The sequence below is a fragment of the Sceloporus occidentalis genome, unplaced genomic scaffold, assembly GCF_023333645.1.
Source record: "Sceloporus occidentalis isolate IW3139 unplaced genomic scaffold, rSceOcc1.0.p SCAF_188, whole genome shotgun sequence".
Taxonomy (NCBI): Eukaryota; Metazoa; Chordata; class Lepidosauria; order Squamata; family Phrynosomatidae; genus Sceloporus; species Sceloporus occidentalis.
The window spans coordinates 97819-241997 of NW_028317168.1; the positions used below are offsets into that span (position 1 = coordinate 97819).

The following is a 144179-nucleotide window of genomic DNA, read 5'->3' on the forward strand; positions in this document are numbered from 1 at the left end:
ATGTATGATTGTATCTATTTTTTGTTTCGTTATACTTAATTTTATTTGTATAATTATATATGTGGTTATATCCATTTTTGGTGTCATTATAATTGGTTTTGTTTGTATAATTGTGTAGTCCCCTTAGGGAATCACTTTTATCTCTTTTTAATTTTTTGCTCTTTATTTCTATAATTTTTTCTTCCATTTTTTGTATCTTTCCAGTTAAAGTCCTATTTCACATTTCTATTTCCGATGGTTCGAATTTCTGATGTATATTGTCCTCTATTTCTCTAATATCTTCTTCTAACGAATTAAGACTATCTTTTTGGAATGTGACTAATAGTTTCATTAAATTAACGGAACAATTGTCTAAAATATTGTTCCATTTCTTTAGGAATGTATCATTTCTAGCCCCAAAAGCTGGAGTTTTTTGTAATCTTAGACCTCGTGGTATTAAATTGTTATTAATGTAATGTTCCAGGAAGGTGACTTCCCACCATTTTTTAAGTTCCTTCTCCGCAAGTTTTTCCAATTTATTAAATAAATTTGAAGAGGTATGTTCCTCTTCTATATTTTGTGTAAATATAGTGCTCATTTTTTGAGACCTCTGGTCTCTGATATCAGTGTAGTAGCTTTTAATATAAGCCATCCCAAAATTGTGAAGGTGAAAAAATGAGGAAATAAAGTGTCAATAGAAAACAAGAAAGAAACACCTCCACAAAAAGGTGAATACTAAATACTAACTTGAGCACGTTTGTGAGTGCAATTACTTCATTTTATATTTCTTAAAATATCTGAGATTTTATTACACTATATTACTATTTGTATTTTCCCACATGTCTTTGCGCCTCGGTATTTTGATCTATCGTTCCTGTTAACACTTATGAGGAGTGTTATTCTCGGGCAGCAGCAGGACCTGTAGGGTATTTATAAATATATTTTTCATCATCTTTAGTATTCACCTTTTTGTGGAGGTGTTTCTTTCTTGTTTTCTATTAACTTTTATACCAGCCCAGATTTATTTCCTTTTTTATTTTTGGAGCAGACCCCAGCATGTGGCACTGTTAGGCCAACCCGCAAGGGTTATCCCGAAACCCGTGATTGATGGCCAAATGGCTGCATGGAAAATGTCCAAATGCTCCTGGTGAAATACTTTGGTAGACTGCTTTCCAAAAATGTATACTTTTATGGGAACGTGTTCTTTTGTGGGACTCCGAAGCTGCTTCATAGATAGCATTGGCTTAACAAACACCGTGATCCAGTATGCCGGTACATTACATCATATGCCTTGTAATGTCCAGAAAACCAAAAAAAACTAGGCATGTGGGGTATTTCCATAATCAGGAGAGGCGGCTGAACAATTTATCCTGGATTTCTCTGCCGTAACATATACCATGTACCAAAAATCCTCACCAACACAGAAGTGTTGGTGAAAAAAGTGCAGGAAATTAGAGCAATGGCTGACTTTGGCAGTGATTGGCGGCCAAATGGTTTCATGAAAATTGTCCAAATGCTCTTGGTGAGATACTCTGGGTTGTCTGCTTTACAGAAATATATACTTTTATGGGGGTATTTATAATTTAGGGGGTTCTAAACAGGCCCAAATGAAACATAGGTCTACTAAAGCAAAATGTGAAAAACTAGGCATGTGGGTTATTAGAGGCAGCCGTAACACATACCCTGTACAAAAAATCCTAAGAATACTACAAAATACTAAGATGCGTTGGTGAAAAAAAGCGCAGAAACTAATTTCTGTGACCACCTTTGACAGTGATTGGTGGCCAAATAACTGCATGTATCGTGCCTGGATTGTCTGCTTTACAGAAATATATACCTTTGTGGGTGTTTTTGATTTATTTGTTTAAAATTAGAGTTGCAGTCCTAATGTAATGTACCTAATGTAAAAATGTGATTGCTTTGTATAAAGTAATGTACACCTTACAGTATGTTGCCTATATGTGCTGGGAAAGTATGGACATTCTATATAAATTAGATATTTCTTTTTTTTTATTTAGAACCTGTTTTTCTGTAGTTATTGCACAAGTTGTGATGGAGTATCATGTTTTATGTATACAAAAGGCAGAAATATATTATGTATTTTTAGAGAATTTGTTGATTTCCTTATAGTTGTTAAAGATTTCGCAGGTAAAGCATTGGATGCAGGGCTAACCAGACTGAGGTGAAGACAGGCAGCCCTCCCTGTCTATGGAGTGATTATGCTGATGGGGCACCAAAGGCGCCAATTGCATTTGGTTGGGCCCCTTGTGGGGCAGCCCGCATTTATCATAGGGGTATATCAGGGGCAATCTCAGAGAGCCGCCCCAGAGTAGTGTTCGCTGGATTTGACAACCTGTGACAAAACGTGATACCATACTGACTACTTGGGTGTCATTTATGCAGAAGGCAAGCTGGGGGGCTTCTCCCATCTGTTGAATGGGGGCAATACTGGGTAACTGAGTTTTCCCCTGTTAACCCCTTGCTGTGCGTCAGGGCAGATGAGCTCAAGGCTGGTCCAGACGGGACCGCATGCTTGGGGTTTCGATAGTGCCTCTGGCTGTGGATTCTGGGGGAGCGGAGCGACAGTGTCCATGGACAAATAGGCTGAGGGTGATGCGTTCCGGTTGGCTTTCTTCCTCGTCCCCTTGGAGAAGTTTAGTCTGGACAGGCCTACTAAAGAGGAGGTCAGTAAGAATGAGTGGAGGCCTTTTCTGTTATTTCGACAGCATTGGGGAGGCCTATATTAGATTTGGTCGTCGGCCATGGCTGCTCTCCAAATGAACAGTTTCTCTGTTGGGACAATAAGAATACTGTGCTGTGGTTGCACCTTATGGCCCCATGGAGCCCTCCCTCCCAGCCTTTTCAGGGGGCAGCCAGTTATCTGGAATGTGTGACTGATTATTATTTTTCTTTCCTTGTATATATAGTCTAATCTTGCAAAGCAGTCAGCCACCCTTATGAGAGCTTCCATAAGTAGTGCTGGAATAAGTTTTTCAGAAAGACTTCTCATGTTTGTGAATTGGTGGAATTTGCTGAATGTATGCGTGAGACGGACACCTCTCATTGTACAGCTCTGCGCATTATGATGGAGTTATAAAAAAAGTATTAAATAATAATAAGACATGGATGGGGTAGAAAGGCTAAGGGTTACATGGGCCAGATATTTCCCTGTGATGCATGACATGCTCATATATTAAATAAAACTTTTTTTTAGCATGTATGTTAACAGAATCCCGCATTCTAGCTCCTGAATGATATAATTGTTTCCTTGTCTTGCAGGAATCTCCAGCGCGGTCTCCTACAGGATCCCCTAGAACTCCTGGTTGCTCTGGCACCTCCACCGTAACGAGCTCCTCACCGATGGCAGCAGTAAGAAATCGGATCCAAATATTAACAATAAGTGTGGACGCCATCCTTTCTAGATACTGTGTGTCCGGAGAAAGCACTTGTTTTCTTCTTCGACAAATGTGGTTTGGATCTAGAAGCCAGCCAAAAAAGTTACAAGCCAGTGACACCCCCCCCATCACGTTGTTACTTACCTGGCGCCTGGGGTTTGTCGAGCCTTGCCATTCACTAACATATATTTACACACAACATACAATAACAGACACGCTAACATCTTATGCTCACAAAGACACACAAACAGTAACACACACGCACATTTTATGCTCATGTACACTAACGCCATAAATTAATAGACACACTACATGCTGACATACACACTCATGCTAATGCCATACTGTAACTTAAGCAAAGCCATACATACTAGCATCACACATATAGTGTTAGCCAGTGTGTGCCCATGTGTATAAACACATGGGCACACACTGGCTAACACTATATGTATATTCAATGACACACTCTAACACTGTGCACACTGAATATGGTGCTACAATATAGTAGAAATACTGATTCTGTCACTATACATTTACACACACGCACTGACTCGAGCACTGTACATATAGCACACATACACACTGACACTACAGTACTAAACACACTGACCCTGGCACTATACATTTACACACAGTCACTACAGTACTATACATAATGCCCCCGGCACTATACGTATGAACACTGACACTGCAGTACTACACACGCTGACCCTGGCACTATACGTATGCACACTGACACTACAGCGCTACACGCGTTGACCCCGGCACTATACGTATGCACACTGACACTGCAGCGCTACACACACTGACCCCGGCACTGTGTGAGGAGAGTGCCCTGTATTACGTGACCCCGCTGGCAGCCTCGCGGCACCCGCAGGAAAGCATAGGGTGCCAGATTGATGATGGCATCCCTGCAAGAGGCTGGGCATCTGGAATGGGTTTGTTAGCTATCATTTATTGGTGGATATCAGAGTCATGGTTGGGATGTATGTCTGTGCTCATGGACAGCCCTGCACCGAGTTTATAATGCCATTCTCTGAAGTCTATATCTGTTCATTCATACATAGTGTGTACTTAATGATCACTTTGAGAGATGTATCTCAAATTTCTAAGTAGACTAGCTCATTATTTTAATAGTCGGTTTTATTGAACGATAAAAATAATGTATGATGTCATGAAACTTTTTTTTTTATTAATGCGCCAATCCTTAAGTGTAATCTGGACTCGTCCAATACAGATGCCTCTGCCAGCGAAGGATCAGCTAAAAAAACAGGTATGAAAAGACCTCAATAGAATGTATGGAGCTTGATGCTCATCAGGATTCTTTACTTAAACTCATACTATTCTCACTTTTCAATGCCAATGAGAGAGCTCCTAGGGTGGTGGATGATTGTGTGTGTGTTATCGGGTGAGCTGTAGATTTCTTTTTAATTTAGCACTTTTTTTTTTTAGAGAGAATATTTAATTTCTGAAAAGTACAGCGTTTCTGCAGCCACAGTTTCTATGCCTTTTTATTTGAATTATTGTTTAAGCGTATACTTAGTTATTTAGAGAAACGATACTATGAAATAATTGGTGTGATGCTGATTTTGTTTTTTTCTTGGCCGCAGGACAGAAACCAACGTCCAGGACAAGCTGGACAGGATGATCCACCAACAGGACACCATGTTTGCCAACTCTTCTTCTACAGAGAACGAGGCCTGATCTCCTCGGACAGCTTAAAGCAAAAAGCATAAAATAATAACAATAACGAACTGATGTAACCCAGGTGGCTCTGCACACAGTAGACACTGTTGGCTTCCCTCCCCTGATCTTCGGACACGTTGATTGTTCTGGCTTGTTCATTCTGTATGTTGGCGGAGAAGTCCCTGCCAAGCGAACAGTGACTCTAACCTCTCTAGCCCCTAAAAATGAGAGAGGCGCTGCAGCATGTCTGTCATCCCGACCCACCGTGTTTATTCCAATGACAGTTGGATGCATAGAAAGTCAACCGTGTTGTTTTGTGGATTCGCGTTCAGAGGGCTTCCAGGGACCCTCCATCAAGATTGAGGGTGTTTTGTTATCAGTATATAATTACCTATTCATTAAAACCATTGATGGACATATTAACGAAAAAAAGAAACGTTGCAGAATTTGTTAAATAAATGCTGCGGCAAATTCAATTTCCAACCACGCATGGCTGCAGTGTCATTATTGGCGTGGTGTCATTTAGGGGGATCTTCTCCAGGAATGGGTAGTGGAGGGGTCATGAAAGCAGAAAAGCCAGGATGTTGGAATGGTGGTTTGCTATAAGTTTGGGTGAGGAGGGAAGCCCCCCCATCCTGCCACACATTTGCTGGTTATTAAGGGTGTTGTATGGGCAATTTCCCATATGATTATGCCCAACTGATACTTGTTACCCCTAGTGTTTGCAGTGCGGACACACCGGCTCAGGCTCTAAGGCTATTTATGACTTCTTTTACGTTGATTGTCATGGACGAAAGTAAAAATGCGTTACAAATAGACGCATCACCCACAATGTGCCCGCTTTGTACGGCTGGCTCCCCCGGCTTCCCAGTTATACCCGGATGTCTGAGCGTTACTGAGATTTGCTGCTTCAGTGTCACTTTGCGCTGGTCTCAGATTTGGTTTGCTCTCCCATGTTTTATACATCAGATATTTTATTCAATTACAGCTTCCAAAATGACCCTGACAGGGACAGCAAACATAGCGTTAGCGGGCCAGGGAAACGATGCCAATCGGTGGGACATACTAAAATGAATGACAAAATGGAATGCCCATAGACTATAATGGGGAGGAATGCCCATAGACTATAATGGGGAGGAATGCCCATAGACTATAATGGAAGGGAAAAGAATAATTGATTTTTAAATAAAAGCTTAAGAAATAGCATTTAGATCTTTGACAGACATACTCCCCTATTACACACATGTGATCTAAAACTCATATTATGTGGGATTGTATCTGTTTTCTATGGAATGACAGGTGAATGACAGTTTTATTATAGCCCATAGGATATAATGGGAGAAAAATTAAACTTGTTTTTTAGAGAAAACCCTCTGACATATCATATAGATCTTTGGCACATATACTCCCCTAGCACAGACACAGGTTCTAAACCTCATATTAAGTGGAATTATAGCTATATTCTATGGAATGACAGGTGAATGACAGTATTGAGTGAATGTCCATAGGATATAATGGGAGAAAAATCAAACTTGTTTTTTTTGAGAAAACCATCTGACATATCATATAAATCTTTGGCACACATACTCCCCTCATAAAGATACAGGCTCTAAATCACAGATTATGTGTGATTCTAGCTGTTTTCTATGAAATGACAAGTGAATGACAGTATTGAGTGAATGCCCATAGGATATAATGGGAGAAATATCAAACCTGTTTTTCAGACAAAACCCTCTGAAATATCATATATATATTTGGCACATATACTCCCCTAGTACAGACACAGGGTCTAAAACTCATACTATGTGGGCAGTGGCATCGCTACAGGGGGGCAAGGGGGGCAAGGGGGGGCAATTGCCCCCCCCCAGGATATTCCTTGCCCCCCCTGTTGCCCCCCCCGCCGAATTTGGAGTCACCCAGGACAGTCCCGCAATGGGACTTTAACCCCTTGACTGCTAACTACGGCATGGTAATTACTTCACCTTTCCAACGGTGTATAGTTTGTAAAAAGAATAAAAAATGTTAAGTTAAAAAAATAAAATTTTTAAAAAAAGTTGAAAAAAGTATTTAAACATAAAGTAGTTTAACTTAAAAAAAAAAAAAAGTTTAAGTATTCTAGCTAAATGATCCACTGTGGTAGCCAATGTTACCACAGTGATCATATAGCTATAAAAAGTCACATTCCCTTTTTAAAAATGGCCGATACTAATTTTTAATCCCATGATCCCTTTGATCATGGGGTTAAATTTAGCCAACGGTAGAGGGAGGCAATTTTTGAAATCCTGATGAACTGCAAATATTAATAAAATATTAATTTGAAATCCTGATGAACTGCAAATATTAATAAAATCAGCCATTTAGCCTGTGTGGTACGTGCAAAAATGCAAGGGCTCCTATCCCTGGAGCACCTTGCATTTTTACTGCAAAACTTATTTTTGCTGTAAAAGTGATTTTTTTCTCCCTTTACCATCATTTCTTTGGGACTGTAAGGGGAAAGAATGGTGTGTGCTTCTGCGAGTGAATGCATGGAAAGTATGGTGTGTGCTTCTGCGAGTGAATGGAGATATGAAAGGCGTGTGAATGATCAATAATTAGGGTTGAAGCTTTGACGTGGCATTACTGCTCACGTAAGAAGTTAAATTATGGTACAAAAAGTACACATTTGCAAGAACTACAGCCCTTGGCACATCAAATGAGGGGCTGTATGTGTTTCTAGTACAAACCTGGAGTGCGCAAAGCGACATATTCCATCATTATTTGTGCAGTCAACTTTTGTCCTAGAAATACATGTAGCCCCTCATTTTAAGATCCAAGGGGCGTAGTTTCTTAAAATGGATGAATTGTCCGAATGAGGGAGAGCATGAGTTAATATGTGGATGAATTGTCTGAATGAGGGAGAGCATGAGTTAATGTGTGGATGAATTGTCTGAATGAGGGAGAGCATGAGTTAATATGTGGATGAGTTGTCTGAATGAGGGAGAGCATGAGTTAATATGTGGATGAGTTGTCTGAATGAGGGAGAGCATGAGTTAATATGTGGATGAACTGTCTGAATGAGGGAGAGCATGAGTTAATATGTGGATGAACTGTCCAAATGAGGGAGAGCATGAGTTAATATGTGGATGAACTGTCCAAATGAGGGAGAGCATGAGTTAATGTGTTTGTGTGTATCATAGATGTATAATTGTGGAAGGGCAAAGATGGCACTAGCAGGATGTTTGAGCCTTGGGGACCAAGATGGCACAGGCAGGGTGTGTATGGGACAAAGATCGCAAATCTTATGTGTGTTATCTGGGTGCTGGCCAGGTTCTATGTGGGCAGTGTGGACGCCAGGGCTGACTTTGGGGTGTGCAACCTGTGATCTATGCAGTAGAGCAGCAGGTAATGCTAGCAGAATGCTTGGTTGTATAGCGAGAGGTATTAGCAGTAGAAAGAGGGAAGTGCTCATGCCGTTGTACAGAGGACCGCTGAGACCTCACTTGGAGTATTGTGTACAGCACTGGAGACCGGATCTCCAGAAGGATATAGAAATGTTGGAGAAAGTGCAGAGAAGGGCTACTAAAATGGTTTATGGATTACAAGAAAAACCTTACCAGGACAGGTTAAAGGATCTTAACCTATATAGCCTGGAAAAAAGACGGGACAGGGGGGGATATGATAGAAACATTTAAATACTTAAAGGGAATCAACAAGGTAAAGGAAGAGAGTTTATTTAAAAGGAGAAATACTACCACAACAAGAGGACACAAGCATAAACTAGAGGGGCAAAGGTTTAATGGTAACATCAGAAAATAGTACTTTACGGAAAGGGTAGTGGACGCATGGAATAGCCTCCCAGCAGAAGTGGTAGATGTTAATACAATAAAGTCAGTTAAGCAAGCATGGGATAGGCATAAGGCCAAGCTAGATAAATAATGGATGGAAACATTGCATAGCAGATATGGATCCTATGATAAGGGCAGGTACAAAAGGAAAGTACTCAGAGGTTGGGCAGACTGGATGGGCCTACTGGTTCTTATCTGCCGTCACTTTCTATGTTTCTATGTAATTTAGGGGGTTTAAAATATACCTTTTAATGCTGTGTTTTTATGTGAATTGCAATTGACCTATACCTGCAAAGCTGGGTTTCTGTGTTATTCTGTAGATCCATATCTGCTATGCAATGTTTCCATACATTATTTATGTATACCTGCAAATACAGGGTTTGTATGTCTTGTTCAGTTGATTAATACCTGCAATGCTGTTTCCATGTATTTATTTGATCTATACCTGCAATGCTACATTTCATATATTATTATTGTATACCTGCAAATACAGGATTTGTATGTCTGATTCTGTTTATTTGATATATACCTTCAGTGCTGAGATCACAAGTGAATTTCAATTGATCTATACATGCAAAGTTGGGTTTGTGTGTTAATGTGTTGATCTATACCTCCTATCAGCAGCAGGATATAATATTTATATATATATATATATTTATATATATATCGGCAGCAGGGACTAATATTAATATATATGGGCAGCAGGGGCTAATATTAGGCCCTGAAATCATTTAGTGCAAAAGTTAAGGTATTGTGTTTAAAGGATTTCAAGGATTAGTCGTACTAAATTGTGGCTTCAGGCTTCCCATGTTGAATGATCAAGTATTGTATTGTCCAATAACAAAAGTATCATTCCATAGCACTTTACTTTTGGCAATATATATATATATATATATATATATATATATATATCAAAAAACAGATGGAATAAGTATCTTGTGATAATACCTTTTTTATTTGGACTAACAGAATTTTGGAATGACAAGCTTTCGGGAGCTCTTCTCCCTTTCTCAAGTCTAAAACATTTCTGAGCAAAACGACACATAGAATTCAATGTTGTGTGGCAGGGGAGGGGGGCTTACTACCCAGATCTGATAAGAGAGGGTGAGATGTTGTAAAAGTATGTGTCCCTCCAGAGGGTCATAAATGTTCTGAGTGGGGAATTTTGAAGGGGGGGTTAAGCACTGCTGAAGATAAATTGACAAAAAAAAAAATAAAATACCATAAGATGCTAGTGCTCACATACAGGGAATAGGAGTGCAGTGATTCCCTGTATGTGAGCACTAGCATCTTATGGTATTTTTTTTTTCTGTCAATTTATCTTCAGCAGTGCTTAACCCCCCCTTCAAAATTCCCCACTCAGAACATTTATGACCCTCTGGAGGGACACATACTTTTACAACATCTCACCCTCTCTTATCAGATCTGGGTAGTAAGCCCCCCTCCCCTGCCACACAACATTGAATTCTATGTGTCGTTTTGCTCAGAAATGTTTTAGACTTGAGAAAGGGAGAAGAGCTCCCGAAAGCTTGTCATTCCAAAATTCTGTTAGTCCAAATAAAAAAGGTATTATCACAAGATACCTATTCCATCTGTTTTTTGATATTGACACTACTGGACTAATACGGCTACAACCTCTACTCATATATATATATATATATATGTGTGTGTTTTTTCAGTGTTATGATTTAATGGTGGAAATTATTAATGCCCCCCAGTTTGACTGTGGTATCTTGTGTGCCCCCCCTATATATTGTTTCTATATCAGAGCCCTAGCCAGGTAATATCACACAGCAACATGCATTATCTATATCAGAGCCCCAGCCAGGTAATATCGCACAGTAACATTAATTATCTATATCAGATCCCTAGACAGATAATATCCAGAAATGCCTTATGCCCCCCATTTAACACTCCCCCAGCCCCCCCCCCCCAAACATAAGCTAGTGCTCACATACAGGGAATAGGAATGCAGTGATGAATATAGGGATGGGAATGTATATGTCTACACATGTAGTTATATATATATATATAGGGTAGTAGAAGTATTATTAAACACTCATCTACAGACACCAGACAAGCCAGAAGGCTTGTTTTTCCCTCAGAAATCTCATGGTGCTTCCACAACCACAAGGGATTCTGGGTAGGCACATGCAAATAAGGTTAACAATTATCACCTTTGCCTCTAAAGAAGTTATGTTCTACTGGGACATACTAAAACGAATGACAAAATGGAATGCCCATAGACTATAATGGGGAGGAATGCCCATATAATGGAAGGGAAAAGAATAATTGATTTTGAAATAAAAGCTTAAGAAATAACATTTAGACCTTTGGCACACATACTCCCTTAGGACACACATGTGATCTAAAACGCAGATTACGTTGGATTATAGCTGTTTTCTATGGAATGACAGGTGAATGACAGTTTTGAGGGAATGCCCATAGGATATAATGGGAGAAAAAAAAAATCTTGTTTTTTTTTTAGAGAAAACCATATGACATATCATATAGATCTTTGGCACACATACTCCCCTAGTACAGTTATAGGTTCTAAACCTCATATTAAGTGGAATTATAGCTGTTTTCTATGGAATGACAGGTGAATGACAGTATTGATGGAATGCCCATAGGATATAATGGGAGAAAAATCAAACCTTTTTTTCAGACAAAACCCTCTGAAAAATCATATAGATCTTTGGCACATATACTCTCCTAGTACAGATACATGATCTAAAACTCATATTAAGTGGGATTATAGCTGTTTTCTATGGAATGACAGGTGAATGACAGTTTTGAGGGAATGCCCATAGGATATAATGGGAGAAAAAATAATATTCTTTTTTTAGAGAAAACCCTCTGACATATCATATAGATCTTTGGCACACATACTCCCCTAGTACAGTTATAGGTTCTAAACCTCATATTAAGTGGAATTATAGCTGTTTTCTATGGAATGACAGGTGAATGACAGTATTGATGGAATGCCCATAGGATATAATGGGAGAAAAATCAAACCTGTTTTTCAGACAAAACCCTCTGAAATATCATATAGATCTTTTGCACATATACTCCCCTACTACAGAGACAGGATCTAAAACTCATATTAAGTGGGATTATAGCTGTTTTCTATGGAATGACAGGTGTACAAAAATAAAGTGAATGACGGCGCTTCTGATAAATATTTTGATATATAAAGTGAGTATAAATAGCTGCCAACACTTAACCCCTACGTGACAATAAAACAAACAAAAGAGAGTGCAGCGCTTCGTTTGTAATAACTCTATATTAATAGTGTTATGCAATATTTGAACATATCCATCCTTACAAAATAACACCCACGTGCATAGTAAATAAAAAAAAAAAAAAAAAAAAAAAACCCCAAAAAACAGGTATACTTAGATTCAAATCACATGTGATGTCTTCTATGAGACTCTCAGCAGGTTCACATGAAAAATAAAAGAAGCATATAGATAATAGTATAATATTGTTTATACAAGAGATATTAACCCTCCTATAAGATTGGTACTCACAAACTATAGGGCGTCTGTGTAGAAATATCATAGGATCCAATAGTTTCTGGAAAACAGCAGCTTTGTGGTGTTCCACTCAATGTTGTTGTTCCTCAATGAGCATCAGCTCAAGATATACAGGAGGTCAAAATGAAGAGGAGGATTTGAAAGTAAAAATAGCAATTTATTAGTAGTAAAATCTAAAAAACGATATGCTTGCAACAAGCAAACAAAGTTTGTGTTACTTCCAGGTGGGCGTATCGCCAATTTGCATAATGCGTTTCACCCAATCAGGCTTCCTCAGATGCATACCAGTCCCTCCTCTTCATTATCCTTATATGCTCTGCTGCATTAGATCTGCCAGGTGGAGTCCCTTTATGTGCAGCTGATGTTTAAATCCAATAATATTAGAATACATTATGTATAAAAGTTTGTCCATATTCAGCACCCATATTTAAGTGTCCATAAAAATATCTATAACAATGTCCATATTGCACAAAGAGAATGAATTAAAAACACACTTAACTATAAAGCATTTTAATCATAATAAGTTAGAAATTGGCTCAGAGACCTATCAAACCCATCCATATGGGGCATGTAGTGTTTCTCACATATTAGTAAAATATTTATAAAGATCATGTATAAATACCAATATAAATAGATATACATTACATAATTTAAAACATATAAAACATATATGAGAAATATATATCTAAAACCACATATACATATATATTAATTATAAATTAGTTTCATATTTTATGAGGGAATAATTAATCTAAAAAATTAAATAGATCAAAATCCTGATTCAATCCCATAGGATGTAGTGTTTTCAATACATAGACCCACTTCATCTCAATCTGACCAACTTTTTTAATAAAATTTCCTCCTCTCCAATTTCTCTGGACTACCTGTATACCTATATATTTAAGGTGCTTAGGGTCGCTGTTGTGACATTCTTTAAAGCATAGAGGTACAGTGTGATTTGTTTGAGCTCCCCTTATTGCTCTGATATGTTCATCGATTCTTTTGTGAAGTGGTCTCACCGTTCTTTCAACATATTGGAGTCCACATGGGCATTCCAATAGATAAATAACATTTTTAGTATGGCATGTTATTACATTTTTTATGTTATATTGTTTGCCTGTTCTACAACTCTTGAACACTTTAATTGCTGACCTGTTCATACAGTTTGTCCCTTGACATGAGGTGCATTGTCCACATTTATAAAACCCTGTATTATTATGTATAAATCCATTATCCTTATGTTGAGATTTAATAAAACTAGAAGTTAAACTTAAACTCAAATTTGGAGCCCCCCTATAAATCACTTTAGGGGTTTCAGGGAGGATTTGTTTCAGGTCATCATCCTTTAAAAGTATAGACCAATGACGTTTAACAATTTTTTTTAACTCGTGATGGCATTTATCATAATTGAAAATTAAAGGTATCGTATTATCTTGAACGTCCCTTTTTTTGGATGTTAATAAATGTGTCCGTTCTACCAACTCGGTCTCCCTCATCGCTTTTTGTAATATTGATTCTGGATAACCTTTTTGTATAAATTCATCGTTAACCTTATTAATTTGTTGTTGGTATATAGAATTATTTGAACAGTTACGTTTTATGCGCATGAACTGTCCCTTAGGGATGTTATTCAGCCATGGACTATAGTGTCCACTATTATAGAGGATATAACTATTTGTGTCCACTAGTTTAAAGAAAGTTTTTGTGCATAATTTTGATTGTTCAATATATATTAAAAGATCCAGATATGAAATTTGTTGTTTGCTATGTTCTGAGGTTAAATTGATCCCCCACTGATTAGTATTAAGATGCTCCAAAAATGAATACAATCCTTCCGCTGGACCATCCCAAATAAAAAAGAATGACAGTTTTGAGGGAACGCCCATAGGATATAATGGGAGAAAAATCAAACCTGTTTTTCCGACAAAACCCTCTGACATATCATATAGATCTTTGGCACACATACTCCCCTAGTACAGAGACAGGATCTAAAACTCATATTATGTGGGATTATAGCTGTTTTCTATGGAATGACAGGTGAATGACAGTTTTGAGTGAATGCCCATAAAATATAATGGGAGAAAAATCAAACCTGTTTTTCAGACAAAACCCTCTGAAATATCATATGGATCTTTGTCATTTTGAACACTGGTGACACTTGTAATATGTTGGTCACCAGAATGAGGAATCTGCACACGCACCAAAGGAACTCTGGTGCTTAACTGTGCCAGGAAGGGCCAGCTCCCCAGTAGATCAAAATAAATAAAGGCTCCAGGCACTCAAGGGTTCCAGCTCAGGCAGATTTATTAAAGGAAGACAGCAACAACGTTTCAACCTCACAATGAGGTCTTTATCAAGTTGATAAAACTGTTATTTTGTTGAATTGAGTCCTCACACAAGTATGCCATCCACTCTTCTTCTATAAAACATAAGTTTGCCAGTTGGTAACAAGCAGCTGCAATAGACAATAATATGTCACAATTTTATTTTGCTCTTTCTTTTTCCTTCATGGAATCTATGACTATCACCTCCCTGGTATTAAAAAGGTATTAAAAAGGCCAGTATAACTGAGCTGCAAAAGCAAATTCTGCATTTCTCACCACTAACTAAAGTAAACCATCTCATACTTACAGGTGTGAATGTCGGCAAGAAATCTGACGACACCAGTTCAATGAGTTGAGTAAGCAAGAGCTTCTTTATTCAAGTGCGCACAGGGGAGAGTCCAGTTCGCAGACTTCTCTCCCCCTCCTTAATTTTCTAACAATATATAGGCAAAGAAGCGCAAACAGTTATTAGCATATTGTCTAGCCATCTGTTGGTATATTTACTTTGATTTGCTGACACACACGGTTTAAAGAGGTGAAGAAAAAAATAGCCCCCCCCCCCAGACATGTGCAATCTTTACTTACAGAAGGTCAAGAAAGGGACAACTTGTCCTTTGTCGTGGCGGACTCTGATTCTTTCGCAACAAGGCACTTAGAGCAAAGAAAACATACGAAAACATACCATATGTACACATTCTTCCGAGACACAAACAAGACATAAGTAAACTAAGAAATGAGGTAGACAGGTGATTGTAGTGTTATCTTATCTGCTATCAGCAGAATAAGCAATGAGGTAAAGATCATTGCACTGACATCCAGAATCAGCAAAATTCTTCAACTTCCACAGTCCCCCCTTTTTATTCTTACGGACTCACTGTAAGAATCAATTTCTTCAGAGTCCAGTGGAGTTATAAGTTGGCCAATTCCATGAGCCTTGCTCCTTCTCATATTGATCTTCCAACATGTCACTGTACAAAGTCTCTAGGGGAAACTCATCAAGTGGGAAGTCATCATCATATTTCTCCTGCTGTATCTGTGGCATTGCTCTTGTTGGTCCGAGACACTTTTGTATTAGTGTTTTGCAACAAACAACAATTACATAGATACATACAAAAGCCACAAACAACAAAAACATACCAGACATCAGCTTTGCTCCAAGTGAACCAAATAGTCCGCCCAGACCAAAAGGATTCCAAGTAGTCTCCCTAGATCTAAGTCTTTCCTGAAGTTCGCTCTCCTTTTCCATATCATGTTCTATGGATACACTATTGTCTACAATGTAAATCTTCCCCTGTAAAAGGTATTCCTATGCAGGGCTCTGCTGAGTATGCGGAATATATCCACAAACACAACAAGGCTCCGAGACATTAGAAGCATTATACACCTTTCTCAACATTTCTACAAAGGTATTATCTTTTTCCCAACGAGAAGCATGCAGATCACGTTTATTTCGTGAATGTATCTTATTCTCTGCTATATTTTTAGTAGGTTCTGATCTGATCACCTGAAAAGGACTGAAAGGAAAAAAGAAAAAAATAGCAAATACATTTAGTATAAAACAAGTAATGATAATATACTCAAACATTTTTGCATCTCCTGATGACCTCATTCTTCGTATCTTCACGAGGGGCTCTTGCCAATCTCGTTTTATGTTGGTTAACCAGCTGGGATTATTGTGCCCGATGGAATGGTTAATTTAGGAGCGTGGATTGGGTTTTGGCACCAATTTAAGATGACTGCAATGAATCCACGGTGTAATTTCAGCTACCTTTACAGCTGTTTTAGTGATCAGTAGTACTTGGTATGGACCTTTCCACCTGGGCTGAAGAGTCTTTTTCCGTTGGAAATGCTTTACCAGCACGTAATCACCTGGTTGGATGTGATGAATTGGTTTTTCGTCCTCGGTGTTCGTGCGCACAGCAGCAACCTGGGATTTAAATTGCTCAAGAGATTTTATTAGTTTTTTACAATACATTTCTATTGTGTCATCAGTTAGAGCATGATCATGTCTTAGTAACTCTAGAGTATTAGCAGCTATCATGGGTCGACCCATTATGAGTTCATGAGGAGAACATTTTAATAGCTGAGTGTCGGGCATTTCTTATTGACATTAAGGCTTTAGGTAATGCATCTGGCCATTTTAAACCTGTCTCGGCACATATCTTGCTAATCTTATTCTTTAAGGTGCCGTTAGCGCGTTCTACTTTTCCTGCGCTTTGTGGATGGTAGGGACAATGTAAATGGTACAATGTAAATGGTACATAATTCCTAGCCTATGTGCTATCTCTTGCACTATTTCAGCAGTAAAATGATCAGAGTATATATGCTGAGGAATTCCATACCTAGGAATGAACTCTTGTAGAAACTTTTCAACAACTGTTAGAGTGTCCGCATGTTGGCAAGGATAGGCTTCTATCCAGCGGGAATATGTACACACCACCACTAGTACATATTGATAATGTAGAGATTTAGGCATTTCAATAAAATTAATTTGCAAATTTTGGAAGTGTCCTCAAGGACAGGGAGTCTTTCCACCTCGGCTGAACAGTGAGGTGTGAGAGCATTAGCTTCCACTTCTCCTTCTGATGTAACTACAGCATACCCAGTACAACGCCTGCTGTCAATATCCATAAATGAGGAACCATCTACAAAGTATTCGATATCAGGGTCAGTCAAAGGTCGCTCATACAATCAGTCGCAAGTTTGTAATTGTTCTATCAAAATCACACAATCATGAGGAGGTCCCTCCTCTGGTTCTGGCAAAAGAGTGTCAGGATTTGACACTGTGCACCGGTGGACGGTGGCATTGGGTGTACCCTGCAAAACAATCTCGTATTTAGTCAGCCTACTATTAGTAAATTGTGTCAATCGACGGGTTAACAATGCACTCACTGCCTGAGGAACCATCACTTTCAGTTCCTGTCCCTGAACTATGGCCTGTGCTGATTCCAGTAAGGCAGCAGCCGCTGCCACAGCCCGCAAACAAGGGGTTAATCCAGCTGCCACAGAATCAAGTGGAGTGCTATAGTAGGCAAGGAGTCTCTGTCCCTCTCCGTGGCTCTGGGTTAGTATTCCAGTGGCATTACCCTGTGTTTCATGACAAAACAAAGTAAATGGCATATCATAGTTAGGGAGCCCGAGAGCAGGGGCACTCCACAAAGCCTCTTTTAACTGAAAGGGTAAATCAATTCAGCATCTTCAGTATTAGGTTCAATAGAGCCAGCAATTGTTACTAGCAGATCTACAATTTCTATCCAACTGCCCTGGCTTGTTACAATTAAAACAAATAACATTCTTTCTAGTTTCCTTTCTAGAGGAAGATTGTCCGTTATCTCCCACTACATCAGACGGAGAGTTCTGTGAATAGAACTGTCTCTGACTTTCCATCAACATTCTCTGTTCTTTCTCTCTAACTTTCTCTTGACGTTCCTTATTCACTCCTTTTGCTTTTCAAAATGTTTAGCAGCTGCTATCATTTCAGAAAGCGGCTTCTCTTCCCATCCTAAAACATTATTAGTGACACTCTTATGGAAGTCTGGTAACAACCCTTTTACAAAACAAGATACAATCAACTGTCTTGCATTCTCCTCTGGATCTGTCACAACTCTGTGTCCTATTACAGCTTTCGCTACTCTGTCAGCAAATTCACTTACTAATTCATTCTTTCCTTGCATTGTAGAGTTAATCTTTCCCCAGTCAGGTCGCTGTAGCCATGCAGTCTCACAAGCTTGTATTATACAATCTATTGTCTGCTGTCTCTCAGTATTCAATCTCTCAATAAACAGTTCATTTGCTCAAGGTGTTACATCAGGAATTCTGTTATAAGCTTCAATTAACTGTTTTACTCTATGCGTCAGTCATAACCAAATCAAACAATTGCATAAAATCCTTTTTCACTGGATCATAAGCAGTAGACACACTACGTAATTCTTTACAAACTGACCAACAATTTCAGGTCTGGGGAATCGATCTTTCAACAGCAATAATTCCCCTGGTGTCCATGGTTGATGGACAGATAGAGGGACACTCTCTCACCTCTAGCCCCCCCCAGCCTCTCTCATGGGCATAGCATGCACAAATGTCTTTTCCTCAGCATCAGAATCTGAATGAGGATCTAAATGGGGCTTTCTGGATCTAGTTCTACATGATGGTCCTGTGGGCTGAATATTGGACCTTGATATTTTAGGAGGATCAGATTGCCTTTCTTGGTCTAGGGGTGAAATAGGAGCTGGTGGTACAAATCGGACAAGCTCCAAAGAAAGTGGCAACTCTGCTTCTGGACCTGCAGGGTGTTAATTAGAACCAGGCATATTAGGATCTGCTGGTTGAGGTCCATTATATGGGAGTGGGTCAAATAATTCTTGAGTCCATAGATCATATGGATCTAAGGATGGATATAGCAAATTATGGACCTTAGGTGGTCCTGGGGTACAGACACCTCCTGTGCTTTCCTAGAAGTCTCAACAGGTTGAGGTGTTTGAGCACCCTTTTGATTCTTAAAGTTACCTGCCGGGCGGCAAGGATATTGGGAATTGGCAGAACAGGTGGGGTCTAGTAACTTCTGCTGTTTCTGTCTTTTAACATTGTCCCACCCTTCTTGATACCATTTCAAGAAAATCATTCTCTCATTCCTTTTCACATCACACATTTTCAAACATTCTTTCAAATTATCTAATACTTCTACATTCAAACTACCGCCAGCTGGCCAAACATAACGGCTTTCATTCCAATGAGACATATATTTTCCTGCCTCCTTTCCATGTTTCCTTATCATATATTGTAAGGGCGTCCCCTTAGGCACATTTTTTGACAACAAACTCCCCATCTCCTCCGCTACAATAATCCGTGACTATGTACTTCAAAATATTTACACTAGTTCTCACTACTAGGTACTTTACAATAGCCCGTGATTATGTACTCAAATAGCTACACTAGTCTCTCACAACTAGGTACTTTACAATGGTCCCTGACCATGTAGTAAACAATAGTTACACTAGTCTCTCACAACTAGGTACTTTACAATGGTCCCTGACCATGTAGTAAACAATAATTACACTAGTCTCTCACAACTAGGTACTTTACAATGGTCCCTGACCATGTAGTAAACAATAATTACACTAGTCTCTCACAACTAGGTACTTTACAATGGTCCCTGACCATGTAGTAAACAATAGTTACACTTAAACAATTCAAGATCTTATAGGTCTTACTTACTCAACTCTGGATCCCGTCACCCGGATGGAATACCGAGGACGACCATACCCTCATCCACCCAATAATTAAACTATAGGCATTTCAAAAGGTGCCTTACCTCTTTTTGATGGCCAAGAATTAGGTGGATCAAGGTTTAGTCCGCTCCTTCGGTTACCGCTTCCGAGACTGTTGGGATCCCGGACGAGTCCCCAAGTGTGAATGTCGGCAAGAAATCTGACGACACCAGTTCAATGAGTTGAGTAAGCAAGAGCTTCTTTATTCAAGTGCGCACAGGGGAGAGTCCAGTTCGCAGACTTCTCTCCCCCTCCTTAATTTTCTAACAATATATAGGCAAAGAAGCGCAAACAGTTATTAGCATATTGTCTAGCCATCTGTTGGTATATTTACTTTGATTTGCTGACACACACGGTTTAAAGAGGTGAAGAAAAAAATAGCCCCCCCCCCCAGACATGTGCAATCTTTACTTACAGAAGGTCAAGAAAGGGACAACTTGTCCTTTGTCGTGGCGGACTCTGATTCTTTCGCAACAAGGCACTTAGAGCAAAGAAAACATACGAAAACATACCATATGTACACATTCTTCCGAGACACAAACAAGACATAAGTAAACTAAGAAATGAGGTAGACAGGTGATTGTAGTGTTATCTTATCTGCTATCAGCAGAATAAGCAATGAGGTAAAGATCATTGCACTGACATCCAGAATCAGCAAAATTCTTCAACTTCCACACAGGCAATAAGAAGCAACTTCGAATAAAGTAAACATCGCCCTAGTAAATTAGATAAATGGTTTAAATGTTATAATGAGGCTTAAAGTGATATTTATTAACTAAAATAAACTGAGATAGTGGGTTCTATCCAATTATGTGAGAGAAATCAGTTATTGTTTTTTTTGACTAAATAGGTTGTATTTCCGTCTATGGTATTCAATGAGCTGAGATAGATTAATTTAAACCACTGAATAGAGCTGGATATTTCAATATGCTGATTTAGACATGTGTTAAACTGGACCAAACTAGGTTTATTCTGCTGTTAAAACATTTCCAAATTAGCCCAGCATAATACATAATTAAATTGGTAACATTTATTTAAGGCTATGATTAACCCGTTAATGACCAGGGTTTTTTTGGTTTTTTTTTTACAATGCTTTCCAAAAAAATATCAGATACATTTCCATCTTTTTTCAACTATGATTTCCTGCCAACTCATTCAGTCCATCCCCAAATTTTATATTGAGTTTTTAGAAGACAAGTAGGATCTTCATTTGAAAAAAAATATTTTATACATAAACCATTATTTAATATGAAAAAAAATTCTAAAAATAGGAAAAATTCAATTTTTCACAGTTTATTCTATTACAAAATATACATAGCCAGTGCAAAGTAAGAAAAAAATGTATTTAGGTATTTGCAGCACCATAATAAAATCAGAGCTAATCTTTCACCAATAGAAAGAGATGCAATCAAGGATTTAAGGAATAATCAAACCATCACAATCAAACCAGCGGACAAGGGAGGAGCAGTCGTTATTATGAACACCCAAGATTATATAGAAGAGGGAAACAGACAATTATCAGACAGCACATACTATAAGAAACTGATCAAAGACCCCACCAAGGAATACACTGCCAAACTGAGGAAGTTGATCAGATCTGTCCCAGAGGAACAGCAAAAAGGATTGGAAACGTTCATACCCACCAATCCCAACATAGGGACATTCTACATGCTTCCGAAAATCCACAAACCAGGGAACCCAGGCAGACCTATAATAACAGGTATGGACACACTAACCGAACCAATTTCAGGCTTAGTGGAAAATATTTTAAAACCCTTTGTTAAAAACACTAGGAGCTTCATACAAGACACCACTGACTTCCTTAACAAACTCAGTCAAATTACAAACTTGCCTGCCAATTCTATACTTGTAACCATGGATGTGGAATCTCTATACACCAACATCCCACACGTAGATGGAATTGAGGCCTGCTCTCTGTTCCTCTCAGAACATACTCATAACCAGAAATACAGTCCTCAAACCATTACTAAACTCATAGAATTCATCCTCACACACAACTACTTCAGTTTCAACAACAATATATATCTGCAAACCATGGGCACTGCCATGGGGACGAGAATGGCACCACAATATGCCAATCTATTTATGGCTGACCTGGAACAACGATTCTTGGAAACACAACTTCACAAACCCTACAAATATTATCGCTACATTGATGATATTTTCATTGTCTGGACGGACGGAAAAGAAAACCTCAGAGAGTTCCATAACGCATTTAATAGATTTCACCCATCTATCAAACTCAAAATGGACTTCTCCACAGAAAGTGTAAACTTCTTGGATACAACTGTCACAATAAACAAGGACACACTACATACATCCCTATACAGAAAACCCACAGACCGATCCAACTACCTGCACAAATCCAGCTTCCATCCATCCCACACAAAGCAAGGCATCATCCATAGCCAAGCCACCAGGTACCACCGCATCTGCTCCAACACTGATGACAGAGACATGCATCTAAAAACACTGTCTGAGACACTCAAACAAAAGGGATACAAACCTAGGATCATCAATAAGAAAATTAACTCTGCTCTACAAACACCACGTGAACACCTGTTGCAATACACAGACAAACAAACATCCTCACGCATACCTCTAGTAGCCACATACAATCCTGCCCTAGAAGAAATCCGAAAAATCATCAAGGATCTGCAGCCAATGCTAGCAGAGGATGTGGTGTTAAAAGAAATTTTCCCTGAACCCCCCATCTTGGCCTTCAGACAACCAGCTAATCTCAAACAAAAGCTGGTGAGTAGCAAACTACATACTGAAACTACACACACAGATAATGGAAGCAAACCATGCAACAAAGCCAGATGCAAACTTTGCCAACACATCTGTACCAGCAACACAGCCACCCACAACAACAAGACATACAATATTAAAGGATCGTACTCATGCACTTCACAAAATGTTGTATACATGATTCAATGCACCAAATGTACTATAGGGTGTTACATCGGTGAAACCTGCCAGCAACTCAATAAAAGGATGAATCTGCACAGATACTCCATCAACCATCATGATGAAGAAAACCTTTGCACTCCAGTTGGACACCACTTCACCCAAACAGGTCACTCCATACATGACCTTAAAATCAAAACACTGAGAGGTCATTTCAAAAACACCCAAGAAAGAAAGACATTTGAAGCCAAAATGATACATTTTTATGATTGTAAAAACAGAGGACTTAATGTGGATTTGAGCTTCTTAACACACTATCAAAACTTCCTATAACCTGTGCTTTTTTTTTTTTTTTTTTTTTTTTTTCTTTTTTTTTTTTTTTTTCTCTCTTCTTCTCTCTCTCCTACATGCTCACCCCTGCTCCCCCTCTAGCCTTATCTGTGCAGTATATGCCACTATTTACTATTTACGACCCTCTTAGTTTTTTGTCTGCAAATTCTCTACCATGTTGTTTTAACCCCTGTTTTAACCCTGTATCAGAACATGTACTGGTCAGTTTTAAACTGTGTTTTTCACTTGCTTGGTCAGAAATGCTTTTGACTTGATAAAGGGAGGACTCCCGAAAGCTCGTCTATTATTTTAAATACTGTTAGTCCAATAAAAAAGGTATTACAAGATTCTGCAACACTCTGGTTTTTTGCATTCTTATACACTGGACTAATACGGCTACCCCAAACTACAGTACTATGGAAGATACCGCATATAGCCGTTTAACAAAGCAATTCTTCAAAATCACCACAAAGGAAACAAAGCTCAACAGTGACATATACTTCTTATCTCACTGTAAGAAAAGAAGGCTCATCCCCAATGGACTGAGGATCAAAAATCCAGTCGCTACAACGCATAACTCACAATATGCTGAAAACCTCTGCAAACGCACCAGTGAGAAACTTAGGAATCACCTTATCCACCTACTATATAAGAAAAAAACAAGCATTCAAAATGAAAAACAATCCCTGCTTCAGAAACTACGGGGAATGAACATACACACGACTGTAAAAGTGGAAAAAGAAATGCAATATTTCAACGCCAAACAAAAGAGAGAGCTTTTCATGAAGAAAAACAACAAACTTAACAGGCTTTCCCAAAATGTCAGCAAACGCCATACGGAGGGAGAGACCAGGATCACCACTAAAGCACCCAGAGCACCTGAAACAGCCGATGGTCTCATTACTAACCCGGACTACAACACAAACAGCTCAGGAATTATAAATATTTCAGATTACGAACTGTCCACACCTGAGATATCTGTCCTCTCCAAAGGATTATCATTTTGTCCAAGTACAAAATTAGATGACATTGAACTGTACTCAGACCTGGAAGAATTTTTTAGGAGACTACGATTAAAAGAGTTCTTTCACAATAAAGAGAAAACAACCACAACGCCGGATTACAATATCAAGAAAAAGAACTCTCAATTCACTCCAGCACCAGGACGCAACAGCAAATTGGACAGTTACATTGAAAGTTTCCGGCTAAGAACTGCATCCTTAGTCACAAAGCAGCACCATAATAAAATCAGAGCTAATCTTTCACCAATAGAAAGAGATGCAATCAAGGATTTAAGGAATAATCAAACCATCACAATCAAACCAGCGGACAAGGGAGGAGCAGTCGTTATTATGAACACCCAAGATTATATAGAAGAGGGAAACAGACAATTATCAGACAGCACATACTATAAGAAACTGATCAAAGACCCCACCAAGGAATACACTGCCAAACTGAGGAAGTTGATCAGATCTGTCCCAGAGGAACAGCAAAAAGGATTGGAAACGTTCATACCCACCAATCCCAACATAGGGACATTCTACATGCTTCCGAAAATCCACAAACCAGGGAACCCAGGCAGACCTATAATAACAGGTATGGACACACTAACCGAACCAATTTCAGGCTTAGTGGAAAATATTTTAAAACCCTTTGTTAAAAACACTAGGAGCTTCATACAAGACACCACTGACTTCCTTAACAAACTCAGTCAAATTACAAACTTGCCTGCCAATTCTATACTTGTAACCATGGATGTGGAATCTCTATACACCAACATCCCACACGTAGATGGAATTGAGGCCTGCTCTCTGTTCCTCTCAGAACATACTCATAACCAGAAATACAGTCCTCAAACCATTACTAAACTCATAGAATTCATCCTCACACACAACTACTTCAGTTTCAACAACAATATATATCTGCAAACCATGGGCACTGCCATGGGGACGAGAATGGCACCACAATATGCCAATCTATTTATGGCTGACCTGGAACAACGATTCTTGGAAACACAACTTCACAAACCCTACAAATATTATCGCTACATTGATGATATTTTCATTGTCTGGACGGACGGAAAAGAAAACCTCAGAGAGTTCCATAACGCATTTAATAGATTTCACCCATCTATCAAACTCAAAATGGACTTCTCCACAGAAAGTGTAAACTTCTTGGATACAACTGTCACAATAAACAAGGACACACTACATACATCCCTATACAGAAAACCCACAGACCGATCCAACTACCTGCACAAATCCAGCTTCCATCCATCCCACACAAAGCAAGGCATCATCCATAGCCAAGCCACCAGGTACCACCGCATCTGCTCCAACACTGATGACAGAGACATGCATCTAAAAACACTGTCTGAGACACTCAAACAAAAGGGATACAAACCTAGGATCATCAATAAGAAAATTAACTCTGCTCTACAAACACCACGTGAACACCTGTTGCAATACACAGACAAACAAACATCCTCACGCATACCTCTAGTAGCCACATACAATCCTGCCCTAGAAGAAATCCGAAAAATCATCAAGGATCTGCAGCCAATGCTAGCAGAGGATGTGGTGTTAAAAGAAATTTTCCCTGAACCCCCCATCTTGGCCTTCAGACAACCAGCTAATCTCAAACAAAAGCTGGTGAGTAGCAAACTACATACTGAAACTACACACACAGATAATGGAAGCAAACCATGCAACAAAGCCAGATGCAAACTTTGCCAACACATCTGTACCAGCAACACAGCCACCCACAACAACAAGACATACAATATTAAAGGATCGTACTCATGCACTTCACAAAATGTTGTATACATGATTCAATGCACCAAATGTACTATAGGGTGTTACATCGGTGAAACCTGCCAGCAACTCAATAAAAGGATGAATCTGCACAGATACTCCATCAACCATCATGATGAAGAAAACCTTTGCACTCCAGTTGGACACCACTTCACCCAAACAGGTCACTCCATACATGACCTTAAAATCAAAACACTGAGAGGTCATTTCAAAAACACCCAAGAAAGAAAGACATTTGAAGCCAAAATGATACATTTTTATGATTGTAAAAACAGAGGACTTAATGTGGATTTGAGCTTCTTAACACACTATCAAAACTTCCTATAACCTGTGCTTTTTTTTTTTTTTTTTTTTTTTTTTTCTCTCTTCTTCTCTCTCTCCTACATGCTCACCCCTGCTCCCCCTCTAGCCTTATCTGTGCAGTATATGCCACTATTTACGACCCTCTTAGTTTTTTGTCTGCAAATTCTCTACCATGTTGTTTTAACCCCTGTTTTAACCCTGTATCAGAACATGTACTGGTCAGTTTTAAACTGTGTTTTTCACTTGCTTGGTCAGAAATGCTTTTGACTTGATAAAGGGAGGACTCCCGAAAGCTCGTCTATTATTTTAAATACTGTTAGTCCAATAAAAAAGGTATTACAAGATTCTGCAACACTCTGGTTTTTTGCATCCTTGATTTTGGAAACACCTCATATGGCTGGTATTTATTTTGGTAGTTACTGGGGTAAACTGGGTTACTGGGATATATATAATATTTAACCCACAAAAGTGCCCAGAAAAAGCTATACTGCTGTATAAAGGTATACAGTGCCCTCCACGAACATAGGCACCCTTAGTTTAAACTGAGCTAAAAATGCTGTGAAAATTTGTCTTTATTGTTTAAACCTTTCATCTTTTCTTCAAAGAATACACAGAAATGCTCTGCTATCATGGATATCAAACAATTGCAAACACAACACAGGTTTTTTTTAAAAAAATAATAAAAATGAAATATATGTGTGGCAGAATTATCGACACCCTTTTAGTTAATACTTTGTGCTTACCTCCCTTTGCCAAGATAACAGCTCTGAGTCTTCTATAATGCCGATTAGGTTGGAGAATACATGGCGAGGGATCTCAGATTCCTCCATACAAAATCTCTCCCCATCTGTTAAATTTCAAGGTCGACGCTGGTGGACTGTCCACATGATTTCTATGGAGTTCAAATCAGGGGACAGCGATGGCCATAGTAGGACCTGGATTTTATCAGCCCCAAAACATTAAAAAACCTACCACCATATTTAACTGTGGGCATGTGGTCCTTTTCCATATAGCTACCTCTCTGTGTCCGCTAAACCCACTACTGGTGTTTATTGGCAAGAAAACTCTTCTTTGGTTTCACACGACCATAGGTCCTATCTGAAGTTGTAGTAGTGTCCGGCGAACTGAAGCCAGTTGAGTTTGTTTTTGGATGAGAGTAGAAACTTTTTTCTTCAAACCTTCCAAACAACTTGTGGTGATGTAGTTGACATTGGATTGTAGTTTTGAAGATTTTCTGACCCCAAGACACAACTTATTTCTGCAATTCTTCAGCTGTGATCCTTGGAGATTTTTTTTGCAACTAGAACCATCCTCTTCACAGTGCTTTGAGACAATATAGACACACATACTCTTCCTTCCAGGTTAATTCATAACATTTCCAGTTGACTGGAACTCCTTAATTATTTCACTGGTGGTGGAAGTAGGCATTTTCAGTGCTTTTGCCATTTTCTTAAAGCCACTTATAGTAAGTGACGGCAGATAACAACCATTCGCCTCATCCAGTCTGCCCAACATCTTAAAACTTTCCTTAGTACCTGGCCTTATCTTATATCTAGCTTAACCTTATGCCTATCCTATGCTTTCTTAAACACCTTCTCTGTATTAACATCTACCACTTCTGATGGAAGGCTCTTCCATGAAGTCACTACCCTTTCAGTTAAGAAATATTTTCTGATGTTTCTCCTTTTAAATAAACTCCCTTTAAGTATTTAAAAACTTAAATCATATCCTCTGAAATAATTACCCCTAAATCCCTTTTCTCACACGTTGAGGTTAGGACCGTATCAAATATTCTATACTCTGCCCTTGGGTTGTTTTGCACATGGTGCATTACTTTGCATTTATCAATGCCACAGCTCTGACCATTTTTTCTGTTTATCTAAATCATTTGCCATTTGGTTTATCCCTCCAGGAACATCGACCCTGTTGCAAACTTTTGTCATCTGCAAAAAGACATACCTTTCCATCCACAATATCACTAATAAAAAATATTTCCCATTTTGTGAAGCTCAACAATCTTTTGCCCCACATCACTGCCATATTTTTTGGTTTTACCCATTATGATCAATGACTAAGGGAATTTCGCCTATGTGTTACCTAATATTTATACCCCTGTGAAACAGGAAGTCATGGTTGAACAACTTCCTATTCCAAGTCACCCAAATGTACTAAGAAATTTAAACTATCAATGGAAACATACGTCAAGACAAATTTTCACAGCATTTTTTCTCATATTTACAAAGGGTGTCCATATTAGTGAAGGGCACTGAATACCTTTATACAGCAGTATAGCTTTTTCTATACTTTTTGGGCCCAACTATAATATATATATATATATATATATATGTTTGAAAACAGTGATGCACATCTTTCATATTTTGCCCAGTAACTACCAAAATAACTATAAATACCAGGCATAGGAGGTGTTTCCAAAATCAAAGTAAATACCTAAATAAAGTTAGATTTTTTATTCTACTTACTTTACACTGGCTATGTATATTTTTTAATAGAAGCAACTGTGAAAAGAATGGTATTTTCTTTTCATTTTTCATTCGCATTTTTTAGAATTTGTTTTCAATATTAAATGGTTTGTGTATATAAGATCCTACTTGTCCTCTAAAAACTCAATATATAATTTGTGGGGATGCACTGAATGAGTTGGTAGGAAATTATAGATGAAGAAAGATGGAAATTTATCTGGTAGTTTTTTGGAAAGCATTGTAAAATAAACACTGGGGTTAATCACATCCTTTAAATAAATGTTACCAATTTAATTATGTATTATGCTGGGCTAATTTGGAAATGTTTTAACAGCAGAATAAGCCTAGTTTGGTCCAGTTTAACACATGTCTAAATCAGCATATTGAAATATCCAGCTCTATTCAGTGGTTTAAATTAATCTATCTCAGCTCATTGAATACCATAGACGGAAATACAACCTATTTAGTCAAAAAAAACAATAACTGATTTCTCTCACATAATTGGATAGAACCCACTATCTCAGTTTATTTTAGTTAATAAATATCACTTTAAGCCTCATTATAACATTTAAACCATTTATCTAATTTACTAGGGCGATGTTTACTTTATTCGAAGTTGCTTCTTATTGCCTGTAAGTATGAGATGGTTTACTTTAGTTAGTGGTGAGAAATGCAGAATTTGCTTTTGCAGCTCAGTTATACTGGCCTTTTTAATATCTTTTTAATACCAGGGAGGTGATAGTCATAGATTCCATGAAGGAAAAAGAAAGAGCAAAAGAAAATTGTGACATATTATTGTCTATTGCAGCTGCTTGTTACCAACTGGCAAACTTATGTTTTATAGAAGAAGAGTGGATGGCATACTTGTGTGAGGACTCAATTCAACAAAATAACAGTTTTATCAACTTGATAAAGACCTCATTGTGAGGTTGAAATGTTGTTGCTGTCTTCCTTTAATAAATCTGCCTGAGCTGGAACCCTTGAGTGCCTGGAGCCTTTATTTATTTTGATCTACTGGGGAGCTGGCCCTTCCTGGCACAGTTAAGCACCAGAGTTCCTTTGGTGCGTGTGCAGATTCCTCATTCTGGTGACCAACATATTACAAGTGTCACCAGTGTTCAAAATGACAAAGATCCATATGATATTTCAGAAGGTTTTGTCTGAAAATCAGGTTTGATTTTTCTCCCATTATATTCTATGGGCATTCACTCAAAACTGTCATTCACCTGTCATTCCATAGAAAACAGCTATAATCCCACATAATATGAGTTTTAGATCCTGTCTCTGTACTAGGGGACTATATGTGCCAAAGATCTTTATGATATTTCAGAGGGTTTTGTCTGAAAAACAGGTTTGATTTTTCTCCCATTATATCCTATGGGCATTCCATCAATACTGTCATTCACCTGTCATTCCATAGAAAACAGCTATAATTCCACTTAATATGAGGTTTAGAACCTATACCTGTACTAGGGGAGTATGTGTGCCAAAGATCTATATGATATGTCAGAGGGTTTTGTCTGAAAAACAGGTTTGATTTTTCTCCCATTATATCCTATGGGCGTTCCCTCAAAACTGTCATTCACCTGTCATTCCATAGAAAACAGCTATAATCCCACATAATATGAGTTTTAGATCCTGTCTCTGTACTAGGGGAGTATATGTGCCAAAGATCTATATGATATTTCAGAGGGTTTTGTCTGAAAAACAGGTTTGATTTTTCTCCCATTATATCCTATGGGCATTCCATCAATACTGTCATTCACCTGTCATTCCATAGAAAACAGCTATAATCCCACTTAATATGAGTTTTAGATCCTGTCTCTGTAGTAGAGGAGTATATGTGCAAAAGATATATATGATATTTCAGAGGGTTTTGTCTGAAAAACAGGTTTGATTTTTCTCCCATTATATCCTATGGGCATTCCATCAATACTGTCATTCACCTGTCATTCCATAGAATACAGCTATAATTCCACTTAATATGAGGTTTAGAACCTATAACTGTACTAGGGGAGCATACATGACAAAGATCTATATAATATGTCAGAGGGTTTTCTCTAAAAAACAAGTTACATTTTTCTCCCATTATATCCTATGGGCATTCCATCAATACTGTCATTCACCTGTCATTCCATAGAAAACAGCTATAATCCCACTTAATATGAGTTTTAGATCCTGTCTCTGTAGTAGGGGAGTATATGTGCAAAAGATCTATATGATATTTCAGAGGGTTTTGTCTGAAAAACAGGTTTGATTTTTCTCCCATTATATCCTATGGGCATTCCATCAATACTGTCATTCACCTGTCATTCCATAGAAAACTGCTATAATTCCACTTAATATGAGGTTTAGAACCTATAACTGTACTAGGGGAGTATGTGTGCCAAAGATCTATATGATATGTCAGAGGGTTTTCTCTAAAAAAAGAATATTATTTTTTCTCCCATTATATCCTATGGGCATTCCCTCAAAACTGTCATTCACCTGTCATTCCATAGAAAACAGCTATATTCCCACATAATATGAGTGTTAGATCCTGTCTCTGTACTAGGGGAGTATATGTGCCAAAGATCTATATGATATTTCAGAGGGTTTTGTCTGAAAAACAGGTTTGATTTTTCTCCCATTATATCCTATGGGCATTCCATCAATATTGTCATTCACCTGTCATTCCATAGAATACAGCTATAATTCCACTTAATATGAGGTTTAGAACCTATAACTGTACTAGGGGAGTATACATGATAAAGATCTATATGATATGTCATATGGTTTTCTCTAAAAAATCAATATTATTTTTTCTCCCATTATATCCTATGGGCATTCCCTCAAAACTGTCATTCACCTGTCATTCCATAGAAAACAGCTATAATCCAACGTAATATGAGTTTTAGATCACATGTGTGTCCTAAGGGAATATGTGTGCCAAAGGTCTAAATGCTATTTCTTAAGATTTTATTTCAAAATCAATTATTCTTTTCCCTTCCATTATAGTCTATGGGCATTCCTCCCCATTATAGTCTATGGGCATTCCTCCCCATTATAGTCTATGGGCATTCCTCCCCATTAAAGTCTATGGGCATTCCATTTTGTCATTCGTTTTAGTATGTCCCTGTTCTACTGCTTGACTGTGTTTGTGAGCAACATCTACATAACATTCAAATACACAAAACCCATACATTTTATAAGCCCAATTAATATTACTTACAGTAGAAGAGCAAATGAAATAAAGAACTCTCATGCGTCTCAGTCAATAGTTTGACCTTCTCCTAAAACATGACTAGTCAGATCATCACCTGGGGGCTACCTTAGAATCATTAACCAAAATCAAGCTGCAATTACCTGCTAAAGAGGGCAAGGTGATGGCAATTTATGATAAAACATAGCTAAAATATCATATATGGTAAGGGTTCTGTACCTTTTAACATAAATACATATTTCTGCATGATATGCAGAAATTAATCACCCAATATGCACACACACAATAATATATATATCATATATATATATATGTGTGTAATATACAGGATGATAATAGCCCATTATAATGTATATGTGCGTAATATGCAGGATAATAACTGCCCATTATTATACTGTCTTGGGTGAGCAGGGAAAGCGACATGGGTTTTACTCAAAGTATTTTAATCTCATAACCAGATGGCTGATTCGTCCTCAGATTTAATTCCTATAACAACGTTAAATATTATTTCCAATTTCCAACGGCTGTTGGGCCAACAGGGTCACCACCACCAAGTCAGATCACAGACCCCGCTCAGAGGGGCAGGCTGTACTCATAATATAATTCACACTTACGCTTCTGTCACAGGACACCATTCTCTGGTGGACTAAACCACGAAGCGCTCCGCGCAGGGAGGTCCTACAATTCTGAACTTTTCATCAGTCCAGGCTCTAGGTGCTAGCTGCTCTCTCATGGGGCGGAATAAAGTGGGCCCCGGATAGAAAAAATCAAAGGAGGGGCCGCATGATCAGACATGGATCATGGTAGGGGGGCATGATCACCTTATGGATAGCCTTAGATAGGTCAGGGTTATGGTGGGCGTGGGGGTTAATGTCCCATTAAATAGGGTCGTAGTCTGATCCTCTTCCTGTTTGTGCTTAGCCACGAAGGAGAGGCAGAACGAAGCATTTTCTCTCCCTTTGGTTTCTCTACTTGTTTGGTGTGGAGGAGAATTGAGGTTCCTGTCAGGTTATTATGGCTGGTTTATTCATGGTATGTGGGTGAACTTGCTGCGGTTTCTCATCTGAGGTATGGAGACCGTGGTTGTTGGGAATTCTGATGGGCCTTTTCCCATGGGAATGAAGGGGCCACTGTGTGTACTCCACGGGCTAGTGTGGTTTACGGCTCCTGGTTGGTGCATGCGGCAACATGTTCATGTGAGTTCCTGGAGTGATGATGATTCGATGTTAAGTCATGTTGTTGTCGCATGGTCTGTGGTTGTAACCTCCAGGCTTGTACAGTCGGTTGTCTGTCTTAATATTATTAATCTTTGCTCTTCACCATGACCCTATATTCTAAGATATAATAGAGGGGGGTGTATGTGATAGATCTGCAATGTAAATATATTGCCCCAATTGGGATTTCGTTTTTCAACTCAATGTAGAATGTTGAAAAATGGCATTTACTAAGTACTGGGCTGATATTTAGGGTGCTATATCTTTAAATTTCCACAGTAAAAATACACCATATTGTAAGGATTAATAGAGGGGGGGGGGTTGTTAGATATGTGCAGTGTAAATATATTGGTCCAATGGTCGAATTTTGTAATATATGCAGAAGTGTTAAAATGTCATTTGCTGGGCATGAGCGGATATTTACCTTTAATTTGTTTAACCTTGTTAAACAAGGTGAAATTTTGAAAATAAACGCCTTTTATTACTTTTATTTGAAAAATCTTTTACTCGCCTACAAAAAGTGAAAAAAAGAAAAAAAAATTAGCTAAATAGATTCTACTATTAGTCCTGAGTTTAGAAATACCCAATGTTCATGTTTTTTTGCTGTTTTTGTAAGTTATAGGGCAATAAGTACAAATAGCGTTTTATGATTTCCAATCCTCTTTTTTTTCAAATCTGGTTATTCTGCCTCCATCTCCTCTTTGGAACATCTTTGAAGCCGGTTAATTCAATTAATCCCCATCAAACCATATTTTTTTTTTTAAAACTAGACACCCCAGGGTATTTCAAATGCTGGTATTTTAACCCTTTCCATGCACTAATTATACAACCACACTTTAACAAACTTTGTAAAAGTAACTTGTTTAAAAAAAAAAAAAAAGAAAAGAAATAAAAAATTCTCACAAATTGTAATTTAGTTATAAATATACAGGTCCTTTCAAAGGCTACTTTTGGGACATGCGTAATTCAGGTTTTCAACACAGAGGCAGAATGACCAAATGCTAGAAGTCTATCTCCTCTCTGGAACATCTTTGAAGCCAGCTACTTGAATTTTCCCCATCAAACCATATATTTTTCTACAAAATTAGACACCCCAAGGTATTTCAAATGCTGCTATTTTAACCCTTTTATGCATGGAATTCTACCACCTTTTTTTAATATTTTACATTGTGATTAGAAAGCTGGGCTCCATTGACTTGCCTGTTCAATGCAGTACCTGTATTCAACCTGCAAGTGGAGCCAGATTCTCAGGAGGGTCTGAAGAGACTCTCCTGAGGATTCTTTCCAACTTGATTTTCTTTTTTAAAGGGCGCCGCCATCTTGCAAGTGGCAGAATCACTCGCAGTGGCAGTTGTGACCGTTCTCTGTAGCGGTCACACCGTGTCCTAGGGTACCGTATATTCCGGCGTATAAGACGACCCCCAACTTTTCCAGTTCAAATATAGAGTTTGGACTATACTCGCCGTATAAGACTACCCCTCTACCCAGCATACAACAACCAGCCAATCACGGCAAGCGATGTACCTTACCGGTGATTGGCTGGATGTTATACAGACATATACATACACACACACACACATATATGTATATACGTGTGTGTGTAAAGGCAGGGGTGTGTGGTGAGGGCAGTGTATAAATGTGTATGTATTGATAGGCGTATGTTAGTATGTGTAGAGATATATAGATATATACATGTGTGTGTGTGTATATATATATATATATATATATATATATATATATATATATATATATATATACACCAGCTTACAAACACACTGACCATCTCACACCAACATACATACACTGTACTCACACCCCTTTCTCCCCATCTTTCACCTTACTCTTCTTCCATCCAGTCGTGGGAGCGCGAGGTCAGACCTCATGTCAGACCTCTGTTTACTGCTCCCTCATCACTATGCGCCGGCAATTGATGCTGAGCGCCCAGACATGACGTCATCACCGCGCTCGGCATCAATAGCCGGCGCGTAGTGATTAGGGAGCAGGGAAGCCGAGGTCTGAAGTGCCAGACCTCGAGCTCCCTAATGTCGGGCTAGTTAGAGGGAGGTCGCGATCTCCCCAACAAGCCCTGCTCATCAGGGCTAGTTGGGGAGATCACGATCATGCACCTACCTTGGCGTGGCCCTGAAGACCGGCCCAGGGGAGGCGGCTTCTCCACTCGCCCCTCCCCTAGAGATTTGTGGCTTCGTGGGACTCTCCAGCTGGGTAAGTAGTCGGTTAGTACCCGGCGTATAAGACGACCCCCGACTTTTAAGAAGATTTTCTGGGGTTAAAAAGTCGTCTTATACGCCAGAATATACGGTAGGTGTTTGGTGTCGCTGAATGCTCTTTTAAAACAGAGGTCCGCCACCCTACAGTGTATGGCGGATGTTGATGCCCCGGGGAGATTGTCACGTTTGCAGTTCTTATGCACCTTTTTCTAATCTAAACAAAAAGCATCTGAGGGCATGACCACTGATTTGAAACTGCCTGATGGCTTGACTCCAGTCCAGACACAGCTTACTCAGTGGTGAGCATTACTTTTATTCTTATTGTTATATTGTTTTTATTTATTTTCTCCTGTTACTCTATTAACCACTGGTGGGGCAGGTAGAATATTTCTGGGATCCATTATTTGAATATATATTTACATTTGCGTTTATTGATTTACGTTTTTGATACTCGGTATATTGTCTGTATATCATTATGGATTTATATACTGTATTTGTATTTATTAAAACGATAACTTTTATATTTACTATAGCGCTGTCTGCTTGAGTTTTCTTTATGCTTTTTATAGGTTTTCCTTATCTTGTGGAGAATCTATTGCTATCAAGACTAGCTGCTTTACCTTATTGTTGGTGGTTTTTCATTCATTTGTTACTTAAACCCATTTACTTCCTCTATATATGGCTGGTAAATATTATTGACACCGTTTAAATATTTCACTATTTATTAGTGTGGGGCTATATATATATATATGTGTGTGTGTGTGTTTTTCCAGCTGAAGTCTGCCCATGTAATTCAGGTATAGATCAAATAAACACAATGAGACACAACATTGAAGGTATAGATCAACATAAGAGGGCATGAAAAACTTGTATTTGCAATGATGAATTAAATAACACATGGAAACCCAGCGTTGTGGGATAGTGCAACTAAATAACACACAAATCACATGCAAACTCAGCACTGAAGGTATATATCAAATAAACAATGCATGAAAACCCTAAATTGAACTGGAACGGATATTGCCTGATCTCACAAATGCTCTAGTGGATGAATGGGCAACAATTCCTATATAAACACACCAAAATCTTGTGGAAAACCTTTCCAGTAGAGTGGACTTTTATAGCTGCAAAGGGGGGGGGGACTAGAAACTAGACTTGTGCGTTACAGAAAACATGAAATTGAATGTAAGTGTTGCGTTTTTGTTGTGCAAACCGAATACCAAATAAACAAATTCCTATTCATCTTCGTAAATATATCCTAGTTCATCTTCCTAGTCCCTTCCCCCCTCCAAGTCACTGCCTCTAGCCTCTCTTGGCTTAGCAGGGGTAAACGGGAACAGGAGCAGGATGATGTCGATGTAAGTCAGAGTCAAATGTAACAGTTATCAATCGACAATACAGCCGAGCTGCTTAACATGTAGCACTACATTGTAACAGCAGTGAATTAAAATAAAACAGAATGGTTGAACATTCATATGAAGTAGCATGTAACAGACAGGAATGGCGTTGAGTGTTGTCTAGAGACTCTGCATAGCTAAGAGTACAAATGTTGTAAATCTTTGCAATATGTTATGTTTCCTGTCATCTCTTACCCCCCCTTGCCTACCAGAACCCCCCTCGGACAATCCCCCAAAAAACAGGTCACACATTAGCCTGTGGTTTACACGCAAACAGTCAGCAAGTTACCTCACAACAGGCCAGCTGGCTCAGAGGCTTGATCTGTGTATCTGGAGGTCATTCAGGGGGTCCACACTTTCATGTGGGAGCAGAAGTCTTCCAATTTCTTGCAGTGCATTTGCAGGCAGTGGCGTCGGCAGGGGGGGGGGCAGAGGGGGCCATGGCCCCCCCTACATCATGCTGTGCCCCCCCAATTGAAACGCTTTTTTTTTTTTTTTTTTTGTAATACGTGGAAGAGAGAGAGAGGCGCCGAACGGTCGCTGAGGAATACGTTTTCAGAAACCGTTCGGCGCCTCTCACTCTTCTCCGCGAGGCCTTGGTCGCAGTGCCGGCATTTCAAGTTGAGCGCCGGTATATGATGTCATATCCGGCGCTCAACAGTGAAGCCGCGCACACTGCGGCAGAACCAGGGAGACAGGGACTTCGCGATCGCACCGCTGGACTTCTACAAGCCCAAGGTAAGTGAACTTCGAAGGGGGGAGAGGGTAGAAAGTTAGGAGGGGGTTAGAGAGTGAGAAGAGGTAGATAGGATAGATTGGGAGGGAGAGGGGAGAGATATGATAGATTGGGAGGGAGAGATAGGATGGAGAGGGGGTAGATAGGGAGAAAGGAGGGTGGCAAGAATATTGAAATAGTCAGAATGAGAGAGAGAATGAATTAATGAATGTGTAAATGATTTGTGTGAAAGAATAAATGATTGTGTGAATTAGTGAGTGACTGTAAAAGTGTTTGTGAATCATAGGTGTATTATTGATTTGTCAAAAAAGCAAAGATTGTGTAAGCAGGGTGTTTAGGCAATGGGGACAAAGATGCCACAGATAGTGTGTTTATGGGACAAACATGGCGTATGTTCAGCTGTTTGGGGACAATGTTGACTCATGCTGGGCTGTTTGGTGACAAAGATGGCACGTCCTATGTACGTGTAATTTGGGTGCTGGTCAGGTTCTATGTGGGCAATGTGGACGCCAGGGTTGGCTTTGGGGTGTGTGACCAGTGATCTATGCCTGTAATTTAGGGGGGTTTATCTATACCTTTAATGCAGAGTTTATATGTAATTTCCAATTGATATATACCTGCAAAGCTGGGTTTTTGTGTTATTCTGTTGATCTGTATCGGCTATATTTCCATACATTAATTATGTTTACCTGCAAATATAGGATTTGTATGTCTTATTCAGTTGATCAATACCTGGAGTGCCGTTTCCATGTGTTGTTTATTTGATCTATACCTTCAGTGCTGAGTGTACATGTGATTTCCAGTTGGTTTATACCTGCAATGCTGGGTTTGTGTGTTCTGTTGGTTTATACCTGCAATGCTATGTTTCCATACATTATTTATGTATACCTGCAAATACAAGTTGTTTTTTTTTTTTCTCATTCAGTTGCATGTGCCGTTTCCATGTGTTGTTTATTTGATCTATACCTGAACTACAGGGTGTAAGTAAAAGAGCGGTATGGTTTTAGTGAATGAGGGGACAAAGGGACTCTGGGGATGATTATAGGGGAGAGGACCTCTCAATGTCACGGTGCAGGACTGACTCTCACGGTCTTCCTCTGATCTGCAGTCAGTGTGGCAAATTGTTTTTTTGGTATGGTAGAGGAGGGAGTGATTGCATGCAAGGAAGCGTTGAGCAGGGTCCAAGGAAATGCTTAGGTAGGGTCCAATTTTTTCACTATAAAATATATTGGCAGCAGTGGGGTACCAGAGGGGTCAGTTTTGGGTCCTATTCTTTTTAATATATTTATTAATGACCTTGTAGAGGGATTGCATAGTAAAGTATCAATCTTTGCAGACGATACTAAGCTCTGTAACGTGGTTAACACAATAGAGGACAGCGCACGATTACAAATGGATCTGCATAGGTTGGAGGCTTGGGCTGGGATGTGGCAGATGAGGTTCAACACAGATAAATGTAAAGAAAAAATGTCGGTGCGCTAAGCTAGTCTCAGGCTTTTTGTATACAGATAAATGTAAGGTTATGCACCTGGGGAAGAAAAATCCAGGCTGGGAATATGTATTAAATGGGAAAACACTGGGGACGACTGACATGGAAAAGGACTTAGGAGTTTTAGTTAACAGTAAATTTACCTGTAGCGACCAGTGTCAGGCAGCTGCTGCTAAGGCAAATAAAATCATGGGGTGCATCAAAAGGGGCCTAGATGCCCAGGACAAGGAAATAATTCTACCCCTGTACAAGTCACTAGTCAGACCACACATGGAATACTGTGTACAGTACTGGGCACCAGTGTACAAGAAAGATATAGTGGAGCTGGAGAGGGTTCAAAGACGGGCAACCAGAGTAATAAGGGGAATGGGAGGACTACAGTACCCAGAAAGATTATCAGAATTGGGGTTATTTAGTTTGGAAAAAAGACTGCTTAGGGGGGACTTAATAACTATGTATAAATATATAAGGGGACAGTACAGAGATCACTCCCAGGACCTATTTATACCCAGGACTGTATCTATAACAAGGGGACATCCTCTACGGCTGGAGGAAAGAAGGTTTCTACACCAGCACAGACGGGGGTTCTTTACAGTAAGAGCGGTGAGATTATGGAACTCTCTGCCAGAGGAAGTGGTGATGGTAAACTCAATAAAAGAGTTCAAAAGGAGCCTGGACGTGTTTCTTGAAAGCAATAATATTACAAGTTATGCATATTAGATTAATAGGGACAGAACGTTGATCCAGGGATTTATTCTGATTGCCATATTTGGAGTCGGGAAGGAATTTTCCCCCTGGTATGGGGCAATTGGCATCTGCTTCATAAGGGTTTTTTGCCTTCCTCTGGATCAACACAGTAGGGACACAATATGTATATAGGTTGAACTTGATGGACTTTGGTCTTTTTTCAACCTTATGAACTCTGTTACTATGTTACTATATATATATATATATATATAATATATGGCAGCAGGGGCTAATATTTATTTATATATTGGCAGCAGGGTCTAATATTTATATATATATTGGCAGCAGCGTCTAATATTTCTATATATCGGCAGCAGGGTCTAATATTTATATATATTGTCAGCAGGGGCTAATATTAAAGAATGAAAAATAGCTGCCAGTTTAGCTGTTATTTTGAAATCATATTTCAATCACGGTCTTTACCATTATGTAGTTAAAAATGCACGTCTAACGTGTGTGTATGTATGTATGTATATATATATATATATATATATAATATATATATATATACCATATTGGCTCGGATATAGGCCGCCCCCGTATATAGGCCGCACCCTAAAAGTTTGGTGCTTTTTTAAAGAAGGTTTTTTTTCTTTAAAAAAAGGGGGACCTATTTACATATGTGGTGGACGGGCCCCCATTATCACAGCGGTGTGGAAGTGGGTTTTCCAGCTTTTAAGTGAAATTCTTGAACTCCTTTAACCTCAGACCCCTCGACCACATTGCACAATAGAAATTATACAAACCCTACAGTCTCCTCAAATGTATTCATCAAATGCGCAGCCCCCTGCAAACAGTGGCGTCTCCAGCTTTCATATTTAGGGGGGGCACATGGGGGGCCAGGGACCAAAGTAGGGGGGCCGATTATAAAACGGCACATATACACTAATATATATTTAAGTCTTTAAAGTGGGGGTGCGGCCTATATTCGGGGTCTAGCGCATGTCGACTGCATGTCCCGGGCGCCGGGCAGGCAGCGGGGTTAGGATACAGATCCCCCGCAGCGGTGCAGGGGACCCGTATCCTACTCCCCGATACGCTCAGACAGCCTCCCCTGCCAGCACTTCCCACGGGGGGGGGTGCCGGCACGGGAGGTTGTCTAAGCGCATCGTGCGGACCTCTGCCCCCCCCCCCCGACTTACCGGAGCAGACTCCCGGGTGTCTTGCGGGGCCGGCGGGGGACATCTACGCAATACGCGTATACAACTTCCGGGCGCTAGACCCCGAATATAGGCCGCACCCCCACTTTAAAGACTTAAAGTGGGGGAAAAAAGTGCGGCCTATATTCGAGCCAATACGGTATATATTAGTGTATATGTGCCGTTTTATAATTGGCCCCCCTACTTTGGTCCCTGGCCCCCCCATGTGCCCCCCCTAAATATGAAAGCTGGAGACGCCACTGTTTGCAGGGGGCTGCGCATTTGATGAATATGTTTGAGGAGACTGTAGGGTTTGTATAATTTCTATTGTGCAATGCGGTCGAGGGGTCTGAGGTTAAAGGAGTTCAAGAATTTCACTTAAAAGCTGGAAAACCCACTTCCACACCGCTGTGATAATGGGGGCCCGTCCACCACATATGTAAATAGGTCCCCCTAGCGCTGCACCCAATGTGCACCCATCTCGCGACCCAGAGTAGGTCTTTGCCAAAGAGATGTAGATACCACCTGCCTATAACCTTATATCCGCCTTCCTTAATCAGTGTGTTTGCAGTCAGCTTAAAAGTATTGGTATATATTTCTGTCTACTGTTCCGGAGATAGTTTGTCTCCCAAGTTATTTTCCCAGGTGTGTTGGTGTGATGGCGTATGTGGAAGAGAGTGTATAATGAGATGATAGTATGGTTCAAAAATCGTACCCTTCAGTTCATGGCGGACCGTGCAAAGGTGTTCAAATAGGGTCATCTGTGTCAATGTAAGTAGGTGTGTTGCTGCCGGGAGAGAAAGTGTCTGATTTGAAGAAAATGTTAGATTTCCGAGGGGGGCTTCTGTAAGTAGTCTTGAAGTGTGTGTGAGCAACCCATATGGTAAAAGTGCCCAACCTTGGTAATGATATGAGATCTCCACCATTGAAAAGATGAAGGAGTAGTAGTTTTAATTTTATTAAACTGGTAAAAATAAACATTTACAACATTTTCGGTAGCTTCACAAATGTACAATTTAATTTTTTTTTAACCTGCCCCAGTGCACTAGGGCTTACTGCATCTAGATGTATCCTTGTGTCCACCCAAGATCCTTATTTTATAACTTTCATCTCGAACATGGCATGGTGGTTTTTGTTTATGTATATGTGTGTGTGTATATGTGTATATATGTATATGTATATGTATATGTATATATATACTGATTGGGAACATATATTTTAGAGCACTAGATAAGTGCTAGGAAAAGACATTTATATCATATGTCTGAGTTTTGTTAGTGGCACCACACACATCAGGCTGTGCCAAAGTAAAGGGGCTTTTGTCAGATGAGTAAAGAAAAGGCAATTGACAGAGTGAAAGTGCTTCACTGGTTATGGGGTACACTATTATATTCATTACAGCCTCTTTAATATCATACTCTATACTCTTTTCCCAAGTGCCACATTATGTATAAATGTATTGACACCACTCTTAATAAGTATTTACCGCCAACACTAAAGTGCAACTGATTTCTATGGATTCAGTCTTAAAACTGGACTTCTGAACTCCTGAAACCCTTAATTACAAAAGCCCAAACGCACATATAATCTATAAAAACTGTATAAATTCAGTTATAACTTGTGATTCTGGGTTACAAAATCAAAGGATTCTTCTACTTGACCGAAGCATGCAGTGGTGTGCAAAGTTATTCTAAATATACCAAAAAGTAAAATCCATAATTTTAAAACAGTAGCCTTCACTCTTATTGGATTCCCACTGAACAGAGGATTGCTTTTGTATGTATTAATAGTATTATTTTTCTCATAAAAAGAAAAATATTTAATATTCCATTACACCTATGGCTGCCGTGTGACATCTGTTAACCAACAATCAGTAATGACATCTAGCGATCTAATAGTAACAGAAAATGAGAATGTTATTACTTGTAATTTACTTAATCAAATACCCTGAGGGTCTGTTTCTAAAATAGTCTTACATATATTGATACCGAACTAAAATAATACATCAGGTATCATGGTGTTGTTTAAATACTGTCAAAAGATTATGGTCAAATTTGACCAGTGTGGGTACTGTAAAACAGCTCTGAGAAACATACACAGATGTTTTCACAAAAATTGATTTTTTTTTTTATTTTTTTTTTTTTATTTTTTTTAAAGGAGCGAACATTAACTCCATGATATTATTATGAAGGGTCAGTTCAGTCCTTCTTGAAGCAGAAATGAATTGGCTCTTGGCAGCGAATGGCAATATCATGGCGGTGAAAAGTTCAACTCTACTGGAGACTTGTGTATAAGTTCAATCAATCAAAGTTAAGTGTATTGTAGGTAACTATAAAACCAATCATTTCAGTTTTTAAAAAAGGTATAAACTAATTTCTCATCTTCTAACCTATTTTGTTGCAGATTTAAAATACCTCTGTAAAGTTGTTTTGAAAATAGTACATCAAGTGTTTTCTGTCCCTTAGGAATCAGTAGTAACAGACCACATTGGAAGGGACACTAAGGCCACGGGCAGTTATAATATAACTAACATCAGAAAATCAAGTAGTTGTCTGATTGCAGGTAGAAATATTGGGGAGTTTCATTTAATAAGAGGAAAAAAAAAACCCAAAACAATTGCCAAACAAATGTCATGTACTCATAATTACATCTATTCAACCATTCAAATATTCTAGGAAACACCAGTGGGTTGGATGTTTAACATTCTAAACGTGAAACAGAAGGCACTGTATCCCATTGCACATGAATATTATGAACTATTGATATGGAATTTCAAAATCAGGGGGCTTTTGACAAGCATGTTTGAAGAATTAGGGGCCTGAGTATCAAAAAAGTAGCCAACCGATTTCTCTGAGACGAATCTCATCTGCACTAAACAACCTATCAGGTTGAGAAATAGGACAAAAAAAAACTAAACAATTTTAAAGTAGTATCCTGATATTGCAGATTCACGTATCCAAAAGACCACACATGAAACATTTCAGGGTAGCGGAGTTAGAGAGAATGTTACAAATTCGTACAAAAATTACAGTTTTTTACATGAATAGAACAAACAAGACTGCCCCTTCTGCATTTAAAGGTGCTGTTCCATATTTATCACCAATGTATCATTCCTGGCACTGTTGTATTGACTGTCCAAATCCTTCCCAGAAATAATGCTTTAGTCATATAAAAGTTTACCTCATTAATATTTTTTGCCAAGAACACTTGATGTACAACAAAAGCAGGCACTCAACGGTTATTGCCATAAAAACGAAAATCTCCTTAAGATCATTAAACCTTCAGATGAAAGAATAAAATGTGTCATTTAAGGTTTATTTGCTTAACACAACATAGAATGCAATCAATGATTTGTTGAAGTGGAACAGCACCTTTAAACTGCAAGCTCTGATGAATAGTGTTGCCTAAAAACGTTAAAGCTACAAATCATTTAAACATTGAACAGTCTCTCAACCCAGACGCAGTGTCTGGCTCTGTTCTCCTCGGTGCCTAGAGCAGCTGGCACAACAGAAGCTGCTGTAGTACTCGTTGGAACACATCTGGGCATAGACAATAAGGTCACAGTTGGCCAGGTCTGGGTGGTCAATGCAGTCAGTGTCACCTTCTGTGATTTTCACTGCAGGTGCTGTGAGATAAAAGAGACAAATTGTCTTCAGTCGCTAGTGAGAAGCATCAGATTAGTGATGGAGATAAAGCAACGTGGTGTGTTTGTAATCTTTAATAATTAAAAAGCATTTTGTAATACACCGTACTTGCTCGATTATAAGAAAAATACCCCTCGTCTTATATTCGAGGTTGTCTTATAATCAGACCTCAAATATAGGTCTGTCTACAAGACTGAGATACAGATCCCCAGCAGCGCTGCAGGGAACCTGGATCCTTCTCTCTGGCAGCCAGGGATTGTCTGCACGATGCACGCAGCCAACCTCTGCTGCTGCTGACACTTCCACCGGGGCTTCTATGACGAAGCACCGGCGTGACATAGAAGCCCTGGCGGAACTAACGGGCAGCAGAGGTTGTCTACACACAGCACGCAGACGTCCACCGGCTGCCCCCACTAGACACCAGGGAGTCTAAAGTACGGGGAACATGTCTGGGGAAGCATTGGTAAGTCGGGGGCAGAGTGGCATATAGGGGGTTAAAAGGCATTTCTATAGGCAGAGTGGCATATAGGGGGTTAAAAGGCATTTCTGCAGGCAGAGTGGCATATAGGGGATTAAAAGGCATATCAGGGAGGTATAAGGCATATAGGGGGTATAAGGCATATCGGGGGGGGGCAGAACAGCAAACCTGGGGGCAGATGTGCATAACTGAGGGGGCAGGATGGCAAATAAAAGGAAATAAAAACAAAACAATAATTTTTCTCAATCATAGTTTTTATTATATATGAAAAATAGTTTACATGTGAATTAATATGTACTAGTAAAACTTTTTCCTATAGGTTAGTCTTATATTCAGGCTTTTAATCCTTTTTTTTTTTTCCTAGATTAATATTAACATGCTGGAGGGTCATCTTATAATCGAGCAAATACGGTATATCATACAACTTCAGTTAAAACTACATGTGTGTCTTAGACAGATACAGTATGTCACAAAAGTGAGTACACCCCCCACATATTTGTAAATATTTTATTATATCTTTTCATGTGACAATACCGGAGAAATGACACTCTGCTATAATGTAAAGTAGTGAGTGTATAGCCTGTATATTTGGTTTTCCCATCAAAATAACACACAGCCATTAATGTCTAAAATGTGGGAACAAAAGTGAATACACCCAGTGGAAATGTCCAAATTGGGCCCAAAGTGTCAATATTTTATGTGGCCACCATTATTTTCCAGCACTGCCTTAACCCTCTTGGGCATGGAGTTCACCAGAGCTTTACTGGTTGCCACTGGAGTCCTCTTCCACTCCTTCATGAAGACATTGCACTCCCCCCACCTTCCGTTTGAGGATGCCCCACAGAGGCTCAATAGGGTTAAGGTCTGGAGACATGCTTGGCCAGTCCATCACCTTTACCCTCAGCTTCCTTAGCAAGGCAGTAGTCATCTTGGAGGTGTGTTTGGGGTTGTTATCATGTTGGAATACTGCCCTGCGGCCCAGTCTCCAAAGGGAGGGGATCATGTTCTGCTTCAGTATGTCACAGTACATGTTGGCATTCATGGTTCCCTCAATGAACTTGAGCTCCCCAGTGCCGGCGGCACTCATGCAGGCCCAGACCATGACACTCCCACCACCATGCTTGACTGTAGGCAATGAGTCACATGACACCGGGGAGGGGAAACGGCTAATTGAGTCCAATTGGGGTGTACTCACTTTTGTTGCCAAGGTTTAGACATTAATGGCTGTGTGTTGAGTTATTTTGAGGGGACAGCAAATTGACACTGTTATACAGGCTGCACACTCACTACTTTACATTGTAGCAGAGTGTAATTTCTTCAGTGTTGTCGCATGAAAATATATATTTACAAAAATGTGAGGAGTGTACTCACTTTTGTGAGATACTGTATGTGTTGCAGGGACCAGTATGGAGCATCGCATTAATGCAACGTAACATTTAACAACTGCAATGCAACCGTTGAGAGACTCCCTAATAGTTGTTTGATTGTCATACAATCAGTATGAATACATGGACTGTTGTAAATATCATGTTGCAGCAACATACCTGCGGGTTTGCTCCTGTTCACTTTGATGTCTGCACTGGCACTGACAGAGTGTGTGCCACTGTATGCACTGCACGTGTAAGAGCCCTCATCAGTAGACCTGGTATTTCTAATGATCAAGCTGCCATCTCTTGAAACGGTTGTATGATGGCCATCTGATCGGATGGGGAGGCCATTCCTAAACAGAGAAGAGTAAGAGATGGCAATCATAGGGAGGCGCAAAAATGTTATTTTTATGTTTGTATATGTATGCATATACACACGCTTATGAGTATATGTGCATTTGTATGTATGTGAATTCATATGTATATATATTTACAGATACATACACACATACAGTATATACATTTTTATATATATTTGCAAAACATTTACAGATTAAGAAAGTTCTGATTTCTTTATTTACAACAATCTGAGAAATATACAACCAAGTCTTTCTACTTTTTCATTAGTTTACTTTTTACTTTAGTTATTTTTAACTCTATAATATCTACCTATCTCTTTGAAGCAAAGACATTGATTTAAATATTATATGATCTGATTGAAGAGATGTCTATTTTTTGATTAACTAAGAATATCAATCTAAAAAAAATGCATGTTGTGCTTCATTAATATAGTGCTCTACTTAGGCTTACTGTCTACCCCTGACTAACTTTCCCGCGCAGGCAAAGTGCACATGGCCAATGACTTAAGATGAATCGTGAAAAAGAGCCACGAAAATCACGCTGCATCTCCACAGCATGTCATGAAAAGTTGCCAGCTGAAGTAGGTGATATACAGGGCTGGCCTTAGGTGTTCAAGCACCCTGTGCGAGCCACTCCCGTGGTGCCCCCGTCATTCTCCCAGATTCTTCTGTCCCCTCTTTCACTGTGCCACAGGTCTTTTTTCCTTCCCATGTACTTTAGGTATACTCGTCTCTTGTAGCAAACTAACTTTTGGTTACCAAGAATTCTCTTGGTGGGGTAGAATCAATATCTTAAACTCGTATATAGTTCCGAAGTGGTCATACTTGTTCTCAATGCTGCCGGTAAATGTGCCTGAATCATGGTTAAGCTTAGTTCAAAGGAGTTTTGAGTGCTTTGTTTGGAAGGCAAAGAAACCAAGATTGAAGTCCACCATATTGGCTCGAAAACCTTAATGCGGTGGTTTGGGCCTTCCCATTATTAAAAATATATTTCTTGCAAATATGACAGTACACATCTACAGATTACAATTAGAGGAATCTATCAATGAAGGATGGTATGATATGGAATCAGAGGTTAGTGGTGTTAAGGAGTTGGCTATTATTTGGTACCCTTTAACTCCAGAAAACATCTCAAGGATAAGAAAACAAAACATGATATTGGGTCAAATACTCCCGATTTGGGAAACTATTAAGAGATCTTTAAATCTTCATAAAGGAGTCCCGACTTTCTCTAAACTTAAGTCAGCAGAATACTTCATTCCAAATATAAACATGGATGATTGGAAGGATAAAGGTATAGAGTCTCTAGATCGACTTATGACTACAGCAGGTCCTAAAATGTTTCCACAATTAATACAAGAATATAATTTGAATAGTTCTGATATTTTTAAATATCTGAGGATTAAAAACTTTTTATTAAAAGAGATAATAAAAGGCAATCAGGAGACACTGATACGCACTCAAAGAATCTTTTTAGGCAATTCTGTGGACAGTTATCTAAAAGTCGAGATTATTAATTCTGTCTCCGTTTTAGTAGCGAGAAAACTACCGACTATGGCTATTTGAGAAAGAATTAAATATAGAGATCGATCTTGCTAACTGGCAAAAATCTTTATTCGACGTTACTTTCCTTATCTTTGGCAGAAATTCAATTCAAAATCTTGAATAGGTGGTATTTGGTTCCAACGAGGTTACATAAGATGTACCCTAATTGTTCTGATATGTGTTGGCGTTATAGACTGGAAAAGGGGAGTTTTCTCCATATATGGTGGAATTGTCAGGGAGTCAAAAAAATATGGTCTAAGATATTTGATCTTGTTTATCCTTTAACATCAAAGATCATTAACAGATCTCCTGCACCTGCTCTATTTCATTTAGGATGGCCAAACTGTAGTATGAAAGAAAAAGCAATTATCCATTATTTCATTGCCGTAAAAATAACGATAGCTCTGCTATGGAAACAAGATACTCCTATTTGTTGGAATTCGGTTATCATGCAATTGAAATTCCAGATAAAAATGGAAAGACAATTATATAAATCTTATTTCTATTCTATAAAGAAATCTGTCTTAGGGGATTCTTGGTTAGAAAAACTAGAGAACGCTCTAGAGTAATTAACTTAATGCGCCTTTTAGATAATTCATTATTTTTTTGTTTTTTAATATATATACTTAAGGATGTGAACACCTGTCCCCACAGCCCAAGCAGCAGCTTAAATAATTTATTTGTGTTTTTGTTTGTATTACTCAGTTACCGACGAGTAAATTCTGTTTTTATTATTTATAATAATATGGAGAGATTACTACAGACATATTTATTATAAGGTATATACAAATAATTGTATGGGAAGGTACTGATGTAATATTTGTTTGTTTATGTGTTTATGATATGTATTTTTTTTTTATTATTATTTTCCTGCTATAAATAAAGAAAGATTTACTACAAAAAAAACAAACAGCTTGTTAAATACAATGGAACCTTTCCTGACCCAATGCTAAACCATTGTATATTGAGACTAGAATAACCCCTGCATACAGGATATCTCAACATGGAAATCACTAAATGTGTTGAAAGCTTCTGGTAAAATGGTATCTAAATTTGATGATTTTCAATTTAATTCATACAAATCTATAAAAATGAGGACCCCCCCCCAAAAAAACTGACAAAAATGAAGCAAAAAGCTCAGAAGTTTTGTCCAAAATGTGCAGGTTTTTGGCGAAAGTTTGGTGAAAGGTTATGTCCGCGGAGATGCAGACGAAGACAGAAAAATGGAGAGAGAAGATAAGATGCAGAACAAGAAGATGCAAGACAAGGAAATGGAGCTGCGAGACACAGAAGTACGACAGAGAGGGTAGGGAGACATTCAGAGCATGAGCGAAAGAATGAAAGAAAATGTGGGCATTGGACAATTAATTGCACACAATTTTTTTCCGAATTGACAGGAAATGGAATTTGTTGTCTGAAAATGAATGAGCCAAAAACAAACCAAATTTTTTTTTAATCGTTTTTGGCCTATTTGCACATGTCTACTAGAAAGTGTCTACTGTAAAGTTCTCACTGCTGAGTCTATTCATTATATATCATTAAGGTATGTTTACAATTATTACTCCTGTGCATAAGAATAATGGAGATTTTACCTGGACCACTGAACATTCACATTGTCTCCCTTTACGATACACCATAGAGTTGCTTCTTCTCCCTCTGATACAGTGACACTGGTGGGTGGATTGGTGATTTTCAGCTCCCCTATATACAGAAATAATGTGTTACTTCCCTAGCAGCGTATGTGAATTGGAAGACTTTTCATATTATTTTTTTTTTTTTGTCAATGATACCAGTCTTTTAAACGAGTTTAAAAATATAAATTTGGTAATTTCAATGTATAAATAAATCCAATTTCTCACTGGTTTCCTATTAGTAAAAAGCATAACCAAAAAGTCTCTGCGCAAAAATAAACACATTTTAGAAAATGTATATTTAAATATGCTCACAACAGGACTCAACTTAAGTTACAGTGTACCTGTAGAAAAAAAAGGAAATAGCAACAATAGTGTAAAATTGGTTTCACAACAGTAATAAAGGACACAAATCCAGTTTTACACACACATATATACATTATATGGACAAAAGTATTGGGACACCTGCCCATTACATCAACAGCATTCTAAACACATAGCTATTAATGTGAAGTTGGTCTGCCAATTCATCCAGTAGAGCATTTGTGAGGCCAGACACCGATGTCGGATGAGAAGGCCTGGCTCACAATCTCCGTTCCAGTTTATCCGAAAGGCATGAGATAGGGTTATGTTCAGGGCTCTGGCAGGCTAGTCAGGTTCTTTCACACCAAACTTATCAAACACAAATGAGATGAAGTGGAATGGAGATTGCCCGATCTCACAAATGCTCTACTGGATGAATGGGCAATAATTTCCGTAGAAACTCCAAAATCTTTCGGAAAGACTTCCTAGAAGAGTTGAAAGCTGTTATAGGTGCAAAAGTGGGAACACTTCTAATAATAATGTTGGTTAAGGGGCCTAACTTGAAGCCATGGGGGCCCTGGTGCTGGTCTATGCCATCATTGCCCCCACACAACTGGTCTGTGCTTTCATTGCCCTTTACACCCCTTCCAACATACAAGATACATACACACAAACTACACACACTTACTCATACTCACTAACATACACTCCATCTCACCACACTTACACATCCATGCTCTCACACATTCATGCTCTCACACACACACACACATGAATACAAAAACACACATCAGTACACAACCATGCTCTCACACACATATGTACACATCCATACATACATAAATATATATATACACACACATATCTATCCCACCTCTCGCCCCGCTTACCTCTCACCGCTCCTGCAGCTTTCTTTCTGGCTCGGTTTTGCCACGTGAGGTAACGTAACCCCAACACGCTCCTTTCTGCTTGTGCCGGGAAGGGCCCATTCTAAACAATTTTTAACTGGTACGAGGAGAAAGGAAGCAACTGCTGCGACCCCTGTAGTTATGCCAGTTACGTTGGTGTAATGGTCAGATGTCCCAATACAAGTATTCACCAATACACCAATATTTTGCACATATTTGTAACATTAATTGAAAAGGGTTGCTTAAATCTAAGCACCTAATTCACTTTTTACTGCATTAAAAAACATAACCAGCCTTGTTAATCAATTTTGGCTAGCTTTTCCAAAGAGTCTAAAACATTGCTTATCTATCCATAAGCAGAGTCAGTTACTGACCTTTTATGTTCAGTTGGATCTGCTTGGTTTCCTGTCCATTTCCATTTGTAACAGTGCATGTATACAGCCCAGCGTCATCGGAGTTTACCCGGCTAACAGCAAGAGAGCCATCAGCCTGCTTCCTGTGCCTGAAATAGAATACAATGAAAAAATGTTGGCCCCTGATCATACCACATTCATGAGGCCCCTCACAGTGTCAATAATGAACACTTGTCATTGTTATTTTAAATAAAATTAATACAAAATAATAATAAGTTAATAATTGTACCACAACCAGTGTCATCATGGTTACTTGTTTGAATGCCCAATGACAAAACCTATCGGTGTGAACATTATACTGGTGTTTCTCTAGAGGGATATTGGGACAATTGCAATAACTAGATTAACTATTTCTTAAAGAGAAACTCCCATCATTTTTGTTACAAGCAGGGAAACAACATCATATCCTGGCACTCCACCCTTTAAGGATGCCCAGCTTTGGTAGGTAGTAAACCATGGAGGCTGTGACAATTCAGAATAGACTTCTAAAGTGTCAGCAGGCTGGCTGGGCAGAACACTTATCTCCCTTTTAACTGGCCTGCTGATCAATGGTGCTAGAGGGAACTCGATCACCCAAGGAGATAGACTCCCTGTTTTGCATCAGATGATCCGGATCTGTCGCCCTGAGCCTAGGCCAGAATACACCATTGTTTATCGCCAAGCTGAACATTCAATGTAGAAAAGGATTTAATTGCACCTCCATAATCCAGAATCAGCTCAGTGTGAAACACAGAAAGGCACATAACTAACAACAAATAGAAGCCTCCTGGTCTATAGATAAACACATTTTTTTTGTGAATTGCTAGCCATCATTGCTGTACACAGCCCTGTATTTTAAGCTCAAATTGAGAAATATGTGTTCTTCCCTTTATAGCTAATTGCTGTATCTACTATCACCTCTAAAGTGAACACTTGTTAAGTTACTTAATTCTTCAAATGTCCAGTACCATATTTTGTTATGTCTGAGATCATAAGCAATACTGTGGTTATGTGCCTTTTTTAACCTATAGATCAATTATCCTATCCCTCATAGACCCAGTAAGAGTATATCAATTGGATAACGAAGTGGTCTTTTTCATTAATTGATGGCCAACTTGGCCCATGCATCAGAATATCTTCATAGTGCATACCTGAGCTTAAATTCTTCACCCACAAAGCAATTTAGTGAATAGATGCCAGTATAAACTAGGGTCCAAACACTTGTGCAAAGGTTTAACTTAAAGTTTTGTGTCTGAGTGATATATCATTTTACCAAGTTTTATGCCACTGAAGTTGCTGTTTGATATGTTGAGCTACTGCAGCATACAGCATAAAAATTACCCATCCCACAAAGCATTAACCCCAAATTATTGTAATGCCTATGTTTGAACCTGTATTTATTACTTACAATACTGCTGTGTGTTAGTATGAAACTTTAGTTACTGAAAAAAATTACTTCATTTGTAAAATGTGAGCATTTAAATCTCACAGTGACCCTTACCGGGGAGAAAACAGTGGCTTCCCATCCTTCTGCCATTCAACAGGAGTACCGGGAGGGATGTCCAGAACACAAGAAAGTCTTGCACGGTGGCCAAGATTTGCTTCCATTGACACAACATTTTGGGTAGGTATCCTAGAGAGAGGCAAGGGCAATATGTCTTTACAAATATATTTCCATTTTGTTTAAGAAAAAACTGAATTCCAAAATGTTACTAATGCAACCAATAACAAACCACTGGTTAATGCGTCAGGGGTAAAGAGAAGATTGCTGGAAACACTGTGCTGCATGCCTGTAGTTGTCACCCACGACATGTTATATGCAGTGTCCCTACTGGACAATTTATAAGACTGAAAAGGAATTGTTCCACTCAGGAGTCATTTGATAAGCCGGCCACTGAACTGAAACACAGGTTCAGCGCTAGGGGCTATAGAGCCAAGTATATATATAGGGCCTGTGCTAATGCCAATGCAAAACAGAGAGAGCACCTTCTTACTGACAGATGTGGAGACACCAGGAAGAGTGGTGAATTGATGAGTACTTCCTTCACCACTACCCACAGTGTACAGTTCAACCAAATTGGAAATATTTAAAAAAAAAAAAATCTATCTATTCTGAAAATTTATGAGACTTATGCCATAATGCTCAAACAAGGTATTACATACATTTCTAAGCGACCACGCACCCTGGGCAATATGCTCGTACAGAGCCAGCTACCTCAATTGAAGAAAACACTGGTACCTGGCTTAGTACTGCGGGCATGTATAGCTGTGGTCAGGCTATCTGCAAAAACAATTTGTGTCCTCTGTCACAGGTGATAAATTTGAGATACGTAACTATATCAACTGTACCAGTGATCATGTCATTTATTGAATCGCATATAATAAGTGTAAAGTACAATATGTTGGACCCACTGTGCGCGAATTGAAGGCACGTATCAGGGAACGTATCATTAGTAGTCAGGACAAAGATGTTAAATCTCCCATAGGTAAACATTTTTTTTATTGCATTGGAGGGAATCTAGCTTATTTTTCATTTACAGGGATTGAAAAAGTTTTTGTCTCCCCGCATGGGGGTTGTATCACTACCCGTCTCAATCAATGGGAAGTCTATTGGATATTTCGGCTGGGCACTCGAATTCCTCATGGTGCTAAATTGATTAATTCCTACAGAGTAAAATAGTGTTACGTTTGAATGAACGGACATCTACTGCCGTCTAGTGGCTGCATTGGTGTTTTTCTACTGGTAATTTTGCAGTGATTTGGAGACTATGTATTACTAGATGTGGTAGTAAGTGTTACATTCACCCTAATTCAAATGTTCTGTTTTGTGTAGCATTTTGCTACAGATATGCTCCCCGTGTAATGTTGTCTCATGCTTCTATTCATATTACATTAAATTTATGGTGTTCTTTCTCTGTGTGTGTGTGTGTGTGTGTGTGTGTGTGTGTGTGTGTGTGTGTGTGTGTGTGTGTGTGTGTGTGTGTGTGTATATATATATATATATATATATATATATATATATATATATATATATATATATATATATATATATATATATATATATATATATCACATGTTGAATTTGTATATTATTACAATACTAATTTTGCCTATATATATATATATATAAATTTTTTTTTTCTGTTAAATATATTGATGTCCTTTATCTCATTATTCTAGGCATGTGGTAATATATCTGTGGCACCTGTGGTGACTTGACATGCTGGGTCTTGGAGGGGGGTACCCTTTATATTCAACACAGTGTACCATTCTGTTAGGCTGCTTATAACTAAGCACAGTTTTTGTGGGAGCGGGATTAAAAAAGTAGTCCCGCACAGGGCTCTACTGTGGAGGAATTGAATGCCTACACTGATGTTTATGAAGTAAACTGCACTAGAATTCATGCAAAATGGACTACAATATACATTTAAAAACAAAGTAGTGCTCAATGGAGAGATATGCCTACCACTTCCTTGAAGATGCTTGATGTCGATATAAATTGTCTCTAAATGCCTGAGCTGATGAAGATTCTGATCTCCGTTCATTTTCATTCCAAATTCGATCCATGTGACTTTCAGAATATGTCTTTGTTCTTCCATGTATGACACGCTCTATAAACATGAAGCAGACGTTTCAGAAAGGAGATCAACTAAATAAGAGGCATATAAAGTACATTTCCATACTCTTTCCACAAGGTCAAGTTCACTGGGCCATAGATACACCACTATTAAATCCCCCACTGGTCTTTAGTAGCAATTATTGATGTTCCTTAGCTAGAGTTTTTGACATACCTCACATTGTAACTTAAGTCATGCCATCAACGGCATATTCTAGGATAGGTCAACTCGACCAAGCTTAGGGCTGCGGTAGTTCCTCTGTGAGTTGTCACAGCCTCCACAAGTTTGCTTTCACCCATGCCGTGCATCCCTAAAATGCACAGCACTGGGATATAAAGAAGGAAGGAGGAGTGGAGGGGGCAGCCGGTGATGGCATCACCAAACATTAATACAGCATTGTCTGCCACCCAGTCCAGATATGGATAAGAATCTTCATATCAGTGATGTGATATGGGAGAAATTAATGAGCAGTTCCACTTGGGCAAGTAGTGGCTGTTTTTGGGTCATGCCAATTAAGTATTCCTTGAAAAAAATATAAAGTAGTGTCACTACCGGCGGGTTAGGCTGAGGATCCACACTGCAGTACAAGGAAAGGAGCCCCCAAGCGGTGATAAGGAGCTACGCAGATTCCTGGAAGAAGTATCAGCAACCAGGGGTCCCCAATAATGCAGGAACGAACAGATGAATTCAAGGAGCAGGCAATCGGATAGTTGGGGTCACGAGCAAAAGGTCAGGGCAGGCGGCAAACAACAGGTAATCACGAACAAGCAGACTTCATGCAAGGGCAGGTGGCAAACAACGGATAGTCAGGTACAAGCAGAGTTCAGGCAACGAAAAAGCAAACAGGGTTCAAACGCTAGTGAAGGCAATAAAGGCTCTATCACAGGCAAGGGATAGCTGTAAACTGAGGGTTTAAATATCCCTCCACTCCTAGATCCTCCTACCCACCTAATTAAGGGGGAGGAGGAAAAAGGATAAAGGTCCCTTTAAATCCCGTCATGAATATTCATGACGTCGTGGCGCGCGTCCCGTCTAGATCTCTCGATCCACACGGGGGCGCGCGTCCAACGGCAGAACGGACCTCGCCGCGTTTCCCGCGAGCGGGACGAGCCGGGGGCTGCCTGCTCAAGCTGCGTCTCGGCTCCCCTACTCGACTCGAGGACACAGCGGATCCGCTGGTAAGGTAACAAGTAGGGAGAATTTTATAGGAGGAGGTTGGACATTTAGCAGTAACACAAATTTAGCCATGAAAGATTATTTAAATGTACACATGAGCACATACCGCTGCTTGATGTACCAGTCTGGCTGTTTCTTTTATTACAATTAATATTTTTAACCCCTTAATGACAACGCCCGTACATGTACGGGCTCAAAATGCATTGTTTGTTTTTAATGGGTTTAGGGACCACCCATTGTCCTTAAGGGATTAATATTATTCAAGTTCTCTATCAAGCTATGTAAATAAATCCAATTTAATACCATGTGTAACATGACTGGTTTGCAGTTAATATTACATTACCCAAATATCTTCCTTATTGTCTTCTTCATGTATCATCAATGATAAAAGGCTACATTCATAGAGGCACAATATAAGCAATCCTTCTGCAAAGCCTTGAAGTGATTATTATTACTTATTGTTTTATACAGCGCTGTACACTGGGTGGACAGGACAACAAGTAGTATGTAACATATCAATTTGAGTTACCGAGACAACAGTTGAGGAGGGCCCTGCTCAAACGATCTTACAATCTAGAGGAATTTAGGGTGTATTACACAATAGGTAAAAGTGGAGCAGCCACACTAGTAAAAGTATTGCAGGAGAGGGAATAGGAAAGGTGAGCTAAAGGAATATGGGAGGTCTTTAACCCCTTCAGTACCGGGACGTACCTGGTACTTCCTGGTTAACAGTCACCGGTAGACCGGGACGTACCAGGTACGTCTCCTCCAAAAAACGCCCCCACATCACCACAATCGCGGTGATCGTGGGGGCGCTGCTGCTGCTGTCAGGACTCCTGGGCAGACAGCACAGCCTGTCTAAGCCCGCCCCCAAGCCTACGATCACTCCCACGGAGTGATTTTGTAGGCAGAAACTGCGATTGCAGAAAAATCTGCCATCGCGGTTTCAGCTGCCACAAGCAGCTTCAGGGAAGGGGGGGGGTGTTGAATGGGTCCCCACACAAGTGTGGGGGCCTGATCCAACACCCCCCTGCTGCCTGATCGCTCCATGAGAGCGTCAGTGCAGCGTTAACCCCTTCAATGCCGCATCGCGATCGCGGCATTGAAGGGGTTAATTCCCGTTTTTTAGGGGGTTCTGCTGCTGGTCCAGGCAGACCAGCAACAGCAAAAACGAGCCCCCAGAAGTCCTCTGATCAGTCCCCTACAATCTCCAGTCTATTGGAGATTGTGTCCCAGCTGCCAGAGGCAGCTTCAGGGACAGGGAGACAGGGTTCTTTGGTCTCCACATGAGTGTGGAGACCAGACCCCCCCACCCCCACCCTTCCTCAGTTAACCCCTACCCCCCTCTTCCTCAATTAACCCCTTCAATGCTGCGATTGTGTATGACCCCCATCGCAGCATTGCAGGGGTTAATATTAGTCCCCACAAGCTTGTGGGGACTAAATATCAATCAATGCTGTGCTTCAATGGAGCATCAGCATTGAAAGAGTTAAAAAAAATAATGTAAAAAAAAAAAAAATAATTAAAAAAAAAATTAAAAAAATAAATAAATAAAAAATAAAAATAATAATAATTTAAAAAAAAATAACAGCACTGACCTGAAAGTCCAGGGTGCTTCCAGGTCAAATGCTGGGCTGATCAGATCGCTCCTGGCCAATAGGAGTGATCGGATCATTATGGCAGCCCACGGATGACCCTGCTCTACAAAGAGAGAGGGGTCATCTAGGGTAATTATGAAAAAACACAAATTATTAATAAATGAAAAAATCATAATTATTACCTGATCACTTGTCGGTGACATTTTAAGTCGCTGATTATTGATCGGTCTCCCTGATTGATGTCAGCGGCCTAAACCTGTCACTTACAAGTAATCTGATGAAAAAAAATATTTAAAAAAATGTAAATGCACATGTTCCAGTTTTGCCCTCATAGCTTCCTCAAAAAATACATGAACCATGCATGTAAGGCCTTGTTGGAACCGGGGGGTGTTGGTGAACAAAATGTGGTGTTTTTTTCCCAGTGTTACACATATGCTGTGCAAGAAATAAATTGCAACATTGAAATGTATGCGTTAAAAACGCAATAAAATAATTTCCCTGTGAAGTTTGGCAGACATCAGTGAAGAAATGGCTGGCTGAAAACTGTCAAAACTACCCTAGTTGAACACCTTGACTCGTCTACTGTTCATAAATATATACTTTTATGGGGTAATTTACAGTGGGGCGCTTCCAAAATGTCCCAAATGGGATATGGGCCCAGGAAACCAATTTCTGAAAACTTGCGCATGTTCCAGTTATGGCCTCATGGCTTCCTCAAAAAATGCATGAACCATGCATGTGAGGCCTTGTTGGAACCGGGGGATGTTGGTGAACAAAATGTGGTGCTTTCTTCCACTGTTGCACATATGCTGTGCAAGAAATAAATTTTAACATTGAAATGTATTTGTTAAAAACGCAATAAAATAAATTTTCCGTGAACTTTGGCAGACATCAGTGAAGAAAAGGCTAGCTGAAAACTGTCAAAACTACCCTAGTTGAACACCTTGACTTGTCTACTGTTCATAAATATATACTTTTATGGGGTAATTTACAGCAGGGGGCTTCCAAAATGTCCCAAATGGGATATGGGACCAGGAAACCAATTTCTGAAAATTCCAAATGTGAAAACGAAAATGCGCATGTTCCAGTTTTGCCCTCATAGCTTCCTCAAAAAATGCATGAACCATGCATGTGAGGCCTTGTTGGAACCGGGGGATGTTGGTGAACACAATTTGGTGTTTTGTTCTGCAGTTGCACATATTCTATACAAAATATAATATAAAATCTAAAGCAACATTGCAACATATGCAAAAAAAAAAACAAAAAAATATAAAAATACCTCAAAATTTGGCAGCAATTGGCGATAAAATCCCTGTTTGAAAAGTGTCAAAATGACCCTAGTTGTACACCTTGACTTATCTACTGTTCATAAACATATAATTTTGGGGGGGTAATCAGTATCTGTGACAACTATTGCAGTTATTAGACTACCATGCCAAATTTGAAAAAAATTACATTTCAAAAATGTGATGCATGCCTTACAATATTTGCCCTATACTGGTCAAAATAGATAAAAATCCTGGCCATGTTGGGTGGTTTCCAAATCAGGACAAGTTAATGAATATATTTGGGATAATTTTTTCCCATTGGTTTAATGTGTGTACAATTTGTATGTATACAAAACTGTAAAAAAATGCGTTTTTTTTCATTTTTTCCCCACTTTTTCCAGTTTTTTTCAAACAAAACAATGTACTACCCAGCTTACTATGGTTTCAAATGAAAGCCCTACTTGTGCTGAAAAAAACAATATATGATTTGTGTGGGTGCACCAATTGATAAGAGAGAAATTACAGTTGAAGAAAGACATGGCAAAAACACAAAAACGGCTCCGGTCCTTTAGCGACACGTTAGTATCAAAATCCCGGTCCTGAAGGGGTTAATGTGCTATGTTGTAAGCGTCCTTAACCCCTTCGTGACAAGGGCTGATTTTACTTTTTGTACCCTTCGTGACATGGCCGTTTTAACATTTCTGCGCTACTCGTGTTTAGCTGTAATTTTCTTCTTTCCCCTTTACTGAACCCACACACATTAGATATTGTTTTTTTCAGGACAAGAAGGGCTTTCTTTAGATGACATTGTTTTGATTGTATCATATTATTTACGATTAAAAAAAGTATAAAATATGGTGAAAACTTTTAGTTGAAAAATCGTTTACTCATCTATAAAAGGTAATGAAAAGGGGGGGGGGGGGTGTCTGGCCGCCGAGGAAGATGGTCGCATGAACTAGTTGCTCCGCCGCTGCTCGCTATTCTTAGGCCTCTAACTGCTACACTAGCATGGGACGCAACAAGAAATCGGTCTCGGACCCCTCTCCGACCGTGGATTGTCACCGGTCCTCAGCATCGCTCCGCGAATATTTTCGCACTCCAGCAGATCTGGCCTCACAGGCCTCAAGAGACCACGAGGCTTCTTCTCCTGCCAGCTCTTCCTCCGCGGAGGAATCGGCCTCCACCTCGCATCCGCCTCCATCCTCTCACCCTCCAGAGGTTTTACAGCTTTTCTCCTCGGCACCCTGGAAGGCTGACTTCTCGCTCCTCATCGCCGAACTCAAACAGGTGGTTCGTGATGAAGTATCGGCTCTACGCACAGACCTGTCAGCGCTGGACCAGAGGGTCCAGGCCTTGGAAGATTTGGCGACTCAGCAGAAACTTACCGTGGCATCCGCTCAACGCCTTACAATTATGATCGCCTTATGATTGCCATACGATCTTCCTCAGGGAGCTGCATCGGCGGGTTGAGGACATCGACAACCGTGGCCGGAGGCAGAATATACGGGTCCGGGGGGTTCCAGAATCGGATGTGCCCGAGGACATAGTCGGCCTCCTCGGGGAGATCTTCAATGGCCTCTTAAACCGCCTGCTGGATACTCCCCTGCCCACAGATAGAGCTCACCGCGCCCTGCGCCCTCGTGGAGACCCGGGGTCCCCTCCTCGGGACATAATTTGCCACCTGACTGACTTTCGCCTTAAAGAATCTATCATGGCCCGCGCCCGAGAGGTTGGTGAGTGGTCCTTTCATGGACACCCGATTTCCTTTTATCAGGATCTTTTGCACCTGACACTCCAAGACGTAGGTCCCCTGTTATCTGAATTGCGCCCGCTCAATATACCGTACCGCTGGGGTTACCCGTTCGCCTTAGTGATCAGGCATGCCAATCGGACACTCATTGTCAAATACCACCACTACCTCCCAGAGGTGCTACGCTACTTAGCTCTGCCGGATCTCCAGATCCCTGACTGGTTGGATATGACTACCGTTCCTGGTTGACTCTCAGGTCCCGAACCCGGCCCTCGCAGACCCCGGCGCCCTGATGTGAGACGACGCTCTCCGCTTGATTCCCCTGCCCACCCTCCTGCCTTATTGGCCTTTCGCCGTCTGGGCCCTATAGAGGAGTAAGGGACTTTGCATCACGCTACCTGCATAACTGTTTTGGCAATGCAGTTTATTCGTACGTGGTATGGACCGGGAGGGACAGGTTGCTGTTTTTCTTTTATTTCTCATTGTTTATTTATTTCTCTTTCTTTCCCTTTGGGGATCTCCGCGGCTCTCCCACTTCACTGGTCCCCGATGTACTTTTACTGTGTTCATCTTTTCTGTAGGGTTCGGGGGTTTGTGGAGGTGGTGTGTTCACGTGGGATTAGCCCTTTTGCCTTTTCCTTGTGCCTGCGACTGCGGGCAACACGTACACCATGTCCCGCAGGCACGTATACAGCACTTGGTGTGGGTTGTTCCGCCTCCGCGGACGCGTCACCTCCGCTCACTGTTGTAAAATATCTGGTCTCTGATAACTTCTAGTAAATTCTAGTACATGGTAGCGGGCGGCGGCCCGCACGTGGTTCGCATATTTTTGTATTTGTTACCTGTTCTGTTTGGTGGTTACGCCTTTCCTGACGGTTCTGACATCTCCCCTACACAGTGACGCCCTGTTTGCTGTCGGGTGTATAATACCCGCCGGGCGTCGTAAGTGTTTTTTCTTGTTCTGACTCCTACCTCCCTGGTCCTCCCTCCCTTCTGTTTATTCTCCCTCCCCCCCCCCTTATCCTACCCCCCCTTATCCTACCCCTCATCCCTTTGCCAACTCTTTTCTCTCCACTTCCCTCTCTCGCACATCGCCGGCCCTTCCCCCCCCTTCCCCCCTTCCTTTTTTTTTTCTTCCCTCTCCCCTCTTGTTTGATTCAATGTCGATCTCACCTGCCCGTGGGCTTCACCTTAACGCCAGGGGCCTCAATTCCCCAGAGAAGCGCTCCTCCCTCTTCCGAGATCTTCGCAAGGGCCGGGTAGACATCGCTTTTATTCAGGAAACTCACTTCCTGGGGTCCCGAGCTCCTAAGACTCTCCTGCCGCTCCTACCCCACCGTTTTTTTCAGTAATAACCCTTTGGCAAAGTCTAAGGGGGTGGCGATTCTTATCTCTGCCCAAATCCCCTTCCGCACCTCTGGCATTGTGGCTGACCCCGAGGGGAGATATTTATTGGTTAGAGGCTCAATTGCGGACCAGACGTAGACATTCGCCAGCGTATATCTTCCCAACCGGGGCCAACACCTCACCCTTCGTTCTGTGCTGCAGAAACTTAATGGCTTCCAGGAGGGGATCCTCGTCCTAGGGGGTGACTTTAATGTTGCGCTGTCTCCGGCTTTCGACACCTCTTCAGGGTCAACTCGGACCCCCCGTCATGTTCTCCGTAGGATTCATTCCCTCCTTACAACTCACAGGCTGGTTGATTGCTGGAGGGTTCTCCATCCGGACGGGAGGGACTATACTTTCTTTTCCACGCCGCATAACTCGTACTCCCGCATCGATCTCTTTTTTCTTCCTTGCCACTTCGCTAGCCTCCTCCGCCGTTCCTCCATTGGGGCGACAACCTGGTCGCACCATGCCCCTCTGTCCCTCTCCTTGGCCTCCCCCCTTCCCCGTCCTACTGGGGGCTCCTGGCGCCTCAATGAGTCTGTACTATCGGAGGTGCTGGCCCGTTCTGAATCTCTTGAGGTCCTTCGACATTACTTTCAGGATAACCTCCTCCAGGGAACCCCTGAGTTGACGGTCTGGGAGGCGCATAAATGCGTGATCCGGGGGCATTTCATCAGGGAGTGTTCCAAGCATAAACGCGCAGAGCAGGAGCAGCTTGACAAACTCTATGCCCAGATTGCCTTGGCAGAACAGGCGCACAAGGCCTCTGTGTCTGGCAGCGACCTGCAGCTCCTCTTGTCTCTCCGGGGGGAGTTGGCCTCGATCCTCAATCGTAGACTGCACACTTCTTTTCTCAAAACCAAGGCGATATACTACGAGCATGGCAATAAGCCAGGTAAATACCTCGCGAGGGCTGTGCGGAGACAGACCTATGTGCCCAAGATACGCTCCTCAAGCGGTCTCCTCCTCTCCCATCCCTCCGATATATCCCGCTGTTTTCAGAGTTATTATGAGGGACTCTACAATCTCCGCGCGGCTCCCTCTGACCCCGCGCCTCCTAGTCCATCACTAGGAATCAAGTCGTACCTGGATAAGACCATCAAACGGAAGTTCACGGTGGATGAAGCAACCTCTTTGGACTCTCCGATCACGCTGCCCGAGTTTTTCTTTGCCCTTAAGTCCTCCCCGGCGGGGAAGTACCCGGGCCCGGATGGGCTTCCCTTGCGTTACTACTCAGTATTTAAGGATGTTTTGGGTCCTCACTTTGTGAGTGCCTTCAACTCTATTCTGTCTGGCGGTCGTATTCCGGATCACACTTTGTCGGCTGCGATTACTCTAATCCCAAGATTAGGTAAGGACCCGGAGCAATGTAGCAGCTATCGCCCCATCTCCTTGCTGAACGTAGGTCTGAAATTACTGGCCAAGATCCTTGCCAACCGCATTAAGCCCTTCATGTGCTCTCTGGTTCATCCAGATCAAACCGGCTTCATTCCCGGGCGTGAGGCCAGGGACAGTACTATCAGAGCCCTTTCGCTTATGCACTGTGCTAAACACACCTCCACCCCAACCATGTTGCTCTCCACGGACGCTGAGAAGGCTTTTGACAGGGTGGCTTGGCCTTTTATGCTGTCCACCCTGTCGCAAATGGGTTTCGGTCCCAGTTTACTAACCTGGATTCGGCCCCTGTATTCCACCCCCTCGGCTCGCGTCCGTGTCAACGGGTCCCTCTCGGGTTCCTTTGCTATCCGCAATGGGACAAGGCAGGGCTGCCCGCTCTCTCCCCTGCTGTTCGTACTATCTGTTGAGCCCTTGCTCCAGGCCATACGGATGAACCCGGATATATGCGGGCTGCGGGTCGGGGGAACCATCACAAAATTTTGGGTTACGCGGATGACCTGCTATTTGTTGTGTCTCGCCCTCAGATTTCTCTCCCCAACATCCTCCGAGAATTCTCTGTATATGGGGCCTTTACCAATTTCAAAATGAATGCCTCCAAGTCCGAAATACTGAACGTAAACCTCCCTCCCGATGTGGTTCGTCCCCTGAGGTCCTCTTTCCCCTTTGCCTGGTCTGGCTCTAAGCTCAAGTACCTTGGGACCTGGCTAACGCCTGATTTCTCCCAATTGTTCAATTATAATTTCTCGCCTTTGTTCACCACCCTGCGGTCTGAACTGAGGTCCTGGAAGTCGTCGACGATATCTTGGTTAGGTCGTATCAATGTGCTAAAAATGAATATTATTATGCCTCGTCTCCTATATCTGTTTCCGACCCTCCCTATCTCTATCCCCCCCTCTTTCTTCGCTTCCTTGCGCACAGCGTTTCTGCGTTTTGTCTGGGGTTCTCGGCCTTGCCATGCTGATTCTCCCTAAAGTTAACGGGGGTTTGGCCTTGCCCTGTCCTCGCACCTATTATAGGGCATGCCATTTGTTGCGTGTGCTGGAATGGTCACATGCCCCTTCACACAAGCAATGGGTGGCTGTTGAAGCCGCCTTACTGGGCCTCCCTATGCACTCTTTACCGTGGCTCCTGCCCTCTACTGCGCGGGGAGCGGCCCTGCCTTACCCCTTCATTCGGGCCACTCTGGATGTCTGGTCTCAGGTTCTCAGGAAGACGCGCCTCTCCTCAGTGCCTTCACCTCTGACACCTGTTCTGAATAATCTTGATTTCCCCCCAGGGATGGGCGGTTCCCTCTTCTCGGTGTCGTCTGGGGCTGGGGGGTCGGAGATTCGCTCTTACCTTTCTGGCGAGGGTCTGAGGCCTTTAGATCAGCTTTCCTTTCACTCCCCTCCCTCTTTTCTGGACGTGTTCCGCTATGCACAACTACGCAACTTTGTGCGGTCGTTCCCCCGGAGACACGAGCTGTCGCGAGCACGTACGGTATTTGAAGACTTATGTGTTGCTGCTGAGCTTCCGCCGCACGGCATCTCGCGGCTTTATTGCCTACTACTTGAGGCTCTCAACCCGGTGCCCCCCGTGTTTATGGGGCGGTGGGAATCCGAGCTGCAGGTTACTCTTACGCCGGAACAATGGGCTAAGATCTGCGCCTTCACCCATTGCTGTTCCCGGAGTTCTAACTTTCTCGCCCTGTGGTACCGACCCCCTGCCTTGACTTCTCTATACCGCACTGACGTTCCGAACAGGTGTTGGAGATGTGACGCCTCCCCGGGCTCTCTCCTGCATCTGTGGTGGCAGTGTCCTCGGATAGTTCCTTTCTGGAAATCTATACACGCCCAGTTGCAGACCCTCACAGATCGTGTGTTCCCGTTCACGCCGGAGTTCTGTCTTCTCCTTCATACCCCCCTCTCGGAGCGTTGGTTCCGCAGGTCTATTACGCGCCACCTCCTCACAGCTGCTAAGGCGCTCATCCCGCTGCATTGGGGTGATCCGGCCCCAGGGATTTATTCTGATTGCCATATTTGGAGTCGGGAAGGAATTTTCCCCCTGGTATGGGGCAATTGGCATCTGCTTCATAAGGGTTTTTTGCCTTCCTCTGGATCAACACAGTAGGGACACAATATGTATATAGGTTGAACTTGATGGACTTTGGTCTTTTTTCAACCTTATGAACTATGTTACTATGTTACTATGTTACTACATTTAAGGAGTGGGTACTCCGCGTTGAGCAAACTAGGATTCTAGAGGAATTGCATTTGCTTGCCACGGGTGCGGAGGAGAGATATCAGACTTGGTTTCACTGGCTGGAGTTTGTCGCTGGCCCCCTTATTCGCCCGATGTTGAATTAGTTCCACTGGGCTGTGTTCCCCCTGTGTTCGATGGGGGGGGGCCAGGTGTGGTTGTGTAGAGGCTTCCTCTCCCCCCCACCCCCTTTTTTTTTCTTTTTCTTTTCGTTTTCTCTCTCGCTTTCTCTCCCTTCCCTTCTTCCCTATACCTCTTGCCCTCCCGGTGCTTCCTCCCCTCCTTCGCCCGTCTCAGTGCGTCTCCTTTAGTTTTGGGGCTGCTTGTATACGAGCTCCTCTACCCTATATGTATGCACCACCACAGTGCCTTCTATGATAATTGCCGGCCCTTCTACGAGGCGTTACTATATGTACTGTATTGCCTCTTGTTGTGGGGCTCTTTTACGCCCACAGGTGCCCTGCCTTCTTACTAAATGCTCCATGACATGGGCCCTGATTTTGGGCTTCTAGGTGCAGTGGAACTCGGCTGGAATCGTTTAGCTCACTAAGGTTTGGAGGGGGCACTTTCTATGTTCAAACGGGTCTGTTACTGTCTTTGTATTGACTACTTGCTAACGCCTGTTTCAGATTGAATTGCACAGCAACAGGTACGGCCCTGTAGCTTTCTAACTTTGGTGCTTATAATAGCTGCGCTCCCAACACTTGTACAGCTCTGTGGATATAGTTATAACGTATTACGGCCAATATGTGTTCTGTGATCTTTTCAATTGGCATCACATTTCGGGTGCACAGTGGTCTCTTCCGTGGTGACCATGCGTGCACTTAATTCAAGCAAGATTGTTATGTCACCTGTCTCTTGTACATTGTGCTGGGTTGCTCCGGGTCCCCCATTGCAGTACTCGCTTTCTACGTGGACGTACCCTGCGGGCTGCTTTATGCTGTTATGTCCATTACACCTCAATGCCTTTTGCTGTCTGGCTCGTTCTACGCGTCTCCGAGCTATTATCTTACATTATGCCTCTCATATATGTTGTAATGTCTCTCTGTGGACCTTTACATGCGATATTTGCTTTCTGTTTTACCCCTCGTCCCTTTTTTTCCTTCTGTACCCTGTCTTTTATTGAAAATTTCAAAAATAAAGAAATTTTGATTTACCCCAAAAGGTAATGAAAAAACCTGCTAAATAGATTCTACTATTTGTCCTGAGTTTAGAAATACCCAATGTTTTTATGTTTTTTTGCTTTTTTCTACACATTATGGGGCAATATGTACAGGTAGCTTTTTGCTATTTCAAAGCCATTTTTTCCAAATCTGGTAATTCTTCCCCCCATGTGCCATTTCGGGTATCTTTGAAGCCGGCCAATGCAATTTACCCCATCAAGTCATATATTTTTGAAAACTAGACAGCCCAGGGTATTCCAAATGCTAGTATTTTAACCCTTTCCATGCACGAATTCTACCATCAGCCTTTAGCAAACTTTATGGTAGTAATTTTTTTTGCATTTGTTTTTTCACACACATTTTACTTCAGGTATGAATAAACAGGTTCTGGTATATGTCACTATCATAAAACACCCCAATATGTGTTTAGCAACATCTCCTGAGTACAGCGATACCTCACATGAATGATTTTGCCTGGCTGTTTGGGGGCAAAAGGGCCACATTTGGGGCATGCACATTTTCAATGTTGAACTTTGGCGTTTGGCGATCAACTGCCCATGTCCTATTTGGCACATCTTTGAGCACATGTCAGTGTGCCCAATAAAGCCATATATTTTTGAAAACTAGACACCCCAGGGTATTTCAAATGCTAGTATTTTAACTCTTTCCATGCACCATATCTACCACCAGTCTTTGTCAAACTTTGTGGTAGTCATTTTTTTGCATTTGTTTTGTCACACACATTTTACTTCAGGTATGAATTAAAAGGTTCTGGTATATGTCACTATCACAAAACACCCCAATATGTGTTCAGCAACAGCGATCCTGAGTACAGCGATACCTCACATGAATGATTTTGCCTGGCTGTTTGGGGGCAAAAGGGCCACATTTGGGGCATGCGCATTTTTCAATGTTGAACTTTGGCATTTGGGGATCCACTGCCCATGCCCTATTGATCGCCTCCTAAACGCTTTTAAAACGGGTGTTGACGCCCCGGGGAGGGCCCAGAGATGGCCCCTTAGTGCCGATCGCGGCGTTGCTGAATGCCTCGAGGTCGAGGCATTACAGCAACGCCGTTTGGGTGCAGAAAGCGAAAGTAGATCGCTTTCTGCACCCGTTTAAAGGCGTGCCGGTCCTGGCACGTCAATTGTCGTAAACGACATGTTTTTCCGTGACGTGCCCGGACCGGCAATTGTCATCAAGGTGTTAAAGAAGTGGGTCTTGAGGGATTTTTGGAGGAATAAAGGCACATAGAAAGACGGATAGGCCGGGGAGAGCATTTCAGAGGATGGGGGCAGCCCTTGAGAAATCTTGTAAGCGTGCATGAGAGCTAGAAATCAGAGGAGAGGATAGGAGATCATTGGAGCAGAGAGACCGGTGTGGAGTGTATTTAGAGATGAGTGAGGAGATGTAGGCAGGGGAACCACTGTGAATGGCTTTGAAAGTAAGAGTGAGGATTTTGAAATGAATCCTGAAGCGCATGGGCAGCCAGTGAAGAGCCTGACAGAGGGGAGAGGTGAAGCGATGGGAGAGGAAGATAAGTCTGGCAGCAGCATTCATGGTGGATTGTAGATGATTCATGGTGGATTGTAGATGAGACGGTTAAGAGGGAGACCAGCTAAGACAGAGTTACAGTAATCAAGGCGGGAGATAATAAGGGCATGGACAAGAGCCTTAGTGGCATGCTGTGTTAGGAAGGGACGGAGGCGGGCAATGTTTTTAAGATGGAGACGGCAGATTTTAGAGACAGACTGAATGTGGGGGGTGAACGAAAGGTGACACCAAGACAGCGGGCATGAGGGGATGGGGAGATTTGTCTTTCTAAATCTGTGATAATTTTGTATGAAGGAAATTAATCTTTTTGTCAACCTTTTGGTTAAATTAAGAAATAGGTTACGCTGTAATTTGCATTAAAACATTCTAAACGCACCTCTCACTTGCAGCCGCACACTGTGAGTCTCTTTCCTGTTGCCATTGGAAACCATGCACGTATAAATTCCTGCATCTTCTGCCCTGACATTACTGATGACCAGGGAACTATCTGACTGGTATGTGTGTCTGCAGAAGAACAAAACATAAAAAAACATCACCGGGATGAGCAGCAGAAAATATATAATTGAACAAACGTATCTCTCGTTTTTCTCCACACCAATGAAATGTTCAATAGTTTTTGTAGACCCAAGTTTAGGCACTTGAAGAAAATTACCGTAGTTGCTCGATTATAAGACGAGGTTTTTTTCAAAGCAAATGCTCTGAAAAATACCCCTCGTCTTATAATCGCGGTCGTCTTATAATCAGACCTCAAATAGGTCTGACTATGAGACGACTAAGATCCAGATCCCCCGCAGCTGACCTGGATCCTCCTGTATCCCCCCCCCCGCCCCACTTACCGGTGCTTCTGAGTCCCCGGTGTATAGATGTCTACGTGATTCGCGTAGACAACTTACACTGCAGCCGGAAGGAGGTGTGGCTAGCAGCGGGGGTTGTCTGCGTCCATCGCGCAGACCTTCCCCGGCTGTCAGAGATCAGAGTTCACGGCACCGGTGGGGCACCAGCACCGGTGCGGGGAATTCTCTCTGACAGTCGGGGAAGGTCTGCGCGATGGACGCAGACAACCCCCGCTACTAGCCACACCTCCTTCCAGCTGCAGCGTAAGTTGTCTACGCGAATCGCGTAGACATCTATACACCGCCCCAGCTACACACCGGGGACTCAGAAGCACCGGTAAGTTTGGAGGAGGGAGGGGGAGGGAGTGTTAAATGGGGGGCATAAGGCATTTCTGGAGCCAGAGTGCTCTATGAAATGCCTTTTAACCCCCTTAATGGCACTTTGCCTCCAGAAATGCCTTTTTAACTCTCTATACGCCACTCTGCCTCCTGAAATGCCTTAAACCTCCCTATATGCCACCCTGCCCCATAATATGCCTTTTAACCCCCTTAATGCCAGAGTGGCATATAGGGGTATAAGACATTTCTGGAGGCAGAGTGGCACATAGGGGGTCAAAAGGCATATCATGGGACACAGTGGCATATAGGGTTAAAAGGCATATCATGGGGCACAGTGGCATTTAGAGGGTTAAAAGGCATATCATGGGGCACAGTGGCATATAGGGGGTATAAGGCATTTCTGGGGCAGATGTGCAGAACTGGGGGGGCAGGTTGGAAAATAGGAGGAAATAAAACCAAAATATTTTTCTCAATCATAGCTTTTATTAAAAAAATAGTTTACATGAATTAACATTTACTGGTAAAACTTTTTTTCCTATAGGGTCGTCTTATATTCAGGCTTTTTCTTTTTTCCTAAATTAATATTCAGATTTGGGGGGTCGTCTTATAATCAGGGTCGTCTTATAATCGAGCAAATACAGTACTTAAACTTGTCATGCTCTATACAAATGACATACAAACATTGCACCATTATAATATGCGTGTTTATACACATAAAATATTACTGACCAGGGCCTATGATTTTAACCCTTCTTTTGCTTGCCACACTAATAATAATAAGCACACTATAAATGGGAGCTTATGCTTAAGTCTGGGACATGCTATAAAGCTCCATGTAGAAGGATGTCCACGGATGTCTGTAGGGGCCAAGTTTGAAAGTCAATTTTAATGCTCTGTGCTATGTTATCACTGGCTTTGTAAGCAGGTTTTGGTGATACTTTGTATTTTAAGCATACAACTACAGCTTGTATGCTTTGGATTGCAGCCATTTTACATATGGTCCTACATGACATATACACTCACTGGCCACTTTATTAGGTACACCTGTTCAATTGCTTGTTAACACAAATAGCTAATCAGCCAATCACATGGCAGCAACTCAATGCATTTAGGCATGTAGACGTGGCCAAGACAACTTGTTGAAGTTCAAACCGAGCATCGGAATGGGAAAGAAAGGGGATTTAAGTGACTCTGAACGTGGGATGGTTGCTGGTGCCTGAAGGCTGGTCCAAGTATTTCAGAAACTGCTGATCTACTGGGATTTTCACACACAACCATCTCTCAGAGAATGGTCCGAAAAAGAGAATATATCCAGTGAGCGGCAGTTATGCGGACGAAAATGCCTTGTTGATGCCCGAGGAGAATGGGCAGACTGGTTCAAGATGACAGAAATGCAACAGTAACTCAAATAACCACTCGTTACAACTAAGATATGCAGAATATGATCTCTGAATGCACAACACGTTGATGAACTGCAGCAGCAGAAGACCACACCTGGTGCCACTCCTGTCAGCTAAGAACAGGAAACTAAGGCTACAATTCGCACAGGCTCACCAAAATTGGACAATGGAAGACTGGAAGAACGATGCCTGGTCTGATGAGCATCAATTCCAGCTGTGACATTCAGATAGCAGGGTCAGACTGTTCAGGCTGGTAATGGTGGTGGTGTAGAAGTGTGGGGGACATTTTCTTGGCACACTTCGTGCCCCTTAGTACCAATTGAGCATTGTTTAAACGCGGCAGCCTACCTGAGTCTTGTTGCTGACCATGTCCATCCCTTTATCATCACAGTGTACCCATCTTCTGATGGTTACTTCCAGCAGGATAATACACCATGTCACAAAGCTCACATCATCTCAAACTGGTTTCTTGAACATGACAATGAGTTCACTGTTACTCCTATGGCCTTCACAGTCACCAGATCTCAATCCAATAGAGCACCTTTGGGATGTGGTGGAACGGGAGATTCGCATTATGGATGTGCAGCCGAAAAATCTGCAGCAACTGGGTGATGCCATCATGTCCATATGGACCAAAATATCTGAGGAATGTTTTCAGCACCTTGTAGAAAGTATGCCACAAAGAATGAAGGCAAGGTACTAGCAAGGTATACCTAATAAAGTGGCCAGTGAGTGTATACATGGTAGAATGCTGACTGCTTCTACAGGTTGGCAAACCATAAACCACATGACAAATTAGTGAAGAACATCACAACTTTACAGTTATCATATTGTTTTGCCTTTGTTTGCCCACTGAAATTGTGGATGTTTTCCCTTTGTACAACTGGCCAATAGCTTTTATAACATAACTTCTATGTATGTAAAGGTTACTAAACATAATCTATTCCTCTAAAGAGTAGTGCTGTTCATCGCACCTGGAAGAGGACACTGGGCGTTCATCCTTCTGCCATTCAACTTTAGGGTATGGATAATCACTCACTCTACAGAGCAGGCGTACAGTTTGTCCAGTGGATGCTTCGATGGCTGAGGATTCTGCTTCGTCCAGAATAATTCTAAAAAAACATGTTAATGTTATGTTCAGTGCATATAAAACAGCATAGCTTCCAAATACGAAAGGTGAATTATAAAGTGTATCTGACAATGCTCTGCGCATATTTGCCTAAACATATTGTTACATTATAACAGCTTTGAATTATTGTGATAAAGTAAGACAAATTTGACCTCTAAAATGAAACTATTGCACTTAACATTAGAGGTGTCAAACTCTAGGTCTCAAGGGCCACACACAATCCTCGCTTTGAATACAAGGTACTTAATTAAACCCTTTGGATTTAGTTGCAATTGCTCATGCTGGGACATCCTGACCTGTGGCCCTTGAGGCTTGGAGTTTGCTCTGGTGGCACCATTTCCACTTTAAACTGGTGCCCTAAGATGTGAATGGAAGGCTAACATCATGGTTTCCTTCACCGTTGAAAAAAGGTGACCGGTGACTGTGATCATGCAGGGCCACAGAGGACACTGGGTTCCAATTTTCCTCTTCCCACCCTAGTAAAACCAAGGGCATGCGGGATCTTCCCGGTGCCTCACCACAAGTATGTGGATAATGGATATACAGAGAAACTTGATGGTAGAACAGTTTCTTGTGCTAGAAGCTCACGTACAATCTACTTTAAAACATAGCGTGAGTGAAGGAAACTTCCTGTATAAACTGTCAACAGGATTCCTCTTTGCTAAGCAATCCAGGGAAAAGAAGGGACAATTGCATAAAATGCTTCTGGTGGATGACAAAGCTAAAAAATCCCTGAAATTAAAAATTAAATAAAAAAACTTAACATTAAGTAAAAATAAAAGTTCATTGAGCATTAAATAGCAATACCAGTAACTGGCAGGTTTGCTACTGGATCCAGTTATGATTTTATTTCAGATATTTATTTCAGTTCCCCTTTAAGCGATAATAAGGATATAATAAATTCTTCTAACTACTTTAAATAAATAAAAGTCACTTCCATTAAAATGACCTTAAAAATCTATTTATTATGGTTTAATGACTTTTGACTAGCTGCTTCAGTATTTCCATTCAAAAATATTCAGATTAAAAATACAATTACTGTACTTTTAGAGCAGAGTATAGTGTCTAAGCTGTTTTTTTTTTTAAAAGCAGACAAATCACATGTAATCACTTAGGAAGCTTTAAAGAAAATACCTGTAAAGAGAAGGGTGACGAGAGGAAGAGCTGCCTTTGGGATTTGTTTCATGTCGGACTTTTTCATTGGCATGTATTCTGTGGTTCCTGATATGCTCTTCCCATTCGTCATGCCCTGCGAGAACACGTCCTTCATGATCTTGATCCAGGGTTTTAACTGTACCTCTGTGATGTCCTCCTTGCTCTGTACTATTAGGGCCGTCAACATGGGCATCAGGATGTATATGTGACATGCGATCCCACTTCATCCCTCGTTTCCGATATCTATACTCAATGGTTCCCGTGGGCCTTCTTGCAGTTCTCTGACATGAGCTAATACATTCCTCTTCAGTGGCAAAATTGTTCTTATTCCCGTGACAGCTGCCATACCAAAAGCGGTTGCACTTTCCAACATCAGGCACAAAATACCAGCGAGTTGTCCAATCACTACAGGGTCCTAGAGCACTCGGGAGCATGCACACTGCAGGATATGCTGGAGTGTGGATTAAAGGAAAAACAATATGATTGGTTGTGCTGCCTACTTAACTCCTGGAACTGTCAGGACACTTGGAAGTTTCCAAGTTGAGCACACCCCCTCTCATCATCATCCATGGTTTGTTTGTTTTTTCTTCTCTTTTTGTTTTTATTGTCACAGCTACAGGGTGATAATTATCACTTCATTATGGTGGTAAGTTAATGTTATGTTGGTACTCAACTGAAGTGTTACATGCATGTAAATTCATTTAAAGGTCAAATGAAAGTATTTTACTTTACTTTATGATCTTCATGAGTTACTTTATGTATTGAGGGGATCTCTGCTCCTGGTTTGCTAGTTTCCAGCACAAAAAAGATGAGCAATTAATCACATAACCATATTTAAAGGGGATTGGAGGACAACACAACATATGTAACTCACCTTGACTTGGTCTACTTTGACATCCTTCACCCATTAGACCAAGAGCCTTGTTTACATTGTCAAAACAGCATCCATACTGTGAAACCCTGCATTCATCAGAAGGCACCTAAATCAAACAGAATGTAATTAAACAGGCCAATTTTCCACATCTGAATCCAAAACCAGCTTTTGGAAAAACCAGGATGATTATTTTCACTTAAGTGTGGTAGATGGATCAATGTATTTATTTTACATCTTGAGTATTAACATATTAACTTGAAAACAAAACTATAACTATTCTGCTTTAAATGAAAGTCCTTGTTATTCTGTGCAAATGTACCAACACTGATCTTAACGCCATGCCTTATTTTCTGCTTATATTCACTATTTCATGGATAGCAGTAGGTTCTGCTTTTGCTAGTTTCCAAAAGAAAAAAGATATGCACTTTGTGCTTGAACAAGGCATAGTCTATGGAAACCATAAGCAAGACCTCCAACTAACCATGAATCATTACATTATCAAATGTTGGCAAACAGGGCGAAGCCCATCTTTACTCATACCTAGCCTACCCTTGCACAGAACACTGTTAATTATGAACTATGGTAGGAGTATGAGTGACTATGGTTGCTTGGGATATAATTCTGGTCCTTCAGGTTGCTGGTTTTATGTATAACACGGGAACATACAGCAGGGACGGGGTCAGCTCTCTGATTCCTCCCAGGATTCCCATCACTGTAAAAGTTCTGACATCCCACATTGTTCAGACCTTGAGCTTCCGTTACACCATCTGGGCAACAACCAAATCTGAAAAACACACAGGCTAGCTTACTACAGAGTACGTTACCATACATACCCTTCCTTACAGGAAAGAGATGACATCACAGACAACAAATTGATTTTTTTAACATCTACTAATTTATTTCAAACTAGCTGGATAATACATCATAAAACGTGTGTATACCTCAAGTGGCGTGTAATACATTGCAGCACATTAATAAAAGCGTAATTTCTCTAATATTAATAGATAAGGGTGTACCCATATAATAGGAGTAGATAAGAGTATCTACTCCATATCCAAGCGATCGGGCATTTAAAATTAACAGTTTTTGCGCACACGCACCGGGAGCTGTTACAGGAGATCGAGAAGCTCAGACAGAGGGAATCCCAGGCTGATCTCCCGTGTAGCGGCAGGGATGCATCCCTGCCGCTGCAAGAAGGTTAGGACGTACCGGTACGTCCATAGGGGTTTCTTGAGATGCGTTTTATGGACGTACGGGTTTAAATAAAATAATTAAGCTATAACTGGCTTATACCAGTATACTCCAGTATTAAAATAAAGCAACTCCAAATGTATTACATTGTTTGAAAGAAGAAAAAAAGAGAAAAGGTATAGAGAAATGCATATTTAATTAGATGTATCAAAGGCAAGAGATCCATCTTACTAGAACTGTCCCAAATCATATTGTTTTTTTCACATGCCTACCTGCTTTGCCAACAGGATGAACAGCCTTGTCCCCCTGGACCAGAAGCAGGAGTTTCTCCATCAGAACAGCAGCCATAAATATTCTTCTTGCAGTCCTGGTTGTTAGTGTCTCTGTTGCGCTTTTCAGGAGCAGGTTTAGGAGCTGAAAAAAGAGAATACATGCAGACTCAGACTGAATGAAATAAATTCAGTGACTTTTTGAGTGACTTTTTTTGGACTTATCTTATCATTTTTCATTTTTTATTTGTACCAGTACCTTTTTATTATTTTATTGTTTTTATTGATTTTATTTATTTTAGTTGTCTATTTTTTAAGCTGCATCTGTTATAGATCCAGCTCATTGCTACCTTGGAATAAATATATTTTTTACCACACATCTCGTGTGGACAGTGGTTGTTTGATGCACCACACACCCACCAATATTTATCATCGGATTCACCAAACAGAGGAGGATACGCATGTGACCAAAACGTCACCAACTACTACGGGCACCTTGACACTGGTGTTAGTGTAAGTATTACTCCACTTGTTGCGCCTCTAGCGATATATACAATATACACTATTGGTTCCTCTCTTGTTTCTTTCTCGGATATATACCCCATACGTGGACCCTGAGAGTACACCTGTTTGACGCATTGAACCACATAAACAATGTGAGTGTAAAATCTGCAACACGCAGGGCACATCATATTTTTGTACACCTGCACTATTTATTTTTGTTTTTCTTTTGTATTTTTTCTTTTTATGTATACGGAACGGAATACACGAGCGCCCCCTATCGAACCTTTTGCTGAATGAAATAAAGAAAAGAAAATGCATTTGAGATTTACGTTTTAACATATCAGGCCGTGATAGCATTGGTTCGTGATTTACAGTTTTGAATTTACTTACTTCTTGGACCTTGCTGATTGTATCGAGTCAAGGAGAACTGGTCAGAATTATCATATCCCCAAGTATCTTGCATACTGGGAACCTCTGAAAAAAGGAAACAATTTACTGTCCACTCAAAATATTAGTCACAACCCTCTAGTGCGCCACCCTAAGCAGATTGGTTATTCTTTCCCCCGAAGGTTAAGATACACGTGAACAACATATACAGAACACTTTTAAGAAATGCAAGTTTCTATGGCAACAACCTATTAGTGCATATATATATTCATTCTGTATATGTGAATGCAGCAAATGTATCGCGTGGAGAAATGACAGGTCTCTGTTAAGCAAACAGGGCTTCGCATTGTAAAGTGCATGACATAGGCATAGTAAATTATACAAGTGATTACACCATAATTACAGCCAAGATGGACATTATCTTATCAAACAGAAAAGATAAGATGTGAAAGGTACGTTGTGGCAGGTAGCAGGGCTGCATATTACAGCTCTCGATGACAGATGGCTTCTCTGGCTCGTAGGCTTCACATGTCTCTGGTTCATAAAAATTGCGGTCATTGTCTGCGCAGATCACTTGACGCTTTCTGATGCCACTATTGCAGCTCTTTGAACACTGGAAGAGATAACGAGAGCGTAAGAAAATATTTTATTAAGCACATACCAAAGTATACAGATGCAGCTACAGAATGATATAGTATGTAGTATATAATTTTGCTTATTCTTGGTATATAAACTATGCAATATATAAATACTAGACTTGGGCGCCGGCCAACTCTTCGTGTTCGTCTTCATCTTCATGGGGAACAAATATTCTCCGGTTCCTGTGTTCGGTTCGGGCGAATATTCGTGAACATTCTTCCCATTGATTGAGCTTTGTGTAAGCTGAATCAATGGGACTGCATTGTATTTTAACACACATGAGACTCTCAAGCAATTTAAAGCCTTCTCTGTACACTATCAATGAGGCTCCCGTGTGGCAGGAAGGGCTGCTCAACCCTAGCAAGTATGCATAGCACAGGATTGAAAACGTGTATAGACCTGGGCCAGGGGTAGATATAGTGAATGGGAGAAAGAAGGGTTAAAAAAAAGTTATAGTGCTGGCCACTAGAGACACTTAATATGAACAGTTCCCAAATACCCCCAAGAAGATAATATTTGTCCCAATAATTTTGTCTGTATATATGGTATGTACACTCTCATTGAAGAATTTCTTTGGATAATAATTTGAATTTCTTTTACAATTGTGCCTTGCATTTATTGTGTTATATATTATATGGCAATATAACCATGAAAACTTAGATAGGACTCGTCAAATCTGGGGTACTTTGACGTAGTGGCGGGTTAAGCAATATATGATCATATAGTGTAAGAGGTCACTTTCTATACACTTAATTAATGCTGCAAAGGCAACAATCCCTAGGTTCCCTAACTGCAGCAAAACGTGGCAAACAAATTAACAAATCTTAACAAATCTTTAACAGATTTCACCATTCGTTTTTGTTTGTTTCTTTGACCCTCCTCTTTATCAGAGATTTGTACGAAAACATGACATTGGCAAATTTAGTTAAATATAAAGTTTATACGAATCCAAATACACAAGTGCACTGCTCATTCACTCACAGATGCGGTATTTAGTCAATCCTGGCCTATTTCCTTACCAAACCCCACTCTCCAATGTGCCAGCCAATTTCCTGGACGCAGTTTTCTCCATTACATAGCTGGGTATCCGTGGGCTTGACTTGCGTTGTACACAAGAGGTCCTGAACAACAGCTCCTGAGTCTGTTCTGCAAGTGACTGTTCTTTTCTGAATTCCTTCTCCACACTGTGCTGAACACTAAAATAATAAATCAAACATGCACAATTTTTTTATACAGAAATCTACAAAAAAATGTTAAAATTAAGCTGTACCTTGTGTTGTCTTTGAAAGGCCACCCAAACTGTCTAATTTCTTGGGCCCTTACCTGTCACAAACAAAATTACAATGGTGCAAATATACAAAATCAATCATGAGACTTTCAAACATAGTTTCTGAGTGTTTCTACGGGCTTTATTTTAAGAATATTCCTTAATACATGTCTCCAGGACTGGTATTTAATTTTGCCTACCTGTGCTCAATGTGGGATATAGTTAAATGTGTTTGGGTTCTCTACCAAATAAATGAAGACAGTATGGCCAATTGAGTAGTGTCATGATACGTCAGGATAGTGTCATGATAGTATTGACATGATACGTCATATGAATTATGTCCAACACTTACCTCTGTCCACTGTCCTACATTCCACTTGGCACAGGCCTTGAGGTTGCAAGCTTGTTGGGTGGCTGGTTTTTCTGTAAACGCAGCACATTCTGCATCATTCACCACCTGCTGGGAGGCTCTCCCTTCATAGGAAACACAGTATACGGAGCGCGTTTGGATGCCTCCACCACAGGAAGCAGAACACTGTCCCCACTCGCTCACTTTCCAGCTGTAAATCACAGAAGGATAGCTAAGTCCACATCAATCTGGTCTCCAGAGTTAAAAAAAAAGTAGAGGCAGAGCATACTAATGCCTGAGCAGCCAGAGGACTATCTGAACTAGGAACAAGGGATCACTAATATTATGGGGGCATTACAACTAAACACCTCTTAGACGTCAGGTACCGTGGCATAGCGCCAACTTACTTAAACCTGAGAAGAATTCACATTTAGCCAAGTGACATCAGATGTCATTAATCAAAGACTATTTTTTTCTGTTTTCCCTAGTATAATATGCTAGAGGTGTTCTGCTTCATTATCTCTTAAGATAATATTAATATGTAAAAAATAATATATATATATATATATATATATATATATATATATATATATATATATGTTCCCTTCCAGCTAGTGTATGGTCACTTTCTTTAATGTTTTGGAGAGAGTAAGATACTCCTCTTACTGCCCCATGCTCTCCTCTTAGTTACATGGAGGTGTAAATAAAGTTCAGATACAGCAATGTTTTGGCACCCAGTACACCAAGCAACCTGCAGAACCAACACATGTCTTCGGTTCCTTAACCTTGGCTCACAGCTGGCTAATATGACAGCACATGTAGTTCACAGGTTGACCAGTTTGACTTAAGAATGATCTAGATCTAGAATAAGGCTGGTAAAATGCAGCTCTCTCACTGTTGCCAAAATCAAAGTGATACGATCCAGTGCCTGACAGTCTTTCCTATAGCAGGCTGACTGTGGTCCATAGGTGAGATTTAAAAACACAACAACCTTTTCCTCATTGCTGATCTAGAAACTCAAAATGATAGACAGGAGTGTGGTTTAACTTTAAATTGTTAAATTGTTGTGATGTGACCAAAATGTGACCAAAATGGTTGTCCAACCCTTGTTTATTGAACTACAGATACTATAATTGCGTCTAGCCAGCTGGAGAGCCACTAAAGACCTAGAACATTGTTGGAATAAAAATAAGGGTCTGGGTCATCTGGACTCAATTTGTTGTGGAAGACACCCCAAATACCGCTACCAAAACACCCGACACACATTCTTATAAATTAAGTGACCAATCTGTTGGAGTAGAAGTTTAGGTTTTGAAACAAAAACACGATTAAGTCTTTCTCCTTTATGAAAGAGCATTGATATATTTATGCAAGGCAGGGGGATGCAGTTATCCTTTGCATATGATCTCATAAGCATTCCAAGTGACAAGTGAACCTTAATGTAGCTTCCTTTGGCCATTTTTCCTAAATTGTGTCAACTATGATTTTTTAAAATGACGCAAAATGATCTTTTATATAGGAGAAATGTGAATCAGCTATGGATTTATTTTAATCCAGAGATTAATGCATTCCATAAACCCAAATGCAACACCACCTGGTTTACCTGGTCATTTTTGTGTTCACTATTCGATTCCACAGTGTTGGCTGATACAAGTAAGACATCCTTTTGTACAGAATAAAGATGCATAGCTTTTAGAATATATACAGATTTACAGACTAGAACAGCTGCCATTTGAGCTGAATTAAACTCAGAAATACCTTAATGACAAAAGGTCATTCTTGAAAGTCTACCAGAATTCATTTTTCTAGCTGAAAATTGTTTTGCGAAATATCAGCCAAACTTACATACAATCACATTTACATTTCCTTTTTTCTTTCACATAGCATTGGCAAGTAGTGGAAATGCGGTGCTAATTCTATAGACTATATAGCAAATATTGACAGATAACTGTTATTGAAGATATACTCCATAGATGGCATATGGTGATGTATATGATAGTTTAAAGCTACTGATTTTTGCTGTAAATTAAACATTTTGCTTCAGTAAATAATCTTCCAAAGCAAAAACATCAAATATGGAGAACTGAAAGTACACATTTGATATTGAAATTTGATTTAGAAGCTAAACTTAAAGTCTAACGAATATACTCCATGGGTTTGTGTGTTACCTGAAGCAGCCCTCATCATCAGCATACGTGTCATCAAAACTATTCTAGCCAACAAATAGAACGTGTGTCCTTTAACAGTACAATACATTTCTCTTGCACAACCTGCTAAAACAAGCAGCGCAGTTCCAAAAAAAAAAAATGGACACTACGTAGTAATGCCCATCCTTTGAATGGCACCTTTTTTTATTGCATTTATTTATTTATACCCATTTGTTTAGGCTCCTCAGAAGCATAACACAATATTTTTGGTTGTGTTTGCAATCTCCACATATTACCCATACCTCAATGTCTCAGGCTTAACGGCCTCTTTCCCTGTTGTAAGACAGCTAATGCCTCAGATGGCTGACGTTTCAACATTGACTGAATTCACCTGAAAAGGGTTGACTTCCATCTGTTAACCCTTTCATGCTGGGAATAGAGAGCGCTCCAACCTGCTCCTGACATAGAAAGCCTCTCTAACTTTGCCACAATATATATATATTGCAGGGACCTATCATGGGATCTATATTAAGTCCTAAATGGGTGGTTCCTAGAACATAACACAAACTGTATGTAGGCTTCCTATTGAAGTTATTTTAGCTTTGCAAGGTCAAGAAAACAGTGGCCATTCATCAGACAATATTTATATGAAAGGGCATCCCACCGTTTCATCTGTGGGCAGGGCTGTGTGCTGCAGGTCCTGTTGCTTGGCGGAGCAGGCTTGTCCCTACACATAGGATCCGGATATGCTTCATTATCAATAGTGCAGAAAACCAAACGAGACTGGTAGCCTGATGTTAAAAAAAAAAAACAAAAAAAAAAGTTCAAACCAGTTGGAGTAATGCTAGTTTAAACATATTACTACATATTTATTCTGTTTTCAAATGTCCAAAAGTTCTTACCTCCTCCACACTCTGCACTGCACTCACTCCAAGAACCGTAACTCCACTGATAATCCTGAATATCACCCTGGTTAGGTAAGTAGTATTCATACTGAATTCCTTGGTTTGCTTCTTGTCCAATAATCTACATAGACAAAAATGTCTATAACTTACCATGGCCACAGATATAGTCAGTGAGAAACACAAATACAGACTGGAATGCTTAACATTAACATAATTTGTGTACCTTTTGTAATTTTTTATACCTTTCCTATAAACAGTTCTTTCTGCTATAGTTCAGTGCAAAAAAAAAAAAAAAGGTCAGCGAATCAGAGTTGAGCTAATGAGATGCATAGTATATTGCAATAGTTTCAATAATAATAGCTATTGTAGATCCCCAGCATATCATAATGCAGAAAAGCAGCACATTATTAAAATATTTAACTGCTCAACAATAGTACACAGAAAATAAAAAGTATATTATACAAAATGCACATGAATCCATTACCTCTCTTAGTTGACTGACAAACTAATTTAAGACTTACATTATGACAGCCACTATATGAACTTCCCTTTGCCTAGTCTCAACTGTTGGCTCAAAGGAAATGCATTATGGTGCGTAAAGCATTAAAATATGTATTGTGCAAATGATATGTAAGTAGATAATTCATACGCAGACGCATCAGAGTAGTAAAGTTGCAGAGACTGGGAACTCGCTCATCTGTAACATTCATCACGTACCTCAATTACAAGAGGCTCAGTGGTCGGCCCTCTAGCAGTTAAAACCTCAGGTGCTAGATCGCCCTCCGAGCCCCGATGGTAATGAAGAACAGTGCTGGCCACATTGAGAGCACGACTGTATTCAATATTCCAATGGCCATTAAGGTAATACTCCCCACGGGCATTCCTTACAGCTGCAAACAAAAAATGGCTTTGGTAAAAGGCTCCAGATTCAGTGAGTACTCTAACACCTGTACTGTTAAACGAGTGCCAGTATACATAATACAACAGGTTACGTGCTTTCCATGGTTGAATAGTTAGGGCAACCAAAGGCTTAGTCATGTTGAGTTGACCAATTTCAGCTGACATGACAAACCACACTTGGGAAACATGCTTAAATGCACATCTGGCCTGTCTCTTATATCCCACATTTATCAAGAGACAACACAGAAAAAACATGAAGGGCACAATCGTTGTCAAATGCGGCCTGTTGTGCTAGTAACTTTAGGTTCCCCAAAGTTTATATAATGAATTGCTACTAAAAATACGCAAAATCTTTTGGCAGAATCAATAATATTTTGGTACAGTGATAACATTTTTGGAAACCTGCGTTATGAAAATGCTGTCACTTGCAAAACGAAAAGTGAATGAAATCTAAAGTTCATCTTCTCAGGTCCCTCAGGACCTTCCCAGAACTAAAGAGAAATGTGGAACGTTACCAAATACCAATTATAAATTAGTTTTACCTAAGAAGTTCCTTGTGGCACCAACTTCCTTAATTTGTATATTGGTGGCACCAATGGGGATGGTGAAAAGTTGGCTGTAACCTGAAAGAATAAAAGAAATATCAACCACACATCACTGATGCTAAAGCACTGAACAAAGCCAACGATGTATGGAAAGCCATGGGATACCAGGTCAACTGCTTGAAAAATACCTACTTTATAAAATACATTTCCCTTACCAGCAAACTCCCAATAAACTATTTATTAAAAACCTGACTCACATGAATATAATTTTTGGCAATTTTACATTTTTGGTAAAGTGAAAGGTTAGCAAACAAATTCTAGAATGCTATATTTACAAAAACTATACATTTTACTGTTGCAAAAACCAGAGCATAAATATTGTTTTAGTTTCTATGGCAATCGCTCCACATTTATTGCTGCTGATCACAATACTGTATCTATAATTTACTGTATATGCAGATTTATTGCTATTTATATTCACATTATTGTGGTCTTTAGGGTTGTGTAACACTCAAATCCAACAAACATCCTGAGCTAGGAAAAAAAGAACATTTAGGGGAGGAAAGAGGGATTTTACCTCCCACAGCTAAGCTCAACTTTCAGGGGGAAAAATCAAAAAATGCATTAAAGTATGTGAGTATTTCAATGTTTTTCTTGTTACATCAGTTTTAAGTAATCAGGTTCCTCTCTGTTTGGTTAACATTGTATAGAGCAAGTTATCCTTTTTTTTGTTAAAATTTCGGAAGATGTGATCAAACTTGAGGACGTTAAAATCATACATGAGTTCAACTCAAGCCATTCTTTTTCTTTACGTAACATTTTCAATACCTTTCGATAAGGTGGGTAAGTCATAAGATCCTTTGACTTCGTAACAGGAACTGCCATCTCCTCCACACACCAAGCACCTATCCTCCCGTTTGGAGGAGTCAAGTACATTATCACAGCCGACAGTCTAAATTAATACAGTACGTGAAATCATAAATCGTTATTGAAACAAATATAATAGTTGGCCCTCTCAAATATCTTTGTTATATTTTTTTTTTATGCTACAATCAAAAGTAAGCTTGGACAGATGCCTGGCTTCATTTCCCATAGGTATCCGTAACTTACTGTAGGTAATGTGATCTGTAGTTAAACAGCTGAACTTTGCTGCAGTGCAGGCAGTCAGGATTTCCTAGAGACAACTACATACATGAAACTAACAAAATTAACTGATTCTACTAGGTTCTGATATGCTACAAAGAACCTATTTGATGAGACAGCAATGCCCATTCTACAACAGCAAAAAGTGTACAATATATTGAATATTTTGTTAACCAATGAATTATGAAGTGCATTTATTAAGGATCGGATATCAGCACACCAATTTTATTATGCATCAAAAAAAGGCCAACTCCAGTGACCTCCTTCAGCAGTAAAAGTCCTGCATAATGTATAGTTAACATAGGGACATTTCTTCACTCATCTCTTTGATTTAACTATAAATTATGCAGGTCCTGTTCATCTCTTTCTGGCGTGGCTCCGATGGGTTGGCTTTTCATAATGCATTTTGAAGTTGGTGATACTGAATGTCCAACTGCCCTGCAAACATCTAGCTCAGTGACTATATTCCGCTATGTTTACCCAAGCAAAATTCCTAAATGTTTTGCCACCAGCCCGAAGGGTGTGCAATACATGGTATACCATATACTTCTGAAATATGTATAAATAAGAATGTACCTTGCACACCCCCTCCACACAGATGTCCCTTCTCCCAGGTTCACACGGCGTTCCATCCAGCACAGCCATCTTGTGTCTATAGTAGAAATTCTCTCCCTTGGGTATGCAGTTCAGCTCACATTTATTAGATGCTAAAAAAAAAACAAAAAACATTGCACATAAAACTAATCCTATAGCAGTACCACACTTGGGTGTCAAATAGGGTGACCACAAATCCTGAGCAGCCTCAATCCGGGACAATGCATTGTCCCAGAATGTCCCAGAAGTCTGAGTGAAGGAGGTCTCAGCCAATCAGGAGAGACTTCTCAACTCTCCTAATTGCCTGAGAGTTCAGAAGCCTCTCCTCATAGGCCGAGTCCCTCCTTCACACCTAGCTAAGTGTATGTGTGTTTGACCGTCTGCCTGTGACTATGTTTGTCTGTTTGTCACTGTGTTTGTCTGTTTGTGTGAAGATTCAGAGTTTTAACCCCTCTATTATCAGGCATGAGCAGATTCAGAGAATTAACTCCTCTATTACCAGACATGTGCCTCTACTCATGTCTGTATAATCATGTATGTATATGATTAAATCTGAAATCAACATGGTTTCCAAAGCGTTCTAATAATTAATATATAATATTATAGGTGAATCAGTGTGTATGTGAGATATATATATTAATAATAAAATGTATATATATTATACCCCTGTGTGAGTAATCTCATACGCTTCATAGTGTGTCCCTGAATGGCAGAAATAAAATGTATTCACCCTGGTCTCAAATGTTGCAACACTGTCAGCATTTTGTTCCTTCAGCAGTACCCCAATTAAACATTTACTGCACTTTTTATTCAGATACATCAAACTACATCTTTTGCAGTGAACCCAGCAACTGCTGGCTTCAAAGACACTTTGACTGGAGTAACAATGTAAAAAAAATGACTTCCTTGCCTCCATAATATGGCAGCCACTTGTATCTCTTCCCTTGGAAGTCCATCCCATCATATTCAGAACACTGCAGTGCACGGAAATCTCGAGAACCTGTAGGACAGTCCTAAAAGAATGAAAATAAAATGTAAATGTTTTTATGGACACAATTGATGAGATAAAAAAAATGCCAATACTGAATAGGCCAATAAATTTATTGCATGCTGAAGATCTTAAAATGAAAATTCTGTTCCCAACATAAGTGGAGTTTACAGCAAAAAAGAGAAGGAGATAGCATGCAATAGCACAAAAGACTTTACAGACTACATTCATGGTGGTGGTGTCCTTTAAACTGTCAATGTCTGCCGGTTCTCAACAATACAAAGCACCAGCACTATATTATCTTACAAAGCTAATGATGGCAAGAGATTAGACGCATGATCTGCTCACCTGCACATTGCAGGAACGATAGTTTCTAGTTGGTCCAATACAATTCGATCCCCCATCTGCCCTAAGGAAGAAGATTATTCAGAATTCTGTTAGAAGTCTATCATCATTTTATTTATTTTAATTGGTGAGAGTTACAGTTTCACTACTTTTAATATAACATTGGTGGCCCATGTCCTGTCTTTCTCCAAATCTCAACTTGTCTTACTATTCCAGTGGAAATAAAAAAAGTGGAGAGTTGAATGCCTGCTTTACATCATTCTTTGTCATTAGAGGTGTTTATATAGATGCTGCTTTTTCATGGTGAACGTGTCTGTCTCCATTAGGTTCTTAAATGCATTGCAGATGCAGCTTTCACCAGACTCTAGGTACATGTTGCACATCTGGACAATCTACTCAAGAATAAACAACTATATGGTTTAGAGCAGGGGTGTAACTGTTCCCCTAGCTGTTCATCCTAGCTAGAAGAAAGCACAATTAGCATTAGCAAGTCAGAAAGGACCAACAAAGGCTTTGCCTTTATGCCATTATACATCTTACATTTAGATGATTAGATGAAGAATGGATTTGCACAGGGAGGGAAGAAAAAAAATCTGGTTACTAGTTTTATTTTTCTTTTATTCAGTGCTGCAATTTCTTTCAAATCACCATATCAAAACAAACAATATAGTTGCATCCATGTCAATGAAAATCTATTTTGCAGAGGAGTTGACACAGGTCAGACTGAGTTGTCTCACTAGTCTCATTCAGTATGTGAAGCTTCATACTGTACATAATGCTACATTTTCAGTTCTACAAGTATATATATCAATGTAACTGTACTTGCCAATTAAAACAAGCAATATATACTAGTTGATCAAAAGCATGTGGACACCTGATCATCACAACTATATGTGCTTGTTGAACATCCCATTCAAAAACCATAGGCATCAACACGGAGTTGGCCTCCATTTACAGCTTTAACAGCCTCCATTGTTCTAGGAAGCTTTTTCTACAAGATTTTGGAGTGTCTCTTTGGTAATTTGTGCTCATTCAGCCAAGAAAGCATTTGGGAGGTCAGAGATTGTTGTTGAACAACAAGGCCTGGCTCACAATCGGCATCCCAATTAATTCGAAAGATGTTTGATGGGGTTAAGGTCAGGCCTTTGTGCAGTCCCTCCACACCACACACCTCAAACCACGTCTTTATGGACCTTGCTATGTGTAAAGGGGTACAGTCATTTTGGGATAGAAAAGGGCCTTCACCAAACTGGTGCCACAAAGTGGAAGCATAGAATTGTCTAAAATGTCTTTGGATGCTTCAGCATTAACATTACTCTTCACTGGAACTAAGGGGCCCAACCCAAACCCAAAACAGCTCCAGACCACAATCTCTCCTCCACTAAACTTTACAGTAGGCAGTATGCATGCAGGCAGGTAATGTTCTCCTGTCATCCACCAAATCCAGAATCATCCTCAGATTTGCATATAGCATTGTTTGATTCATCACCCCAGAGAACATGTTTCGCCTGTTCTAGAGTCCATTGGCAATGTGCTTTATACAACTTCAGCTAACGCTTGACATTGTGCACGGTGATCTTCAGCTTGTGTGCAGCTGCTCGGCCATGGAAACCCATTTTAGGAAGCTCCTGAAACACAGTGTTTGTGCTGATATTATTTCTAGAGGCAGTTCGGAACTCTGTAGAGCGTGATGCAGTGAGCAGTATTATCCATTCTACAGTCAATGTTTGTCTACGGAGATTGTATGCCTATGAACTTGAGGTTATGTATAAAACACCTTAACTCAATAATTAGGATATATATATATATATATATATATATTTAAGTTGCTGATGGTATAGATTGGCTTGGCGAGGAGACAAGGGAGAACTTCAAGAACTTTAAATAAATTGACTACATACAGTTTGTACTACATTTTTGCATTTACATGGAATTCTTGCAAAAACGAAATGATTTTATTGTAATTCTGTATCTTGAAATCATCATAAAGTTGTTGACTATCCCTGAGTTATCCCTGATGAAAACTATGATCCCACTAGTCAAATAGTGTACTTCTGTTTCACACTGATTTTCTTGTTATAGAATAAGCCTGCAGAATGATCCACTCATTGCCTGAGACGGGTCCAAACCCACTTTCACTTCAAGGAGTGATTTACAATTTATTTTATATATATAGTTTCTTTTTTGTCTATAATCACATTATTGTGGCTTTTCTGTTGAGTGTTGCACAACACTAAGAAAAGAGAATGTGAATATTGAATATGTGCCTTCAGCTTCTCAGCAGATATTTTTATGTTAACCCTGAGTGTCCTTTTCTGTGTGACTCTATGTGCAATGAAAGGTTAAGAGTGGACAGGTGGTTGGCTATTTCTTGCTCCAAGTAAGTTAAAAGAAACTGACCAAGTCTATTCAAGGACCACAATGAGGGGGGTCAGAAGTGATTGATCATCTCAGCTGCAAACATGGTCTTTGACATAAACTGACCATAATAGGATGAATGGTTTTCTGTATCTTTCTGTATGTATATTTCAGGACACTTGCTACGTAGACAGATCTTAGCACGTAGCTCTCTTGTTTGTAAAGGTATATAAGACATGTGTTGTTTTCATTGAGGGAGAGTAGTCTGGCTGATGACACTCCCTCGTGTGCACGAGCAATAAAATCTGCTTATTCAACTCTTTTGGGAAGAATCTGTGTCTCAAAGTTACTGAGCATTCACAAGAAAGATCCGGAGGGGGATGACAAAGGGATTTGGCAAGGGACTGGTCCTCCTATAACGGGACACTTTAGACGGGGGATTGAAATGGTTTTATCAAAACACTAGATAGCTAACATGTCCAAGAAGCAAATCTGTGCCTCTTCTATTGGACTTTACTAATTTATTTTGTATACCTAGATAGCAAGAAAAAAGATATATAACCAAGAAATTCAACTGTAATAATTATTCAAGTGACTCATCAGTATGTTGATTTATGTTGATAATTCTGTTCACGGATGTTTAAAGTATTTAGACAGAACAGTTTCTGTGTGAAAAATTCCACTAACCCAATACATTTTTAGAATTGCTATTTTAGTTTTAGAAAGGAGCAGGTGAAGACTTGAACATATCTGAATTCCTGCTTAAGCAGAAGCAAGTTAGGACTATTATAAAATGCCATTTTAGAGTCAATGATAAAGTGGGATTTTAGAACTGTATATTAAGCTACCTTAAAACAAATAAAAAATGCAATATTCATACAAGTAATCCGGAGTATGTAAAAAAGCGGCAATTGTGATATAAGAGGGTTGCGTATACTACATAGTTGCTCATGTTCGACAGTCTAACAAACAATTTACTAATGAAAATGATTTTGGAGGGATGAAAAAAGGTTGCGGTATTTTTATGTGAGTGAAACTTGAGAGAAAATAGTTTTTATGCTAAAATGTTTATGTGCTAGGGCACCTATAAAATATAATTTGATTGTTAGGACACAACTTATCTTTTGTGCAAAAAAAGGTGTAAAATATATGAAATAAATGAGGGAGCCAAGTTATATACCACCCATTAAGAAGAATATTTAGCATATTTTAGAGAAAGCACATTCCAGCATCAGTGAACCCAAATGGTATATTTTGGAGCTGTAAAGCTAATGCAAAAGCACCTTACTTTATATGAAAGCAGGTAAATTGAATTTAAAATCAATAGAATAGGTGAGGTGACATCATCGATTAGGTGTGTTTGTAGTCAAGCCACAGGTATTTTAAATATAGCTAAGCCACTGGATGTGTATGTGATACAAAAATGTTGAACAATTTACTTTCTTGTCATATGTCTTCCTTCCTAAAATTAGAAAAACTTAAAAATGTGGTATGTAACAAGCATGGAAAAGCTAATAAACTTTTTTTGTAAGGTTATCTTTTTTGTGAGTCATATGTATAGATTTCTGTGATATCGAACCAAGGTGATAACCTGCCTTTAAGAGTCATGTTTAGAATATGTAGTTTCTTTGGACCTTCTTTTGTCATATATACATTTCTGCTGATTCAGTAATGCCGTAAGGACACTATGCACTTTACAACACAATCCAAACATGTTCAAATATGTACATTCTGTTCTTCTACACATGAAAGGTAAAATATGACATATTGCCATTGTTTTACGTTACTCCAGATTTCAGTGCTGGTACTGGTGTGTGTGTTTTGGTGTGGCAGAGCCTGTCCTGGTGTGTGTGTTTGGGTGTCGGTGTGGCAGAGCCTGGTGTGTGTGTGTGTGTGTGTGTGTGTGTTTGGGTGTCGGTGTGGCAGAGCCTGTCCTGGTGTGTGTGTTTGGGTGTCGGTGTGGCAGAGTCTGTCTTGGTGTGTGTGTTTGGCTGTTGGTGTGCCAGAGTCTGTCCTGGTGTGTGTGTGTTTGGGTGTCGGTGTTGCAGAGCCACTCCTGGTGTGTGTGTTTGGGTGTCGGTGTGGCAGAGCCTGTCCTGGTGTGTGTGTTTTGTGTCATCGGTTTCCTGGCACTTTACTTTCTGTAGGAATATCTTGTATTATCTGCCGAGCACTGATGTCATCTTTATCCAGTACACATGGATGCCAAGGAGTTAAGATTCTATTTTATTTATTTCCATAAAATGGGCACCAAAATCCTCAGCACCAGGCCCATGATGCTCTTAATCCGGCCCTACCTCCAGTGTGCGTCAGCCATCTTAAATCCAGTTTGTACCCACAGTGTGCTCCAGCCTTGTGCAGTTTTATTTGGCTAAACTTGTTTTATATGGTTTGGGGACTGACTTTGCTTTACTGTAAGTAATTGAACTTTTCCACTGCTTTTTTCATTATCACCAAATTAACCCTGTATTAATATGCATTATAAAACTAAAAGGCCATATTTTCTCTCAGTGAAAAGCAGCCCACTCACACATACATTTCTGATGCCGAAAAAACCTGGACACCCCTGCTCTAAAACATTGAGGGCGAGATAGATGACAACAAGAAGCAGAAATCACACTCAGCCTAGTGATTATCTGCTATCTCCTTTACAGCTATAATTGTTACAAAATTCTTGTTATAGTATAAAGAAAAAAAAGGCGTAAGAAAGGAGGAGGGAAAGAGGTGAGTGAACAGGGGAGAGGAATAGGAAGGGAAAGAAGGGATAAAAAAAATTACCCTCTAACAGGGGAGGGCTGGCAGCCTAAGGCCTGGGGGGCTAACAGCAATCACACTCCTATCAAGCCAAGGCAGCCAGTACATGCTGGAACCTGGGGATGATAGGAGTGTGAGTACAGCCTCCCTATGCCATGCTACCACCACCACCCCCTTACACATCCATGCTATCACACACACACTCATTCACAAACAGTTAAATACTCATTCATTCCATTAATCACACATACTTCACACATTAATCACAAAAACCCTCCCCCACCCCCTTACCTGAACTGCAGATCTCTCACTCGAAGACTTTTGCAGGGGCCCAGCTGTGCGGGCAACTTCTCTGGCCCCGCCCCCAGAGGAAGGAGGGGGAGGCAGAATTATGTTACACTCTGCTAGCTTCCTGTTCTCCTGCTGCTAGAAGAGACGCTGCTCGCGACCAAAGCACCGGTAAGCAGCCTGGCCCCAGGGGACATTTTTTTGAGGTCTGATTATAAGACGACCTCGATTATAAGACGAGGGGTATTTTTCAGAGCATTTGCTCTGAAAAAACCTCGTCTTATAATCGAGCAAATACGGTATATACCTCCAGAAATGCCTTTTAACCCCCTATATGCCACTCTGCCCAATGATATGCCTTTTAACCCCCTATATGCCACTCTGGCATATAGGGGGTTAAAAGGCATATCATGGGGCAGAGTGGCATATAGGAGGGTATAAGACATTTCTGGAGGCAGAGTGGCATATAGAGGGTTAAAAGGCACATCATGGGGCAAAGTGGCAAATAGGGGGTATAAGACATTTCTGGGGGCAGAGTGGCAACCCTGGGGGCAGATGTGCATAACTGGGGGGGCAGGTTGGCAAATAAAAATAAATAAAAGATTATATATTTTTCTCAATCATAGCTTTTATTAAATATGAACATTTTTTTTACATGAATTAATATTTACTAGTAAAACTTTTTTTCCTATAGGGTAGTCTTATATTCAGGCTTTTTGGTTTTTTCCTAAATTAATATTTAGATTTTGGGGGGTCGTCTTATAATCGAGCAAATACGGTAATTGGTGTGCAGTTAAAGCGGTATGCAGAGGTCATTTTATAAAATTAGAAATTCAAAGAAAGAAAAACTCTGAACAACACCTCTCAAACCTTCATATTCAATATCAAAAAACTAATCAAGAAATCAGTCAAGCCTTTAACAAATATTATGGAACACTATACAATCTCCCTACAAAACATAGGGCTACAAATAGAAAACTATGTAAAAAGGACAAAGATACCTCAAATATCAACAGAACTAAGAGGTAGGATCAGTAAGCCAATTACTGATCCACCAGATAATCAGGAAACTCGAAAAATCAAAACTCCAGGCACGCATGGCTTTAGTAACGTTTTTAAAGATATTTGCAGAACTGTTAATACCTCACTTAAATCTAATGTACAACAACATTGCAGAAAAAGACCCCAGAGGAGTTAGTCAGGGCCAATATTCTTCCAATATTAAAACAGACCTCACAAAACCCCCAAAATTATAGACCTATGTCATTACACGGACAAAATATTAAACATCCTAAATGTTGCGGAAAAGGAATCCCATTGCTGACTCTATCGGTTGACACAGAAAAGACGTTCCACATAGTCAGCTGGGAATTCATACAACAAATGTGCATCCAAGACTGGATCTACCAAGCAATAATGGCTCTCTATACTAATCCAACAGCAAGAATTAATGTCTCCAATATCTGTTCAGACTGGTTCCACCTAAAAAATACAACCAGACAGGGATGCCCACTATCTCCCCTCCTGTATATTATATACATCGAACCGCTAGCAATCACCGTATTTGCTCAATTATAAGATGACCCCCCCAAAATTTGAATATTAATTTAGGAAAAAATGAAAAAGCCTAACTATAAGCGGAAGTGGAGGACAGTAGCGGAGGATGTCTGCGCGCATCACACAGACGCCCACCGGCTGTTAGAGTGAAGGATCCGGGTCCCCTGCAGCGCTGTGGGGGATCTGGATCTTTGTGTTATTATCTGACCTCTATTTGAGGTCGGATTATAAAACGAGGGGTATTTTCATAGCATTTGCTCTGAAAAAACCCTCATCTTATATTCGATAAAATTGATTAAACTAATCGATAATGAAATTCGTCGGCAACAATTTTTATTATCAATTTTATCGATTAGTTGTTGCAGCCCTAGAACGAAACGATTAAAGACATAACTCAAAATTTAAAATTCAAATGTGTAAAACCTTATGGAAACATACTTTCTAGATCACTTAAAACTAATGAACAAACAACTTAAAGAATGGAGAAATCTAGAATTTTCATGGTGGGGACTGATAAATATAATTAATGCTTATACCAAATGTAGATGGATATATTTACTTATAATGGTCCCCTTGGCAATCTCAATACCCTGGTTAAAACTAGTTCATCTTGAACTAGTTATCAAGTAAAATCAAAACAGAGGCGTAAACTTTCCTGATTTAAAAAAATTATCAAGCAAATATTATTGCTCACATCACTACAAACCATAGCAATAATAATAATAAAAAACAAGCTGCTACAAACTGGAGAAAGAACATGCGGGATTAACCTCCCCGGAGACGCTAACATGACCTACCATATGCTCTAAAGAATATAAACCCCCCAAATTAATAATTTTGTTTCAATGCTCAATGGCTTGGACCAAAGTGAAAAAAGAGATCGATTTGGAGAAACTTTAGAACTAAATATTCAAAATCAAACATCAAACTCTGAAATGGAAAAAATTTTTTTTAACCTTTATAACAGCGAAAGTTATACATATTTAAGGATCACATCATAAACACCTAACTAAACAAAACTCAATTTTCTGTCCATAGCGTTCAATAATAATCAAGTAAAGCAACAGAAGCTATATGGGCATAAAGGGCCGCTGTAATATTTATTTACAACATTAACAATTACAAAAAAATGGTTCAGTGCTGGGAGCAGTCTTTGAACGGAGGTGCAGGCAGCAACACAAACCATGCCAGGAATCTCTCCTATCTTGGCTTGAAGGTAGAATCTTTGGGATGGGTGTGGCGGTCGCGCCTAAGGGTATGATGGCTGTAAGGGTCTTCCAATATAACCAGGGGATGGAGATATGTAAAATGAAGAAACCTTTATTTTATTTTTTTCCATATTACATATCTCCATCCCCTGGTTATATTGGAAGACCCTTACAGCCATCCTACCCTTAGGCACGACTGCCACACCACCCCAAAGATACATTAACAATGTCTTCACTGTGTTTCTGAACCATTTGGTGTTATTTTAATGGACAAAATTAGCTCTCTTTTTGAAAACAAGGATGTTTCTAAGTGATCCGAGACTTTTGAACTGGAACCAGGAAACGAGATTATTATCAGACTTTATTCACAGACAACATTACTGCTAACATGTCTGTAGCTATATAATGGCATGTATTGCTTAAATGTTAAAGCATATTTTTAATTTTTATCTGTCATTATTTTCATTTACTACAGACAAAGCCCTTTAAAGGGTAATTGGTTATTACATTTTAAAAGATGCCATCCCTTTAAATTCCATGTGAACCAGAGTAGAATGATTTGTAGGGAGTTGTATGTTTGTGACAGTACTAAATGAGTCATTGTTACAGAATTATTAGATGATTTAATCTAGGATAAACAATGTAGACAAATATATTCAGTAATAAAAGTATTTTTCCAAATTGAACTGGCTCAAGCTCAAGAAAAAGTTCCCAATTAAAGATACGCATTAAGAAACAATCCCATTCAGAAAGTTAGCCTCAGGGCTCGCATTGAGAGACTTTTTTTATGCAGGATATGGAAAGAATTACTGCATTGTACTTGTATCTAGCCATCCGATTAAAGAAATAAGCTAGAGAGTTGTCAGAAGCATTTGGGAGTGCTGTTTACATATGGGCAAAATATTACCACATATTATTGTTATATTACCACATCAAAAAACAGCCAAGGATATATATATATATATATATAATTTCCTTCGGGCAAGCCACACCAAGTCCACCAAAAAGATGTTTAACAAACAGATTCAGTCGTATGGATTTCAAAGCATCACAATGGTTATCCATATGTACATTAACCCTTCTGAGCTCTCTATTTTCGATATGTTGTATCCCACTTGGTTTTAATACTTTTTCTAAATACTGTGACATGAGAAAGCAGGAAGCATTGAGCATTTATAGTGACTGAACACTAACCTAAAAACATTTAGTGTCGCCTCAAACACATGAAAACAAGTTGATAAATGTCACCAAACATAACTTATTTACTTTTTACAATAAATGCCCCTGTGTTCTCGTGAGTTAAAATGGCCAAAGTAGCGGTCACTTACCTGCGAGAATAGCACTGCCTTTCTCGGAAACTCACTCCCCCACCACATGAACGGCTGCAATCTCCCCATTCACCCCAATTGTCCCAAAAATCACTTTGTCGTTTGGTCTTTCTTGCCTGTGAAAAATATCATATTAAGTATACCATGCAACACATTTAGTAACAATTACACATCTAAGGATAAGAAATATTTCCATAGTAAAGGAGTTATAGGGGTCAGGAGAGACATTCATGTGTTGTTCTGTAGACTCCAAGGTCATTTTCTTCTATAGTTGCCAGGTCCATCTTTAGACTTCATCACAGCATCCCTTCTTCAGTGTGTGTGTGTGTGTGTGTGTGTGTGTGTGTGTGTGTTATATATACACACACACACACACACACACACACTCTGTATGGACTAAAGTATTGGGACACCTGACCATTACACCATCAGGGACTTTTATGACATCACATCCTAAATACATTAATATATAGTTGGTCCCCCTTTTGCAGTTATGAACACTGGCAAAATCATCTTACTTTTGCCAGTGAATCCAAGATTCTACTGTACAAGATCTCAATATATAAAAAAAGTCTTGCTCAAGTACTTTTTTCTGTGGATGATGATGATGATGAATCATCAAATAAGCTTTCCTACTCTTTTGATCTATATTTAAAAGCGAAAAGAGCCACAAGTGAAAATTAAACGTGATATACATGTATGTTGAATACTCAAAAAAAGTAATAAAAATGTTGGTTTTTTTTGTTTGGCCAAAATTAGTATTTTGTTTTCTGATAAGATATTTTGAAAATGCTGCCTTTTCAAAATAGAACTTGCTTCATTATCTGTCTCAGGAATATGCATATCTAACTTTGTAAAAAGCTTTTCTGGACACATAATTGTTATGATTGATAAATTTGTTTGCGTGTATGAGAGATAAACTTTATCCTAGTTTGATAAATTGTGATCATGACAGTTCAATGTTCCATAGAATAGAATCCTGATATATTACAATTTACTATTATAGTAAATCAGTGCTAGGTGCACAATTATTTTTTTTAAATTAAGACAATGTTTATATTTGCCGCTTGAAGCTAAGGAAACATTCTACTCTACATTAAAAAATCTGTATCTAGATAAATATTTAGATTTATTACATACATAGAACAACTAATATTTGTTTTTAATATAAAAATTAAAGCTCATGTAACCATTTCACAACATTTAAGCGGACAATTGATTTTATCATTTTTGTGTAGTTTTCTATTGCAACAAAAAAGAAAGATGTTGAATAAAGCAAGAGGGGGTAACATAGAAAAAGGGGATGTTGATAGATAAATGTCCGTTGAGATGAAAGGTGTGTTGAAGTTGTTAGATGTTGAAGTTCACCAGATAAACAGACAGTATCGTGAATGCCTATAACCTACAACATAGTTAAGCGCCTAGAGCAACTCTACCCATTGAGTAATACATGTTTTTCCATTGGGAAAGTGAAGAGTATAATTTTGGCTTGTTAATGAGAATGATTTGAGAAGGTATAGGTGTACTTACAGAGCATAATGACACCAGGACCAGCATTAAAGTCACCAAAGGGATCTTCATTTTACCTGTAATATAAATCAACATTATAACTGTGCTGTTATAAAGGTGTCCCTGCACAGCTGAACAGTCCCTCCAGCTAATGGTCTAAAACTTCCATAACCCTTAGTTTAAGAGGATTGTAAAACCTGCTCATTCCTGCCATTCAGAAAGGTGAAGATGAAAAAGCTACAATTATGTTTTATGTATTGTGTTGTTTTTTTTTTTTTTGTACAATTTCAACAAAAATGCAAACAAGTAGAGACACAAAAAAACCTATCTAGTTGCAATGGAAAGGTGCCAGCATTAGGAATATTTAACATTTATAGTTGGAGAAAATGGATTATAAATTGAGGAAAAAGATATATGAATAACATCAGTAGGAAACACATAACAGATGTGTTCATAATGCTAACTCTAAATTATAAAAAAAAGTTAATGGTAGTTCTAAACAGAAGTTGGTGGAAGCTCACGTGATGTCATATACTCTAGATGTCTTAGTACAACTCCCTGTGGCAGATTGGGTCCGTAATCCAATAATTGGAGGACTATAAAGCAACATCCTCTGATTTACAGGCTCTGAGAAATCATTGGTTGTACAAAATGCAATCCAGGCAACATGTAGATACCAGTTTACCTGCTCTTTCCCAATGCTTGTGTTTGCCTCTGTATACACGCCAACATGCAGACTAGCAAGGTCGTTTCATACCAAGCAATATACAAGAACCCAGTTTCACAGGCCTACAACGAGCATCGAGCACATTTCTGCATGGATTATGTCTGCAATACTTTCACACACAAAAAAAGGGCTTCAACCCAATGGCACGTATCGAAGATATGTGTCTTAAATTGAGCTTCTTGAGCCTAGAAAGAAGGATTTATAATTTCAGGACCTAGATTATTTTACAATGTAGATGTTCTAATTCAAACATACCACCCTGAGCAAAAGCTTCTAAATTTAAGCCTATGTGATTTAACACATTGTAAGGTGAGGTGAAAAAAGCCTCCTCCAACCAGTTATATTCAGAGTCACGTTCTACTTCAGTTACCACTACAAACTGTAACAGGGCTAATGACTCTCGCTTGTCCTTCAAAAACCCTTGTAGACAGGCTCTCAAGTCTGTGCTGGAGTATGATATCTTATGAGTTGTGTTCACAGAAAAATATATGTAAGGTTACATAAATATACAAACACACAGACATACTCCACAACATAATCTGTTTCCCTTAGTGAGTTGACATATGTTTGTATAAAGAAACTAGACCTAAGCAGAAATATATTTATGTTTAACAACAACATGATCTGCAGATCCCACCATATGCAAACGCTCTGCCCCCTCTAAGCAGCCATTCAGCAAAGCAAAACCTCAGACAATGGAGGAGATCTAGCTTCTCTATAAAAACAAGTACCTTTTTTTTAAAAAAAATGTATACAACGTGTGTTGAATTATTCTTTAGAGTTTAATATAAAGTCTTCATTGGTGAGGCTGCATGGGACGCTAGATCTACATTAATTCAACGCTATATATACACTATATGACCAAAAGATTGAAACAAATATATAGGCATTCAATCAGGAAGAAGTAGTCAAAACCATGCCAGAATATATAATCTCAACAGAAACATGTAAAATGTAAAGATAAATTATCGTAAATATGTTTAAAACTGCCATATGGTGTTTCTTTCATATATGAAAGATATGCACGTTAACATTTATTTTTTAGATGAAAGAGCTATTTTAAGAAGGAAGAAAACGTTATCCCTTAAATTTAATAGAAGCAAGAAATGTTATTTTTTAGCAAACATTGAGCTCTTAGACACTGGATATAGAAGATTAATAATGGGATATCAAGGGAGCTGTTTATTCTCTGGTTGGGGAAAGGGGTGTTTGACCTTGGCCACTCACTGCCTGGTTCATGATATCATAGAGCTAGCGTTGACCGTTGGCCCAGTTCCATCCACTTCTAGCTCCAATCAGTAGGCTCTTGGGGGACTATCCTGAGAACTTTCCAGGTATGTTGCTCATATTTGAACAACGCTTATTCCAGAATGCTAATGACCTATAAGAACAGGTTTCTTTATACTTTGTTTTAACGCCCATATATCAATAAAATATAATTAGGCGTCCTATCATCTTTTGTGTTGGGAATTTGTACAGGTCACAATGGGCAACGAGGCCTTCCTCTGTCTATCCTGCAGGAAACAGAACTACAGGAAAAGGTTTATCTGATAAATCGCAGCAGGAAGCGCTGTCAGAAATGATAAGCATACATAAAATAACACAGGCAGCTACTGAAGAAACAGAGTGGGAAACGGACATTACTAGCTAACTTTAAACAACTAAGAAACCTAATGTCACAACCTTATTAAACACTACGAGATGCAGAACATTCCCAAAATGAGGAAAAGCATGTCTCGTGCCACACCATGCATTAAACAAGCCAGCTTCCTATTTTCCTCAGATTTCTCACACAAACACTAACTTCCTTCTATTACAAAAGGTCATCGAATTCCACCTGTACAAATATCTCTCACTCATATAAAATATCATATTATAAAAGTATAAAAGAAAAATATTTCTCGTTAGGAGGGACAGTGCTTGTTTAAGACTCAAATCCGTTTGGTGCATATCAACATGGCAACTAAAAGTAACAATAATGTGTACAGAAATTGTAGAGAATACTTTTCAACTTTAGTAAATAAAAGCGTTCTGTCAGGATTCGGCCCCAGCCCTGCAAACTGCCAGGCGTGGCCGCCCCTTTAAGAGGTCCACTTGGAGTTGAACTCTTCTCCACAGCTTGCTGTTTGGTTTACTTGTGTGTCTGTATTTTATGTACCTTTGCCGTCTTTCCTTTTTCTGATCAGTTTCTCTCTACTCTCCCCATGTCCCAGTTGAGAAATCCTGTCCTTGCTTAAAGGAGATATGCCACCAACTCTGCTACTTATGGTGAGATGTACCTGCTTTGTTTAATATATCTATATTCAAACATTCAGGTTTTGTCTTATTTGTGGAGTGTGCGTCTATCACTGAGTGCGTTCTTACACTCCTGCGCTCTGGACTCCAACATCCAGTAAGGGCTGAGATATGATGAGCCTGACAACCTTACTCACATAAATAGGCTTGTATGCCTCACAAATGTCTCGCTTTGTCCCATCGAGCTTGGCACAGATATTGGACTCGGTGCCTCAAGATCTACTGCTCAAGGGATGACATACTAGAGAAGGTGAGCCAGACCTCCATGGAGTAAACGGGAAGGTTATAAGTAAGGTGTGAAGAGTGGAGGAGCACTTGGGATCCTGATCAAATGATGACTTTGTAATTAGGTGCTGACACACCGCTCACAATTTCATTTGGCCAGAGGGACACTCTAGTTTTAAGAAGCGGTCCTAGTATAGCTAGCCCAGTATAGTATCAAATGCAACTTGCTATTGTAGCAAGCATGTTTGTACCCATGGCAGTGCCAAAAAGTGTTACAAAACATTAGTTGCCAATAACTCTTTCACACCCACAAGCTCAGCACAGGTTTGCCAATTGCATGTCTGAGACAATGCCTCTCTCTTTAAATGTGACCCTGCAACTATATGGCTGGAGATCCAGCACTTTTCAAAACGCCCAATGTTCTTACCACTTTTTTTTCTTTAGCCTTTATAATCTGACGTTTCTAGTTTTAATACAATGTGTTGTTCATTATATTTTAATAAGATTTACACATCTGAAAAAGATTACATTTCAAACAAAAGGGGCCCAGTAATCTTTTAAAGGGCTTCAATTAAATTGTGATGCTTGCTTTTAAAATGTGTTTGTTTCAGAAACATAGCATTATTTTAAATCAAACTTGTATGTTTGTATAAAAAAGGTTTCATTTATTTGTTTTATTATTTATAAAACTGAAAATACTATTGCCAGGTTAATTTTCAGAAAGAAATGCTAATATCAGTTAAATGGACAGTTTACTGTTCCTGACATCCCCACTAAAGAAGAATGCATATTAAAGGACTCTGTAAGTACTTTTATTAGGGTGACCACATGTCCTGAATTGAGCAACAGTCCCGCAGTGGGACTTTAAATCCCCAAATCCAAGACAATGCATAATCCCGGAATGAGAATCCTGAGTGAAGGAGGTCTCAGCAAATCAGAGAGACTTCTCAACTCCCAGCCAATCAGGAGTGTTGAGAAGTCTCTCTGATTGGCTGATTCCCTCCTTCACATCAAGTTCAGTGTAAGCTGTCTTTGTATGTGTAATGTCTAGTAATTAAGGGGTTCATTATATGAAACTGCTCATGTCTGGAATGATTGTATGAATATTATAAAAATATAAAAAAATCAGCACAGTTCCCAAGGCTTCCTAATAATTAACTTAAAATGCATTTTGTGTGTATGTGACAGTGTGTGCATATGTGAATCCGTATGTATGTGATATAAGTTAAAAGTTAAGTTTTGGTGTACACAGCTTTTCCCTGTTACTAGTTAGTTTCTGAGCTAAGCCCTTGTGTATCTCTGTGGACAAGTCGTTGCTATTACATTACACTACGGGGATCTAGATCTTAGTCTTATAGTTAGACCTCTATTTAAACAAAAGGGTGCAAAGGAATTTAAAATAATGCCTAAAGATAGATAGTCCTGCAGTGTATGGTATACGGTGTTCGGCTAAGAATATGGATTAGAACAGCAGCACACTGTTTTAGATACTCACAGTATACTATATTACTGTATGCACGGAGACAAGGGCTAACTAACTGTTTTAGGCATATTAGTACTTTTCAGTCCTGCTCTATTTTAATTTATCAATAAAAGTTACATTTTAGACATTTGATATAAAGTACATAGGCAGGATTGAATTCCTTTTTCACAACTAGGTGGCATCATTGCTAGTGTATGTCAACTAGAAATATAACATCTGTACATTTAAACATGGAAATCAACCTTAATACAGAGGCAAGTAAACTCCTAAAATGCTCCGCAACAAACAAGGAAATTATGATGAGGTTCAGCCAGCAGACTGGCAACGTGCAAGACTCAAAAACAAAATACACTGAACACACTATTACTGATAACGCAAAACATTGTATTACTGCAGATAGCTGGACCATAGGCCGATGTATGTTTTGACCCCCATGAGGAGTCCAAAAAATGTCAAACAGGCCTGTTACTCATATTTGCTTTTTACTGGGTTTTACCAGGTCATTCCATTGTAGAGGGCTGTGGAATAGGATGGCTGTTCATAAATTTATAAATAATAAAAGTCATTAATCTAGCCCCAAACCTTGGTGATGCCTCTTCATTAGGTGGTCATTTAGCAAATATCTACTTTTCAGAACCATGGACAGGGCACTACTACCACCATCACCCACTGGCAGAAGCTTCCATGGTTTACTATACCCCCACTAACAGGATAGTAATTTATGTATAGTTTATTATTACTGCTTTATTTTGCCTTTTTTGAATCAACATAAGAACATTGATTTGCTGTACAGCTGGTGTTGGGTTAAGCGCCAAGTATTTCTGCAGAAATGCTTATTTTGATTTTTTTTATGTCTGCATTTACGGGCAATTCAGAGCTGCTAACACAGTTTAACTTATCAATTAGGATGCTCGGTTTATGAAGCCTTCCTTCTGCCTTCTCTTTACGAAATCTAGGTATTTTACACCAGATAGCTGGATCATAGGCCAAACACAAAATTGGATTGCAAAATATTAACAGCTATGGATTTTTTCCTATAAAATGTAAATTATGTTGTAATTGCTGTTTTGGCAGTACATTTAAGTTGCTTTGCATTTATTGGGCAATTAATATTTGTTCTAAGAACAGACTGAAAATTAATATTATAACATTATTACCATATTTATATGTTATATATTCGAGGTCCTTTTATAATCCGACCTCAAATAGAGGTCTGGGTATAAGACCTGGATCCTCCTCTCTGGCAGACCAGTGGATACCTGCACAATGTGTGCAGACAACCTTCGCTGCTGCCTGGCACTTGCCCAGGGCATCTATGATGGAGCACCAGCGTGACATGACCTTCCAGCACTCCATCATAGAAGGCACTATAGGGTAGTCTTATATTCAGGCTTTTCCTTTTGTTCCTAATTTAATATAAAAAAAAATAAATTTGGGGGGTGTCATCAAGCAAATAGGGTAGATTGCCTTGGTTAATGGGCAGACAAAAGCAATCGCTTTAAACAGAATGAACCATATATATATCATATGGACTAAAGCACTGGGACACTGGACCATTACAGCAACAGAGACTTTGATGACATCATATCCTAAAGACAGTACATAGACATTAATATGTTTGTAAATGCAGACTGCATGGCTGGGTGCTTGATTTTATATACCCGTGGCACTATCTATAGTGATTCTGGATAGGTATATGCAAAAAACAAAGCCGGGTACAGAGATGCAGAAGCCAGACCACCAGTCATAGACAGTGCTCCCTTGTGCTCTTTTCATCACCTTTTTTGTCCCCACAATGACATATTTTGAAAAAAAATAAATTATAATATATATGGGACGTTAGCATTCCCTCATACCTGCAAACTTCCCAGGGCAGGCTACCTAGAGCCTGCCCCCTCTTCTGAAGATTTGGCTTTGTGAAGAGGCAGTGCTTCATATGTAGGCCTGGCCTAGCCAGAGTGGTGAATGGGAGGGAAGTGAGTAGAGAGTAGGACAGGAAGTGGGTGGAGACTCCAGGTCACACCCAGAGCATTCTCAGCTATGCTTATTAACTATGAGTAAAGACCTTGAAAATGTCGGCACACCAGTCCGTCACACTTAAGAAAGCCTGGTTTTATTGCTTAAACCTAAGAAAATTTTTGCATGGGATACAGGGCCATCAACTAAGCAGTGTTTCAGAGAGAAAACTCAATTGTCCTTTTAATATATTACATTTTACCATCTAAGAGAGCATGTGCATTTTCAACACCAAGGTGAAAGTGCTTCACGTTACAGCATGTCAGACACTACAGGAGACCATTCCAATGCTTTTAAGATATGAGAGGGCTTTGAACCTCGCAGCTGGTTGATGCACTCATTCTGGCCTGCAGCTTAGTGTAACACTATCTTAAGTTAAAAATCTGATGAGGTTTAGTTATTACAGCAGGGATTTAAATGCTATGGATAGAGCAGATGTCCCATCATATGGCATCTAAGAGTAATTTATGGTAATGGTGGAAATCCAAAGGTAGAGAATTAATCATCTTTCGGATCTCTGTTATATTATGTTCTCAAGCTGAGCGTCTCAGAAAGTTTTAGCCATTTAAACATACCCTGCATGACATGCCGTCCAGTGGCTGAGAATTGTCAAACTACTCGCTTTATATATATAAAAAACCCAAACAGGAGGCAGCAAGAAGAATATTTGTGTTCAATGCTAAAAATTGTAATTGGGCAAAAAAAATGCAATTCTGGACACAAAAAGCACTTATGTGCAACATTTTTAAGATTCATAAGGATGCACATGACACAGAAAACTGCCATTTTGCACCATAACATGGATGAATTGGAAACCACCAGTCTTTATACATGTCTGCAATGGATGCAGTGCTGTTTGCCACCGATTGGGAGCATAATCCAACCTTTTTATACTATTTGTATGGGGAGTTTTCACTACCTTTTATGTTTGAAGTTTCTCATTTGCTAAATTTTGGTGTAATTATGACATGTATTTCAATCTTGCCTAAGATATAAGTATGAACTATCCTTCAAACTGTTTTCTTGATTCTGCTATTCAAGCCCAAAAACAAAGAACAGCTGCATAAATGAATTTTTTTGTAAAATGTATACACAAGTAAGGTAAAAATGGCATCTCTAAAACAGACATTGAGGTATTTATCACTAACACTGGAAGTAACCAACTGGATCATTGCTAACACTGTTAGCAGCCAACATCATTGTTTCTGATATAACCTGCAGAACACCTAAAAAAACCCACACAAGTTTACACTTGTGAGCAGGGCCCATTTGACCCTTATGAAGGTCATACCCCTTACTTTGGGGAGTGCCATATAAATTATTGCCGCTATATAAATGGTTGATGACATTATTAGCTAATGGATGCACTACATGAAAACATTCCTATTATATCATTTACACTTCATAAACTATCACATGACTATAATGTGTTAATGAACACTTTATTATTTAGCATTTCCAATTAAAAATAATGACTCCCAAATGTTAACCGATTAAAAAAACAAGCACATTGCAAAAACCATCAAGGGTATTTTAAAGATAAGTGCTAAAGATATTTTACTGTCCTTCACCAGATAACCATTTCTACAGTCTTCAAAGTCCAACAACAGAATAATCAAAGCCTAATAAAATAGATGAGGCATCTCTCCCTGGTCCAAACTTAGTGAAACCACAGCATTCACTATTTTTCACTCCTCATATGAATGTTTGAATAGTCATAGTAGTATTACCACCTCTACTCCCCACAAACTATTTATTTTTGCTGTTGCGTTACTTCTTCAGCTTCAGTGAAAAAAAAATAACGATAACAATGGGATTTTGGCCAGTATAAGATTCCTGTAGGATAGAGTTACAGAAAGTTTCCCCAACACATTGCTGCAACAAATATTTTGTTTTCTATTTGTTATCCGTACTTGTTAACCGTTTTCATCAAGAACCCGCAACAGCAGCTGTTTCACTCCTACTGGGTTCTAAAACTAAAAAAAAGAATACCCTACAAGCTGCACATAACACATTGCGCTGTTCTAATAGATTTCTCCATCTGTACCAGTATACTTTAAGGTGTATTAGCGTCATTGCCAATTTTGTATTTCAATTACAATTTTTTTCACCAATTTTAGTGTCATTATTAGTTTTTCCCTCTCCTCTTATTTTAATAGTGCCATGAAAGCTGGGGGGCACTCTGGAACCTGTCATTATCTAGCTTACATTTTCAACCTATATTTGAATTCTTCCTCCACTTTCTAAACAGACTTGTGTTATACTTTATGCAAGAGCCTTACCTTACTTCAGTCCAGGAGGAAAACAGCTGCTGTGCTCCTCAATGTCCAGTGTGTTCTCTTCTCAGCTCCTACTCCTCAAATCCCAAAGCACAAAGATAAAAAGCAATGTTTGCTTAGGTTTCTCCACATTGATTTGTAATGTTTCACAACACAATCCCACAGCACAGAGGGAGATATAACAGGCAGCTCGCACACAACCAGCAGTAGAGTAGTTTTTTGGATTAGCCAAAAACAAAAAAAAAGGTGTTTCTTGCCTTATTTTCTGATTTCTAGCAGCTGCATCGGTCTCTTTCTGGGTGGGGCCACTCGACTTGTTTTATTGTAGCCTAGGGTTAAGCACAATCGCAGAGTGAAACTCTAGACAGATGCGACAGCTTGCGCAGCACAAACGAGAATGAGGAAATGTCTGCGTTTCAGGAGGGAGAGGAAACCTTTCATTTAAACACAAACAATAACAAATATTTGGAAAGCAACACATGCCTGAAATTAAAACTGATCCAGTTGTGTTAACAACAAACACACTATAAGCTAAAATCAACATACCGGTAATTTGTTCTATAAATTTTGTCGCTTTTTTGCAATTTTACGTATGTTTTCTTTCACAGGTTTTGTGCCATTGCTAGAAAAAAGGAAAACAATGTTTAAGAACATCCCAATTAGAGTACCAACTAGGGACATATCTCCATCTTTCATAGACCTATGGTGGAAGCCCCCAATCTCCTCCTCCACACACACTAACACATACATGGTAACACTTATATAACACAAATACTGTACTCCTCTACCTTTGTTGTCCACTGGCCGAGGAGAGTTCTTCTACTCCCTTGCAGTCCGCACACGCTCCTGTTTCTGAGCACCAGGAAATGACATCATATCCCAGTGCTCAGATTCAGCGTGTAGGGAGAATGGCCTGACGTGGGGAGAGGTTTGGTGGAAGGGTGCTGGCGTGGTTGGGACTGTGGAGGCCTCTATTACAAAGGCAGATTATTAGGGCTTCCTGGACCTGTTGGCCTAGGCCACAACACATCACTGGTAATATCCCATTTGTATTTTTTTTTTTACATAGAATGCTATTTATTTTTCTAAAAAGCTTCAGGCACATAATTAGATAACAGCAAACGGGCCAGCTCCCTTCATAAATAGATCACTGACATTCCTATATTTTGGGATTTAGTGCTACAGTGGATAACACCCATACCTGGGAACTTTTCGGCTCCAGCTACCCGGAGCCTTCCCTTGCAGGACGCGGCCAGGACTGCACACTGACATCGGCAGGCAGTCCCGCTGATGTTGGTGGGCGGTCCCGCTGACGTCGGGGGATTTCCCGTGGGATTCGGGTCTTGACCCGGAGAACCGGAGGAGCAGCGCTCACCCAGCAATCTCCGGGTCAAACCCAGAGAGTTCCCAGGTATGATAATACCTATCCATGCAATTCTCTCAAGCAAGTTTCCCCGTGAACTCATTTCCTAATAAGTAATGTGTTGTTGACATACCTCAGCATGAAATGCCGGCACCGCGACCGAGCTAGAAGCCTCTTGGAATAGAATGAGGGGAGCCGAGCGGTTGCTGAAAAGTTATTCTAGAGCAAGCACTCGGCGCTCCTCTCCTCCGCGTGAACTTAATTCACAGTTCAGCATACAACCCCCAATATTTCAAATCAGGATACCTCTGCTGGGGGATGTGACAGCAGGTATGCCAGTCCAAATGTGTCATGACGGGGTAATGAAGAAGATGCAAAAATGTTTTTGCTGCAATAGTACATACCTCCAGAGGATTTTCACAACAAAACCTGTGCTCCCCACTGCCACCAAAAGCAGGACAATGCTCAGAATCAGGACTGTTCTGTGAAAAAACATGATTCTTGGGAGCTATAGTTATAGGTATTTGCCAGAGATCATAAATCCCTTTAGGTTAAAAACGAGTTGTCTCTATGGCTTCCTTTATCTGCAGATCTGGGCTAGGTCACAGCCCACTTATGGCTACTATGGCTGGCCTCAATTCCACATGGCTAGTCTTGTCCCCTTACAAATCTGCTCCTCCAAGAAGGGGGTGAGCTACATGTTACCAAGTAGGCATATGCCAAGTATACCGGGCTAAGATAACAGAGATAAACACATACACGTAGCTGACATGCAAACATCTGAAAACGTGATGCAAAAACTGTTTTCGAGAAGAAAAAAAAAAAGCGGCTGGAGTGTCCCATTAATAAATTCTAGATGATCAACAGACGCAAAGCATTTATTTCAATCTGTTTGAATACATACTTTTGTACCATTCCTAAGCAGGTTAAAAAGTGGTTTAACAAAGCCATCATAACTGACCAAGCAGATTTGAAAAATATGAGATAACAGCAACAGGAGATATGAAAGAGAGACAAGAAACAAGTTCAATACTTGATCTGCCAAAATGTTTACCTTTTTGTTTTCTTGGTTTGTGTTTAGTGCAAACCAGAAAAGGAATTACATTTGATACAGATTCCCATACCTTGCATTTTTGTAACAAAAAATTTACAAAATGTAAAACCTCTAACTAAACTGGTTTCTCTTAAAATTATTTAAATCATTCTTAATTTGAGCAGAAGATCTGACAGATGAAACACACATTTATCTTCCAGACACATTTCTTTCCAATTCTACTCACTGTAAAATATTTCAGGACCCCATTACTGTAAGCACTGTCCCATTGATGACATAAACATCAGCCACAACCACTTTAAAGAAATAAAAGGTAAAACAAGATAATGATCTGTTATTATGAAAACACAGTGGGAGTGTTTTTCTTTAAAATCTGAAACTGGGGCAGTTATACTCCTCACAAACCTTTAAAATCTGAAACTGGGGCATCTATACGCCTCATAAGCCTTCCACTCTTAAATAGTTGTGCCCTGCGAACTTAGGGCCAGATTCAGATCCTCCAATGGATATGTACAATCATCAAGGGTAAACGGTGATCAACAAGGCTTCCCTAAAAGAAATAAGCTTGTGTTAACACATACCTGTTAAGCATACCTGGCTCTGTGCCTTTTTTGATTACGTCTTTGAAATAAAGAAGACTTTCTTTACCATAGAAGTTTATGGAATTTGACGGGAGGCACATGTGAATTAATGAGCATCTCAGATCTTATTTAATGAAAAAAGTGAGTACTTCTCAAAGTATATTGTATTGAAAAACTGAAAAAGTTCAGTTACTACTTTTGCAGTAGTATTTTTTTGTGTGTATTTCTCCCCACACACATTGTAATTTAGGTATAGATTTACAGCTCCTGGTATACATCACTGTCACACAACACCCCAATATGTGTTTAGCAACAACTCCCAGGTACAGTGGTACCACCCATGCATGGGTTTGCCTGGCTATTTGGGGGCAAAGGGGCCACGCGCATTTTTCAATGTTGAATTTTGATATCTGGTGATCCTGTGCCCATGCCCTATTTGGTGCATCTTTTAGCCTGGCCAACCTAATTTGCCCAAAAAAAACAGTTTTCAAAACTAGGCACCCCATGGTATTTCAAATGCTGGTATTTTAACTCTTTGCATGCACACATTTTCCCACCAGCCTTTGTCAAAATTTGCAGTAGTGTGTGTTTTCTTGTGTGTATTTATCCCACACACGTTGTACTTTAGGTATGAATGGTATATGTCACTGTCAACCTAATATGTGTTCAGCAGCAACTCCTGAGTACAATGATACATGCATGGGTTTGATGAGTTGTTTGGGGGCTGAAAGGCCACATTTGTGACGTGTGCATTTTTCAAATTGGAAAATTGACATGTGGTCATCCTTCCCCCTGTGTTAATTGGGACATTGTTGAACCCGGCCAATTCAATCTACCTCATCAAATTATATATTTTTTAAAAGTTGACAACCCATGGGCATTGAGCAAGAATTGTTTGAAGATAAAGAGCTAATTTTAGGATTTATATATATATATTGTGGCAAGGTTATGGAGTCTGTCTACATAAGTGGCAGATTGGAACGCTCATTATTCCCAGCATGAGGGGGTTAATTGCTGGAGGTCAGCAAGGTGGAGCCAATTAACCTGCACTCAGGTGCTTAAAGGGCGGCCGTAAGAGGCATTAGGGGTCTGGAAACAGGGAGAGAGGCAGTCAAGCCAGAGGCCCTCAGACTATCAAAAGGATTTGTTTTTGTTTTGGTTTATTTACACTATGAAGTGCAATACTGTGGACTATCCAAAGCTGCAATAAACCACATCTTGCTTTTATTCTGCTGGTGTTCGGAGTTTCTTGTTTTGATCGGGCCGTCCTGCCACAATATGTTTTTTTCGTTTTCTTTAACTATTTTTTTATTATTCTAATTTAAAAAATATATATATTACTAATCACATTGTGATTAGAAAGCTGAGCTCAACTGACTTGCACGGTTGAATGCAGACATCTGTATTCAACCTGCAAGGGGAGCCAGAGTTCTGGGACGGTCTGGAGAGATCCTCTTGGAAACGTTTTTATTTTTTTTAAAAGATGTGCTGCAAAATCTCTCGAAGTGGCTGTTGTGACGGTTCTCCGGAGCGGTCATAGCGCGTTCTAGAGTAGGTGTTTGGTGTTGCTGCATGCCTCGCTATCGAGACATTTCAGGGACACCATTGAAGCTCTTAAACGGGCGCCCGCTGCCATACAGTGTATTGCGGATGTTGATGCCCGGGGGGGGGCAGACATTCCCCTTGATGCCGATCTTGGTGTTGCTGAATGCCTGGACATCATCCTAGAGACCGCTTTCTACACCCGTTTGTTGTGACGGTCCAGGCACGTGAATTGTCATTAACTGTTTTGGTGTGACCGTTAATTGTCATCAAAGGGTTAAAACCTTATCTCATGGAAGCTGAAATTAGTGGCAGGTATGGCAACATGTAATGTGCCTGACACCCTTCTATAGCAGCAACATACCACAAATAAGTTATCTTGGTCTGTGTACACAAAATGGGAAAGAGGGTAACATATGGAGCCTTTGAGAAATATGTTTTATTATTAAACACAGTTTATCCAGTCTGTCAATCGACAAAAATAATTTAACAAAAGATTTATCAATTGTTTTAGGTTTTTACATTATTAGTAATGTCTGGTAATCATAAAACCTAATCCGACATGAAGACATCTGGTGAAGGAAACAAGATTGGATGAAAGGCAAATAATCCTTATTAACTGTGACAAGAGTTTACAGAATCTGCTGACATTTCATGTAAGATTTATGTCTGAGCTAAACCAGCAGTGATTGCTATAGCAGTTCCTTAATTTACCATGTAAAATCTATTCTTTTAAAGAATGTAATTATGCTCAGTCCAATCTACTGTACAAAAAAACCCCCAAAATCAACATTGTTTAGATGAACATAAAACTGTAGGCAGTTTTTTTTATAATAGAATGCCTAGATTTATATTGCGCAAATAGGAGACAACCCTAAAGAGAATCCCTTACTAACATATGGGGACACATCAAACAAAGTGATATGTATATATTCATGCACGTCATAATGCACTTCTTTATAATAACCAATAAAATACAGTGTGATACCAATAAATTAGAAAACGAAAATTACAGGAAAATATATTTTTGGTGAAGTATTTCTATATAAAATATTGTACAGGAGATGGGGGATTGGAACGTGGTTTATTATACACAGGTTAATGGGTTGATTATTATACTATTACTGTAGACAGCATTTGATTAGTCCATTACTGTCTAGGCACCATCTGAGAAAATGTATGCCATGGAGAAGCAAATATATATATATATATATATATATATATATATATATATATATGAGAAATTATAACAGATTTCTAAACAGGCTGTTTAACACATTTGAAAACCAGGCAAAAGGGTGTATTTTAATTTAATCTGAACAAACACCCATGAGTTTGCAAACAATTCTACAAACAAATACTATAGGTAGTTGTGGTTTCAGTTTACCAGCATTACTATGCACTGTTACATCTAACAAAGATGTATTTTTGTTGATGGGCTGGTTTATAAGAAACCTCGCTGACTTAACCATGCATTACACATACCTAATTTGACAATTCTTGCAGAAGAATCTAATTGCGGCTGACCCTTCATAATATAGGGTGGAAACTACACCACTCTTGCAAACTCTGTGTCATAGTGAATAAACCACTATAAGATGAGAAGATTTGCCAACCTTTAAAAAAAAAATAAAAAAGGGGCCAGCTAAGGTAACCCTCTAGTTATGAAAAAAAAACTCTACAGTGGGTACATAAATGCATAGCCTTAAAGCTAAGGTGTTAAGGTTTTGTTACCCATTGCAAATTTTGTGCTCCATGACAAATTACAAAAAACAGATGTCCAGGTTTCAATAGTCTTGTTAGCCTTTTAAGATAGCTGGATAGCCCTCTCTTGGAGAAAACAATGAAGAACAATAGAACAAGTTATTTTGGAATCTTCTTTTTACAGTGTAGTAAAACCTAAAATTAAGAGTTCAATGTTCATATAAAATAAAGGGTGCATCAGAAGCCAATGTGAATTTTCTTAAAAGTTCCATTATGTAGATCCTTTGTCACCAGACAATTGGGAAGAATACCTTCTGGTTTAATTCAGCCCTCAGTAGGAGGGCCAATGTGTTAAAATTGAAATGTTTCATTTCTGCTAATTTTCCAGAACATTGGATTGGAAGCATAATAGATAATGAACAGGCCTCTTACTTGCCCTGTGAAAATAGGGAGGTTTTGAAAGGATAAAAACCCCAGATTCTTCATTATGCCATACAATTTTTATAGCTGCCTACTTAGTTTCTGTGCTTGTCTCTCCTTTGCTTCAAAGGCAAATTTAGTATCTTGCAGCTGACCAATAGCCTCTCTGGCCTCCTGCATGTCTTGAGTAATTTGCGTGTATTTCTGCGCCAAGTCTTTGTTTTCTCTTCGTATATCTTGTACAAGCTGGTTGACCTCTTCTGTTTGCTTGGTACATTGGACCTTTAATTGCTGTACTTCGGACAGCATAGCCTCCATCGACTTCACTAGCGAGTCCAGCTTCTCTTTAGACATGATGATTGACTTCTTAAAGTTGATGTCTAAAACTATAATAGTTTCTTAAGATGAGCAAGGAATATCATGTCAGTCTGAATAGCTGTCTTGCTCCAAATGAGATCTTTTATATGTTCTTGTGGTTACGTCTTCATGACATCACTACTAAGCCTCTTTACAGAGATAATCTTTGTTTCTCAGGCAAGAAGAAGTAATCCAGATGGATTTTGCCTTATGCTGACTGCAGCACATGTAGTTTAAGGCAAAGACGTAAAAAGCAGGCCATTACTTAATGTCTTCATCAGACATTAGCCCATGCAGATTTAAAGTAATCTTTTTTTTTTTTTTTAAACTTCTTTATTACAAGGAGAAGACAAAGCATACAATATAAAAACAATGGTACACAGAGACACGGTGACAGATTAGATGCAGACAGGTACAAGCAATGCACAATTCCAAAAACACAGACCCTGCAGGTAAAAACACTTCCTCAATCACAGAACACCTAGCCACAACACAGATATGTCGTGTTCCGTAACTAGATCAGAACCCCGGTATGGGGCGAATACCTTTGAGGACCTGAAGACAATACCACTCCGTGGTATTGAACGTTTGAAACAGTGACAACCTGGTGGCGTTATCTAAAGTTGCGATATATGGGGACCAGCGACTGAAAATATATTTAACTTTGCTTTCCTTACGAAGGACAGCTTCAAGCCAGTCCATATGGAACAAAAATTGCAGTCGCGACAGAACCAGAGGAAGCAACGGAGGTTGAGGAGCAATCCATTGGGACAGTATTGCCCGTTTTGCCATTGCGGAAAGTATAAGCAAGAGAAATTTAGCCCTCGGTACAGGTGGGGGAATGTGGTCAGGGAATATACCAAAAATAGCCCATTCAGCAGATATGGCAAAACGAATGCCCAGAGTGTCGTTGATATATGATTGTAGGGCATCCCAAAATAGGGCAATAGAGCTGCAATACCACAAGCCATGCAGAAGATCGGCCTCAGGCAATTGACATTTTAAACAGCGGGAGTGATCCGCTAAGCCCGTTAAAAACCGAAGTTTAGGGGTGACATACTCTCTATGCACAATCTTGAGGAACATTTCACTGTAATCCCTAGAAACCAGGACTTTAGAATTGAACATATAAGCCCGGAGAATCTGGTTCGGAGGTAGATTTGGAAAGTCAGCCCTCCAGGAGGGAAGACCTGCGCCGTGAGACTCCCAATCGAGGACAGGCTTGAGCAGACTATATATAGTAGATATCTTGAGCAGTATGACAGGGGACAATACCGTTACCTGGTCCAATGGACTGTTAGAATTAGCCCCAGAGAGATGAGGGAGCAGGGAATTAATATAATGACGAAGTTGAAAGTAGTGAATAGGGTGAACGTGAACAGTAGGGAATTTAGATTGGAGCTGCAAAAGGGACAACAGTTTACCCCCACGTGGGTCCAGAAAATCGCCAATGGTGCGACCCCCCACCCGGGCCAGGCGTCGAAAGACAATATCCTCCCTCCCATGCTGGAAGTGCGGGTTACGGATCAAAGGCAGGAACTTAGAATAGTGGACCTCCAGGCCCAGGCGCCGCCTAACACGCCCCCAAGCCTTAACAGTATGATACAGCAACGGGTTGGATACGACCTCCGGGGGCAGGTCAACTGTAGATAGATGCAGGAGAGAGGCCAAAGAAATGGTAGGAGACAAGCATTGTTCCAGGGACACGTTGGTAAATTTAGACCCGCCTCGCAACCAATCAGCCGCAAAACGATAATTAGAAGCCAAATTATAGTCCAACAGATTAGGCAAATTCACCCCCCCATTGCGAGCAGGCTGTTGGCGTTTAAACAAGGAAATTCTAGCTTTTTTATTGCACCACAGGAATTTACGCAGCAGTGCATTATGATGTTGGATATCTTTCTTCCTTAAGGTAAGAGGTAACATATGGATCGGATATAGAAGTTTGGGGAAAAAGGCCATTTTATAAGTGGCATCGTCCCAAGAAGGAGAGGTTAAATTTGGACCACGTTTTGAAAGAATCCTCCATTTGACGCAACAGAGGAGAAAAGTTGAGTTTATAGAGGTGCGCCAAATTGGTAGGAATAATGAGACCCAGATATTTTAAAGAGGGAAGTTGGGTCCAATTGAAGGGGAACGTCCCTCCCCAGCCATGTTTAGCCTGAGGAAAAATAGGCAGCGCCTCTGTTTTGAGCTTATTTATGAGAAATCCGGAGGCTTTATGAAAACAGTCAAACAGATTAAGAAGGAACGGCATGGCCGCTTTGGGGTTGGAAAGGTATAACAGAAGATCGTCAGCAAAGGCTGCGATCTTGAGCTCAACCTCACCCACTCGAATACCCTCAAGCTCAACGGAACGCTCAACAATTCGTATGAGGGGCTCGAGTGCTAGATTAAACAGAAGAGGGGACAGAGGACAGCCCTGACGAGTACCCCTGCCTAGAGAGAACCAGCGGGAATTCACATTATTCACTGTAACTTGGGCCATAGGCAAATGATACAGTGCACGAAACATCTGTATAAAGGGCAAGCCAAAATGATGGAATTTAAAGAAACTAACAAGATAAGGCCAGGAAATTCTGTCAAAAGCCTTATCAGCGTCACAACTAATCACAATAGAGGCTTTACTATTTGTAAGTTTAGCAGTAAAAATTGCGGAAATAAGGCCTCTAATATTCCGCGTAGAGTGGCGACCCTTAACAAAACCCATTTGAGAGGGGGAGGTAAGCTTCATTAAAACGGGTTGTAGTCGAGAAGCCATGATTTTAGCATAAATTTTAAGATCCTGGTTCAGCAGGGAGATGGGGCGATAAGAGGACAGCAAAGCAGGGTCCCTGTTGGGTTTCGGAATAACTATAATGCGGGAAGCCGTAAACTCCTTCGGGGGTATCTTTCCTTGTAGAAATCCATTAAAAACATCAGTAAGATGAGTCGGTAAATAAGTAGAAAGTAATTTATAATATTCGGCACCTAGGCCATCTGGTCCCGGGGATTTACCGTTAGGGAGGGACTTTATGGCAGCCGCAATTTCGGAGGGGGTGAAAGGCGTAACCAAACGTTCTCGGTCGTCAGGCGTCAATTTAGGAATACCAGCCTGGCGAAACAGTTGAAGCATCATATCAGGATCATTGGATTCAGAGGAATAAAAATCCTCGAAATAGTCAGCAAAGAGTCGCGTGATTTTATCGGGTTCAGTCACGACCGATTGAGAACCATCACGAAGCTGAGTTACACTATGATATTTAAATTTAGAGTGGCGGATAAGGTTGCCCAAGAGCTTACCGGGCCTGTTACCGCAGCGAAAAAAGGCGTTGTGAGTGTAATTATGGGAAAGCTGTGCCTTCTCAGTAACCCAGGCATCGTAGAGAGATTTGATTTCCTTATACGTTTTCAGGGTATCAGGACTAGGATGGGTTTTGTGAGCAGCATACGCCGCAGAGAGATCTTCCGTAAGGCGGACAAGTTTAGCTTCGGCCTCTCTCCTGCGTCCCACCACATAAGCAATAATATGGCCCCTGAGAACTGGTTTGGAGGCACCCCAGAATAAATCCGGGTCGTCAAGATGAACATGGTTATCATCAGCATAGTCATTCCATTTGGCAATCAGGAATTGCTTAAACGCTTCTGAAGTATAAAGGTAGCTAGGAAACCGCCAATTACGGGACACCTGATATGGGGAGGTTAGAGAGACCTCTATCCAGATGGGAGCATGATCAGAGATCACTATCTGGCCTATGTGGGCAGCCTTCAACCTATGTAGCAATAATTCAGGCAGGAACAGGTAGTCCAGCCGGGAAAACGAATTATGGGGATGGGAGTAGAACGTGTATTGTTTGTCTGTTGGATTAAGAAACCTCCAGGCATCCCGCAAACGGAGGTGATCCAGCAAGGGTAGGGAGGAGAGCCCAAGAGGGCGGGAGGAAGGGCCAGAGACATCTAAAGTGACATTAGCCACTAAGTTAAAATCACCCCCCAAAATCACACATAGGGGCCGCAATCTCCAGTAATAGCGAGTAAACTTTGGCCATAAAAGCGGACTGGTCAGAATTTGGAGCGTATAAATTGACAAAGGTAAAGGAGTCATTAAACAATTTGACCCTAAGAATAATGTATCGCCCTTCCGGGTCAGCAATTTCAGATTCGACAACGAAAGGCAACGTTTTTGACGGGGTCACACCAGTGGGTTTCTTGGAGGTAAATAACATCCGGACGCATACGCTTGAGATGGGTGAGAACTTTTTTACGCTTAACAGGGGTGTTTAAACCTTCTACATTCCACGACACAATACACAAGGAGGATGGCGCATCACACCTAGTATCGGCTTGCATCATATCTATTATGGCAACGGAGCCAGGTTTTCACCCGATGCCCCGCGGAGGAAGAGACCAAACAGAGAATAAGCCGGAACAGGTCGGTCCAGGGGGGGCCCCAGCCAGCCCTCCCAGACACCTTACAGACAGGACATAAAATGGAATCGTACATCACCATTTGAAAAGAGCTATGCTTCTCCCAATTTTTTGGTTTTCGCATAACCCAGAACTCGGCAATGTAATTTTGTGCCTAGAAACACAACAAATTAACCAAAATGGGTAATCCTGAGCTTAGCCGGATAGAGAAGAGCGAACTTCACTCGCTTGTTGTAGAGTTCAGTACATATTTCGGAGAACTGACGTCGTTTGACCGTTACTGCAGCAGAAAAATCTTGGAAGAGTAACAGCTTGTGCTTGTGATAAAAAAGAGCTGTGACCTTTCTATAAGCGTCCAGGAGCTTGACCTTGTCAGTATAGTTGAGGACCCGAAAAATCACCGCCCTAGGACGAGACGAAGCAGTAATGGGGAGTTGACCAATACGATGCACCCTCTCGATGACCAATTCACCCTGAGGAAGCACCAGGCCTAAAGACTTGGGAAGCCAAGTCGTTACAAGGTCGTGTAGCGCTGTGCCCTTAACCTCCTCAGGCAGGCCAACCAGACGTATGTGGTTACGTCTACTACGGTTTTCAAGATCGTCAATACGGTCTTGTAGGGACGTGATCAGATTATCTTGTGAGCGGAGAGAGGCAGACATGGAAGCGGTCCCGTCCTCTATGTCAGAGACCCTGGATTCCAGAGAAGTGATCCTCTGTCCCTGAGAGACCAACTCAGCAAGAACGGCATTGATGGAGTCAGACAGTTTCTCAAGCTTTGAATCCAGGAGTGAAGATATAACACCAACAAGGTCTTGAGCTGTCAGTGGATCTTTGGAGGGGGCAATGGACATGGAGGGCCCCTCTGCTACAGTAGAGCCTGACCCAGGAGGAGGCACCTGCTTGAAGGTCGCTGTAGATTTATCTCTTGCCTTGCTTTGCCTGGTGGATGACTTAGATGGAGGATCCATATATTTTTCCATGTGTAGACAAGAGGCCGTGAAATAATCTTTTTCTTATGTTTTAGAAAACACCAACGGCTTTCCTGGCTTGAGGAAAAATATACATTATATTTATATAGCACCAGCCAATTCCACAGTGCTTTACAATCAGAGTTGGTGGAATAAATGTAAACTCGCAAACAATAACAAACTGGTACACAAGTAGTGTAAGGGATGGGCATAGTCGGGAGATGTTTTTCAGGTGAAGGCAGCAGGATCTGGTGAGGGACTGGATAGGAGAAAAGATGGAGAAAGCAGAGTCAAGTGTGACACCAAGGCAGTGAACTAGGTGTGTCAGTTGGATAGTGTTGTTATCAAGAGTGATAGAGATGTTGGGAATTGTGGAAAGAACAGATAGTGGCGTTACCATAATCTCAGCCTTGGAGATGCTGAACTTCAGGTAATGCAACACCATGATGCAATTCCAGAAAGAAAGTTGGAGAGCGAGTTAGAAAAGAGGGTCAAAGGTCAGGAAATGAGATATAGATTAAGGTGTTGTTTGCGTATACATGGTATTAGAAGCCAAAGGAACATATGAGTTGTCCATGTGAAGAGGTATAGGTGGAGAAGGAGTAGAGGACCAAGAACTGAGCCCTGAAGAACTCCAACAGTGAAAGGGGAGAGGAACAAGTTCCAGTGAAGGATTTGAACCAGGAAAGAGCTGTGTCGCAGATTCCATGAGCACGAGGGGTTTGTAGAAGGAGAGGGTGGTCAACTGTGTGAAAGGCTGCAGAGAGTTCAAGAGTATAAGTAATGCGAATTGGCATTTTGTTTTAGAGCCGAAAAGGGTGTTTGATATTTTAGTGAGTGGGTGAGTGAAATGCTGTGGATGGAAAACAGATAATAGAGTAGGTCAAGCAGAGAGTTTGTGGAGAGAAATTTAGTTAGTTAATTATAAGTTAAATGTTTCAGCAGTTTGGATACCAAGCGTAGTTTGGTGGGGATGTGGGATCAAGCGAAAGCTTCTTTGGGATGGCAGAGATGATGGGATGTTTAGATGAAGATGGGAAAGACAGAGATTAAAGATATAAGTTAGGGTTGGGGTAAGGACATCAGAAAGGGATGATAGGAGAGGTAAGGGTACAGGGTTGACAGGGCAGGTGGTGAGGCAGGACAAGAGAACCTCAGAAACCTCATTGGGGGTGACTGGACTGAAGCAGTCGAGGGTGGCTTATGGGGAGGAGGGAAGTTGAGGTACCAACTGATCAACACCATCAAGACGATGTTCTGCCTGATTGTGTCAATTTTATTTTTAAAGTAGGTGGCAAGTTCTTGGGCAGAGAAGTTGGAAGGTGAGGGAGGCGCTGGTGGACAGAGGGGGTGTTAAATGTGGAGAACAGATGTTTAGGGTTATGGAAAGGGGAGGAGTTTAATGAAAGAAAGAAAAAAAAGATGGAGGGCCGATATATATAGAAGCATGAGTTTGTAATGTCTGAAGTCTTCAGATGAGCAGGGCCTCTTCACAGTTCGTGACCGCTTCTGGCGGGTCTGTGTGGAATGCCATGCCTGAGGTAGATGGAGTGGGCAGAGTTATACACATAAACACAAACTACCCTTAGACAGAGACACACATATAAACTGCCCATACACACACACATTCTGGCTGACAGCTTACAGCACCCCTTTCTCCCCATCAGATACCCTCTTACTCACTATGCACATCTCTTACATTACTCCTCTTCCTTTCTCGTCCTTCTCTTTCTCTTATTTGTTGTGGGAGTGTGAGGTCTGTGGGTTTCCAAATTTGTTGGGATGGGAGGAGGAATAACCAAGTGGGGGCATTTGCCCCCCTTTAGCGTCGCCTGGCATACAAGGGATGTTTGAAAAGTTTCCACACTTTTTTTTAATATAAAATATACCGTATTTGCTCTGAATATAAGATGACCCTATAGGAAAAAAGTTTTACCAGTAAATGTTAATTCATGTAAACTATTACATTTTTTAATAAAAGCTATGATTGAGAAAAATATTTTTTTGTTTTTATTTCCTTTTTTTTCCAACCTGCCCACCAGTTACGCACATCTGCCCCCAGGCTTGCCACTCCAATATGGCACTGTGGCCCATGATATGCCTTTTAACCCCCTATGTGCCACTCTGCCTCCAGAAATACGTTATACCCCTATATGCCACTCTGGCATTTAGGGGGTTAAAAGGCATATTATGGGGCAGAGTGGCATATAGGGAGGTATAAGGCATTTCAGGAGGCAGAGTGGCGTTCAGGGGGTTAAAAGGCATTTCATAGAGCACTCTGCCTCCCGAAATGCCCTATGCCCCCATTTAACATCCCCCCCCACACACACACACACACACTTACCGGTGCTTCCAATTTCCTGCTGTATACCGGGGCAGCAGTCTTCCTTCTGTCTCCCCCCATTTAACACTCCCCCACCCCACACACACTTACCGGTGCTTCCAATTTCCTGCTGTATACCGGGGCAGCAGTCTTCCTTACGCTGCAGCCGGATGGAGGTGTGGCTAGCAGTGCCGGTGCCGATGCCGGTGCGGGGAACTCTGATCTCTGACAGCCGGGGAAGGTCTGCGCGATGGACGCAGACAACCCCAGCTGCTAGCCACACCTCCATTCGGCTGCAGCGGAATTTGTCTACGCGGATCGCGTGGACGTCAACCCGCTGCCCCGGTATACAGCAGGAAATTGTAAGCACCGGTAAGTGTGTGCGTGTGTGGGGGGGGGGTGTTAAATGGGGGGGGGGAGACAGAAGGATCCAGGTCCCCTCTATTTGAGGTCTGATTATAAGACGACCCCGATTAGAAGACGAGGGGTATTTTTCCGAGCATTTGCTCTAAAAAAAAACCTCATCTTATAATCGAGCAAATACGGTATATCCCTCGTACAAAGGTATTAGATAAATATGATTTTCTCTCCTCTATCTCCTTCCCCTACCAATCTTTTATCAGACCCAGAAATACACAATTTTGGTCAACTTATCTCACGATGCTCATTCTGATCATGAATTCTCGTGTCATCTTTGCCACACTTGCATCCTCTTCTTCTCCCTCACTTTTGTCAGTTGCCCAAAATTTCTCTTGCACATCATTTCAAATTATTTTTTTAAGTTCAGTCCTTAGCCGCCTCATGCCTTCCTCCCCATAACCTTCTTTGCTTTAGCTCTGATCTTATTTCCCTATTTTTTGCCCTAGACATAAATATATCTGCTCCCACCATCCAGCTTCCATTGCTTCTTTTCATCCTAACATCATATAAAAAATATGATGTTAGGATGAAAAGAAGCAATGGAAGCTGGATGGTGGGAGCAGATATATTTATGTCTAGTCAGCATTTTAAAAAACTAGACCCCTTTTCCTTTCTCTCTGAAAATGTCAGAAAACCACAGGAATAGAGCCAACAACCCTGAGCACGGGAGGCTTTTCACGGGCATAGGTCACCATCCAGCTCTGTGATCACTGGGATTCTTGTCTCTCCGTGCCGCCTGTAATTCATACTCATTCCAGACACACCTGGCTCATCCAGTAGTCAGATGCCTTTAAATACCTTGGCAGCTCCCATCTACCCTTGCTGGAGCATTGTTTCCTAGCCTCTATTTTTGATCCTGGTGTTTGTATTCTGCTTATATTGACTGTTTAAATGTTGTCCTCCTCCCACTGCACATTGTTTCAGGACTTTGATTGGCTGTTTGATCTTCTCCTCTGTGCTCCTGGTCTTGCTTCTAGCCAAGGGCAAATGCTGCAGAAGAGAGCCATCTGCAACTAGCGCCATGCAGGGCTCTGAATAGGCACCTGTCCCTGCACAAACTCCCACCTGACGTAGTACCCGCAGCCGTTATGAAAGCCACCTCCCTATTCTACAACTAGACCCTCACTATATATACATTTAAAAAAACATTGATTTTGCATCCCATACAGCACATATTGTGAAAACTACAGAAAAAATTTACACAATTGAAGTTATCCCAAGCAGTTTTATTTACAAATGTATTCTTTTCTCCCATTAAAGTAAGCAGTGGATTTCCAGTGTAGTCTTCCGCTCAGGAGGCATATTGAAAGTTTTTTATTTTTATTTTTTTTTAAACATTATGAGAAACTGAGAACTAAAAGGTAATAACCAAAAGCAAAGAAATAAGCAAACACACCCCACTGGATCTTACAGATTTCACATAAAAAAATCTATAGCAAATCTAAATTGGCCATTCCCTCACAAAATACTCCAAAGGGGTTCAGTCTGCAATTCACAAAGAATGCAAGCGCCTCTGTGACTTGTAATCACAGTGGACTTCAGTAGTCAATACCCTCCAGTTAGCAGACCCATAATAAAAATACCAAAACAAAGGAATAAGACTGTGCATATGAAATAGAAAAAAAAACACATGGGAAAAAACATACAATGCTTATGTAGTTTTACCTTGTAGGTAAATGGTTCAATGTTCCTTTGGCACTTATTGGGAAACAATATTATAGATATTTGGACATCAACCCAACCACCAAAGAGAAGTACACTGTGGACACTGCATACTTCTAGTCACCTAACTGCACTCAACTGATTTTTTTTTTTTTTGAGCTGGTATTAAAGAGCAGCAAAATTATCTTACCAATATTACAGTCAACTTTACAGGTTTGAGTAACTGGCAGATTCCAAGTGTTTTATTATTGGAAGAACGTGTTTTCCAGGCAGTATTGCTTTACATTACAGTATTTTGTTGTATCTCTCAGGTAGGTGGAATATGAAATGTGAACGTTATTTGGTTGTTTTATAGTCCATTCGTGTGTGTATTTAAAAAAAAAAAAAAAAAAAAAAATTCTAATAGTACTACTCAGTTTCACATGAATAGACAGACCTTGGTCAACTAAATTGTGATATTGCCACTCCAGGTAAAGAACACCCGACCCCACTTGTGATGTTTTCGATCTGCTGGTATGGCAATGTTAACACCATGAACCACTTCTTCAGTCCATTGAGACACAGAAACTCAATGATTTCTTGTCCCTTAGATTTAGAAGGGGTTAACAAATGTAGATCCCTTATATTTCAAAACAAGTAAAAAAAAAAAAAAAATATATATATATATAAAAAAAAAAAAACGAGTTTGCTTGGATAGTTATATGTAGAAACCCCAAACGCGCCAGGGAACAACCTGGCCAAAGTGTTAAATATAAAACTGGTGAAATGCCAATTGGTCCATAAAGGGCTGTACCAAGTTGTCTGTGGCAAAGTAGAAGACAAGTCCGAATGTTATGGAGATGGGAAGTGCGGGCAATGCTTTCTTGAAAATAGCAAGGAGAAGCAAAGTAAGGCACAGACCCTGCAAAAAAAAAACAAACAAAAAAAAAAAACCACAAAATAAGACTTCAATCGTTAATGTGGACTTATCACAAAAAATGCATGTAACACAATCAACATTTAAAGTAACATTTAATACCATTTAATAATTAATGTCTGGCACTATCCCATGGGCATCTACATGGTTTCTACAAAATCAAACTAAATAATAGATCAATTCTAAACACACATCTAGCATTTTTTCTTTCCACCATTTCTCTAAAGTAGAGTATAACTTTCAAGAGAAAATGAGTCTATTAATGTGAACAGTTTCATAATGAGTTTAACTATTAAAATTAACTTTGATTGTTATGATTTGTTGGTTTAAATGTATTACGCAGAGGCTAGTTATGTTATTGACATTTTCAAACTCACAATCAGAATAGCAACAAAACAAGCCAAAGTGGTATTCCAGTCCCCACTGGCTGTGGCTGAAGCCTTCCCAACAAGGACACTATAGAAAATGAAATCTCCAAGTCCAAGTTTTACTCCTCCTGAGAAAAGAAAACATATTTAACATTATTTTAATGTTATCAAAGTACAAATGCTACGACAAATCACAAAATGTAGCAATATGACACATCATATACAATCATTAGTACAAAGTCAAAAGCATGAAGGTACTATTGAAGTCATTCTCCAAGATATACATCAGAATTTAGTAGAAGGTTTAGCCCCAGCCCTAACAATAAAGGAACTGAAGACCATCAGGCACTGCTAAGGTTTGGAGCCTAGTGAGTTGATTTTTTTAGATAAAGGTCTCCCACCCACTTAGATACCTGTGTAAGTACTATAGCAGACTGCTATAGTTGGTTTGATAAATGGTACCTGTGACAAATACATGATGATCAGCAACTGAAGAACTAAGGAAAATAAGTCAGAGACGAATGGAGCAATCAGGAATATTAGTCAGAGGCATTCGAACATTAACAAAATGCATAAGTAGATAATTTGTTGTGAAAATGTACGGTTTATCAGCATGATGCCAAGTGCAGTCCGAACCAAAGTTTCTTACCCAAATACTCGAGGATGCTCAGAGGTTAAACTTATTTATTGGTTTGTAAGTTTTAGTTCGGTGTGTACCATGACATGTATGCGAGTCACAAAATTACATGCATTCTTACTTCTCTCTCCACTTTATTGACCTCCTTTCCTTACCTTCGTTTTTTAATCTTTCACCCTTATTTCTCTTTTCACTCCCTCCTCGTCTTGATTTATTTTCCCGCTCTTCCTTTGACCTCTCGGTTTTCTTGGCTCTCCATATCTCATACCCCCCCCCCACACACACATTCTATGGCAGCACTGACAGTGTATACTTTCTAGAGATCCTCTTTGGGATCTTTTGTGACACCAGGCAATTTGACAGTTGGCACAGGGAAACCCCTATGATGTCACTGGTGGGGTTCCCCCTTTCCAGCAATGATGGGAGGAGCCCTCTGATAAGACAGCACTGTAATTGGTGCTGCAGTATAAAGGCACATATGGACTGGTTTCACATTATGTGTGCGAGATGCAGCCCTACTACCACAGGGCCAAGGGTGTTATCAAGCTGTGAGCCTTGGGTTTCCATGGCCCCAGATGTCAGAGGTCACTATCCTGACAAATTGTCACCCATGCAATGGTCCATATTGCCACTGTAAAGAGATGGCAGGTCAGAGCAAAGGTAAATTGGAGGGGGGTGGGTAAGAGCAGAGGGATACTGCAGAGAGCAGAAAAGACCAGAGGGCCAGGAACAAATCATTGGGAAACAGAGGACACTTTTCCTTGTGGGTAATTGAAACACGGGGCAAGATTATCCTTATTTTAAGGACTGCCCAGCATGAACAACAATGCACAAAGTGACAATGCTATTATTTATTTTAGTGAAGTAATACATTCTCCAATCCTTTTTCTTGTTGTTGTAAAGTCATATGCCACCGACGGCCCATCAAGGACCACAATAACAGGTCCTTTTAAGGCACAAAAAGTACAAGGACTTTCCAAGCCACTCCAAACATTCTATCAGTGCTGTGAATTTTATTCGGAGGTGGATTTAACAAGATGAGAGGCCTAGGGTCAAAACAAAACATTCTGCCAATTTAAACACATTGAACGATACCCCCTACAGTGCATAGTTCATGTCAGCATGCTTTGCATTTTCCAACAGATTAACATACAAGGATGTAGCTATGTACTAAACAAGAGACACCCTACTGGCATGCCCTGATATTTCCATTAAAAGAGTGCATTAACAGGTATTTTGTTTTGCTTTGTTTTTTTTATGTAGCTGCAATTTTTTTGATTGTGTAATTAAGAGACAACCTCCTTTGCAGACAAAGGACAGAAATGCATCATTGGATTCATGACACCGGGAAAACCTCACCGCAAACATATGGTATCTGTCCGGTCTACAGTCATTTTATACCTACAGTCCTAACGTCAGTCAAACATATGGTTAGTAAAAAGGATAAAATGGTCAGGTGTCTCCAGAGGTGTTTTTTTTTTTCTCGCAACCTCTATCATCGCAAATGGCTTTTACAGCCAGCAAACGGCCTTTGCAACATGTATTTGGTATAAAAGATAAAGATTTTTTTTTTGTACTAAAAAATGTGGAACATAGTTCTGCTTTTTGAGGTAAAACGAACGCAACCACCAGAGGCAACTAATATTTCTGTGAACGCCAGGTTGAAATCAGCACCAGGATTTACAGCCATCCGTAGACTTGAAATAATTACTAAATATAGTCCCTCAGCCCCAACGGACTGGATACCTTGTGAATATTACGTTAAAGCTCCAGGGCCTGATCTTACAGAGTCATTGAACTACAGGACACCATCCCATAAGAGTACAGAACAAAGCTGCTTGCCTCAGCTGCCTCTAGAGAGTTGTTGCATTGAGCTTCTGAAACCTCCTAAAATTCCAGTGATATTGCTGGGGGCTGTAAGACAGTCCACGAAGCAGAGTCTAGTTACATTCCCCATTAGGGTTGGTTTCTATCAAAAACAAATGAGTGCTGTCAAACCACAGGCCTGGGAGCACTAATCATATTCGACAGATTTGTTCAAGAGGAAGGTGTGGCAGGGTCGACTTTGCATAAGGGACACATGTATACATGGTGGAATGCTCTGTTTCAGCACAGAAGATATGATTCAGAAACCTACGTTTTAGGCGCTTGCCGGGCTACCTAAACTGTCACCACTTACGTGACTAGGGTCTACTAAAGTGCTGTTTATGCAAACAGAACAGCGGGCCCTGAGACAGAAGCACTGGGTCTTAACCTGATCCAACAAACATCAACATAACGCTGCTGTAAAGTTAAAAGTTTTTTATGGGCATAAACAAGTTATTTTATTCAGGGCCCATATCCATGTGTCCAAAATAAAAAAAAAAACATGTACTCACGCTCCTCGGGATCTTCACTTGGAGGTGTATTGCTAGGCAGTGCCTGGATTGCTGAGCGGGACTCTGTCGTTGATTCAATGGGCCCAATTCTTGCATCTCTTTGTTCTTCCCAGTCTGCATCAAAACCACCATTATCATCTGCAGTAGCACCATCACCCCTCACCCGGACAGCTGGAACTTGGGGGAAGACAAAAGAAAATATAAAAATACAACACATATGTAGAATTGTATAAGAAGGTCATCCTTTTCCAACGGTGTGTTCATTTCAAATAATACTATGGAAATCACCAAACATGTACTGCCAAAGTTTCTTGTTTAGTGCTGGTCACAGGTGTATAAGTCACCTTCCATTTTAAACAATTCTAAAATTATTTCACTTTTACAAAATAGCGCTTCAATGAATAACAAAAAAATATTTCAGCATGCTGAGCCTACAGGGAAATTCCTTTAAATAGATCAAGCTAAAGTAATAATGTACGTGCACTTATATAACCATTCTCAGAATATTTATGCATTCAGATCAAACTAAGGTCATGAGACAGCCTGTGAAAGTACTAAATTACATGAATTCAAAAACTTAAAAGGTTCTGTTCCACCTTTTCTGCAGAAAACAAAAACTAAATCCACCTAGCACTTTTAAATAAGGGTTCACTAATATACACTCACTGGCCACTTTATTAAGTACACCTGTTCAATTGCTTGTTAACACAAATAGCTTACCAGCCAATCACATGGCAGCAACTCAATGCATTTAGGTATGTAGATGTGGTCAAGACAACTCGCTGAAGTTCAAACCGAGCATCAGAATGGGGAAGAAAGGGGATTTAAATGACTTTGATGTGGGATGGTTGTTGGTGCCAGATGGGCTGGTCTGAGTATTTCAGAAACTGCTGATCTACTGGGATTTTCACTCACAACCATCTCTAGGGTTTACAGAGAATGGTCCGAAAAAGAGAAAATATCCAGTGAGTAGCCATTGTGTGGACGAAAATGCCTTGTTGATGGTATAGGTCAGAGGAGAATGGGCAGACTGGTTTGAGATGACAGAAAGGCAACAGTAACTCAAATAACCACTCGTTACAACCAAAGTGTGCAGAATACCATCTCTGAACGCACAAAATGTCGAACCTTGAAGCAGATGGGCTACAGCACCAGAAGACCACATCAGGTGCCACTCCTGTCAGATAAGAATAGGAAACATGCTACAATTCGCACAGGCTCACAAAAATTGGACAATGGAAGAACGTTGCCTGGTCTGATGAATCTCGATTCCAGCTGCGACATTCAGATGGCAGGGTCAGCCATTTGGCATAAACAACATGAAAGCATGGCTCCATCCTGCCTTGTATCAGCGGTTTAGGCTGGTGGTGGTGGTCTAATGGTGTGGGGGACATTTTCTCAGCCCACTTTGGACCCCTTAGTACCAGAGTATTGTTGCTGACCATGTCCATCCCTTTATGACCACAGTGTACCCATCTTCTGATGGCTACTTCCAGCAGGATAATGCACCATGTCGCAAAATCATCTCAAACTGGTTTCTGGAACATGACAATGAGTTCACTGTACTCCAATGTTGCAGCTGACAAACCTGTAGCAGCTGCGTGATGCCATCATGTCTATATAGACCAAAATCTCTGAGGAATGCTTCCAGCCCCTTGTAGAAAGTATGCCATGAAGAGAGTTCTGAAGGCAAAAGGGGGTCTAACCTGGTACTAACAAGGTGTACCTAATAAAGCGACCAGTGAGTGTGTGTATATTTATGTATATATACATACACACACACACACACACACTACCAAAACTATGTGGACAGCTGACCATACTACATAAGCTTGTAGGATACAACATTCTAAAACCATGGCCATTACTATAGAGTAGCCCCCCCATCCCTTTGTGGCTATAACAACCTCCACTTTCCTGGGAAGGTTTTCCATAAGATTTTGGAAGGTTACTGAGGGGCTTTGGGCCAATCAGACAAAAGTTCAACCCAAAGGTGTTCAATAAGGTAAAGGCAAGTGTTCTGTGTGGCTGACTCCAATTCTTCCACACCACACATGTCAAAACAAGTCTTTATGGACCTTGCTTCGTGCACAGGGGCACAATCATGTTTAAATACGTGCCTTCCTCAAACTTCTGCAAGGTTGGACACATACCGTTGTCTAAAACGTTAGCCTAGCCCAAAACTTCCACCAAACTTCCATTAGGCACTATGTATTCTGGTGCACCGTGATTCATCACTCCAGAGAACACATTTCCACTGCTCCAGAGTCCAGTTGCGTTGTGCTTTATAGCACTCCAGCCAATGCTTGTTATTGCGCTTGATCTTGCACCATGCTTTTGCGGAGGCAGTTTGGAACTCTAATGAGTGATGCTACCGAAGACAGGCGATTTTTACCTGCTATGCAGTTCAGCACTCCCACTTCCTGGGCGTACATGGCATACTGCTTTGGGGCTTAGCGTAAGGATCTGAGCGACTTTGACAAGGGCCAAATTGTGATAGCGAGACGACTGGGTCAGAGCATCTCCAAAACAGAGTGGTGTATGGGAGGGGGGAGGAGGCAGAGTGGTGTATGGGAGGGGGGAGGAGCCAGGGTGGTGTATGGGAGGGGGAGGAGCCAGAGTGGTGTATGGGAGGGGAAGGAGCCAGAGTGGTGTATGGGAGGGGGGGAGGAGGCAGAGTAGTGTATGGGAGGGGGAGGAGGCAGAGTAGTGTATGGGAGGGGGAGGAGGCAGAGTGGAATATGGGAGGGGGAGGAGGCAGAGTGGAATATGGGAGGGGGAGGAGGCAGAGTGATGTATGGGAGGGGGAGGAGGCAGAGTGATGTATGGGAGGGGGGAGGAGGCAGAGTGGAATATGGGAGGGGGAGGAGGCAGAGTGGAGTATGGGAGGGAGGAGGAGGCAGAGTGGAGTATGGGAGGGGGGAGGAGGCAGAGTGGAGTATGGGAGGGGGCTGAGTGGTGTATGGGTGAGTTATAGTGGTGTATGGGGGGTATAATGAATTTCAGGGTAGCAGAGTGGTGTATGGGGGTGTAATGAATTTCAGGGGGCAGAATGGCATATCTGGGGGAGTTAAGAGTGGTGTATAGGGGAGAGAGTGGTGTATGGGGGGTATAATGAATTTCAGAGTGGCATATCTGGGGGAGGCAGAGTGGTAAAGCATGAGTTTCATGGTGGTGCAGGGCATTGGGGGGGTGGAGTGGCATATCAGGGTGCACAGTGGCATATAGGGAGGTATAAGGCATAAATGGGGGCAAGTGGCATATTGGAAGTTATAAGGCATATAGGGGGTATAAGGCATATCGATATTAGGCATATCAGGGGGGCATAAAACATATCTGGGGTAAAAGGTATATCAGGGGGCTCAGTTGCATATCACTGGCATATAAGGAGTATAAGGCATATCGGGGGCACAGTGGCATATCAGGGGGCACAGTAGAATCTCTGGCATATAGGAGGTATAAGGCATATATGGGGGCAGAGTGGCACAGAGTGGCAAGCTGGGGGTCATATGTGCATAACTGGGGGCAGTTTGGTAAATAAAAGAAAATATAAACAAGGCTTTTTTCTCAGTTTTTATTAAATATGAAAAATAGTTAACATATGAATTAATATTTACTAATAACTTTGTATTAAAACCTAGTTTGAGAAACACTTTGGGTTCTTGTAGCTTTTATTATGTCAGTAAAATAAGAAGGTGAATAGAGAGAGAGAGGCCATTGCAATAAAGAACTGAAAGTGTAAATTGTACGTTTTTTATTACATTATTTTAAATCCGATTAATCGAAAAAATAATCGGCCAACTAATCGATTATTAAAATAATCGTTAGTTGCAGCCCTAATCACCAGTCTGATCCATGGAGGCCTCACCTCACAACTTACAGGACCTCTCAACTTACAGAATCTGCTGCCAATGTCTGCACACCTTCAGAGGTCTAGAGGAGTCCATGCATCAACAGGTCAGGGCTGTTTTAGTGGCAAAAAGGGTACCTACACAATATTATGCAGGTGGTCATAATTTTATGACTGAACGGTCCATATATATGTCACGGTAACCCCTGAGGAGGTGGACACATGGGGTAGGTTTGCATTTGGGAGGGGGGGCATGACTGATTCATGGGGAAACTCCTTGCCTGGAAAATCCATCTGGTCTGCCATTACCAGACTTCCATAAAATAGCCAACTATTCACGGAACTGTGCTAGGAACCGCGGTGATGCCTGCCCACATTTGGCACAGAGTCGCTACAAACATCTGTTGCCCTACAACATCGCTTTTATGGGGTTATACTAGGCTCGTGGTGGGTCACAGTCGGAGGTGGTTACAGAGAGGGAGCTCATTTGGGAAACTTGGTTTTATTACCCATCCTTACAACCGGGGTTTAACAAGCCACAGCCCTGGAACTCTGGCCCGGCTACCATATGGACAAACAAGGTAGTTGTGTGTAATTACTTTTATTCACCTTGTGCATAAAAAACTGCCCATAATCTGTGTTCCACAGCGCACTCCTAATCTTCAGTCTTTTCATACCCTAGTTATCCTGTCAAGGTGCACAATTCAGCCTAGACCTGTAAACTGCCAGACAGTATCATAACCAGGAATCATATTCAAGAGTTTGTTACCATACAAAGCAAGTGCCCCCCGCAAAACTTTGTGACAGCTTAGTGGAGGTCTGCACGCAACCAAGCAGCCGGCAGGCAAGACAGTGTAAAGATAAATCTTATGGCAAGTTAACTGCTTTTGACCTTGCGTTGATGCATTGGTATAAACACTAGAGTGTAGCAGAATATTCCGCAGCACTGTACAATGGATGAACAAGACAAGACACTGTACAATGGATGTAAAATCTCATGTTCCCAGAGATATCCTAAGCCTGCATAAGCACAGATCGCAGCAGAGTATCTCTCTTCCTGTAGCTGCAGGTTGATGGCTGGGGATCCTTACAAAGTAACCATCATTTTTGCCTTTGCATTACAGGCAGAAAGCCATGCAGCTTTCACTTACCGATTGCAACACGTGACTAAAAATGAGCTTCTTACTGGCCGATCGTGCCCCTGGGGCAAATAAGCATTTGTTATTTCACCCCTGATCTTATCTGCTCAAGTAGTGTTGATGCTGAAAGCTCTCAGTGTCTTACTCTGTGACTGTGGGCCCATTAAAAAAAAAATAATAAAATGAAACATTTCATGATCCTCTCAGTGTCATCAACTCTTCCTAATTACACTCTCGCTAAGGAACTGATTTCTGACCCATATCTGCATGTTTGCCCTTCTTTAAAATTGACTTACCTTGTGTGTTGTAAGTAGGTTTCTTTGACAGGCTCTGTTTAAACCCTGGATCTCCATCTGCCATCTTTACTAACCATATCATTGTGGCTGTGGATAACATAAATCAGTTTAGAGTTCATAAAAAATTTATTTTACGGATGTCTAGTTTAAACGCTTAGCTAAGAGGAACTGAGCTTTCTTTCCTAATGTGCCAACTAGGATTATCTAAACGGTTTCTTTTCTTCATCCCAAAATGTATTTTTTTTGTTTTGTAACAGAAGTATACATAAATGTATTTTAGAAAATACTATAAAATGGTTTTATTTGTTATAAAGAAGTTTTTGTGTTGTGTGAATACATTTGTTCTCCCAAGGCCTATGTGCAAGTGTGGCAGGATTTGTAAAACCAAAGATGCCTATTATTTATGCTGAACTGATTGGGTATAATCATATTGTAAAGTGCTGGCGTGACAAAATCACACAAAAAACATCATGATGCACATTGAACAGAGTAGGGCTGAAACAACTATTCGTTGATTTTCATTATCGATAATTGAATTTCATTATCGATTAGTTGAATCAATTTTATTGACTATAAGATGAGGGTTTTTCAGAGCAAATGCCCACCAGCTGCCAGGGAGGAGGATCCAGGTCCCCTTCAGCGCTACGGAGGATACTCCTCTCGGGCAGCCGGTGGGAGTCTACGCAAACATCTGCTACTGCCCTTCTCACTTCCGCTGGGGCTTCTATGATGGAGCACCGGCGTCACACATGACCTTCCAGTGCTCAGTCAGAAGCTCTAGCGAAAGTGCCGGCCACCAGCGGAGGTTCACTGACTGCCCCCACTAGACACCAGGGAGTATGGGAGGGGGCATAAGGAATATCAGGGGGGTGTAAGGCATATCTAGGGGCAGTATAGCAAATCAGGGGGCAGAGTGGCATATGGGAAGGTAAAAGGCATATCTAGGGGCAGTATAGCATATCTGGGGGCACAGTGGCATATAGGGGGTATAAGGCATATCAGGGGCTATTAGACATACCGGGTGCACAGTGGCATATAGGAGGTATAAGGCATAACTGGGGGGCAGGTTGGCAAATAAAGGGAAATAAAAACAAGAAATGCATTTTCATGAAAAAATAGCCTACATATGAATATTTACTAATAAAACGTTTTTAGGTATTAAAACCTAGTTTGAGAAACAGGAAGTTCTACTTACCGAGAGCTTCTTTTCCCTGTCAATCCCTGGTGACACTAAGGATAGACTCCTCTTCCGTACCTGATAGGGCAGGACTCAAAACTTTAAAAGGGCCCTCCCCTCCTACTAACACCGGTGAATACCAAAGACCACACAGGCAAAGCAATCTGATGCAACAAAATGTATTGAAAAGAAGGGAGGGAACAAAAACGTGTCACCAGGGATTGACAGGGAAAAGAAGCTCTCGGTAAGTAGAACTTCCTTTTTCCCTGCCATCCCAGGTGACACTAAGGATAGATTTACCAAAGAAGAAGGGTGGGCAAACTAAGGAGACAAAACAGCCTCAAGGACCTTCCGACCGAAAAGAGAGTCCTCCTGAGCCATCTGGTTGAGACGGTAATGCTGCACAAAAGCGTGGAGAGTCCGCCAAGTAGCCGCCTTGCAGATCTGGTCGGGCGAAAGACAACATCTTTCAGCCCAGGAAGTGGAGACTGCCCTAGTAGAGTGGGCACGGATCCCCACAGGAGCAGGTTGGCCGGCTGCAGAATATGCCAAGTTGATGGTTGCAACAATCCACTTAGCGATGGAAGACTTGGAGATACTGATGCCCCTGTTGGGCCCTGAAGAGGCCACGAATAAACGAGAGGACTTACGCAGGGGTAGAGTCCGTTCCAAATAGATGGTGAGGCATCTCTTCAGATCCAGAGTGTGAAGAACTTCTTCTTCAGCCGAGCCAGGAGCAGGAAAAAAGGTAGGCAACACGATCTCCTGGTTCTTGTGGAAAGCCGACTGAACCTTGGGTGCGAACTCTGGCGGCAGAGAGAGAACCACCTTATCCGGGAAAAAACGGAGAAACGGTTCCTTCATAGACAAAGCCTGGAGTTCACAAATCCGACGAGCGGAAGTAATCGCTACTAAGAAGGTCGTCTTCAGCGATAATAGATACAGAGAAACCGACTGAAGAGGCTCAAAAGGAGGTAATGTGAGTCTTCGAAGGACGAGATTCAGGTCCCACGGAACCATCCTGGTGACCGAACGAGGACGTATCCTGACGATGGCCTTGGCAAAACGTCTGATCACAGGCAGAGATATAAGCTCGAACCCGAGGAGAGCACTGACGGCAGAAATCTGCACCCGGATCGTAGAAGGCTGAAGTCCACAGTTGAATCCTTCCTGGAGGAAATCCAGAACAGAGGCAGAGGAACAGGAAGTTGGCAAAATCCCCTTGTAACAACACCAACTGTGAAATCTCTTCCAGATCTTAATGTATCGCAGAGAGGTAACCTTCTTTCTACTCTGCAGAAGAGTCTCAGCCACATGACAAGAAAAACCTTGCGCTCAGCAGTCCGCGTTCAATCTCCAGGCCATCAGGTGGAACACGGCAGGGTTTGGGTGTAGGAATGGACCTTGATGTAGAAGGTCTTTCCAAGCTGGGAGCTTCAGAGGGGGAGAGAGACCTAGAGCGATCAAGTCGGAATACCAGACTCGCTTCGGCCAGTCTGGTGCTATCAGGATCACGGAGGCGTGGTCCTTCTTGATCTTCTGTAGGACCCTGGAGATTAGGGCAAACGGAGGGAAAACGTATGCGAGACGGAAATTCCATTCCTGTGAGAAGGCATCTATTGCCAAGGGATGATCCTGAGGCCTGAGGGAAAAGAAGACCGGAATCTGAGCATTGTCTCTGGATGCCATCAGGTCGATCTCGGGCAAGCCCCACCGTTGGACGATTAGATTGAAGGCTATCGGATGCAGAGCCCACTCGCCGCTTAGCACAGGAGTTCTGCTCAGGAAATCTACTTGAGAATTCAAAGTTCCTCTGAGGTGAACGGCGGACAGAGTCATGTGATGGGACTCTGCCCAAAAGGAAATCCTGAGCGATATACGGAGAAGCCGAGGACTTCTTGTGCCCCCTTGTCTGTTGACATAGGCTACCACTGCTTGATTGTCGGAACGAAGCAAAATGTCCTTGCCGGCGAGCAGATGCTCCCAGTGATGCAGAGCTTTTTCTACTGCAAGTAACTCCAGACAGTTCGAGGGAAGAAGTTTTGTAGCTGGAGACCAGAGACCCTGCACAAACAGGTCTTGATACGTAGCTCCCCACCCCTTGACGCTGGCGTCGGTGGTGAGAAGTACCTTGGAGACAAGAGACCATCTTCTCCCTGCGGCAAGGACGTTCTGTTGGAGCCACCAGGAGAGGGAAGCTCTGACCTGCGGAGGAAGACAGACACGCCTGTCCAGAGCCAATGGGTTGTCTTCCAGATGGTTGAGGACAAATCCCTGAAGTATTCTCATGTGGGCCAGAGCCCAGGGCACTGCATAATTTGCGGAGACCATCTTGCCCAGCAGGGACATGCATAACCGTAAGGAGCTGCGGTGCACAGAGCGAATCCTGCGTACTAGGAATCGAATCCCCTGTATTCTGGCAGTCGGAAGGAAAGCTTTCCCGGAGCAGGAATCCAGACGAAGACCCAGGAACACTAGATGTTGAGAGGGAACGGTGCAGGATTTGTCCCAGTTCAGAATCCAGCCGAGATTTTGTAATGTGTTGACCACCGTGGAAAGATGAACCCGAAGAATCTGCGCCGACCGGGCATGGATAAGCCAATCGTCCAGATAAGGAATGACTGAGATTCCCTGGACACGGAGATGGGCCGCCACGACTGCCAAAAGTTTTGTGAAGACTCTTGGTGCTGCCGACAATCCGAATGGAAGGGCTTAAAACTGGAAATGCTGGACAGTTGAACCCCGAGGAATCGCCACTCTCAGGAAACGTTGATGGATTAAGCGAAGACCACCCGGTCTCATGGGGACCAGAAAAACCGGAGAATAAACCCCTTGGCCCAATTCTGGCCAGGGGACAGGAACCAGGACTCTGAGGTCTGACAACTGCTGAATGGTGGATAACAGGACCGACCGCCTTGCCTGGTCTGGAGGAAGGTCTGACCAAAAAACGGTCTGAAGGTCTGGTCCGGAATTGACGTTGATAGCCGTGCGATACAATGGCTCTCACCCAGGGGTCTCGGGTGAGTGAGAACCAACTGTCGGTGAAAAAACGGAGCCTTCCTCCCACCGGAATGGAGGAGGCGTCATGCAGCGTTCTTGGGGTCTTGAAACGCTTTGGGGAGGGCGATCCTGTCAAATCTCCCCCTTCCACGAGGGAATCTGCCTCGAAAGTTTTGTTCTCTAGACGAGGGGTTGAATCTAGAACTATGGCCTCTAGATTGTCCCGGGAAAAAAAGCCGAAAGGACTGCCGTCTTTTCGAAGGAGGCATCCAATGCTTGTCCCCTGTGGTCTTCTCCAAAAGGGACTCCAGCTCTTCCCCAAATAAAGTCTTGCCCTTAAAAGGGATATTAAGAAGCTTGTTCTTAGAGGCATTATCCGCCGCCCAGGCCTTAAGCCACAAGGCTCTTCTAGCTGCCACCGAAAGCGCCGAAGCTCTGGCCGTCATTCTGATGTTTTCAATTGAGGCATCACAGAGAAAATCCACGGCCAATCTCACGGCAGCAACCGGATTGGCCGTGGATCCTCCCGGATCTCTCCTTCCTCTGAGGAACCTTCCTCTACCTCAGGATAATCAAACTCAGAGTCTGAGAACAAAGGCTGACGCCCCAGGAGAGCAGGGTCTTGTACCGCGGGAAGGTGATGATAGGCAGGAACAGGAACCGTCTGACGGAAGGCAGAGAAGGTAGACTGCATCTCATCTTTAAGCCAGACCAAAAATTCCCTACCCCCAGACGGCTCAGAATCCGCTACAGATCTCAGGCAAGCGGAGCAGAGTTTCTTCCTTGAATCCTGCAAAGCCTTGTGACACCCGGAGCATTGGGCATGTTTAGACTTCATAACAGCTTTCTTAGGCTTGTCCTCAACAGAGGGCGGCTCAGAATTATCAGGGGCCGACATGATGAAAGATGCAACAGCACCTGACCAAAAGAAAACAGCAGGAACACACACAGCATCCAAATCACTTACCTTCTATATATACAGTGAAAAGGAGCTGAAATTAGGCTGGAATCTGCAACAGCAGAGAGTTTGGCGCCAAAATTTTAAATTCTGACCAAAACGAGGCTTGGAACGCACAACCAGAAGTGCAGAAGCCCGAACCGGAAGACATCAGACGCCATATTGGCCGAAGCTAGTAAGCCGCAACAGCGGCATCTAGCCGCTGAATAGTCAGACCGGCAGGCGTCCCCGGCTATAGGAGGTGCCGGCAACCCGCCGGCATCTCCGTAAACACGGCCGGTGGAGCTGCCGCGCTAACCGCCAGGACGGCGGCCACGATCACCACCGGGACGCCGGTGGCGGTGCAGCCGAACACCGCCGGGACGCCGGCCGGCAGCCGCGAACAACGCCCCGACTGGGACAAGCGTTGGGCGACACAGCACCAGCCATCAGGCTGAGGTGCAAGGTATCCCCCAGGAATGGGGGCTTAGCCCGGGGAAACGGCTCAACCTAGAGCCTAGAAAAATAATAAAAGGTAGACGAGTCCCCTACCTGGTAGGGCAGGAAAAAAACACTGGTGTTAGTAGGAGGGGAGGGCCCTTTTAAAGTTTTGAGTCCTGCCCTATCAGGTACAGAGGAGGAGTCTATCCTTAGTGTCACCTGGGATGGCAGGGAAATAGTGTTTGTGTTCTTGTACCTTTAAAATATAGCTTTTATTATGTCAGTAAAATAAGAAGGCAATTAGGGAAATGCCATTGTGATAGAGATGAAAGGGTTAATGTTAATTTTAAACTTTTTTATTCTGATTGTTTTAAAACCCAGTTTGTTCATTACATTATTTTAAAGAAAAATGTGCATATTGTTTTTTTTATCCGATTAATCGGGGAAAAAAACAAAAAAACCAAACAAACAAAAAATTAAACTAATTGATTATGAAAATAATAGTTAGTTGCCGCCCTAGAACAGAAAATAAAATTACATGGTGCCTGGCTTAAAAAAATTGTCTTATTTTTAGTCAACAGAGGGATATAAGCCACTACTGTGCTTTTTAGTAGGATATCTAGAAACCCATGATGCATTTAAAAACAAAACAGAGTGTAAATTGTACCGCGAGGATAAATGCGCAAGATGTCCCAATGAGCAAATAAGAAGGCCTTAGACAAAGTATTTTGGGATCTATGCATAACAGATGTTAAGAAGCATGCAGCATACATACAAGAGTAAATTAAGGCTGGGAAGAGGGTTTCATTTCTCTCCTGTGCGGTCTCTACCAGCATACGGAGTGGCCCTTTGGGGCATAAGACGGCAATGAGATCTGAAAAAGAAGCGACACAAGCAAGGATTAGTCTAAGACTCAAAAACTTGGTTTAATATACACTGTCCTAAAATACTAATACCTGCTTATTTATCTATTTTCTGCTGCTTAGAGCTTGAAAACCCAAAAAGATTACTAGGATTGTGTAAAAAAAAATCTGCACTACACACTTTGTTTCTGCACACATAAAGGTGTGCAGGGAATCTTGCGAGTGCAATCTTGTTTATTTTATTCAAAATTACATTTGAAACAACATTACACCATCGGCTGTTTTCTGGTTATACATCATTATAAGAAGTGCAAAAATATCTTTATTACCATCGTGAGTGTGATTGTGCTATGGAACAAATGTGAATCAATACTTACCATAAACGGATATCACTGCGAGGATGAGCCAGGCTGTCCACTCTGGGAGATATTTAATAAACACCAGAGCCATCAAAGCACTGATCATGATAAGATAGGCCTGTTGCAGGATCAGTGGCCCATTCCAGTGAATGCAGATCATTCCCACAACGCCAAAATTCCAAATCATAAGGGCCAATGTTATGTAATCAATGGCTACATTGTACGTTTTGAACACTTCACTAAAAACAAAGAACAAGCACTGGTTACCATGAAGGTTTTATACTGTAACAGGGAGAGCAATGTATAACTAAAATTGCCTTTTGATCCAGATACTAGAAGTGATATTTTGCAAATCATTGCAGTTTCCTTAAAAAAAAAAAAAAAATTATAATAAATATTAAAAAGCATAAGTATAGAGAGAGCACAGTATATATTTGCAGGTTGATGGGAAGTGGCTCCACAAGTTTTTAGTGATATTAACATTTAACAATACAATCAGATACTAAAGAGGATGGTTAAATGTTAATATCATTAAAAACTTGTGGAGCCACTTCCCATCAGCCTGCAAACATGCTGTGCCCTTTCTATACTTATGCTTTTTATTATTTTTATTTTTTAAAAGGAAACTGCAATGATTTACAGCAGAAATGGACTCCGTTTAAGGGAACTTGCTCCTTGCAACTTAAAAGCAGAGCTGTGTGAACTCCAGAAAGTCTTCTTAGTTTCACGAATTAATGTGCCCTTTTTCAGAAAGGTAATTGTTAATTTTTTTGGCCAGTAACTGTATCCACATTCTTTTATTTTCTCCGGCCCACACTGGCCTGCCACAAAGCTCTCTGCAACCAGTAAACGCTCAGCGGGTATCCGCACCATCAACTTACCCCAGATAGATAAAAGAGAAGAAAAACAGTAACAGCAGGGAAGATATTATCAGCCAGCCATGAATAACCTGGAAAAACAAAGCAGTGGAATAATGGGTTTCCAGTAATGTGGTTTAACATTAAATAAAACTATTTCTAGTCCCCAATGCAGCCCCCTTATGAGCCAAATTGCTTCTGTGCAAGCCACACACAGAGCAAAACGAAATAAAGAAAAAAAACTGTTTGATGTATTGCTTTAGATAACAAAAACAACAAAACAATTACACACTCTGTAAAAATATGCTGTTGGTTATATATAGATGTCATTTTATTGTCATTCTACTGTCACTTGTGAATAAATGAATAGCCATTATCCGCGCTTAGATGAGTTCCCACCGTTGCTGACATGTCAAACCGCGCTCCAGGGCATCTGTCCCAGGCCGGGCAGCATTTCGCACATAGTTTGACATTCACCTGATTTTTTCCCCTGCAGGCTAATTACTGTCATTTTTTTATATTTTTTCTGTTTCTACAAAACTACTTGTACAGTATAACAGTATTTGATCTAGAAAGTGACCGCGCAGCATTCCTCTGAGCACCGCGTGTGAAACGCTGAGAAGCACCGGGGACTACGCATCGACTCCAAATCAAAATGCTTTAGAAAGCTTATTCATTTATAGGAGACTACTGGTGGACTCAGTGGTGGTGTTTAATCTGTTAAAGGTTTAACATGTTTCTATGCATGCAGAATGTATCACATTTAAGCCCACCCAAAATATGTCAAAATCACAGGGGAGGGGGGGCTGTACATTGGTATATCAGTTGAACTATTAAAACAGCACTACAGGCTTGAAGTAGGACTCTTAGCAGTGTTTCCCACTTTCCATAATTCATTTATATTAGTTAAATGAGTGCAAAAGAAGTTTTTCGAACTTCTAACACACCTTATAACACCTGTACTTGTAGAGGAGCACCAGAAGTATGGTCATAACTATGATCACACTGATCATTATCGCAGCGTTGAGGATGGAGTTTAGAGCTCTTTGTCCTACAGTCTCTGTATCTTCTGTGAAAGGGGTATAAATTCTAGAAGACAAAATATTTAGTTGGTGTTAAAAGACACACATATGATCCATCTCAAGAACTGTAAAGAAAAAAAAAAACAAAAAAAACAACCCAAATAAAACTGCCTTCGTGAACCTTTATTATGGTGGGACATGGTTTAGAAATGATTGAAAGTAAGAATCAAAAGAATGAAAAATAAATCACTATTCAGACATCCGCACAAAGGTGGACATCTGATTTATGAACCACCAGCTCTCCTTTTGAAGACTATTAATGGAAAAATGTACACAGCAGAGTTACAATGGATAGATGGACAGATAGGATAGTTAAATAGGATGGATGGATGGATAATTTACACGCACATAAATACATTTCCTATATCAATAAACATGGCAGTCTAGTTTGACCAGATTGCCTGCATCTCCAAAGTTGCCAAGGTCACTACGGGGCCTTTTTATTGGCATTCGAGTGAGATTCTCAACAAAAACCCCATTAGCCAGAACTACCCAACCTTTCCAAAACAACTTGCTTTGAAGTAAGATGAATATCAGTCCCACAACAAGACAAACTGAAGACAAAAACTCCACTTCCACCTCAACCTACATTTGACCAAGGAAAATTTGAGCAAGTTTATATTGAAAGTGAATTAAATAGGACAACGCTGAACAAGAGGGACTCATTCATAAAGGAAATCATGTGTGATCCACCAAGGCTTCCAGCATTTGGAGGGTTAACCGCCAGGAAGCAGTGTGCACAGGCCCAGACACCACTACATTCTTCACAACTTTCATGCCGTCATGATAGGTTTTAAAGGGCTAAGTGGGGTGGCAAAATATTGTGAGGCTGCCAATTAGTTTATTAAACAAATCACTATAAATGGTGGAGTTCCATAAAATGAATGGTGTAAACACAAAAACTTTCTACAGTACACGCAACGCTGGGAACTGAATCGGAAGCAGAGAATAAGCTGCAGAGGCTGCCATCAAGTGTTAAATACCGAGTATTGCAATGCACTGAGAGGAGCAGTTTAATCGAAGTGTGTGTGTGTGTGTGTGTGTGTGTGTGTGTGTGTGTTCTTCAATCGAAGGCAAGACTATGCCTTTATGTTAATATCTTTTACCATAAAGGGATAAAATAGGTCAAACCTTTAAGGGTTTATAGAGTACCAGAAGTACAATGGGCCTACCTCATCAGGATACAGGTGAAGCACATATTCCGCATATGGAATAACCAAAATATTGATCAACACCCTTTTGATGTCCCATCTGGATTATTGCAACTCCCTACTAACTCTTTTCACACCTCAAATCCGTCCTCCACACGGCTGTTAGATTAATCTCTCTCTCTCTGTTCTTCATCTACCGCTCCACTGTGCCAATCGCTCCTATATCTCTACCCTCCCTCCTATCCAAATACAACCTGCATCTCTCTTCTACCATCATGACCTGTTCTCAGTCCTGTTTCCAGGCATTCACAGGTGCCTTCTCGGGAATTCCCAACCTCGTTCTCAGACTTTCTCCCTTCTACACAAATTGCAAAAGCTCTTTGAAAACCCACATTTTTTGAGAAGCGTAAAAACTTTCCTAAGACTCAGCCAGCATCTTAATAAAGCCACCTGAGCAACCAACAACCTCTACAGACCATCCTGACTAAATCAACTCACCCTGATCCAAGCAGTCTTCTCCTGATTCCCCTTCAACCACTGACTAGATTGTGAAGCTCGCAAGCGCAGGGCCCTCGTTTCGTACCAGTCTGTTATGGTGCGCGATCTTATTACTGACTCTACTGTAACAGTGGATTCGAATACAAGGGCAGCATGGGTGGAACATCTAGTATATGAAGGCAAATAATGTCACACAAAAAATAATAATAAAAAAACAACACTACGGGAGAACTCAGACAAAGCGAATTGCAAATACTACAAAAAATTTGTCTGGATTCGCCCCTCCACGTTGCAGCCATTAAAAGCCATTTTAATGCTCATTGATGTGGAAAAGAGGGTACATATTGATGACTGATAGGTAGAAATAGCCCAAAACAGGATGGTTATGGGCATTTTCCCCCTGTTCCTGAGAATTCGCCTTTTTAATTTATTTTCGTTTTTTTTATACCATTTTAACCGTTTACTCAAACATTTGGTGTGAATAATACATTACAATAATTAAACAATTTTTTCTAATATTTTACTATGAAAATGGTCCCCAAACCAGTTCAGTTGAGAAAACCATCAAAATGTATTCAGCTGCATTTCTAGATTACAGAAATACTCCACAAGCATTAAAAAAATTAAAATGATTTCTTTAGCTATTCACACCCCAAAAATAAAGACCAAAGAAAATGAAACCCTTCAAAACTTTA

General features: G+C 40.6%; 1 protein-coding gene across 1 annotated transcript; it reads right to left on the minus strand.

Annotated features, from left to right (window-relative positions):
* Positions 1–44472: 44472 nt before the first annotated feature.
* On the minus strand, positions 44473–115714 carry LOC149278448 (papilin-like). Its single transcript, XM_089501919.1, has 31 exons — positions 115177–115714; positions 113491–113793; positions 97728–97783; positions 96198–96313; positions 86708–86768; positions 86282–86384; positions 85354–85484; positions 84463–84586; positions 83632–83712; positions 82907–83079; positions 82187–82310; positions 81949–82075; positions 80749–80800; positions 79141–79350; positions 78541–78717; positions 77339–77495; positions 76886–76969; positions 75995–76136; positions 75198–75315; positions 74532–74637; positions 73637–74108; positions 72348–72485; positions 69185–69305; positions 65569–65817; positions 56349–56442; positions 55117–55261; positions 53152–53283; positions 51633–51760; positions 50009–50117; positions 46690–46865; positions 44473–44648 (listed from the first exon to the last, which is right to left on the minus strand). The coding sequence occupies exons 1-31, from the start codon at positions 115712–115714 to the stop codon at positions 44473–44475; spliced, it is 4923 nt and encodes a 1640-aa protein (XP_089358045.1).
* Between the last annotated feature and the right edge of the window lie 28465 nt (positions 115715–144179).

Bases quoted from the DNA above. Each gene is read 5' to 3' on its own strand.
- LOC149278448 (XM_089501919.1), bottom strand. From the start codon at position 115,714: ATGGCCTTTTTCCCCAAACTTCTATATCCGATCCATATGTTACCTCTT. The intron at 75,316-75,994 runs GTAGGCATGTGA...TGTGTTTTTCAG, and splicing joins TCATCCTGTTGGCAAAGCAG to ATTTGGTTGTTGCCCAGATG. The intron at 72,486-73,636 runs GTATTTTCTTTA...ATGTTTTTTTAG, and splicing joins CGTCACCCTTCTCTTTACAG to AATTATTCTGGACGAAGCAG.